This window comes from Leptosomus discolor, chromosome 12, assembly GCF_034619465.1.
Source record: "Leptosomus discolor isolate bLepDis1 chromosome 12, bLepDis1.hap2, whole genome shotgun sequence".
NCBI lineage: Eukaryota > Metazoa > Chordata > Aves > Leptosomiformes > Leptosomidae > Leptosomus > Leptosomus discolor.
In genome coordinates, this window is record NC_141402.1 from 16,404,390 (window position 1) to 16,514,005 (window position 109,616).

Below are 109,616 nucleotides of genomic sequence, written 5' to 3' on the forward strand. Positions count from 1 at the left end.
AATCTTTATTAGAATTTAACTATTTCATTATCTTGCCTCATGAAGATGCTGTGTTGATGGCTGCTATTCCAACTTAATTATTGCTGAGCATAATTTTTAATTTTTACAAGTGTAGTCACACCACATGCATCCAGTTATCATCTCAAAAAAAGTAAATAAAAGTGATACACAAGGCTTACAAAACAGCATCACCCAATAGGTTTTTCTTGCTGCATACACTTTGGTAACATAATGCCCTTCCTTCGGATACATCAGTTATGTTCACCTCTTCTTCCTTTACACTAGCACACTGTCGTCTGTTCAGAAATAAGGAATAATTTCCTTTTCTGATAATACAAGCATCACATGCAGTTGTATCTCACAAAAATAAGTCTATAAGTTTGGGTAGGAAGTGCAGCAGCCACACAGTATAAGAGAAACACAACAAAGCCAAGTATGCCAAGGTGGTAAAGACAATAAGACATACAGCTAGATATCCTACTTCAATATTTTTACCGGAACCTTAAATTTCTTTTCCCCCCAAAAAAACCTCCAATGTTTTTGAGATTGCTTTAAGAACACAAGGACAGTGTAAACATCCATTGGTCTTCCTTCCTGGCAGAGCAACCAAACATTCTGGCCACACTTACAGTATCTCATGTAAATCACACAGCCCTCCAAACGGGACAGAAAATTGATCCTTGAGCTCCAGCCAAAAAGCTCACTTCAGATATTAGCACCAGCTATTTATGTGTTGACTTTATCGGCACCTACAACTAACAGCATTACGGAATATTTCCACATAACTTATCTGTAGCCAGTAGAATAAGGATACCTACTAGAGAACTGTTCTATAATGCTATTACCTTAAGTAGCTCAAGTTGCTTACCTATCTCCCCAGGGTCCTTGGTAATCACCTGGTAAAACTCCCTTTCTGGAAGCATCCTTACACTAACAGCACAAACCTCTAGCATTTCCTTCTCAATAGTCCCACTATTTTTTTCATTCCTTCTGAATATTGAGAAACAAATTCTCTAATGGCATTTAAGAGGCTTGTCTCTGAAAAATTATTCTGCCTTTATTTACCTTAATAAAGTTAAGAGCCATAAATCCATAATTATTTATAAACATGGCTTATTCAGCATATTTTTGTTTTACTTGAATAGCAGGGTGCATAGTTGGGGGCATGTCACTCCATTTATTTATCTACTTACTTGCTTAGGCACAATGCTCTAGCCTGCTTTTGCAGCTGACTCCAAGCTATTCCTTATGAGCTTCACCGGCAGGATACTTCCTAACCTGGAATCCAATCAGGTTGTCATGGATCAAAGGCCTTGGGAGCTGAACAGCCATATCTTCACCTACTTCTGTCAGCAGCACTTCTTTTGTCCACTCAAGTGCTATCCATTTCCTATTAGCATACTTTGCTGCCATCTTTTATTATCCTTCCTTCCTCCTCCCCAGGTTTCTCCTATAGAGATAAATAAGAAGAGGTTCAAAGCTCAGCAGAAGGCTATATCTGCGTTTACAAGTTGTGCAGTACAACAGGAACATATCTGTGGAGTGAAACAATTCTTGCTGGAGAACTGACATCCACACTACACACGGTTCAAGAGCTTTAATTCAGAGGAACTCTAACCTGAATATCCATTAATGACTACAGTATGTTAGGTGCAATTCTTGAACACAGCTACCACTTTAATTTCATCAGAAAGGGAACCAGCCTGTGCGTGCAGAGAGTACCCTGCAATACAAAACACAGCATGGTAAAAGGAAAGCTTATTGGGGGATTTGCTTTAAAAAACTGACTCCTGAGTTAAGCTGTTCATGCAGACATACCCTAAGTCACTGAATCCAAAGTAATTCAAATCCTAAAGTTAGTTTTCACACAGTCAACTTCACCAAAACCCACACTTAAAGGATGCTGGATCTCAGTTATTGGGTAACATCACAAAGCATTTATCCAGGAGACAAGAAACTGTAAACCTGCCACTTCAAGAGGAGGGACTTCAGTCAATATCTTACTGACACACAGAGTACATAATCACTGGCTAATGCAGTAAGAAGAGAAAAGGCTTGATCCCTTCCATAGAAGATGAACTACTGTAGACCATAAATTCAAGCTTCAGAGGGCCAAAACAAACGTAGACCAGAAGACAGATCAGACAGCTATGAAGAAAATCAAAAGGCTTGCATCTTGTTCCCACAATTGTTTGTGTATTTTAAATTGTGTAGTTACCAGCTAAAGAAAACAGAACCCATACTGAGAGCAAGTTTCAAATTCAGGCAAAGCATACAGTTCCCCGTCTGACAGAAAGCAGGAAATCGTATGTCAGTCTTGAAGCAAGCCTTGTACCTGAAGGACACTTACATGTGCAACTCAGACTTAAACAGAATCGGGGAACCCCTGCACCTTGCTTTTGGACCACAGCACAGCAAGGCAGGCGTTCCAGGCATCCACCTCTTTGATTTCTGCAAACATGTTATTGTCTATGTTCAAAAATCTTGAGAACACTACACTTCAGAAAGCAGTTATTTCTGGGGTTTCAAGGGTATTGGAAAATGCTTCCTAGCCCTAGGCATCTAAATTTCATCTCTGTCCTACAGACAAAACCCAGAGGTTTTGTTGGTTTCTCTCCATGACATTTTTGGGGTGATCTGCACTTGCTTAATTCAACAACTTGCTCAGATCAGTAGGGAAGTAGGGACTAAGTGATTAGTATGATCACTGCTGAAACATCACCATTTACATTTCCTCCCTCCTCCCCATTTTTCTTATTTATCCTGAGGAGCCATCAGTTTCTCACATTCATTGCTTTCAGCTTTCTTTACAGCTTAAAGGGTCTGTGACTCAAGAGAAGGCTTATTATGTCTGTCTCATTCTGAGTCCTAATTGTGAAAAGTAAACTGCAGAGAAGCTAGCCAACAAGACAGGTCTTGATATTAGCTTTAATTTTAAAACAACTCTTCTACTAACGGAGCTTATTAATTAGCAAAGGATCCTTAATAATATGAGGAAGTAAGTAAAGCTTTCATGAATACTCTTTTTAATGGCAAATATTTTTATTCAGGGTGAAATACCGGACTGCTGCATTTCATTACTGTATGAAAACAGAATTTCATACAGTAAACCAAATACAATTATGAACTTAGGAGGAAATCATTGTGAGGTGTATTTGAAAAGGATTGCAGGCACCCAGGCAATGTTTCTGTTTGTTGGTTTAAAAGACCTTTTAAATCTGCATCCAATTTCTTCCTATACCGTAAAGCATTTCAGCACAGTCTTTTCACAGAACGTAGAGTGTGATGCATGCCTTGGCACTTAGTTTTATCCTGGCTCAGGCTTTGAACTAGCTGCTAGTGGTAATGGAATAAGGAGCTGTCCTGTGCTTTGCTATTTCAAACTCAGACTGGGAGATGAGAGACTGAAAACAGTTACCCTTTTGACTGTGTTCTGTGTCACTGGAGTTCGAGTTTTTCCTTTGATATCAGAGAAAATCCTGTCAAGTATCACCATCTGCCCTGTCTTCATACTCTCCCCTGGACACCCACTGTTGGCTACTTTCAGAGACAAGACGCTGCACTGGATGGATCTGGCAACAGCTGCTAGTATGGTTTTTTATGCTTTTCTGAAATTTTAGTAGACCATAACTACCTCACACTGCCACAATCACCCTTAAATTATGCCTTTGGCTGATCTCAGTAGAAAAGCCAAAGCCTGATGTTCCTCCCACCATAAGCAATGCAATAGGTCTTGTTGCCTTCAATGAAAGTTGCATTAGGTTTCAACACAGAAAATTGTAGAACGAAGAACCTCAAGTGTTTTCTCTTTCTCCAAGGTTATTTTTTGGATCAGATTCAGTCTGAGTACAGTAATCTCCTTCTGTCTTCAACTACCTAAGAGGAACAGAGTAATACTGGTGCTAGTCATATGAGCAACGACTCCTTGTGTACCAACACCATTCCTGAGAGGCTGGCATAGAGATCAGCACATTGCTTCTGTGTCAGCTGTACTACCATAAGACATGGGCAGCCAAAAAAACCCTGCAGGAATATGTATCTTGTATAATAAGAAAACATCATTAATCAAACCTTATCTCTAGGTCTATATATAGAAATTCTACTGCTATCAGTGAGACTTAGACATATAGATCCAAGGGCAGAATAAAGCTGCTAGGCAGCCTTTCACTGTAGAGCTTTAATTATTCACATATTTTTACATTAATCTAAAATTATTTTGAGAAAAACAATGTAGTGAGTAGGGTAAATTCTACTTTCCAGCTGGAAGAATTCTAAAGTAAGATGTTTCCTGATGAATACATAAGCTAATTCCGCAGTCAATGAACCTATGACATGATGTTGAAATATCAATCCAGAGCCTTTTGGACAGCAGGAAAGAAGAAATGCAATGGGTTATTTACTCGGTGTTCAATATTCTTTTGTTAAGAAGATCATTTCGTATTTCTTTCCAATTAGAGGGAAAGGTTCACACAAAGTCCAATCTGTGTTTAAATTACATTATCTACATGTCATGGGCTTTTTTTGCCATTTATGATGTTAACTGCAGGTGTCAGAGATCCAAGGCTCTGGCATCCATCATGAATCAGCACACAAGAGACTAGTTTCTGAACTCAGCTGCGCAGTACAAATCCAAAGGCATGCTATTACCTGCCTCAAAACCAAAACTTTCCCATAATAAGAAATCAACAGCCTTTGTTCATCGGTCTTTGCCAAAACCTCTAAATCTGGCACTCAAAATGATCAGCTGGCAGAAAACAGAGTAGCTCCAGTGGTGTACACAAAGTATCAGCTGGGGTTTAGGGCAAACCTTGGTCCTAATGAAGTTAATGGCAGAATTCCCACTGATCGCAACAAGACCCGACACAGAATGTGACAGCTGCATATAAACCAGAGCAGACTGGTAACAGCCTTGCAGCTCATTGTACTTCCTTGGAAACACACAGAGGCTTTCACAACTCCTTTTGTCCACCCCAGCAACAAAAAGGAGATTTTAAATTACCTCAAGGATAATGCTGAGCAGCACAGATACAAATGATTTAGTTCTCTGCTGTACAAGAAAAATAAAAATGAAGTGTTGTTTCAAGACTCTCTCGGATGAATATTTCATGAATTTCCTAGACAATTAAAATTCTAAAAGTTACTAACCAGGTCAAAATCCATTCAATTTAAAATGTTTTGCAGTGCACTTCAAAAATAAAGAACAACGTTCTGATCATTCACTTAAAGTAATTTTGAATTTAAAATCTACTAAAATATATTTTTATAACAACTTTTCATTTTGACTTGAGCTAACTGGGACAATGCTTATAAAAGTTGTTGAAACTTCATTTCCCCCAAATTAATTTTGGTCAAAAAAATCCTAGCTCATTTTTTCTAGGCTTGACCTTTGGATAGCATGAGACTGGCAGAATGGGTCACAAGCTGCTTCTGGACTCCTTCCCAAAACAAGTGGCTTGCGATGATCCAAAAACACCTCAAGACAAAAGAGAAGTGGGTTTAGTCACGCTGGCTGCCAGAAGTACTCCTCCTGTCAGGCAGCTACTGTACTGAGGGGCAGTTCAGGACTCCTGGGACAAAACAGACATTGAAAATGGATCTGCCTTCCACCAAGCTTGTTCAGCGCTTACCCCTCTCTCGCACTTGCATAGAGCAATGTTCAGAATTTCCTCCTTGTCCTTTGATTTTTCTGCTAGCAAATTAGTTTAGTACTGCTATACTGAGTCCCACCACTCTGTGGGGTTACCTAATTATGCCTACAAAAAAATTACTTTTACGTTTTTCTCCTACTGTATCTTTGCCTTTATTGCCCATATCACAAGTGTTTATTCAGCAGGAAGAATATTCTCCTTTGAAGACGGTAACATAAAGCTATCCTGTTTTTCCTTGATTTAATTACCATTTCTGCGAAGAAAGCTCTCAGACAGGTTCTGTTACTGTTATTCTGCTTCAGTTGCTACTTGAGGCCATTGTACTGTCTGTTTCAGATATGCCTCCAGGCAGTTTTGGTCTGCTGAAATCTTTTTTTGACACCCTGAGAACTGCTGATGAGTTTTCGTACCCCTGCAGCAGTGCAACCTGTCTCCTTGGCAGCTAAACGTGACGCTGCACTAGTTGGACTGCTCGCTGGTATGGTTCATGTATTCTTTTCTTGGCATATAATTTTCAACAGGTGTAACCATGCTCTAAGAGGCCCACGGTAGCAGCCTGTAATACAGTAATTGCTTAAAGGAGCTGCTCTTTTAGAAAAAATGAGGATTGTATTGTCATGCAAGCTGCTGATCATTGCCTGGCACCTCTGCCCTCAAGGCAAGAGTCCAAACAACTTGTGAGAAGGCACTTTGCCATCTCAACAGATGGACAAGAGCATAAGCAGCTTAGGGACTACGTCTGTGTATCAAGCATAGGCATTGAGGGCATGGTTCCTAGCCAAGAATGCTGCAACTGCTGTTTATCTTCTGCTTACCAACCAAGAGTTCAGGGAATATGTCATTGCTAATTAAGACCTGGGCTGGACTCGGTTTCAAAAGTATAAAATACAACTGTGCAAAACAAGTGTCTGGCTGGCTTGACTCGAGCAGCAAGTTCTAAGAGGGGCCAAGGGAGTTACCAGGATGAAATCTCCATCGGGGCTGACCAAAACGAGGGAAACTATAGCTCAAAGTGTTGCCATTTCATTCGATTCAGGAAAAACACAAGGGAAGGGTGAATGGGGAAAAAGCTGTTAATATATGGGTGAATGTGTATCTACTGATAAAGAAAAAAGTAAAACTTAACATAATAAAGGCATGTAGTTGAAATGGAAAAAATTTAAGCTTAACATGAGAAAAAGTCCTGATTGTAAATTTCATGAGTTTACAGAATCTCAGAAAGGAGGGCTTACAGGCGTTTTTGCTTGGCAATTGTAAAACCCGAAAGAAAAAACTTCTTCGAAATAAGAAGACAATACTGTATTCCATGTGAGAAAACTCAGATGACCTCAGGGTTCTTTTTCTCTCAGTGCCATGAGTCAGATAGGATTACGTTACCTGAGGTACAACGGTACTGCAAGTCCTATAATGCCTTGGAAAGCCTGAACAAGAATTAAGTGGTTCAGAGGCCTTGTCCGTGTACAGAAAAGAAATGAAGCTGAGGATCAGGCAATATGTTATTTAAACCATGACATGACGTGCTTCTGCTCATTGGAAGCAACTGCATTATCAGATGACAGGATCAAGGACATGCTAAAAATCTATTTGAAATAGGTTAAAAATTGATTTTGATCTTGCCATTGCCAGATATTCACCAAGTATCATAAAACCCACCCCCACTTTTTAAAATTTTAGTATCAAAATTAGTTAATAATAAGCAAAAGAAAGGAAAGCAGGGGAAGAAAGAAAGGTCAAGCACTTGCTTTTGTGATAAAAAAAATTATAAATAGATAGAAGGAGAACAGGTGAATAAAAAAAAGGCAAAACTAAAACTGAAAGGGATTCATTGCATGATACTTTACTGAATATTTTAAATACAGCACCCAAAAAGGAAGAGCTGGCCCAAACAGTATAAAGCCTGACAAAAAAAAAAAAAAAAAATCATGAACCAGCCAGAGCAGATTTCAGAGCTGATGTTCTCTCATTCAGGTCATTATCCACACACTATGAGTAACAGGACAGTGTATTTTATATTATTTTTTTCCACGTATTTTTATTTACACTCATGAAGCTATGTTCATCAAGACAAGTTTACAGACATTATGCCTGTATGGTAATTGGGATACAAGAAACTCAAGTGTTCCCCAAATCTTTACAAATGCATATATTCAGACAAAGTTTCTATCTATTGTATGTTTCCTTCACCATGCACTGACACTGAGAAGTAAGCTCTAGCTTCCTTTCCCACTGTCATCTTTCCTGACATCCCATATAAAAGCAAGTGCCTACAAGGCAGCAAAACTGAGCAAGCACAGCTCAGACAAACAGATGCAGCCTGTTCCACCACCCTGCTCTAATGATACAACTAGATAAATTATACCGCTTCAGACTGTTCTCCAGCCCTATGCAAAGAGACAGATGGGATTCCATCATCAAAGTCTTTCCACAGTTCTACCAGCTTTCAAAAACAGTGCAGTCCTGACAGCTACTTTCATTATCACTACACTGTTATCTATATCAATATTTGAACTTATATACTTACACTTCTGTCAGAGGACCTTGATATATAAGAAGAAAATATATGAGAAACTATCTTTAGTAATACCATAAAAATATTGCAAGGCCATCACAGCCCCTTGCACTGTTTCATGTGATAACACAAATATTTTGGGATACAAAGTAAATTAAAAGAAATCTGCAGCTTTGCCCTTGTCTGTTACTGTGCACTTTTTCCTACCATAACTATTTAAAGTCTAAATCAAAGCCCAGTGAAGCTAGAATTTGCTCAATGAAATAACCTTTTCTTATTTATCACACTTCAAGTCACCCAGTTTTCATTTGAATATCCAGATGACCTACACAGTCACGCACAAATGTCAGTTGAACAACTCCACTCATTTTCTCAGACTGTTCATGCTGCTCTGCAGTGCAGCCAGAGCCCCCCAACACACCAAAGTCAATTACATCGATATTCCTTGCTTACTTACAAGATGTAGGTCAGCTATCAGGTTGACGATGACATGTTAGCCTTACCCTTTATGCTAGCTAGCAGAATATCTAATTTTGGTAGGGTTGGTTTGGAAAAATTGCAGAAAAATCTGCTCGCCATCACAAACCACAAGTACAAGGTACCGTGACTGGGTTTTGTAGGGCTGGAGGATGAGCACTGGGCAGCACCTGAAGAGTTTTAGGGTAAACAAAAACCTGAAGGAAGTCCAGCTTCTGGTTTTCTGTGTCCATTCTCTCACAAATTCACACACCTCCCTCCTGAGGCTTGCTCTAGCTATTCCCCTCATCTTCCATTTCACCAGCCCTCCACTAGCATAACCATCCTGTCTATTTCTATCTGGCACAAAACCACAGAAAAACCACATCCAAGCTCCAGTGAAAGAGGTCTTGCACATCAGCTCTCATCTCAGACTCTTACTGCCTACCTGGAGACCAAGAGAACTAAACCCCTGCCAAACGTGCTCTGAAGAGGACTTGTATGGCCTTGTGTCCCCACTCAGAGATTTCTTGGAAAATTACCTTTTTCTTGTGTAGACTTTTTCCTCACAGTCCAGCTTCATTGCTACCTTACCTCACCAGGCAAGCAGAGATCTGCCAGTGGTGGCGGTGGAGCCAGTGCACAGCCTGGCAGGCTGGAGGGGCAGGAGAGACTGACCATCCTCACCCAGCTGCTGCCCCAGGGATAGGGCATGCTGGAGCCTTGGGTTCTCCTCACACCTTCTTCCTCCAGAAGGATCAGCCCACAGTAACTAGTGTACACTTTTCACACAGTTACCAGGGAGAAAGACAGAGGAAAAAGTGAATGGTAGAGTCATTGACCTTTCCTTGGGCCTCCTCATGCTCCTGAGAAATGTATTTCAAGAATTTATTCTGTGCTGTGGGCGAAGGCAGGGGAGGAGGTGCTTCTTGAAAGCAGCTGTTTTAGGAAACACCAAGCACAAGGACGTGTTTGAAATGCAACCCTGACCTACTCTGTGCTTCATATTTTGCAGGAAAATGCTTTTATCTACTGCAGATCTACAGCTTTTAGCCCTCTCCTGAAAGAAGGGGTCTGTGACCTGTCTTTGAAATAGCTAAGCAGGGACTATTTTTTTCCTTTTAAAAGTTGAAAGGGGACATGATGAAACAGCACTGAATAAAATATGAATCCTTGGAGCAGAACTCAAGCTATCCATCTATCATGTAGTGCCCTACCCATAAAGCTATGTTCATACTCCTATTATCTTACTAGCCCAGTGAATCTTGAGTTCATTCCTATACAACAATCCAGTTTCAACAGGATGGGCGAAGAGCACTGCCCACATACAGAATCCATTAACTAGACACCTAAACTACGGATGAAAATGGGGCATGTGGGTCTCAACTCTAAGACAGGAAAGGTGAACATGATTCTTTTGCAACTACAGGCTACCACATACAAGGGAAACAGAAAGGTAAGACTATCTGCCTTCTAAAGGAAGATACTTCCTACTGCATTTTGTGCAATCTTTCCAGTTTATAAGGCACTTAGCTAGGTGGAACCCCTTTTGAGATTTAACCACAGGATTATCTAATTACTGGATCTTGAACATAAAGCCCGTCAAATCCAAGTTACACAGTCATTGTTACTTTAGCTTGGTATCTGGACAAGGCTGAGTAAATCTGAACTCTGGCAGAAGAGGGGAAAAAACCCCATACTGAAGTATAGTAAGTTGCAGCTACTCTCTGAAAGCCAACAGCAGCCAAAGGGCCAGCATCCAGATCCTTATATACTGAAGGAAAACCGTGAGTTCATGGCATATTTAAGCTTACAAAAAAAAAACTAAAAAAGGAAAAATATACACTAAAAATGTCACAAGCAGTACAACTTTTTAGATTTCTTACTAAGTGTGGTCCAGCAAAGCAGGTATAATCTGACATGCAGGTTCACTACTTAATACGTTAAGTACATTCTTGGTTCAAAACTCCACTGGGAACAACAATCATTAGCCACTGTCACCTACTGTAGATGGTTATAAAAGATCTTAATAGAGGAAGAAGCTATTAAACATTTCATCATCATAATATCTACCTGCTGTCTCACGGTCTACAAAGACACAAAAATTTTCCATCATAAATTTATCTCATAGAAAAAAGAAGAACTGCTACTTGCTACAGATTTTTGGCTGAATTTTTTAACTTCTTTCTTGCCATTTCGCTGCATACACTCTGGAAGCATTTGCTGCCAGAGAGGAAAAATATATTATTTACTGGACCAACCCAACAGTGTGTGTAGGTTTATGCACTGTCCTTGGTGGTGGTCAAGGAGTTATCTGATACAGAATAGGATGGAAGAGGTACAAGAAATTCTAACTAAAAATTCTGAACAGCAGGCTCAATAAGAAAATTCTGGCTTAAGCTCAGGATGAAAATGCCCTGAAACATAACAATTTATAATCATTTAAATATTGTGTCCCATTAATATTCGTTAGTTCTTCCCAATTTTAGTTCTGGTAGTTTGATAATACTGAGACCATTTCAACTCATTGCTAAACAGTATTTCAGGCCTGTACTGCATTCTCCTAGTTCACCAGCACGAGTTAACTGTTTGAGAAACAGGTTGCTTTCCATCTACTACCACAAATGTGACCTCATACATTAATTATATTAAAACCCTATCTTTGAGGAGGTTTTTAATAAAGTGCTTGTCTACATTTAGCCTGTACCAAGCGCTAAACTGTAACAGTTGCTCTATCACCCAATAACCCCTCTCCAGCCACAGAGGGGGAACTGGGAAAAAGAAGAGCAGGCCCATGGGCAGAAGTGAAACAAATTTAATGAAACAGTGCTAATGCCAGAGATACACAGAGTTATAATCAGCCAAATGAATAACCAGTCATCACAATCAACCCGAGAGCAGTCCTCAGGAGAAGCCAGAGAAGGAGCAGGAGGAACCCCAGCAGGAACCCCACAGGAGCGCCTTTCCCCCAGCAAACCTTCCCTCTTTACAATGACCACGACATTACGGTGTGGGCTGCCCCTGTAGCTCACTCAGGGCAGCTGCCCTGGCCGACTCATCTGCTAACGGCCTGACCAGCACGGCTGGGCTGGGATCCTATCCCAGCCAAACCAGGGCAATGCTAGAGAACCATTACCACCAGGCACATGGTCTCGTCTAATGTTCCAAACCAGCCTAACTACAGTCTGCATTTGAAGAGCAAACCATTAGCTTTCTGTGTAACAGCTCTCTGCCTGCTTTGGTTTAGATTTCCAAAGTCAGATGCAAATCCCTCACATGGCCTCCCTTCTTGACTGCTCTGCTCAGGTAAATTTCATCATGACCATCTCCACCACCTCTGTTACGTTTCCTAAACCAGAAATGAACGTGGATTTGTAACAAAAGCAGTAGGTCTTCATACTGGTCAGCCCAACACAGGCAGTCACACAAAGGTTTTTTGCATCCTGTTCAACATTAGTATGTGTGGAGAAGTCAGTTCTCCATTTTCTTGAAATTGTGAAAAATCAGTGGCCTTGATTAGGTATTTTGTCAAATAGGTTTTGATGAGACACGTAGCTGGAAGTATATTTGACTAGTTCTGCATCTGTGCTCTCCAGCAGAAACAGCTCATCAGCTTAACTCGCATATTTCAGCGGAAAGAGCAGGATGAAACATCATGAGACTGTACTGGATTATGTGTGCTCACAGCCCAGAAAGCAAATCGCATCCTGAGCCGCAGCAAAAGCAGTGTGGTCAGCAGGTCGAGGGAGGCAATTCTCCCCCTCTACTCCACTCCTGTGAGACCCCACCTGCAGTTCTGCATCCAGCTCTGGGGGCCCCAGCACAAGAAAGACATAGACCTGCTCAAGCAAGTCCAGAGGAGGCCACAAAGATGCTCAGGGGGCTGGAGCACTTCCCTTGGGAGAACAGGCTGAGAGAGTGGGGGTTGTTCAGCCTGGAGAAGGGAAGGCTCCAGGGAGAACTTCTCGTGGCCTTCCAGTACCTGAAGCAAGCTTACAAGAAGGCTGGGGAGGGACTTTATACAAGCACATGTAGTGACAGGACAAGGAGTAACGGTTTCAAACTGAAAGAGGGGGATTTAGATTAGACTTTAGGAAGAAGTTCTTCACTGTGAGGGTGGTGAGGCACTGGCACAGGTTGCCCAGAGCATCTGTGGCCGCCCCCTCCCTGGCAGTGCTCAAGGCCAGGTTGGATGGGGCTTGGAGCATCCTGGTGTAGGGGAAGGTGACCCTGCCCATGGCAGGGGGGGTGGGACTAGATGGTCTTTAAGGTCCCTTCCAACCCAAAACATTCTATGATTCTGATTTTTTGACCCAATTGACTTTCATTTTTCCTTCTCCACCCCCCAACCCAGCGCAGTACGCTTCAGTAAACCTATATCTGACTTTCATAACTATTTTGAAAATTATAAATAGCTCTTCTATGAAGCACTATGAAAAGTCATTGCATTACAAGCCTTACAAAGAGGTTCTGAAAAAATATTTCATTAAAAGTGCATTAGGTGCTAAATGAATCTACAAAACCATAGCAGGAAACCCATATACTGCCCATACGGGGAATAAAATATATAAAGTTTGTGGCTGGCAATCTGTTATTTAAATGGAACATAAATGTAATAGGAAGTATCTGCCTGTATCAGCAAGACTACCATCATAAACTTTACAGAGTCATCTCTTGCTGTTAATAGCATTTCACAGAAATCACCACAGACAGCACAGAAAACCTATCAATGGTAGCAATATACAGCAACATCCAATGAACAGTCCTTTCTCTTCACTGAATTTAACACAAAATTAGAGAAGGCATTTTTACAATTGTCAGCACTTGAATTTGCGTCTGGATCTCAGACCCCCAAAATACAAGGGTGGAGTACCAATCTGATCCCGATTTTCCATTTTATCTACAAAAACCCCGAGATCTCACCAACACTGAAATCTAGTACTAAGTATATAAGGAAGGAAGAAATGTTTCTCAGCCATGGAGTGTGGTTTGCCCCCCTTTTGTTAACGATATGGAACTTAAGTTATACTTAATGGATTGAGATGTGCAAATTCAATTCAAGCTTCCGAGCTAAATACTTAACTGGTGTTAACTCAGATATGGTTCAGACTTAAATAACACCAAACTAACAATACGAATCATCAGGGAGTAAAAACAATCACAGTAAGAAGGAACAAATTACTTCACTATGTCATTTCACCGACTAAAAATATCAGGTTTCAGTAATTCTAGCAAGGCTTCAGGTAGCAGTTAGCAAGGTGCTTCTGAAAAAATTATTTGTTATTTGCGGGAGCTGCGTGAGGACACTGACACGATCAATGTGATCTAACAAGTGAACCTTTATTTCCGTGTTTCCAGTGCAATTTATAACCCTCAACAACACCCAATAAATACTGATTGGCTTCATCGCAAATAACGGCCCACAGTCCAACCCGATTGGCCACATTGCGAGTCACGTTCGAGTCACGGTCACAAATGTTCACACCCATCTTCTTCAAGAAATTAAAACTGCGTCATTAATGGCGGCTGCCTCTTCTCCTGCCCCTGTAAGATGTTCATGCCCCCTGCACCAGAAGTTGTGTATGCTTTCAGCAGTTCCGGCACGTCCCAGCTCAGATTCTCTGGAAAGGCTGGATTGTTCACATGTCCCTTATTTCGTAAATATCCTTCCACAGTTATTGTCTTGGTGTCTGAAATAATTGAAGATTTTCTGACTTGATGTTCTGTTTCATCTTCTATCACTGCAATACCCAACCAGAAAACATGTGATGTCTATGGGGCTTCACTTAGACTTCACCCGCGAATGGTGGATAAGAGCTTTTCTGACCACCCTGCAGTTGGAATTTTCCATCTCCATATTCCAGTACAAGTCTGCGGACAGGCCACACTTCAAAGCCATGCTTGCACTCCAAAGCCACTGAGCACTTGAAAAAGCCATTTATAGTAAAATTTTAATCCATATCAAAAAAGCATCATCACATTATGAAACTTGGACCTATCAACCCTACCAGCAGGACAGCATCCCACTGGAAACCACAAGACAAGTGGTTCTCAATCTTTCCTTGTAAAGCTCTTCTTTGCATAGAAAAATTAGAAATATTTGGTATTAAAGTCTTAGAATTCGTATGGGATAAAAGCAAAATAAATTGAAGTCCTTGAGGAAATTAAAATTTGTTTCTTAAAAGTAGAGAGAAGCTGGGGAGGGCCGTGACACAGGGAGCTCCCCATAGGCACTGACATCTGGGCTGTCCCCTCTGCTAGCCTTTCCCCATCACCTAGCTGTTTTGCCATTTCTGCACCCTGACTTTTATACATCTACTTTTTAGGTAAATATTAGATCCGAGGACTGGGTAACAGAATTTGGAAACTTATCTGCGTTGTGAGCTCATCTAGCCCTCCAGGTTCGAAAAGTCAGGAATTATGTAGGTTAGTACTGCAGCAACAGAAATCCCCTTGAGAACCTACCCTCAATGTCTCATCTCTGTGTTGCCTGAAGAAGGGCACAGGTCGTGTTATTCTACAGAATAAAACATAATAAAAACAATAATTTTTTTTGCTATGAAGTCACCACTGCCTGAGACAAGAAGAAAATTGTAATCCTAATTGCAGGTTGTCAGAACCAAGTATTTCGCCCAGTTCAATACAATGGGGAACAGTAGTGACAAACAGATCAACAGATCCCACATCTAAAAAGATGACTTACTTTTTTCTGACTCTGAAAAGGCTGAAAAGCCTTTGTCTTATTAACACGGCATCCTTTTTTTTCGAAGTAAAAAGCACATATTTGTCCAGAATATTCCTAGATTAGATTTCAGGACAGACATAAATCTACATTAGAAAACACCCTGGCAAGCAGCTAAGGTTTGATTGTACAAAATGCTTCCGAGTAATACTTAGCAGATTATGCTGCAAATTTTTTAAAGGCTAAAATCAAATCTAATCTAATCAAAAACAATTCAGCTGAACTTCCTGGAGGAAACGATAGGCAGGTGGTCCACTTACATGACATCTTCACTTTTTCTAGGATTTTCAGAAGTATGGATGTAACAGAGACACACTCCACAGCCACTGAGCACTTGGAAAAGCCATTTATAGTAAAATTTGAATAAGACTTAAGAACCTAAATTCCCTTTTTGAAAGTGAGGTAGGCACTGACAAGATTAACTCTTCTAAAAATATCAGTGACTCAACACCGTAATTCCCCAATTCTCATGCACATAACCAATGTGAATTAAGCTTTTTATCTTTTAAGAAACAGAATTATTGCAAATGGCAGCTATTTTTCTACTGATATTCAAGAAAATAAATAGACTACATATATTTTCTACAGACTCTATTTTTACATCTGAATCTGAAATTATTTCATCTTGAGTTGGTTAAGGGTAGTTTTTTTCCATCTTGCTTTTTGAGCAAGATCCCTTCCCTATCTGTGGGCAGCTTGTAGCAGACTCCCCAAAGACCATCAAAACCAAACCAGAAAATACAGAAGCTTGTTATGAAAATGTTTATATTTAGAATGGGGACAAATATTTTAACACAGGAAGGGATTGCCAGAAAAGAAAGAAGGTGGCAATACATGGGTTTGCACCTCTGGCTAGCCAGGAAAACGAAAGGCAATTTTAGTTTCCCTCTACAGAGCCATTCTAGGCAGCCTGCCAAAATCTCAGTGCAGAAGCCCCATGCCCCTCCTGCCAGGTAAAGGGGCTGGCAGAGGTTTGGGTGCACTGCTTCCCTATTTCGTTCCCTTGCCATGCTGTGCCATAAAGGGTCCAACCTGCTGCTTCCTCAGCCTCAACACGGAGCTGCCTGGTGGGGACTTGCCTTTCAATTTTGCTTTTCTTACACCCAGAAATATCTTCAGGGCCTTAATTGCTCAAAAGGATTTTCCATCAGCTAAATATTTTTTAAAAATCCCCAGATATTTTCTAACATTCAGCAATCTGCTGAGTTTTGGAGTACATGATTACCTATTTGAGCACAGAATTTCCTTTTTCTTCATTTTTGTCCAGTGCTTTGCACAATAAGGGCCTAATTATATTAATGGTCCTTTGCCTCTGAAGTCTGTAACTTGAGAGAGTCATTTCAGAGACTTGGCTATTTCCATCTGTATCAGGCCTCTAACAACCTATTATTCTGGAAAAAAAAAATCCCCTAGAGAACAACAACATTTAAAGATCTAGCAGATCACTTCAGACAATAATGTATCAACTCACAGAAACCAATCTGGTCCTAGGAATTCACATTTTTTTCCAGACAGTATCAGGTACCTTGTCTAGAAGAACTGCACTCATCCAACCTGTTGACAACAAACTTTTCCCATTTCACATAACACATACATGGTGATAAACTCATAACAGTATTCATACCCAAACTGGGAATGTAGAAACTTAGGACACAATGTGTGCAAACTCAAAGCACTAAGATAGTCAGGCATGAAAACACACAGCAAAGGATCTTAAATTTTCAAGTAAACATTATTGAAGAATATTTCCAAGAGCAAGCGTGAAAAAAAATGGTTGCCAATAGTATATTTTAAATCAATGAGCTGCTGTAGTATTGGAATTCAGCAACGCTTGTGCCCTTTCTGACATCACAGTACTTGCCATGCTTGCTTTGTCTGATAAGAGCCTGTAATCTTTGCTGTTGCTATATTTCAAGCTGCTGATGAAACAGTCTAAGGAAGGCTGGAAATACCTCTTTGAAATGCACAGCAGGATTTCTCAAAAATGAACTTTGAGAAAACTCTGCTGCAGAACCAAAAGCAGAAGAAAACTATCTGCATTACACGCCTAAAGATACATCCTGTACCCAGGGCTAAACTATAAGTCACTCTGTCACCCAACAACCCCTCACCAGCCACAGAGGGGAACCAGGAACAAGGAGAGCAGGTCCGTAGGTAGAAATAAAACAGAGTTAATGAAACACCACCAATAGAGACATACAGAGTTATACTTAAACAAACAAATATCCAGTTGTCACAACTAACCAGAGAGCAGCCCTCAGGAGAAGCCAGAGAAGGAGCAGAAGGAACCTCAACAGGAACCCCACAGGAACTCCCTTCCTCAGCAAACCTTCCCTTATAATAAGCATGACATTATGGTGTGGGCTACACCTGCAGTTAACTCAGGGCAGCTGCCCGGGCTGACTCCAAACTGGTAACGGCCTGCCCAGCACGGCTGGGCTGGGATCCTGCCCCAGCCAAACCAGGACAAGATATTTTGACATTTGGTAAGTGTTCAGACAGGATTAAAATGGAGGGCAAACGATTGTCTAAAAAATAATCAGGTATGGATCAGAGTCCGTGCACAGATGTAAGTGTGCTAAAAGTATATATTTGTCCTTCATTGTCTTCCCCCTTCACGTGTATCCAGATTCTACAACGGCAGAAGGACAATTAACCCTGATTCCTCACCATGGTCTTCATTAGGAGATACAGGGGTCACTTCAAATTATTTCAATTGCAGGAAATCGCTTGCTGAAGGTACACAACAAAATTTTTCTGTCTCTGATGAAAGGCTGGAAGTTGGGGGAACAGAAATTGATGATGGTCTCAAACTGATGATTTCATGGTAAGGAGACAAATAGGAAGTCCTCTGTAGCATCACACTACCAGAAAATTAGGACATTCTTTCTCACAAGGTTTTGCAGATATTTTATTATTGGTGACATTTCTGTGAGTACCCTGTGCGCAAAAGATGGAGCACTGCACTACAAAGCCTGTCATGAAAAGCAATCCCAACCAATGTCAATTTCATTTAAAGGTAACAATACCGGGAAAAATGGAGCAGAAACCCAACACTCTCCTTTGCTATATATGGAATTTTCTTGCCAAGAATACTGCTCTAAAAAGTTTTTTCCCCTCTCTCTGCTTTTGCCACAGTAAAAGAAGATGACTGCCAGCATGCAGCAATCAGCACTACTTTGTACAACAGATGATAAAACAAACCTGCTGGCAATAGCAGACAGCTGGAACCAACCATGTAGGGACTTTCCTCCAGCACTGTATTCCCACTCATGGTTATAAAGAATTTGAAAAGGAAGCCTTAATATGTTTTATTTATTTTTCAAATTTCCTCAAACAGAAGTTTAAGTTTTCAAGCTTTGTGACCCCCATCAAGAAAAACTCGAACAAAACAGGAAAACAACTTGTACATCCTGTAGGATGCACATCACCAGTGGGGAAGTGACCACTTAGCACCTCAGAGCAGCGCTGCGCCAAGGCAGCACCTTGTCAGTGCCACCCACAGCCAAACGAGGACGGTACCCGCACCCTGCTTCCCTCCAACAGCCGGTCGTTGTCACCCAGGGACACGGCCCGCTCTCACATGGGTGCTGCTGAGCTCTCCGCAGCACAGGCCGTCACCGTCACCGGTGGCTTTCGCCACGCCACGCCGAGCAGAAGGCGCCCTCGCTTCGGCCAAGGTGCTGGGGCGAACACAGACGAGCCCACCGAGCAGCACCGCCCGCAGCTCGGACGGTTTTCACGGCCTCTTCTGGAAAGTGAAGGCGCTCCCTGTTCGAGGGCCAGGGCTCACTCCTGCCAACCACCTCCCCCAGGGCTCACTCCTGCCAACCATCTCCCTCAGGGCTCACTCCTGCCAACCAACTCCCTTCTCAGCCTGAGAAGCGTGGCAAGGCTGGAGGGTTTCTGCTGGAATCGGAATGATTTATCACCCCTGAGCCACCTCGGGCCTTTAAAATACTTTAGAACAAGAGGGTGTGTTTCGCCTTACCCTGCCGAGGCCAGCCTCGCGCGCCCCGCGGCACCAACCCACCTCACGGGTGACCCGCGGGCTCCGCCCGCCGAGCCAGGCCCGACGCTGGGGGCCGCCGCCCCGGCCGCCGCCTGCTCCGCCGGCGGGAGCGCGGGCTGACAGCGCCCCCTGCCGGCTCGGCGCCGCCCCGGCCCCCGCCGCAGCCCCCGGGCGGCTCAGTGTGGGGGGGAAAAAAAAAAAAAAAAACGACCACAACAACCCAAAAGAGAACAACAGGAGTCCCTCTTCGTGAGGCTCACCTACCGTCACCGCAGCTTTAGCTCCGTGTCTTTTGAAACAGACCGTACTCGTGCGCCACCGCACGCTCCGCGGTTTGCAGAGCCCCAAGCCCCGCTCACGGCGGCCGGTGCCCGCGCTAACCGGGGCAGCCCCTCCGGGGAAGAGCCCCCCGCACAGCGCGCGGGCGGTGCTCGTGGTTTTCCCGCTCGAGTTTCTCGCCCGCAAGGAGAGGGTTTTTAGCAACCCCCGCTTCCCCCGCGCGGCTACGCCCGGGGGGCACGATGGGGACCCCGCATGACCGAGAGGGCCTGCGGCCGGCTCAGCCCCCCCGCCCCAGCCCGGAGCAAGGCAGCCCCAGCCGGGGTACGGGGGCAGCCCCCGGCATCGGGCACCTCCACGGGGATGGGGACGGGCCGAGGCCGGGCTGGGACATCAGCCAGGGCCACCTCGGTGGCGCCCACGGGCAAGCGGGGCAGGGCTGCGGGGAGGTGGGCAGCGGCGGGCAGGGCTGGTGGTCACCTCAGGGCCCTGGCAAGTTTGGCTTGTGTCTTCTGGGCCCTCCTGCTCCAACAGTCCTCCCAGCTCTCAGGTTTCTCTTATTTTCTGCGTTTATAACGGGAAAGGATGTGTCCCGGTCCGGACACGGCAGGAGAGGCGGGCTCTGCGGCAGCACGGGGGGCAGGTCTGCGCTGTGGTGAGTGCGGGGCTGGTTCTTGATTATTAAAGCTGACAGATCAAGACTATTAGGTCTCCTTGCCTGCCTAGTATGCGAATTAAATACCTTCCTACACCACCCACAAAGAGCTTAAAACAAACTCCGAAGTGGATTGAGCAGATAAGAAAAGGAAAAATTCCTAAATTCAGCAGGATGGAATGAATAAAATAGTTTTTAACAATATGAATAAGAATCTCAAAGCAGCCATGTAGGTCCTTAACTGTACCATCTCTAGGCTGCTCTGATGCACAACCAAAGCCCAGAAATTAACATCTCATAATCAGAAGGTTTTAGCACTTGTTACCTCGTGTCACAAATTCATACTGAAAACCCATATTTAAGTAGTCATGCTTAAAGCTGTCATTTTGTTTCCACTGCAGATATAAAATTAAAGAAAAAAAAGTGAAAAAATAAAACCATGGTTATACTGAGCAAGAATGCGACTGGGACTTCGCAAATAGTCCCTTAAATAGTTTCATTAAGAGGATATCAAGTACCTAAGAATTAACACAATAAAATAGAAATTTAAGTCACTGGAAGGCTTGAGTTCTGGCAGGACTGCTCTCACTTATTATAAAAAGAACAGAACAAATTTCCCAAAATGTTTAATGTCAGTACTTGCAGTTCTCCTTTCACAACAGCAGGAGAAAAAAAAAAAAAAAAATTGTCTAATGACCAAAAATGACATCTGTGAAAAAAATCTGTGCTAAAAAGGATGAAAAGAACATCTAGTACAATTTATTCACAGAAATGCCCTTAATAGACTAAATTCACACCATAAACCCCTTTTCTACCCAGTTTGTATAATAAAGAAAACTATGTTATTGATACCAGCGTTAAACCAGCTTTGTGTGGTATAGCAAATCTGACTCACACTATGCTAAGCAGATGGACGGAGATTCTGTATGTGCTAGTGACGGTATCAGTTAGCCTTCCGAGGAAGCCTTATCAGCGCATTCATCCCTGTCATGTAACTTTCATCTAAGGGCATCACTAAAATCAGTAGCTGAGATGTAAAAGGCTGAGAGAGCGACGAGATCACCAGAGCACTCTTTTGTTATACAGCCCTTCTCAGATAGCCCTTGCCACGGGTTTGAAACTGGTGCTGCAGGCAGAGAGGAACAGAGGGAAATCAAGTAGCAGCCATCTTCCCAGAACAGCATTTGAAACCTCACTTGAGGAGGCACATAGCGGAGTCAACCAAATTAACATTTTCACCATTATTGACACTACAAGATTTATTACTCCCTGTTCAATTTAGAAAGATTCCCTAGGGAAATTTTTAAGGGGTGCTTCCTTTATTAGCGGTTATTGAGTTGGATCATTTGACAGCTTGTGGGGAATGTATGAATAACGAAATCCTTGCTAGAAAGAGATCAAGAGACCCCTGGTGACTGATACGGATGACATTGATTTGATTTTAGCGTGATGCATTTAGTTTCCATTGTTAGAAGAATGTAGCAGATTAATTTATAGAATGAATAGTAACTATATGAACTGTATACACAAAGGAGTCTGACTGGGGCTGTGGTAGAACCTGGAGCCCCACAGCGCACACAGCTCTCACTCCCCCAGTAAGCAATAAATTTCAGCAAGATTACTACAGAGCTGCCTTACTGTGGGGAGGAAGTATCAGGGCTGAACCCCACAACTTCTGTGCTTGATGTTCACAGAATCACTCCATTAATGTGTGACAGCGGCTGTGAGGTGGGGAGAGAAGGAAAGATGGGAGATGAAGATTTCTATCATCTTAAAGGTCATGAATAACTTTCTTCCAGCATAAATATAACAAAGCCATGAAACATTCTTGAATGAGCAGGATATTGAAACAATAGAAGCGCTCCGGAAAATATAAACACGGGGTATATTAAGGCCACGGCGTCATGCAGTTTAAGAGGTATTCTTGTTACTAAAACACAAGGCTAACTAACAAGTAACAAAACACAAGGCTAAGCACTGATAAGACTGGAACTATTTTTTTCTATGGGATTATAAGAAAAACAGAGAAAAGAAAGTGGTGACAGGGAAGACCATGAGTTTAATAAATTCACCCAGCCACTAGAGCATTTATAGAACTACACACAAAGACACTGGCTTCCTCTAATACGCTGGTAAGAATATTTAGAAAAGCAGGAGTGCATCAACTTTACATTATTACATCACCAGCATCATTTGCTAATTGCCATAACCCCTAAGTCCCTCATTTCAGACTTAGCCCGTAGTCAAAAGCGGTACTGCTGCTGTCAAAATCGCTTTCACTTTCCAAAGAAAGGATTGGTGAATATTCCTGTTACACCAAGAAACAGCAGGTAGTGGAAGACATAACGTACTCAGAGACAGTTGAAATCAATTTATCTAAAGCTTGAAATAAAGGCTGAAGATTTTTAAAAATACGTCCTTAAAAAAATGCTTCAAAAATTCTGAGGTGTTTCAATTTCAGATGAAGTCTCTGCTGGATGGGCAGCAGCTATACATGTTCTAGACTGAGATCTGCACTAAGATACCTTCCTACCATGGTTCCAAAAATTCCCCAGCCTCATGTATTTATTTTCCACCCCCTAGTCCTCCTGCAAAGGTATAGTTGTGGCGACCTGGTTGATCATCCCTACAGTTCCAACCTGCAACCACTGAGAGCCTGAAAAATTACCACATTGTCACGGTTTGAGGCTGGGCTGGCCACTAACATGAAGGAAGCAAAGCGGTTTTATTCAGTCTGTGAGCACTTGGGGGCATATCAGATCTGAATTGTCTAATCCTAGAGTTCATCTGAGGCTTAATATGAATCGATCATTAACCCCACATCTGTGCTACATACTGGGCTTTGGCAAAAAAAGCATGCCAGGCAACTATTCAGATTATACAAACCAAAGGGAGCCCGGAATCTGTTCCTCCAAGCTCACCGAGGTTACTCAGCAGGAATAGCATTTGTCCCACTGTTTTTCTGCCCATCTATACTTTGCTGTGTACAGCTACTGTAATTAGACTTAACCCTCTCTGTGTCACATATGCTAATGTAATTTTCTGTACTGTGTTTGAGTCATCCATAATTCACTCCTGCCTTTCTAACAGAAAGCTTTATGCCTGTGGGGCTGGAACACCCAGCTGGTTTTCCAGTATGCCAGATGAATGACCAAACCGGTGGATTACAGTTCGTTTCCTTAACCTTGACTCTGTGTTCAACAAGTCTATAGAACAAAATGGTTTTAATAGCAAGAGATTCCATGCGGTAGGAGATATTCACAAGCAATAAATAGCTCTAACTCACCATTTCTGGTGATCAGGCATTTCTCTATCACCAGGTTAATATCCTTGTCATAGACTTACACAATTACCTTGTGCTACTTTTCTCCTGTTTTGGCCAGAACAAGAGAAATCCTTTTTATAGAACGAAAAGAGTCTCAAGAATAGTGAACTTCTTACTGAAAGCATCAACTTCAAATGATTAACATTAGCTCTTGAAAATCAATGTTGGACTCTCAGTTTGAATGATATGTCTGTTGTTCTAGGTCTGAGACCAAAAATGTCAGTGACTGTGAATCTCTAAATGGTGGCTAAAATAGAAAGAACAATTATTGCCGGGTGTTCCCCAAATGAGAGCTTTGCACATCTTCCTAGCTAGTCTGCTTACAGGAGGAGCAGTTCAAGGGAGCTCCGTGAGGCACTGCAGTGCAGTGCTGCATGCTGTGAAAGCCAGAGACAAGGCATGAATACCTCCTGAAAAGCATTTAACAATCAAGGAAAGGAAGAATATACTTCTTCACATTAAACCAAATCAGAACACCATGTTCAAGAACCTAGCCACAGGTGACTACACCTAGCAAATTGGATGATCATATTATGGCGAGCTACAGCCATGGGTGTCATACAGCAAGAAGTATCCCGCAAGCAAGAGGCAGCACGTAAGATCAGCCTCACTGAAAGAATGATTGATTGCAAGCAAAGAAGAAAGAAATTACATAGGGTATTTTTTTTCTGGGGATAGGATTCTTCTTTGTGCTCTTTAAACCCAAGTCAAAGCCTCTGGGAGTGTAAGATGCTAATTTAAAAGAAATGAAAATGATTTCTAACTTGTCATATTGAACCCTTATATAAAAGCATTTCTATTCACTGTGTAATGCCTGTAATGCCTAAAGATCTTCTCAATTACACTTGTTTTCCGGTTGATTCTCCTCATCTAAGAAAGAGATCCATTGCTATCTAAAAATGAATGCTTCTGACAGGCTTTTTCTCTTTTTCAATGACATTATAACAGTAACAAAAATCTCAAGCCATTAACTTCAGTGCAAATTTTGTCTGGAAATGGACAAACTAAACATTTCAGGATTAGGTCCATAGAATTACACCACCATTAGATTCAAATAGATAAATATTTATTCACCGTGAATGATATTCAAATACTTGCAAACAAAGAGACAGGGATGAATTCAAAGGTGACATAAAACACTTGCTGCTCCCCAAGGGTAACTGCTGGATGCGAGGAGACCACTGTGACAGCACCTATCCCCTGAACTAGCTCTGTTTCAGACAGCAAGAAATCTAGTTTTGCTCGGAAGGGAAAGGGAGAATGTGTGGCTGTGCAGGAAAAGCTGAAGGTCAGCCATGGAAGCAGCAAAAATCCAGTACTGTCGACACCCTCATTTCCTTCTCAACGGAAAAGCACTAAAACTCCGAGAAGAGGAAAGGTTATTCTAAGCTGGCTGGGAAGAGAATGATAAATGAACCTGAGGGTAGGAGGGAAGGCTGATTAGGGGAGGAATGGAAGAAAAAGGGATATCAGAATCAGGTGGAAAGTGAAGGGATCTGGATGTGCATAAGAAGAGCTTAGAAGCGTCTTAGCACCAGCAGGATGAGAAGAGAGAACAGAGATGTAGAATGCAAAGGCTCTGGGAAGTTTAGTTATATTGCAAAGCAATCCTTGGTAAAAAAAAGTTTGGGAATTGTGGAAGGATATTTACAAAATAAGGGACATGTGAACAATCCAGCCTTTCCAGAGATTCTGAACTGGGACATGCCGGAACTGCTGAAAGCATACACAACTTCTGGTGCAGGGGGCATGAACATCTTACAGGGGCAGGAGAAGAGGCAGCCGCCATTAATGATGCAGTTTTAATTTCTTGAAGAAGATGGGTGTGAACATTTGTGACCGTGACTCGAACGTGACTCGCAATGTGGCCAATCGGGTTGGACTGTGGGCCGTTATTTGCGATGAAGCCAATCAGTATTTATTGGGTGTTGTTGAGGGTTATAAATTGCACTGGAAACACGGAAATAAAGGTTCACTTGTTAGATCACATTGATTGTGTCAGTGTCCTCACGCAGCTCCTGCAAGGAATTACTGACATTAAAAATTGTACAAGATACATCAGTAAACCTACGTGAATTATTATTCAGATTACACACGATTTTCATTCTGTGTAGAAGTGTGAGACTGTAACAGAATAAGAACAAAATAAGAGCTGCAAAGTGTGAATGAAAGTAAAGAGGGGAGAACTGGTGTTTCTTGGGTTGTGTTTCTTACATACAGAGAGGAAAACATTTTCACTCTGAAATATTAAGAAAACCAGTTTAAAAACTAGAAAGTTGCCATTAAAAAAGAGTACCTTCTGGGTTGATTCAGAGTATTACACTTGTCCAGGAAGGATCGGGAGAGCTTAATGGAGACTGAATACACTCTTTTGTATCAGGAAGTACTTCTACGATTCACAATCTTTTCTATTATACGCTGTTTCTACCTTGCTCTTTGATTTTGTGGGAAGAGATATACACAGGCAAATAAGAGTATATACCATACTGCCTACACAATTACAACAGCCTGAGAAAATTGTTGGGAACATTTTAAAATACCATTTCACATACTTTTTCTTTGGAAGGCAAGCTTTATGTGTGGGGAATTGCAAACCGTATGTTAGGTTAGGTATACTGGTTTTGCAAATGGACATTTTGTTAATAGATGACAAAACCTATTTCTTTTCAAGTATCACAGAATAATTAAAGGCTTGTATATGACCTTGCACATATATCTTGCCCTGTGTTTTGTCTTACCTGTTACCTTTTCTTCTCCCAACTACTCTTTCAACTTCTAAACCTGTATTTTAGATGGATATTCTTAATGACCGCTAGCTATTGAGTATACCTGCCACATCTAAGAATCATCACCCTGGCAACTCTGGTACCTAAGTCTCACTCAGGCTCTGTACTGGGAGATACCTAAACACGTCTCTTGCCGTCAGAAAAAGCCCTTCCTTCTAGCCATGTCCACAACACAGCAGGCCAACTGGAAGGAGATCTGGAAGCAAAGCTCCAAAAGGACAAGGCTGACTAAACCATATCAAAGCAGTGCCTTCTGAATTCACAAGAGTGAAAAATTAGAAAAGAACTAGAAGGAGAAAAGGTTAGAATCATAGAATCATTTTGGTTGGAAAGGACCTTTAAGATCATCAGGTCCAACCATTATCCTAACACTACCAAGCCCACCACTAAACATTGTCCCTAAGCACCACATCTATACGTCTTTTGGACACCTCCAGGGATGGTGACTCAGGGTTTTATACTTGAGAGCCATTAAATTGTGCGTAAGGTAGTTCAGGTTTTGGAATAACACAAATAGATATGAGGTGGGAGAGACAGAGGTACAAACTTAGGCAGGAGATAAAAACTAAGCTCAGGTAACATTACTCTGGCAGGAGTTAAATACAACACTATTATGGATGGTAACACTAAGGCAGTTGTGAATCCCCTACCTCCTCACGATTCCTGCTGGTTACTTTGCATTTTGCAACAGCAAAATGGGGCTCCAGCCAAGGCATTTGTTTGGATTTGGCTCAGATACGTCTACGCCCTGCTGAACGAAGTGATTTCACTGGCAAATTGATAGTAGCTAGAAACCTATCACGGGAAAGTATTTGTTGTGCAAAGCCAAGCTCACTTGGCCAAGTCCACAACAGGTGTAATAAACCTAAGGAAAGTCTCTGGCACATTTTTCATACCACTCACCCAGGACCTTATTTCCTGACATACCCCTTCTCTGCTAGCTGAGTAACCTCTGAGATGTATAGTTAAAAACTTGGAGCAGTGTTCCTGTTGTTAGTAATCTTATCACTGAAATTTGAGTTGATAGATTATCACTGGACTGTTCTGATCAAAAATAATGATGAGTAGTGACAAGGGGAACTGTTCTGGAAGAGCACTTGATGACAATGCTTATCCCATCACTATCTGGGCCTGTTTTTCAACTGAATTAAAATCAGCCATGAAAGGGTCAGTTTCAGGAACCCACACAGGAAAAGTTTCAAATCTAGCTTCTCATATAGTATGCAGTCATGGTGATTGCACTCGGCACATCACATAATCATGGTGGGGAACATCGCTGTGTTTCAGAGTTTCTTGTGAGAGAAAAGCAACAGAAAGAATCACATTATTCCATGTCCAAGTTCTAAAAACAGTGAATGACACCAACAAGAAAAAATTAGTGGAAGCTTATGGGAGACATGTGAAATGGGTTTCTCAAAATGTAAAAGAAGGGCTCATGAAGCAGTGTGGGACACTGTGTTTCAGGAAAGGATTGTGTAAAAGTTGCTGGTCTTTGGAGGAAGAAGCTCTCTTGTATGATTTACTACGATGTACCATTGTAACAGAATACTAATAATCAATTCCCCACTGTCTGATAACACTGCTAAAAAGATTAGTGTTAAGAAAGGCTGAATAAAGCAAGTGCTGCAGCTGCTATGACCCTGACAACATATGCAATTGTGCTGAATTAGAGAATACAAGCCCCAATCTAGCAGCAAAGCACGATCTTGAAAACAAATTCGGAACAAAGATTATCAGATGTCTGGTTAAAAAGCATTATAACAGAAGAAGAATAAGAGATTTAAACGTGAATTCTGGGGCGTGCAGATAGACAAACAATGGACTCTTAGATCATAAGCATTTCTTAAGGGGTGTGGTACGGAGATACTAAACCATAAGCAGACAGTCAGAAATACTATTTAAAAATCCTATGGATGCTTGTAAGCGCAAGGTAAAGAGAAATGCTCTGCCTGTTTCAGCTGTCACTTGAGCATGACAAGACATGTGTGGGGAGCATATCAATTTTACAAACAGAAATGGAGGGATGAAGCTTAATAACTTCATTACTTTGTCAAAGTACAAAGGAAATGAAGAAAAAAGCTGCAGCAGGCCGAGGCAAAGTTAGCTGATACAGACGGTGCTGCATTGGCTAATGATTGATACGAGCAGCGATTACTGATGGTTCTAAAAAATGTCATTCTATTTTAATTCTCAATATGCCAGACCCAGGAAAATTAAATCACATCAGAAGCCACAGACCTATTACTGAAAGGCCAATTTTTATGAAACTTTTCCTCAATAATTTTAATGGAGAGATTAACTAAAGCCTACTCCATTAACTCAAGTCAGACAAGTTTTAGGAGAACATCAGGCAAAAATGGACTAAGAATTGTTGTACTTACAGTTACTGCACAAGGGTTTGCTTCTGTTTCCAAAGATTGCTGGGAGATCAAAGAGTAAACGACCTTAATATTCACAGTAGTAATACCATTCAAGATGTCTATCAAAACATGCAGATATGCTTTGAACTGCAAAATGAAGTAGCATCACTTGTCTTGATTAGCGAAGGAATGGCTCAGGGAAGCCGGTGCTACTGCTCCTACATAAAGTCACATTCTCTGCTCTAACCCGCCCGTTAGAACCGATAGGGCAGGTATGAGGCAATTCAGGATCAGAGCACTACACTGCAAATCCTGGTGCTGCAGCTTCTTCAGTAACCCACGGAAGGGCATGAAGAAAAGTGTTGTGATCGCTGAGTCCTTGTGCAACTGACTGGTATTAAAAGCCAGGCCAAAAAGTGCTGTGTGTTTTACACCAGCTCATTCCCTGATTCGTGCACAATTTAAAATTGTGAAGCACAGACTATGCCTCTGAGAAGCTGAGTATGACTGTGCTGGAAAACTGTGAGAAAATTGAGGACCAAGTTTGATCCAAGAAAAATAAAGGTTATTCTAAAGGTCTAGCTTGAAAAAAAACAACAACAGGAGCTCTTGAAAAACAGATGTACTAATGTATTTGCAGTACTAGAGTTTATGTACCAGCTCACACAAATATCACTTTCTCTCCTTTACAATACAGAGGGCTGTCAATGAATGTCTGTGTGTTCATCTTTGATGATAAGGATAAGCCCAGTAATTTCAAGCATTTGACAGGTACGTTAATGTCAGCTGTCCTAGCAGACTGACTTACCTGGAGATTTAACTTAAAAGGAATCATCCCAAATTGTATATTGTATGCTCAATAACAGGAAAAGCAGTGAATTCAACAATCAGGAAAAATCTTCACAATTAACACAGAAAGACTTGAGGATTTCAGAAATGATCCGATTAGTAACTAACGGGTAAGTAACTACCATGGTATGTTCTTGCCTCTTCACATTTGAACTGAAGCGTGAAACAGAACTTTTAAAATAAGGGAAACAAGAAATGACGAATGAGACTCTTCCTCATATATTATGCACTTGAATGGATACCCACAAGGACATAGTTAGAAGGCACAACTAGTCTTCTGATAAACAACACAATTTACAATTCATAAGAAGAACTATATTACCGAATATAGCAATCATCTCAAGAAAAGAGATTTGACATTTATGAGAGATGGCATAGCTCCTGTTAGGAATTCAGTGGTTTGACAGGAAAGTAGAATTAGCATTCTGAGAGGTAGCCACTGAAAAAGTGTTCAAATTGCAGATTTGCTCTTCAGAAATTACGGAATTATGTGCTGGCCTACTCGTGTCACACTTCGGCTTTCCTACCTGAAGCCAGAGGTAAACAGCAGAAAACGAAATTACATTGTTGGCACTGGTAGGGCTCTTTGAAACCAGATGAAACAAAGTAGCACTTTGTATTTTGAGGGCTTTTATCAGTTCCCCTGAAGTTTTAAATATACATCCCAGTCAATGAACATTTTAATTCGATATTACATTTTTCTTATTTATTGCTTCTATTCTTTTACACTCTGTTCCTCACAGGCTCTGCTTTTCCCTGTTTAGAATGTGTACATAAATTATTGTATTATATTTATTTTATCCTACTATTCATACTTTTACTTTTAAGGATCGATTTGTAGCTATATCTTTTCTGCGCAAATTTTTCACTTTACTTTTTGCCCAATCCTTCTGATTCTGTTTGATGTGGCTGAGGGTGCCCGTGCATTTCACGGCTCCTGCTGCTCCTGGATGCTTGTCGTGTTCGCAGAGCTCACACCACTGATCGGTATGCACAGCCTGAGCTGCGGCCGGGACGGACAGGCCAGCTGGGGCTGCCCTGACAACTTTCCACGGGGATTCCCCTGGGTGGGGAGATAAGCACTACATTATTCCAACAGGATCTGGGATAGGGATCAAGCAGGGCTAGAGACTGGGGAATGTCTGGAAACCATACGGTCACTGTGTCTTACAGAGTTGTGTGGAAAAGCTGTGAAAATGAGAAGGAAACTGAAGGGCTGCAACGACCAACAGCTACCACCTCACTTACCAGTTTTATTGGAATTAATCCCAAGACTGTATCAAGTAGTATTGGACCAATACATCAGCCACTCATTAATTCACCTCTCATGAGTAAGGCTCCCTTCCAGCATATATTAGTGTCACTACATCCATCGGGGTACAGGCCAGCCCAGACATCCACATCTCCAGACAACAGCACCCTGAAGCACGCAGCTGGGCTGTGAGATGGTATCAGCCCCTGCACAGCCCCAAGAATCTGGGAAAACCTGTGCGTGCTCGGGTAGGGTTGATCGTTGCAGAAACACCTTAGTCACCTTCCTTTCTGCCTATGACCAACACACAGTCTTCCCTAAGGCAGACAGCCCCACGCCCCCCTCCTCTTCCTTGCTCCTGTAAAAGCTAGTTTCCAACATTTTCTCCGTCTGTCCGATCTTTCTGTCTCCATAGAAAACAGCACATTGTCTTCTCTCCTGGCCCATCTATCTTGTTTCTGCTTAGAAGTGCTCCCTGTAGCCCTTCACCTAGTCCTCTCTGTAAGACAGGAGGCCTTTGCAGCTTCTCTCTGCTTTTGCAGGGAAGGAGGAGAATGGGAATGCTGGCAGAGGAGGGGAAAATGGGAAGCTGCATGAGCTTGTGAAGGACGAGAACCTTCGGCCAAGGCATTGGAGCTAGTCTGCAGAGCCCACCCACGGAGAAGGGCTGAAAGGAGATGATGTAGCTTGATCATTTGATGTTAGAGAAGCCAACACGGAAAGATGCTTCCTGTGTTTAAGTTTTTATAGGGGTGCTGTATATGTGCACTGCAGAGAGTGGAAGCTTTGAAAAGTAAGCGTAGGTCTACCAAATACGTAGAATTTAACAACCATTTATAACAGCAAATGTGAAACATTTTCTTAAAGCTCACATTATAACTACTATTATTCTTCATGGGGAATGTTATAAACAGCAGAGAGCATGGTCATTCAATACTGCCCGTAGGATTAGAGAATCACTTGTACTGTTATTTCTATTATTCTCACCAGCCTGCCAGCTAAATAAGTTGTGCTTGAATATCTTGCACAAAATAACCTGTGCTTGAATATCTTGAAGGGCTTGTATTTTTCTAGAATTTTTGATAAAGCTGCTGATCTCTTGATATAGTTTTTATACCCTTTGTAATAAAATATGTAATCAAGGACAGTTTAAAATGTGCGTATATGAGAGATGCACAAGTAATTTAAAGGTGTATACAAAAATTTATGCTTATCACGAGTTTATTTGTGATGACACACAATATTATTCGTGTGTATCTCATACATAACCGCATTTTTTTGTTCTCTTGTACTTTTATGGTACCTTTATCATTCACTTCTGCTTTAGTGTCTAAGCTGATTAATGCTCACTGAACTAACCCGAATTTTTGAATATTTTTGGTAGAGTTACTTAGTTCCCTGCATCATTTTAGTGCTCTGGATTTCACATAATTTACTTACTCCACAGTCCTCTGCGTTTTGTTTTTTTTTTTAAAAATCGATTTTATTTATCCACTTTTCACTCTGGGGTAATCAACTGAAATAGGTACAAAACCAAAATGAAGCCTGAGGTGTCAGCAGATTTGGTTTCACAGGAGAAAACACTGTTACCACCAGAGGGCATTAAACCCTGTGAAACTAAATTGTCTACAGAAGCACAAGAGAGAAAATGGATGATTTCAGTAAAAGCACAGAGGAATTTTCTAAGATGATGCAACTTCATATCTTAACATTGTCATTTAAGTGCCAGAACTGATGAAGTGGCTTTATCCCAACCCTACTGCAGTCAAGAATCCATGCAGAAGCCATCAGAATTAAATACTGATCTTCACTCATGCTGTTCAGGAGCAGTTTAGCAAAATCAATGGAACTATATCCACAGAGACATGATGAGAGTGAAGAATCATGCCTCAGACATTGTTAGTGAATAGATCTTGTACATATTCAAGTATCCTTAAGAATGCCACTACCAGCAGGAAAGAGATTCATTCTCTCTACTCCCCAAACCACACACCAAAGTACTTTTATCCTTTTTTTTTGTGTGTGTGTGTGTGGTTTCTTTGGATTTTCTTTTTTTTAAGAAGACTTGGATGGCAGCTGTAAACGAGACAATCCAGTTATGGGAGTGAAACCGCGAGATTACAGAACTAAAATGTCTGCTTCTGCTTGAAACGGGACACAGGCTTCTGCTAAGATTAGCTTAATCTCTAGCAGCTCTCTCAAAATCTCTGCTGCTCGTGCAGAGGGCACAGAGCCGGGGTCCCTGTCTCAGGCTTTCCTTCTCCAGCAGCCAGCACCGCTGGGACGTGGCTGGGCTGAGCTGAGACCGCGCCCGTGCCGTTTCCTTGCCCTGGGGAGAGTGCAAACCGGGGAGTTGATTTTAGCTCTACTGTTGCAAACGTGTGCTAACTCTGGCCAAGAAAATGGGAGATTATAGTCCGTAAAGTCATCTGTTTAGACACCGTACGTACTATTCTTTCCTGCACTGCTTTCTGCAAGCAGCTGACTAACTGAAAAGTGACGGAGTAGAAAAAAAATGCAGTGAGTAATAATGAACTTTTGCAAACTATGTAAAAACTTTTCACTTCCTTTGAGAAGTGTTCGCATTCTGCTGCCTTGCACCACAACTCTTTACTCTCTTCATTTCCTGAGGGCTTTAGAGCTCTGTAGCAGCACGCACAAAGAATCAGCTGTCTCGATACACACATTGAAATGTCCACCCCATCAGCAAGCATCCATCTATTTCTTAGTGCCTGACCCTGGAGTGGTATTACAAGCAGCTGGGTTTAGCTTTAGGAATTGTGTACAGCGGGAGGAGAGAGCTGGATGTCAAGCAGCCTCTGAGTAATGCAGAGTTTAGGGCACCCAGATTTAATCTCCAGACAGTTGTGACCTCCCCTGGGCTTTCTCTTCAGTCAGTGGCTATTACATTCCTTTCTTTACAGCCGCAGCCTTCACAGCAGAGCACGCAGTACTTCCCCCATCACCCCTGTCTCTTACCAGGCAGGGTAGAGCGGAGCAGGCTGAACCCCCTTCACTCACAGTAATTGGCCTGTGATCTCCCACACTCCAGGCGTGTGCTGAAACTTTAACTGATGTTATTGCCTGGGATACAGAAACTGTGCTCTTTTTCTGGTGCATCTGAAAAAAAAAAAAAAAAAAAAAAAAAGCCTGTGATAATTGAATGGCAGTTTTGGGTATCACAATGCTGGATTTGGGTACCTAACTTCCGTCTGAGTCCCACTTTACCTTTCTAAGCCTGTTTGACATCTGGCCCTACTGGTCTCTAAAAGATTCATTTCTTTCCAAATGACACTACTACTTATATCCTAAAGGGCTAATTCAAAGCCAAGGAAATAGGTTAGCTCTTCAACTAGAAAGCCTCAACTGCCTTCAACTGGTTGACAAAAGCACACTCCTGAAGATGTGGGAGGCAGCAACATTTGTTTCGGGGATGCAGCCCATGTGTGCTGAAATCTCACAGGAAAGCGACTGTCCGTGGGGTTGTTCAGCATCAGAGGAGAACGAGCAGGCTGAAGAGGCTGGGACGGAGATGCACCGCATCCCTTTCGCTCCTGCATCTGTTTCAAACCTGTGTTTTGTTATTTCTAACTTGTGCTCACAGTCTGATTTGAAAGCTTACTAAAACTCTGAATACATATATATAAAACTTTTTTTAACAAAAGGAGTGTACACAATAGGTGTATCTTCAACAGCAGAAAGTTGCTGCACCTTCTGAGACTGTGTCATGGATATGTGACATGCAGAGCACAGGGAATCCTGAAACCATATGTTATTTGAACAACTTATAGGCAGGTCCCCAAGTGCTAAATGCAAAAGCTGTCTACATTAGATTCCTTCCCAGAGGACAGATAATAGGGAATGAAATTTTTCAGAGCATCTAACTGATAGACACAAAAGCTCCACTTTCCACATGATTTTGGACTCAGGGTCGTATTTTCAAAGATGCTTTGGTGCCAAAACATTCAGACAGCCCCCTAACAGGACTTTCAAAAGTTGGGATCTCAGGTTGCAAGTTGTGAGTGGTTTTGAACAGGCCCTGCGGTACCCACCTGAGGGAATGATGGGCACAGGGGCATCTTTGAAATCTGGCCCTCCAATCAGATCCATTTTCTGTGTTTAAATAATGATTTTTTTTTTGAAATATGAAGGCCTGTAAATCAGTTCCATGCTTTTGAAAAAGCCCATCAATGGAAAGCAAAACTTTATAAGGGCTACAAACGATCAGCTCTCCCTTAGCACAAGCAAAGGATTACACTTTGTGGCTGAACATCCTAAGTGCAATCACTGCTAGTAATTTTTGGTGGTGCTTGCTGCCTACACCCACAGCCTTCCAGGTATTTTTATTATTTTTTGGTTTATGTATACACTGTATTAGAAACAGTGTTTGAACTCCAGACCACCGAAGCAGAAATACTATGATGTACCTGGTTATTGTATTGATATTTCAGGAATAAAATGGTCCTGCCGTGGTGTGGTTCCCCATGTCCTCCTTTGTTTTGGCAGTCAGTACCGTTTGCTTGCAGTGAGTGATGGAACCAAAGAAAAGATCAATCAGTTTCACAGGTTGACCGGAGTCATCGTATCGCCTTATGATCGATCAGCAGTGAAAGTGCAAGGTGGGAGGGAAAAATGTCTGTGCCTTTCGAAGGAAGCGTGGTCCTGGATCTCTTAGGCATACTGTGAAACCACCGAGTCAGACAATGGCTGCTTAAACTCTGAATATACAAGAAACCTCAAGGTTGGGTATTGCATGGACCTCCTGTGTGCCTGCCACGGGCACAAGGCCTTCCATAGATAGCTCCTTCTGGGAGAGCAGCCTTCTGTCCCATCCCTAACACAGGCCACTGTGTAATTTACAGAAATACAGTGCCTCAACAAACCATGAGCCTGTTCAATTACAGAGATCTGCAAAATCATCTTTGGCATCCTGGATGTGGTACTTACACAGCTTTAGGTATGGTTGCCTTTGCCACCGCACATGCTGGGTGGAGCTGGGAAGAGCGAGCGTGTAATTAGGAGGCAAAACCCAGCGATGGCCGCTGCAATTCTTGCCGTTTCTGGCTCCTGTTGAATACTGGCTCTAATTGCGTCTTTTATGGGCATAAAAGCATTTATCTGAGATATACAACGCTGTGAGAAAATTAAAGGCTTAGAAAATACAGTTTTTAGACCGAACCTGGTGACCCCGTGCATTGTATGCAGTCACAAGCTGTTTAGAGGTGTCCCTGGGCACGCTGTGCCTGTCCTCTTTGTTCCTGCCATCCTGCATCGTGATATTGAAAACCAAACTAAACATTTCAGACTTTGGAAAGCAACCAGACACATTTTTAGGTCTTGCTCCTGACTAAAAATACACTTCTTGAAGTAGTAATGCTGCCCAGTACAAGTAAAGGCCTAGTACTGTCCGTAAACTTGAACATAAGCCCAGTACCTTAACTGACTCACGCTACTTGATTAACTTTATGATTAAGAAATCCTGTCATGAAACCGCTGTTGCGTTCCAGTTGCCCAACTAACAAAATTCCCTATCAGTTTGGCACATAAAATGGTTACTCAGGCAGTAAGAGCTGAATAAACAAAAAGTTAATCTGAAAGAAGGTCTCAAGATCTGCCCCGAGATGATATTAATGAACAAAACCCATGTGAAAAACATGTACCAAACGGTCTGTTGGAAACTACCTCAGATTACTGAAGGAAGCGATGAGGAGATGGGGCTGTTTGAGACATGGAAATGGCACCAGCTCCAGGAGAAGGGACGGCACCTGTGACTGGAGCCTCCCGTCCTCCCTGGCACGGTCAGGCTCTGGCCCTGGGAGATGCCCTCTGCTTCAGAGACTCCGAGGGAGCCTAGACTAGATTCAGCCAGATCGAGGGACAAATTTTCTCTTAATCCAACACCTGGAATTCTGCCGCCTTTCTGTGCCTCATTTCCCCTTCCTTGGGCTTTATTCTTATTTCTGTATCTCTCCTGACTACTACTTTAAAAGAACCCAGAATCTTTAGCCGAAACAGTGTTTTTGCTAGCTCTGAATCTGTAATCAAAACAGCAAACAGCATTATCCTTTATTGCCTGACGCCAGCTTCAATTTGTCCTGGAGGCAGGAGAACTGCGTGTTGTTCTCAGCATCCCTGCAGGATCAAAAGTAAGCGCAAATTTATGCTCAGTAAAGAAGAATGAGTGACTGCACTGGTTTTGGCTGGGACGGAGTGAAATGTCTTCAGAGTAGCTTGCACGGGGCTATGTTTCGGGTTTGTGATGAAGACAGTGCTGACAACACTGGGATGCTTTAGCTACTGCTGAGCAGTGCTTACACAGCGCCCAGGCCTTCTCTGCTCCTCAGACTGCCCTGCCAGCGAGCAGGCTGGGAGGGGACACAGCCGGGACAGCTGACCCCAACTGACCGAAGGGATATCCCGTGCCATATGTCGCACGCTCAGAAATAAAACCGTTGGGGGATGAAGGTTGGCAGGGGCTGCCCTTGCTCAGGGCATCGGTCGCGTGGCGGTGAGCAGTTTTCTTTTGCGTTGCTTGTTTTTCTTCAGTTTTATTTTCCTTGCCTGTTCTTTTTTCCCCTATTTTTTAAAACAATATTAAACTGTCTTTGCGTTTCCTCAGTTTTACCCTTTAGATTCTCCCCCCTCCCCCCCCATCATCCCACTGCGGGGGGGAGCGAGCTGGGGACGGTGTAGCACTTCGCTGTTAAAACCACAACGCTCACCCACGGAAAGGAGCTCGGCATTACGTTCCCTCACTTCTCTCATGAAAGATCAACTATTATAAAAGACGGCGGGCCAAAAAAAAAAAAAAAAAAAAAAAAAAGACAAACCTAAAGGCGCAAATAAAATTGGACAAAGGGCTTTTGCTCTTCCAAAACGCCACTAAAACGCCGCAAACGCTGGAGATTTAATCAATAGGAGCGGTTGGGATGTTTTCTCAGTACGTTGCTCTCTAGGTAGCGGAAAAGCGAGGGGTTTAACGCAGATTCTACCGAGGCAAAGCCTTTCCCCGCCGCCGAGCGGGCGCGGTCCCCGCCCGGGGCGGCCGACGGGCGGGTTCCCCGCCCGTCGGCCGCCCCGGGCGGGGACCGCGCCCGCTCGGCGGCTGCCCCCGGTTTCCCCTCCCTCCCCCGGTGCCCCCCTTTCCGTGCTCCGCCTCTGCGGGCAGTGCGCATGCATGGGACGGCAGGCCAGCCCCTGACTCACCCCTTTTTTCTCCCATCAGCTCCTGGGAGGCATCACCCCCCCACCCCAAGCGGCGGGCGAAAAGGAGAAGGGGGTGGGAAAAAAAAACCAAAACAACCCCGAAAAAAAGGCGGCTACCATGAATCGTTTGGGAAAGAAAGCGAATGAGAACCTTATCGAGATGGCTCTGGCGGCGGATGGTAGGTCTCGGCGGGGGGGATCGCGGCTTTGTTCGCCCCCCCCCCCCCCCCCCCCCCCAGCGGCTCCCGGTGGGGACGGGGCCGGGCGCGGTCGGAGCCGGTGGGGGGGAGGCAGCGGAGGGGAGCGTGGTGGTGGAAGGGGTTTGGAAAGGGGTTTGGTTCCGAGGTGGGGGGTCTGCAGGCAGGCGGCTGGGAGATGGGGTTGAGCCTGGCGGGTTCCTGACGCGGGGCTTGGCTTTTGTCCCCCGGCTTCCACTCAAAACAGCGGGTTTTTTTTGCGTGAGCCTGAGCGTTGGTTGATTGAGTCTTTGTAAACCCCAAATAAACCTTGGGGGGGAAGAAAAATGGTTCGTACATCAGCACGCTGCTCAGAACAAAAACTAGACAGCCCTTGGTTTTTGTTTTTAAACACGGCGGTTGCCTTTGCCTAACACCAAACTTTCACGAAGCACCAGCTGAGATGAACCGCTGGCTGCCAGCGGCTGAGGTTGTCGTTACAAGAAGGTTCAGAGCAGACCCGGTCACCTCGCTTCGGCAGGGGGGAGCAGCCCCTCTCCTGCCCCGCTCCCCCTGCGATGCACCGGTGAGGCCTCACCAGCTGCAGAGAAACCCGTGGGTTTGTGCTGGGGACTTGCTTTTTTACAGTAGGCAGGTTACAGTTTCCAGTTCGTTTCCGCATGTGGTGTAATTACTTATAATAAATGTGGTAATACTATGATTTCATAAAGTAACATGATGCAAATGCTTAAGTGTGTATTTATCGGTACCTCACCTGGCAACATAATCAACAGACAGATGTAGGGTACAGCATGTTGCTATATTCAGGAAGATTCTACACGTAGTTAAAAACAAAACACCCACCTAGTAAAATTTCTTTTTGGGAACTGGGCTTTGCCATCAGTCCTAGAAGGGAAGATCTTAAAGCAGGAAAGAACCACTAAGAGCTTCTGGGCTGTGTGTTTTCCCTCACGGCTCGACTGCGCTGCCTCTTTTAGGAAAACATGTAATGCCATTTTAAACACCTCACGTCCTGGTGTAAAACTGTGATTTTCAAAATCTGTTGACAGTCTTGTTTCAGAGAGATACAACAGCAGATAATGAGTATGAACGTTGTCCAAAAGAAGCTGTTGACAGCGACAGCGAGGAGTGGTGCCCGGCCGCAGCGAGGCAGGTGGCTGCAGCGAGTGTCAGACGGCCGTTTAAAGCCCTCTCGGTGGCAGCCCGGTGGAGCTGGCGGGCTGGCTCGGGCACCGAAGCAGATGGGTGTTGCAGCCTCTTGGCCAGCAATGCGTTTCCAAAGGCTTGTGGGGAGGCCTGAGTCATTGCCTGTCCCGCTGCCTGTGAGCGATGAAAAGGGCTTAGGACTGAGCTGCTCCAGCCAGTGGTTGTTTTTCTGAAGTATCTTGAGACTAAAAAATACTTACAAAGTATGCGGTAACCATTTAGGGAATGATGTTAGAAGTCGGGTTTGTAAAGTTAATTCCGCCGCATTCAGTTTTCCCATGAGCATCTTGTGGGTTTTTTATAGTCTTAAATGTCGAATACAAGGAGATTTGAAGGGTTTCAGTGAACGAGGATGGTTTAGTAGGATTTACCCTACAGTAGCACATAACTGTCCGTACAAAGTCTTGCACCAGTTTAATTCATTTTTTTTAACCAACCACTTTTCTAAAACAGAAACAGGTTGAATATGGGGTAAAGTGAGTAAACTTTGTAAAGTTTATGTTAATAGTTGTCCAAAACCCTCTCAGAGTTAAAAAAAACCCTAAATCTTCCTTGAGTTCTGGTTCAGAGAAGTTAACAGTATGCATATAGTGCCACTGGCACTTCTCATAGATCTAAACATCTGCTTTGTGCTTTTGAGGAAAGGGTAGCCTCTTAAGGAGGCTCCAAGCTGTAGGTGTCTGACATGCACGAGCAGGGTCTGTGTGAGTCAATAGAACACGGCAGGAGAAGCAGCATCTGCTGCTTATTTTCCTTAAAAGACGTGTTTGTATTTGGGTAGTCCGTGTGTATTTAATTCTGGTTTGCCACTGCGTTTCATTAAACTTGAATGCTGAGGAACAGGTTGTGGGCATGAAAAACTACTTACCAGCAGCGCAAAGTTTAACTTGCAGAGGCTGTGTTTAGGGACCGTGTGCCAAAACTTCTACCTTGAAGGAAACTTTCTGGTTTCCTGTTGAATTACACCCGCGTGAGGTAATAACTTCCATTTTCGTGTGTGTGATTTTGCTTTCTGTTGGAAGACGTGTGGCGTTTAACCTCAAATACTAAAACTGAAGAAAATGGAACTTGCAAAATTGGAATGTAAATATCAGAGGAAGAAGATGACGGTGTGTTGTTGGGAATCTTTTTTTTAGGTGTACGCTGTCAGCATTTTTTTTCCAGCATGAAGTGTTAATGCCACAGTAGCTGTGTTGTGGGATATACCCCTGAGACTGTGGATCTCCTGGAAACTTGTATGGGCTCTGTGCTGTGATCTGAAATACGTTGCCTTTATACCCATGGTTCCTCTTCCAAAACTTCCAGGAATCCGGTTTGGACTCGAAATGCTCTAAGACTGATCTGAATTTGAACACTTACTTTGGTTGTCACCTTGCACATGTACCCTCTGAAAAAGGCAGCAAAAAGTCAGTAAAATCTGATGATGTGACTTGCAGGTGGCGCTTGTGCCAGTGCATTGGCTTCTCGTAATGCCTCAGCATTCAGGGCCAAGTACTGCTGTCGTTTGATAGAATGATACTTCACTTATTTAATCAGAATTATTATGATTCTTACTAGTAACAAAATACATGCCTCTTCAAAACTACGCCTGTCTCTGATTACTGGAGCAATGTATGTAGTAATTTCTGATCTATTTTTGGAAGCGCTGAATGGGATATCATGTTCCCACAGGGCCGAAACGGAGGGTTTGTTAATGTGAAAGCTTTTTTTAAAGATTAGTCCTAGGTAATGAAATAAAAGCTCTGAGAAATTTAGACATTCACAGCCCAGAACCTCTGTCCCTAGCCGGAACCAAGCCCCCAAAGTTCAGAATGTAAAAGGCAGGGGAGAAAATACTCCCTTAAACCAACCACTGTGTAGTTCCTGAGTGGAATTTCTTTACTGGCTGTGATGCGTCACTGCGGGGGCACAGTAAATGGGTTGGTTATTGGAAGGTAAACCTCTTTTTAACAGACAACTCCAGTTTGTAGTAGGAAAGCCTGCTTTTGGGAACTGATCCCAGCAACTTGCATGATATCACCTTACATATTTTTTGTGTACATGCTGTGGTGCTTTTAATGAGAACGTAAACATCAAGCTCATTCCATTGCAGCTGTTAAATATGGATTCTGTCTAGAGATTGTCTCAGTTAAAGAAAGAAAAAAAAATTGCCCTTGGACTGGTGACTGAAACTGAGCACACTTTTCTTTCAGAGGAGGACCCTGCATATGAGGTTTAGAGTCACTCTCTGCAGCCCGGTGACTGGCAAAGCAGAGCAGCTCCTGAGGAGGGATGAAGTCTCTCACATGCCTTCTTAACCCAGTAGCAATTTTGTGGGATGTTTAGGCCAGGCTTGGGAGAGCTGGGCAATACGGCTGGATTCCCTCAGGTGAAGAACTGAGTGTCTGCCCTGCCCTGCCCATCCCAGGGGAATGCTGTTTAGCCTCTATTTAATAAGGGATCTGCAGCTTCTCCTGTTTGCTCAGAAAATGAAAGAAAATGCTCTGCAGCTGCTTCTTCCTCGCAGGGTTCCTGGAGGAAAGGCTTGGTTCCGGCTGGGGACAGAGGTTCTGGGCTGTGAATGGCAAATAAAATGAAGGAAGCAGCTGAAGCCCTGCTGCAGTGTAAGGCAGAGCGATGTTCTCTCAGTGTTTTCCTCTCAGCTAAGGTTTGCAGCTAAATGACTGTGTGGTGTGGTGTGGTGACCCATTCTGAGGTGTCTATAGGACTAATGGAAATGCAGGTTTCCAGTGCATAGGGGTTTGATTTTCATTTTTTTAAAAAATAGAAATTTGGCTTTGGATCTGAGTGCAATTCAAAATTTTGAAAGTAGAACCACAGGTGGAAAGTTTCTGGTCTTTGATGCTGGTCAGTGAAACTGTGTTGTAAGTATGGTGTCGTACCCTGGAACGTTTTTGGTAATTCTTCTCAACTTACAAACAAAATTCAAAGTTACTTTGCTTTTCAAGCTCTTATTTAACAGCTGCGTGAGCAGCACGTGTTGAGAACTGAAAGCTGTGTTGAAATACGAGTTTTTGCACTCTGAACAAGCCTCTACAGAAATGAGATAACTATCATAAAATGGAAGGGCACTTTAATGTCTGTGTACAAATGATTAATAATTACTGTGATGCAAGGCAAAACTAGGATAAGACATACGGGAGTTACAGAATATGTGCTTTTAAAATTATGCTGAGAATTGTTGGCAGGTATTTTGTAAAAGAAAAGAAAAGCAGAACACCAAAACAAAACCAACCCAAACCAGAAAATGAAACACCACTGGCTTCATATTTAGTATCTGTAAACTAATTAATGAGTTGTAGGTACACATGGAGAAGTACAGTCACCTAATATAAGCATGTAATTAAGATTACATTAAATACAGGTAAAAAATGTGACAAGAGTTGCTGTGTCAGAAGTTTAGTGGCAAGGTAATGTGCGGTGAACTTTTCAACTAGTTTTTTATTGTTATCTGGGGTTGAATTGAAGAGCAGTGTAATTGCCAGGTTGTGCTTCATTATGTAGCAGTAATTTCATTCGATTTGGTAGTCGCCTCTTTCACATGCGCGCGTGTATAAATGCATGAAGGGGAAGGAAAATCCTTGTCTCCTATTGCTAGGGATAGTTCTGGCAATTATGGTTATGGAAGGATTTTGAGGTGTTGGCTATCTGTAGAAAGCTGAATAATATGTCCGGAATTATTTCTAGATTAAACATTGTGTGTGGGAGGACTTGATTCTAGGTTGGAGCTTGGTTACTTGGATTCTACTACAGAGATGTGTGCTTTTCTTTGAAGGGCCTCCTGCAAGAACCTACAGCAGTTAAACGTGTGGTGTACACTCTTGTAGCCTGATGCATGCCAAGAAAAGGCGTGCTAGCAGGCTAGTTGGCTGCTGCTGATAGAAAGGCGCAGAATAAGGCAGGACGCCTGAACCAGTGCTGGAAACTTTGTCTTGTACAACTGTGCTGACGTGCTTGTAAGCACTCATTACTTCTCTTAACAATTCTTGACTCGCCCATCTGGGTAGGCTGAGGGATGTAACATGAAAATCTCCGTGTGAGTGTAGTGCACCAGAACAGCTGAGACCTGCAGTACCCCTATTGCAGAAATCCAGTATAGGCTTCTGAGTCTATTTCTGTGTATTCAGAATACATCCACGTGTAAAACTGGATCACTGTTTTCACAGTGTGTTTCACAGAACTAGCCCGTATTCACACACATTGTAGGCCTGCCTTCAGTCTTTCTCTTTAGCCCCTGTTTTCGTCATTGGTTTCTGCTAATGGAGAGTTTCTGCTTCCGTTGTAATTGATGCCCAAGAAATGAGGAGAGAAATTGTCCTGGGTACTGTTTGCACAATTGTAATTTTCAACAGATGCCATAGATTAAAGGGTTATGGGATTTACTACCTTTTTTTTCCTTGCATTTGTAGTAGTCTAGTCTGTTACAGATCTGACCGTTAAGAAAAGACCAACATTTCATGTTACTTGTGTTAAAAGACTTCAATCTAGGCTACTGGTTCAAATTGGGCTTTTTTTTCCCGTGCACGTGGATCACTCATTTACACATACCAATGTAATATAGGCACCTCATTAAGTCATCTTGTTGGTTTGTCTGGGTCTTTTGGTACAGTCCCAGCCATTCTCCACTGGCACTTGGTGAGGATGAGCAGAGGTAGTGAAGTTCCAAATGCTGCTTTTTAGGAAGTGAGAATATCCATGGGTGAAGTGCAGTCTTATAAGTGGAAACCCCAAGTGGTGCCCTTGGCTTCCTTAGCAGGCTCCCAAGGGTAAATGTGAAATTCGAGGCCTTTGGCAAGACAGCAGCACCCAGCAAGCCGTGTGGGTAGGGCTCGTGATGCAGACGTCTGGCCTTTAATTTGCTGCACTAGCCCTAGATTAAAAGGAGCCCTGTGGTTTGTTATTCAAAGGGATTTTCTTAACTGTCAGGTAGGAAATCAGAGAGCCTATGTTTGCCCAATTTATAGTGTGCTAGAAATATACCATGCTAATGAGTGATGGCTAGCAGATGTGGCTTTGAGGCCACGGGCAAATTGGATGCCTTTGCGTACTTCAGTCCTGGTAATTGAGTGGTGCTCACATAAGAGGCTGTTAAGTGATGGGAGCCATGGGCCATTGCCCTGCTCGGTTTTTTGATTGATAGGATCTGTTTCTCTCCGGAGTCAGTGCATGACTTCCACAGTTATTCTGTCATCTTTGAAGTAATTTGGACAGAAAATGTTAAGTCTTGCAAATTCATGTTTCAGAAGAAAAAGTTGTGATGGGATTTGTTTGTAAAATGTCTTTCTACACTGGTATATTTTTATGTTGCTTAATACGAGAAAGTGGAATACTTGGTGACTACACTAGCAAGATTCCTAGTGGCACATTTCACTGGAAGCATAACCAAAATAACGCTGAACTAGGTAGAGCATGAGGACCAGAAGGAACAAAAAGTTGCGGATGAAATTGGCCATCTGAGACTACATGTCCAGCTAGCATGAAACTGAGGGATACTGCCAGAGGACAGGGAATTCAAGGTCTAGTTTTTTATATGTTGCTTTTTACTTTTCTAATAAAAAGTAAAAAGCAACATATGTGTTCCCAGTTTATGCTAAACCTCTTTCCACCATTTTTTCGCCATTTTCCTGTCATTAGTTCCCTATTCATGTGTTGCTCTTCTCTTACAGTGTCTATAGAAGATCGCCCGTACAAGGATGCAATGTAACATGTCTGTAGAATGAATAGTACATTGGGCCCTCTGCTGCTTTAGAAAGCTTGTGTGTTGCAGTTACCAAAACAAATCGTGGTTGCTTCAGGGTTACATCAGTGATTTTCAGTGGAAGTTGGAGAAATGCGTTAATGAATGATGCTGTAAGATTTTTAAGTGTGTCTCTGGCAAGGCTAGGAAAGCAAGTCTGTATCTAACACTTTTGAAGTGCTTGTCATTCCCTTGGGCTGTGGTGAAAAGCAATACCGTGGTTCCCCTTTCTTTATCTTTTGGTGAAGGAGGTGTAGGAGCACCTGGCACTTTCATGTATATATGTGCAAGGCCATTGCCCGAGCTGTTTGTGTGCTTCTGCAGTCAGACAGTGCTGATGAAATCTGGCCCTGCACGTATAAATAGCCTAACTGGAGACAAGCAAAGCCATAGCGCTTCAGGAGTTGTCGGGACTTCTGCAGTCTTGCTGTTTTACCGCCCGGCTCGTCTGAGGTTTATTTGCCGTTCTGTTCCCCCTTGCTTACGTGCATCTACATGCTAAAATACCTGACTTTGTCTGGTTGTCACTGGTCTGGGCTTTCTTTTTTTCAATTGGATTTGAATGTGTTAATCAGTTTACATGTGTCATTCTTCAAAATTATGATGCCTGAAAGGTATAAATGGTAACTTCAGCGCTCACAGCATGCTTTAAGTCTTGTCTGTGCTGGTACATACAATACGGTAATGGTTATTGCTGTAACCACGTTAAAATGCCATTCAAGTTCTGTGTTACAACACTATGCTTGTGGTTTTTTGCTAAAAACAGATTTACAGAACTTCCCCCCCCCTCCCCCTTTTTTTTTTTTTATCCCACTGCCTTTTAATCAAAAGGGAAGGTTTTATGGTTCTTTAAAAGGAAGGCAGCTGAGGGTAAACCTCAAGTTCTGATTTAAAATACCCATTTACTGTACTAGACATTAGAACTGAGGACTTCATGTCTTTTCCAAATGCTAAATGAGGTTTTCTTATTGTTAGGAACAGATTTCTCTTTTGTATATTTATGCCTATATGAAAGTTACTTTTTTCCTTTTACTTTTTATGTTTTGGTAAACTCCTGTTCTCTGGAATTGCTTGTTTAATAATAAAACACATGATGAAAATTAATAGGCCTGTGAAGCAGCCTATACTTGAATGCAATATTTTTCTTTTTTTGTAAGGGAATCATAAAATTGTTTCTAAATGTTCCAAATAAATTTTCTTGGATTTACTGGGAATTTAATGTTTTCGTTGTTAAGAAATAGTTTTAAATTTTTAGGAGCAGCTCTGAGTGCGCATAAACCACCACTTCAGACATAATCTTGAGATTGAATCTGTGGCTCAGCAGTGCAGTATTGCTCTTTAGATGATGCTGGGTGAAGTAATAACGCTTCTTGTACTTGCTCAGGAGCCAGCATACTAGGTGGGTCCTCAGTTCCCCATGGCAACTCGGTCATTCAGCTCTGGGAGGATATGGTTAATATACACGTAAATTTAGTTAATAAGTCATTTTAAAGCCGTGTTTTTGTTAGATATGGAAGCACTTACAATAGTCAGTATGAAGTTTACTTGGAACGAGTGACGTTATTCTGGCGAGGTCTCTGTTCAGTGTGCATTTTTGTTAGTGACTCAGTGCTGAATCAGGCTCCTTATCAGAGATGGAAGTCGGTCAGAGCGGATCCCACTACAGCAGTAATCCCACGGTGATCTTTTAGGAGCAAAGGACACAGTGCTGTAAATGCCATGTTGATTTAGTGATAAATAATCATCTTTTAAATTGATTTCTCTTTATTGTCAGGCAGGCTAGGTTATTGAATAAAGGCAGGGCTTTATTAAGATGGTAACTTCAAGTCCTCTAGGAATAAAATTTTCTTTTGTTGCTTTGTGAGGATGAATATTAGGAATTTTCTTTGTATTACAAAGTAGCTACCTCGTGACAACTGCAATGTAAATTTGGGGGGTTTTATTTGGTTCAGTTTGTTGGGGTTTTGGGTTTTTTTGTTTGGGGTTTTTTTCACCACTTTACCTGCACCATGAAAATTTTGCTCTAGGGATATGTATGTGTATAAACTGATATGACAAATGTGTCAGACATGCAGAACAATATGACAGGTCTGAAAGCGCTTTTTACCTGCTTAGTTTTGTTGATTGAAAAGGATGCTGTTACTTTGAGAAAACCTTGGAAATAAATCGAAGCGGTATTTTGGAAACAATACTGAAAGTAACAGCAGGACCAGTAGTAATACTGTCTTACTGCTGCTAAACAATAAAGTTTATCAAAACTTGCCTGGGAATCCTGGCTCTGACTTTGCCTTTGGAATAGCTCTGTCAGAGGTCTTAGGTGTGCAAATGCAGATGATTTTCTAGTTTTAGCAGTGAAATGGAAATATTCATCCTTAACAGTGTCTATTCAGCTGCAACTTGGCTTCAGAAGCACCTAATATGTTAATGTTTTTACTGGTAGAAACACATCTACCAAGAGCTCTATTTGGTGGAGATGAATCCATTTGGTGGTGATAGAATTTGAAAGAAAGGAAAAATTAAATCCCTTCTCTTGCTCTGTTTCCTGATGCAGAGCTGCTCTGAACTGTGCCAGGCTGCACCATCTACCCACCAGCTGCTCCATGCCTGGCTGTACCTTGAGTGCAGCGTCATCAGCCAAGCGTTTTGCTTCCCATCTACCAGCAGATCCCAGCTTACTGAGGATGCTGGAGTGACAAAGATCATCATTTTCCAGGGAAATTGCTGGTTAGGTACTGTGAAGATGCTAGAGCGTCACTGGCTATGCCTGTGCTAGTAATTAAAAAAGTCCAGGGTTTTTTCATTGGCCTTTGACAATATTTTAAGAGGTGAAATCAGTCTTGATTGTGTTCTCCAGTCTTCAGTTCTGAGTGTTGATTTCTGTAAGCTGTTTTGGATTACTGCTGCTCTGATCGTCCGGCTCTGTAATTGAAATGGAAATGGCCTGTAATTCTTAGGGGTGGCATACTGAATGTTTATAAGTAGGTTTGCCTGCGGTAGGGTGTAGTCTGGGACAGCGTATGTCAATACTGCAAAATTATAGGCCACGTGAAGCTTACTTATTTCCAATAACGTACAACCCCCCAAGACGCTCATGTTTTAGGAGTTGCAAGAAGCTTGTGTGCAGAGATGACTGTAACATTGGGAAGGAGGCATTTCTTTCAGCTAGGATGTGTGCATGCCCATGAAAGGCCAATGATTTGAATAAATATTAAAATTATATATGTCTGAAGCTATTTTATTGAGTTTTCATAGTCATAGCGTTCTGGATTTAATTTTGAACAAAAAATTTGCAAGGAGAGGCTGCAATTCGTACAAGTGAATTTTATATTGAAGAGCCACTTATGTTTGGTAGATGTCCTCATTTGTTGTTCTCAGTGTGCAGAGGTTTCTAGATCTCTTTATGTACAGTACAGTGTGCAGTGTTGAAGAACAAGGCCATTCCCTTAAATATGATGGTTTTATCAGAATATTATTGTTTTACTCCCATCTTTAGATACGAATTGTAATTTCTTGAAGAATTGTAAAAGTGTTTTCTTGGCTAGAAGAAGCTGTTACGGTCCTCCCTGCTGCTGATACGGGAAAGTGGCATCCGTGTTTGTGGTGCTGAATAAGGTGCCTGGACAACAAGGTCAATGTTGGTGTTTCAGGAGGAACCTGCTCTGTGCTTTCTGTCTAGGTCACAGTTGCTGATTTCCAGGGCTTATTCTGTTGTTGGATATAGTGGCTGTGTTGTAAAGGATAGAGGAGAATTATTAAATGGATTTATGTTAAAAATAGATTTTACTTCTGGTTCTTACTGAAATGTTTTTTCCCTTTAAAGATGACATTGCGATTCTCACCAACTTCAAGCCATCGCGGTCAGAAGGTATTGTACTAACCGGTGTTACGCCTTCCTCCCTTTTGTGTGTTTGTCCTCTGTCATTTGTTTTCCTGCTGGGAGTCTCTTGGAAACCAGACTTAAGTTTATGTGAGTCAGTGGTATCACAAATGAGCCAGGCTTTTTGCAATGTGATTTGCAAGTTGATGCTTAGCAATCTGTGGGCAGCTGTCTTGGTTGAGAACTAATTGGGCATCTCCATTCCTGGTGCTTGTTGGAGTTCTGGGTTGCGGCTCCTTTATACCTTCCTACATGAGTTGGACATGTGTTTCTTCTAGTGCTCCTGCTCAGGACCCTGTGTATGTGTTGTTCAAGGGGTGAGTGTATTAAGTATGTCGTACTTCTCAGTTAATACATGTTTTGCATTTTCTTTCTGCCTTCTTGTGTGCTGCTCTGGGGTTATTCCGTTTTATTCCCCCGGATCAGAGATACCAATAGAATTCCTTCCACAAGTTGCATAAGTAATCAGCTGTGGTGCTGGGAGAGCATTTAAAATGTAGAACTCTGAGTTATGCTTGTTCCTGAGGTCAAACTTTCACAGCTACAGAAGGGATAATCCAGAAAAAAGAAACACCAAGGCTGTTGTTGTAGGCCGTGGAAGCAATTCAGGTCCTCTCGGCAGCATAGGCACATTGAATGTTCTGCGGAGCTCTAGGGACAAGGGCCCAGGCTGCTCCTGCCGTGGAGGGTTGTGTGATGAAATGTCTGGGCTTTCTGCTCCTGGGCCCTGGGCTTGCTGCCTTTGGGCAAAGCTGCAGCAGCCGCCTGCCCCCCAGGGTGCGGGCAGAGCAGGCAGCTGAGTGATGGTGATGCTCCCTTTCTCTGTCAGGCAGCTATCTGCTCTCCTGGGCAGCTGCTGAGTTTGTGTAAGCTTAGAGCCTGCACAGTGTGAAGGTAGAGCCTCGCAGGAATATTCTTGCAGAAACAGTTTCTCATGTAATTTAATCTGAATATTTTGATAGTTGTTGGTTTTTGAGTCAAGACTTCTGTGTTCTTCCTGTGATGTTCTCCCATTATGTGCCATTTGTTTCTCTTGCGTGTTGAACTTGCTTGTGCTGTGCTGGGAGGTGAACTGAATTCAGTTCTGTGCTGAAGCTGTTCCTGTAAACCTTTTCTGCTTGGTGTTCTGTCTTACAGCATAGTCCCTGTAGCATTGATGATATATTTGGGTAGGAGGAATGATCCCAAATTCACACTTTCACACTAACTGTTTAGAGATGACTTAACGCTGGTCTCCGCACTTGTATAAGCATATGGAAAGTCCTTTCTGCAAGTGCAAAAGAAAAACTCAAGTGTTCAACTTGTACCTACTAATACTGATTTTGCATCCATAGTTTGCTTTAGCAGAATAGCATGTGAAAAATTTAAATGTCTTCATGTTCAGAAACTTCTTCATTATATGTTATATACCATTATATACCATTGCCCAGTTTCTCATTGCATCATATGTGCTGTTATAAATTACAGAGACCATTTTCTGTAAGTGAACTTGGACAGAATAAAAAAAAAAAGTAGGAAACAAAATGCTCTCAAGCTATGCTTAAGTAGCTGCTTATAGATTTTGGAAGAACCAGTTTAAATCCTACCTGGATGCAATTTTGACACCAAATATTTGCAGGTTACAAAAAAAAAAAAAAAAAAAGGTTTGTTTTATTGGTAGAAATAACCTAACTTGTCGTCTTGACAGTGGTCCAGTCTAACCTATACCCAGCAATACTTCCTTGATAGAGAAAGCAGTATGATGAATCCTTTTTTTTTTTTTTTTTGGAAGAAAGAGGCACCGTTATTAGATGCCTGATCTAGGTTGTGATGAGTTGTTTTCAAAACTGCTTATCTTTTACCATTGGTGGTGGAGATACTTAGATGCCCGATTTAGGGGACTGGTTGTTTACAAAAACTTCTTGGAGCAAGAGCCTAGTTTATGGGCTTGAATTACTGTCCAGAGGAAACTGGTGACAGAGTAGGTTCAGAGCCACTAACCCAGCCAATGTCTCATTATGATTTAGGGATCTGAAGATATTCAGTGCGATTTTTCCCTAGAATGTTAACATTTGAGTAACAATGTCCTTGATGAACTGACTATATTTGTGGGAAAGTCATGTTGGAGCTCAACACTGTTGTTAAAATGAAGGTGTAGGGTTTTGTTTGGTAATTCAAGTTGATATTACTATTCTTGACCCTGTCATCATATCTCCATTATGTGGGTATCTGTAATCTTGAGGTTATGCACCATTAATTCCTTAGCAACGTAAAAACTAATTCAGTTTCTAGCAAGGAGCCCCAGCGATAACTGAACTTTCATAACTGAGGCAGCAAAGCTCTGGGTATGAGGCCCTCATAGTAACCTAGCAGACATTTGAGACAAGAAAGGTACGTGACGCTGACAGATTTTTGTTTGCTACAGTTAAAAATATATTTCTGTGACTGCAAGGTTACAGATAGGTAGTACAGACTGAGTATATTGTGTCTTGCAGTGTTTTTTTTTTCCCCTTCGAAGAACCGTTCTTGAAGATTTTATGTAGCTGAGTATTACTTGCAGCTTTTGCTTTTGCTTGTTCATGGTTCCGTGCCTTCAGAGTTCACATCATTTTCAGATACAATAATATTTCAAAATAAGGAATGTATTTATGTGGATCTCTTTCTTTCAATGTTCCTTAGGGGAAGAGTGCAATGGACCTTTATGTGAAACTGTTTCAACTGCAGGATCAGAAGCCCCAAGCAGCTCTGAGGTAAGGTACAGTACTCATGGTGTTAACATGCAACTGGTAGGGAGAAAGAGGAATAGTTGCTGTGAAAGAGAGGATTAGCTTTAAAAGTAGTATTTCTTTCAGATTGTCTTACATCTCCTTTTTCAGCCATAAACATTTTTTTCCTCTAGTGTTTGAAGGAGCAAAAGCATGAAGGCAACACTGATAGTCACTGAGGATTGTCAGAGGCTTGTCAGTGTTGGTGCTGCCACACAGTAGCAGCAGAGAACAGTATGGGCTTAACAGTATGTTTCCAGTATAGGTCTTGAAAGGAGAATCACACAGTCATTTAATGTTTTGGCAACTGGAAAAACGTAATGCTTCTGCACAAACCCAACACTTTGTTTTATGCTGCGTATTATACTGCTGGCTTGATAGGGAAATCGAGGCACTCCTGCCTTCCTCTGCTCTAGGAACTTTGACAATGCAGCAAGATTTATGAGAAAGCAAATGAAGATTTGAGTTATAAGAATACCTCTTCCTGCAACATGTGCAATACAAAAAGCATCATCAGCTTTTCATTTTTTCACAGTGCCTTCTTGCTTAATGGGTGCATTACACAATGTCTTAGGTAGATAGTGCTGTGTGGTTACTGTTCAGTTAAGAAACAGATTTAAAACAGAATGTAGAAAATATGTGTTCTTGAAATTGGTATTTTATTTTAAATTCTACTCTATGTTTTCTTTATTACGGATATTACACAGTTAGAGGAGAGTTTTAAATAGGAAAAGAAATAGTTGCTTTATTGAAGTAGAGTCTCACACTGGCCATGAGCACTCAACAGAAGTGATGTCTATTGAATTCATAGAATCATTCGGGTTGGAGAAGACCTTTGAGATCATCACGTCTGACCATATCTCCAAGCACCACATCTAACTGACCTTTAAACACATTAAGGGACGGTGACTCAACCACCTCCCTGGGCAGCCTATTCCAATGTCTGACAGCCCTTTCAGTGAAAAAATGTTCCCTCATGTCAAGCCTAAACCTACCCTGGGGCAGCTTGAGTCTTGTTCTGTCACTAATTACCTGTGAGAAGAGACCAGCACCTGCCCCTTGACAATGCCCTCTCAGGTAGTTGTAGGGAGCAGTAAGGTCTCCCCTCAGCCTCCTTTTCTTAAGACTAAACAGCCCCAGTGCCCTCAGCTGCTCTTCATGAGACTTATTCTCTGGCCTTTCACCTGCTTTGTTGCCCTTCTCTGCGCTCTCTCCAGCACCTCAAGGTCTGTCTTGTGTTGAGGTGCCCAGAACTGAACACAGTGCTGGAGGTTTGGCCTCACCAACGCCGAGTGCAGGGGGACGATCACCTCCCTGCTCCTGCTGGCCACACTGTTCCTAACACAAGCCAGGATGCCATTGGAATTGAGTGTTGGAAAACTGTAGCTGTTCTGCTGAACTTCTTAAGAGTAAACCATGTCCTTACCTGCCTCTAAGAGGCAAATATGGAGATGATCACGTGAAGACAGAATTCAGAAGTGCTTCCTACATTACACAGATGTTTATCTTATGCGTGCAGCCATGTCATCTAAATGTTTCATAAATCTATGAGTTCAATCTTAAAAATTCTTAGTATGTTCACCCTGCTGCTTTCTGAATCTATTGTAAGGGTTGCAGTAATCTTTTTCTCGAGGAGGATTTTCAGTGAACAGCCATATCAAATACTTCACTGAACCCTGGGCAGATTCACTCTCCAATTACAGTGTATGAGTCATCATACCATGATAAGCATCAGAGTCTGAAGCTGATTCTGAGTTTCTTTTGAGTGTGTCTGAGTAAATGGAGATGACCTATTTCACCAAAGCTTGAGAGAATTCACTTCATGACTTAGGAAAAGGCAGGAAACATAAGAGAAAGGCTGCAATGCATGTGTCTTGTAGATGTAGAGACATGGGATCTGAACCTTGTTTGAAGGGTGAAATATTCATGATAGGGTAGGAAAGGAGGCTTTGATCTTCAGCACTTTCTTGCCTGGCAGGTAGTCTCCTTATGAAAAATATATCTGGTTACCTTCTTAAAAATCTCTTGTTGGTAACTTCATGCTGCGTTTTCTCTTGTTTTCTACTTGTGCATATTCTGTACATTTTTTTTTTTTCATAATTTGATCTTAAATATCACAAAGTATTGTCATATTAGCAATATTAGTCTGCATTTGACTTGGTGACTCAGGGTTTTTGTTATTTTCCTCTCTCCCTGTAAGAAGAGATGGCTTGTTTGGCTTTAGATAGTATGTTTCTCCAGATCAGCTGGTTATCTGATGTTTGCTTACATTTAAGGTAGTAGTTTTATGTGCTTTGTGTTATCCTGCCCTGTGTATGTCCCCTAATACAGTCTCATTTATCTGATTTTTTCTTTCTATGCATTAGCCAGACATAAAGTTGCAGAGTTACTCTTAATCTTCTTGCTCAGTTTCACGCTCTTATCGGCCATGACAGACTTAGTTCTTGATGATTAGTGTCCTAGATATTCAGGTTAAGTCTATCCTTGAAGTTTTTCCATTAATTCATTCCAACAGTAAGACAGGCCTATTTTTTTGTTTGTTTGTTTGTTCCCCCCCCCCCCCCCCCTAATGCTAATCCTTTATCTTCATGTGTTGTCACAACTTCAGTTTTCTTCTCTATAAACTGGAAGAATTTCTTTTCCCTCAATTCTTTGCTGCCTTTTGTCATCCTTGATGCATTCCCGCAGGAATTGAGCAGGGGTTGCCTGTCCCAGCATGAAAGACAAGCCATGGTTTCTCCTCCTTTCACTGAGACCCTTCTGAGCTCAGCTCAGCATGCTTTGTTCGTGTTTTGACAGATAGCACGTTTCTCTATTTTATGATTTTACTCCAGTGACTGATGGGTTGGTAATTTTCTTGTTACTTAACCGTATACTTTGCTTTATTCCTGCAGTTGGAAAATATGAACACTTGGAACTCTTAAAACAATTTAGGTGAAGTAATTTTAAAACAGAAGTTGAATTACTTCATAAAAAGACCTTTGGGAAAGTGTTACATGAATTTACATTCAGGTCACGGCACTATGCTCAGGCTGTCTTTTCTTTCGGAAGAGAAGAAATGCAACATACAGTAGCAATAAGCTGCTCAGCAGTAGGGAGAAAAAGCTAAGGCCTTAGCGTTGATTTATCAACAGAGAAGGAAATAAACCAAGTCTGCATTCAAATATGGAGAGCAGAAAACATTACCTATCCATAATTCAGTGGCTTTTTTTTTCTTTTGTAATCAGTAAAGGAATATGTGATTTGGATATAAGGAATGATGCAAGTAAAATAACAACAAAGGTGAAAACCAGTCTGTAGTGAAGCCTGCCAACATGTATGCAGCAGTCGGATGAAGTCCAGGGCTCAAAGCAATTGAGTCTCCAATCAATGGTGCATTTGGTCCTTCATGATTTTGCATTTGTGCTCTAATGCACTGCTTCTTGCCTATTTTACCATGTGGGTTTTTTTCTTTCTTTTTTTTTTTTAATCTGTTTCTTGTTGAGTCACCTTGGTTTTCTTCTTTTAATCTCCCACAAGGACAAAAGAAACAAGATCGCTGGGAGTTCAACAGCTTTTCATATTGCAAGCCTTAGAGCATGAATAATTTCTAGATGCTTTGTCATGCAGGGAGGCAAGGAGATGTTTTCAGCAGGCTGGAGAGGAAAAAGATAAAAGGATACGATAGGGATATTTTCAAATAGGCGCTGCAATGGGGACTGTTTCAAATTGTCATTGTTAAATCAGTAATTCACAGACAGCCACTTCTGTTAGGGGTAAACTGTCCTAAGTAAGTCTGTATGCAGAATCTACCCGAATCAGTCTTTCTGGAGTTCCTGTTCCAAGAAATACATAAATGCCTCTGAAAGGCCTTTCAAGCAAATTGGAAAATGAATTAAATAAAACCTGAGAGTCTGGTTTTTCTTCTGTGCTTTGTATTTATGCAGAGAGCACTAGAAATATATATAATGGCACAATTCTATTTTGATAGCCAGGTGCATCTCTGTTCAGTGATTATAATTTGTTGTTCAAGTTAGAAGGTAAGTGAGGATGAGGCCCACTGACACAGTAGAGTTCCTGTTCTTAAGAGGAAACAAGGTCAGTTAAATAATTCACGGTTGGAAGAAAGGTTAAAAAATGGATTCTGTATTAATTTTCCTGATAGTAAAATTGTAGGCCATTCAACTGGGATAATTGTAAAATTAGTACAGATGTTGTGGAAGATTGAATTACCAGTTCGTAGTTTATCGACACCTGTAAGAGGTGTATAAGGAGAGCTGTGTGTGTCTGCTATTGCAATTAAGAGTACAAAGTAACTTAAAAATGTTTGCTTTGTACGTGTGTGCCCCCTGAATTTCTCACCCTCACAAAAGGCAGATGACTGCAATGCTCTCTGAGTAAAGCTGCAGGATTTTGTCTTATTCTAGCTGTGAGAAGGTAGTAGATCTTCTCACAATCAAGTTACAACATGGCAAGTCCTGATTAACAGGAATTTTTAGTGAGCGTTTCACTGGTGTGAAATGAACAGGAAACGTGAAAATTTCATTAGAACTGTGCCACCACTGCCAGCCTTCTTTGTTCTTGGTTTTCATCTCACCTGAGTTGGACTATTTGAGTGTTTCTGAAAACACTGTTTCTTGGTTCTTGCTTTGAAGGCCATGTGTTAGAAAGATTGGAGACCCTTTGTGCTGTACATAAACTTCAGCATACAATGAAAACATGGTGTCTCTCTGCAAGAGTTCTTGCATTTTAAATGTGCAGGAGAAGGCTTGATCAGTTTTACGATAGTTAACCCCCATGACTTGAGCTAATTAATTTCAGGCAGTTGTATTGAGAGCAGGGTAAGTTCCCTAGATTCGCAGGAAGGGATTTCACAAAATGCATAGGCCTGTACAAAGGACTGTGCCAGCTGTGGGTCTTCATCTCGCAGGTTAGTGTTTCACTAAATGTATTAAAATTTTATCTCCGAGTGAAGTGGTGTGGGCAGCGTATGAGGACCAGTGGGTGGCTAAACCCCATATTAACATCTAATTGTGGAGGAGGAGGGAAGCTGTGGGTGGGAGGAGTACGGGATGGAGAGGTGGGAGAAAAGCAGGTGGAAGGGTGCCAGCTTGGATGGGGGGCAGGTGTGCGATGGGGAGGTCGGGAGCCGTAGAGAGTGCAAGGCTGCACTTTCATTGATGTCAGATTTGTACATTGCAGATATTTTCAGTGTATAATTGGAGAAAAACTTTACACTTGTCTCAGCCCTTAGTTCTCTACAAATAGCGCAGGTTTTCCCAGTAGCATCAGTGACGTGAGGATTAGACTTCTAAACCCAGTTCAGACTATCTTAGGGTAAGAGCACAGTGCAGCTATTTATACTTGCACTGTTTCTCATGTGGATTCCTTGCCAAAAGCCAGGTTGATCTTTCTGTGTTTATTTGACTGAATTCTGGAAAAGGCATTTTTATCTTATTTAGGTAAGCAGATACTCAGAGATGGCATCACTGATAAGGAATGTATGTATTACTTGCAATGTAAACGGGAACAAAAATAGCAGGTTTGTTTCACAAAATTATAGGAACGGACCTGGGTGGTTTCTCTCAAGTAAAATTATAATAGAATGAAGATACTCAATTCTAATTTAAAAAAACTAGACAGTACTTTACGAGAATTGGATTTTGGGAAATAGACTTTTTGAAATATTACAACTCTAAACCAATAAATAATGATACAATAATGAAAAGTAGTTAGTGTTCTGCTTCTATTGAAAGTTAATTTCATTCCGTAGAGAACTGTCATATGCACTTGCAGTACTTGGTTGCACTGTTTAAACCTGTCTGTGATTTGTTTTCAGAAGCAAAACAAAAGAAGAGTGTGAGAAGTTAGTGACTAGTAGAATTAGACACTGCAGAACAGCTTAGGTATTCCAAGCCATTACTCATTCCAATAGTGAAGCCTGATCTCAAACCCCTTTGCTCGTGCAATCACACGTGGTGAGCCAGGACCCCAGATCGCTTATGGACACGTCTCTGTGGGACAGCTGGGCTCTGCAGAGGCCTCTGCTGTTGGTGTTCCTGTCAGCCCTGTGGGAAGCCTGGCCAGAGGACGTCGCAGCACCCTCCAGGCCCACGTACAGGCAAATAATGAGCACCCAGATCTCATACAATTAATGTCCGGGTAGGGCCTCACCGGGTGTGGATCAGAACTGGAAGCTGGGAAGCCCTCGCCAGTCTCATTAGGCGTAACAACCACAATTACTGATACCAATTTGCCTTGTCTACACTATGAGGTTAATGATTTGACTCCTGGCGTTTGTTTTCGTTCAGTGCACATGGTATAAATTCAGTTTGTATTGAAAAAATAGCTCAGTAAGGGGCGTCACATTTGTTCTGAATGCAAGCACAGCCGTCTATGCCATGTACGTTTTCTCTCTTTGCTATTAAAATGACAAAAAGTACTATTAAAAGTTGTTCTTCATCAGCCTGTAAACAGTAATCTGTGCCAATCTTGTTTAGACTTTATTTTTTTGTAATGGAAATGCTGAGGAATACTGTATAGCTCTTATTAAAAGTTGTTAATATTTAAAAATCTGTGTGGGCCATGTAAAAGTCAATGGTGTAGGCTGGAGACCCAGCTCATCTAAGGAAGTAGAGGTTTGCTAAAACTTTGACTGTCTAGACTGAAAATCCAACTATTGCTCAGAATAGCTTTTCAACAACTTAAACCAGGATCTACCCTGTTTCTTCTGAAGTAGCCTTTTATTTTAAAGCATCCTTTGCATCATTGCTAACAACGTTATGTTTTTCCCGTGATGCCACTGGCAGGGCCTAAACAGCACTGAGACTACTTTACTCATCCCTGAACATCAAGTGGTAAGCAGTAAGCAATATTCATGCTTCCTTGCATGAATTTGTGTGGCGTCTTCTATTACCGTATGCCCAAAAAGTCCCTCACCAGAAAATTTTCCAGTTTCAAGGAAGCCATCCTTCCAAAAAGAGTTGTTTTTTCTAGCTTATAAAAATGAATGTGGTATTTATGTTTATTCCTAGTGATGGCTGAAACGATAAATTGAAGCAAATTGAAAGAATAATGGACAAAATTGAAAAGTTAAGATTGGTGGAGAAAACTGGAAAGTTTGCTATTTTATCATGGTTTTGGTTTGATGGGATCTAGGATATATTCTGACTATCGTGTTATTAACAAATGTGGGATTCCTTTTTATCATAGTCTGGAGGGCTCTGTGAGTCAGCATGATACTTTAAAACGTTTTAAAGAGCAAATGACAGCACTTGAAATGTGTTGCCTATTTTTTTTTTCTTACTGTAGTAAATAATAAGGAAAGGCTCAAAATATCGACCCTCTGAAATTTGCAGATGAGATAATTGTATTAATTGTCAAATACATCAGAAAACTTAAAATAACCCTTATTCTTTTATGGGGAAAAATTACAAAGATTCGTTGAAGATAACTGAAGAAGTACATGCTGAGGTGTATTAAAACTGTCTGCTTGCTTACATTGGGCTCTGGTGTCTTACATTAACACATATGCTCTCTTAGCATCCTTTTTATTTTTCTTTGTTCTCTCCTTGTTTAATGTGCTTTTTTATCCAGAGAGGCTTTTTCGGCGCATTTGAATTTTAGTGCAAATATCTTGGTGTCTTAAACTGCTTTGAAATGCATGTTTTCAAGCTTTCGGATTTTAATGTTTATAATTGAAACGCAGTTGTGGTAAAGGTGCAAAAAGCAACTTGCAAGTTTTAGCTCTAAGAAATATGTGGGGGTTTTGTATTTCTTTGAATAAGAACGGTTTTGTAGCCTGCATGAAGCATAACTGGAAATTGGGATGTGTGTTGTTAAGTGTTGTTAATACACTTTGAAGAGGGTAAGCACTTCGGTTGCATGGATTCCTTCCTCCAAGGAAGAATATTGAAGAGAACTTCATGCAAAGGGGATGTCTGGTATAATGGGAACTGAGTTTACTGTGCATTAACCAGGAATTTGCCTTTTGATTTTCAGTGGAGTACCTATATATTTGCATATGTTGTGTAAATGCGTTTCCAGGAGCTTTTTGCTTTTGGAAATAAGTTTCATCAAACAGTTATATTTAGCATAGTGGCACTTAAATCAGCATGTTTTCCCTATAGCTGTAAGCATGGTTAATTCAGTGAAAAGGGGGGGGTATATAAATATTGTCTGAAAACTCGGGATCTAGTGAGGGTGATGATTTTGGGTTTAAGCCATTGAATGTTTCCTACACTTTCAATTATGGAAGCTTTTCTTGTATTTTGATTCAGCTTTCAAACCCTTACGTTTTTGTCCATTTCTGTATTCTGAAAATTTTTCTGCAGTGGATTGTTAATTCATAAATGAACTAATAGCTTTGTAATGTAGTTATTTTGGTTTTTTTACTTTGTCTGTGATAAAAGCTAATTCGCCTGTGTAATTATCAAAGGCATGCAGTAAATAAAATAAATACTTGGTTTGTAGCAAATCTTGTCTTTTCTAAGCAAGCAAAGTGTTGCAGATCAATTTTATTTTGTAATTTCAAGCAGTTTTCTTGTCTGGTAATATAGGACTATGATAACATAATTCCTAGATGTGCTGATGGGGATCATGTTATTAACTTAAATTCTCAGCGTACCCGTTAGTCATAGCCAGAGATTCTTCATGGTGCTCTAACTCTAATGAGGCTAATAATTGGGTTCCTCCATCTCAGAATAGTGCCGGGTACTGCTCAGTTACTGAAATTGCTGCTCTAAACCACCTTCCCACCCTGAGATACAAAAAAGCAGAAGGGGAAGGCTGCTGAGGTCTGAACCTGCAGTCCCAGCTCTGTGAGGCTGGACACTTGTGAAACCTTGAAGTCTGGGGAATTGACTTTGGGAAGGGCTTTTCTGAATGTAGGCCCCTAAGAAACTTGCAGTTTTCTGACTGAATATTAATCTGAAAAGCATACTTTAAGCCAAATTCCTCTGTCTTTGAAGTACGGACATGGAGAGGGCTAGGATAGAAGATGTGTTTGGGGGAAGCTCCGTTGCCTACACAGAGAGAGCTCCACGAAGCAGCAAGTAAGGACATAAATTTCCTGGTAGGTGGATGACCAGAAATAGAAATCCCTCTGAGTCCTGTGAAAATATAGAGGAGTAAATCATTCAGGTATAATTGCAAAATATATTTGCTTTCCAGGTACTGTGCTGTCGTTAGACCCCCAGGGGCTAGCTGGCTGTACTGACCAAGGTCAGCTGTCGCTGTGCGCCGGTGGGTGAGCAAGGCCACGGCAATGTTTCCCATGGTCTCCATCCCTCAGCTTCGATCCAAAGTCGTTTCTCTGAAGCACTTTCTGTGCAGTGTTCAGCGGTCCATGCCACATCCAACAGCTCGCTTTCCCCTCTCCTGTTGGCGGTGACTGGCGTGTTTGCTTTGGCCCTGGAGAAGCATATCTGAGCCACCTGCGGGAGCGAGGTGGCCGAGGCCTGCCCATCAAGTATTCAGCAATGTGGGAGAGTTTTGATGGATTTGAATGTAGGGTGCGACCACCAGCCAGCATTTACACACTTTATCCCGACCAGTTTGGGCAGAACTGAACGTGGGGTGTTAGAGCCTTACTTCGTGTTGAGCTGTGGTTATTTATTTCCGTACTGACATCTTGGGTTTTTTCTGTAACCTCTGCTATTTGAGTCAGGATTTCCTACTGCAGGGCTTTAGCTCATGTCTAACGTGAGGATTGCAAGTCTGGCTACCTGGAGGGTGGTTTGGTTGAATGTGGTCCAATACCCTGACCTCCACTGGATGTCTAGACAGAAGTTATCAATTGTGGGGTAACGAGAAATATTGATATGATTCAGTATGAATCCAGTAAGTTTGCACTTACGTAGCCATGTGAAAAGACAGTTTAGCTTTTCATGATAGGTGGTTACCATGTTCAATTAGTATGTCTGTCCACAGACTATGAAGTCGCTTAGTTCTTATGGATATAATTAGACTATTAAAACTCTGTAGTTGCTACAAGAGAACATGAGGGCAGTATTTGGTTTTGAACAAGTAGTTTTTGTAAACTTGCTTTGTAGCTGATGGATTTATTCAACTTTTTGGAAGTGCTAGTAAATGCTGCATGTTTGTAGTAACACCATTTGATAGAATCGTACAGTGACTTGGATTAGAAGGGACCTTTGGAGGTCTCCTTGGCCAGCCTACTACAGGGAAGGCTGACTTCAAACTTAGATCAGGTTGCTCGGTCTGGGCCTTGCTTGGTCAAGCCCTGTGATCTCTGAGGATGGAGATTACTCAGTCTCTCTGGGCAACCTGTTGTACCTGTTCCTGCTCAACCACACCCTCACATCCAGTAGGAATTTCCCTTGTTGCAACTTGTGGCTGTTGCTTTTTTGAGTTTTCACCATATGCCGCAGGGCTCCATCTCTTCTGCAGTTCCTCAATTGGGTATTATTCGATTATTCAAAAGCTTCTGCTTGCTGTCTGTGCTGTGTTGGGAAGTTTTAATTTGGTTAATTGTATTCCAGAAGGTACACGTCACAGAATATCTGCTCTGATGAGATGTAACTTCATTTAGTAACTCCCGTTTGTCTAAGATTGATTAATTTGGATACAGTTCTGGAAAGAGCTGTTAAGAAACAAGATGTACTAATCTGTAATGTTTTATGATTCACTGGTGCAACCAATGCAAATTACTACACTATATATTTTTAAACCTGTAAGTGCACATGTATGCACAGAATTGCATGAATATGCAAGACTGATCTTGGTCTTTGTGTGAAATCCAAATGCAGCAAAATGGAAAGGAATAATTTATGGGTTTAATAAGTAGGCCTGTCACTGTCCATGATGAATGTACAGAAGGAGAGGGAAGTGGTAGGTATTCCCATCTCAAAGCAGATCCAACGATGACTACTGCATCTTCTTAAATTGATAGTCAGACCTCTAGTGACTGAGCAGGATTGTGATACATCTTAGAAAATGAGCAAACTTCGGCACTAAGATAAATTACTACTTCAATCGTATACAATGGTCTAGTAACTATGCTACCTAAAGAGTTTGGGACACTCCTTTGGCAGGAGCTTTTTTGAAGTAAATGCTATTTATTGCTTTTTTAAAATTATTTGTCTATATGGATTTTGTTAGTTCACTAGGACAGCGTCTGTCTTTTCAAATTAGTGATTGGGGTGGTCTGTTTTTAGGCCACTTCCCAACATTGTAAGTTGTTAGAATACACTTTGGGGTTTACTTAGTGTAATGCTGTATAATTACAGTAATATTGATGCTGTGTAGATGTCAGTGTGGTTCTGTGCACTATGTTAATTTATTTAAATTATCATCAAAACAGTTGCAATTTGCTTGTAGTCACAGTTATAGTTATCAAAAAAACCCCAACCTGTAGGCAGAAAATAAAATAGGAAAATGCTGTTTCTTTTCTTTTATTCTATTGGATTCCATGATTTTTGTGAGCCTTTTAGCCTTGCATGATTATGTACTGCATTTGGAAGCAAAAGCATTTTCTGAAGTAGCTGTCCTGATTTCAGTCTTACAAAGTAGTGTGCTTTAATTGGTGTGCTGTAAATATTTCCAGAGAAGAAAACCAACAAAAATCCCAACAGAATTGCCAAAGAGGGAAGGCAAAGGGAGGATTGCAGCATTTTCAGGAAATAATTTCTTTTAGCTTTTTTATGTTACTTAGATGTGAAACACAGTGTTTTGTAGCTCCCCAAAAGCTAGGATAGCTTCAGAAACAAGGGTTCTCTGGTCCTAGTTGGCTGCTCTCTGGTTTCAGCACTTACTAGTGTGTCCAGTGAAGACACATACAGCAGACGTAACAGTACGGATTTTTGTATTTTTTTTTTTAATTATTAAATTTGAACCTATTGGAAGATGAATGCATGTACTGGAGCATGTGGATATTATTGCTTGTAATTCTGTCAGCTCTGGAATTAGCTGGTTGCCATTTGTCCTTTTATGTCCCGGTGGGTGTAACCTGACATGAGTGTAACACAAACATGTGCTCTATTCATTAGCCAGTGCTTGTTTTGTTGCCTTTACATTACATTCAAATAAACTTGCTCATTATTCCTTTTTAAAATCTGCTCAAGTATCCAAATGATGACAATTAGCAGTTTAGGAGTCATTATTTTAAAATACCTGAGTTGGTTATCAAAATGAATGCCAGTGCAGCTTTACCTTTAATAAAAAAGACATTATAGTCATACTGTTTGGGGATGCTTGTGTTTTTCTAATAGTTGGAAGCTTTTCCTGGCTTTCTTAAGGACACAGGTTTCTTACTAGCTCTAGCTGGGGGCTGTGCTTGAAGCAGTTGGTTTGGGTCTTGGAGAGGAACTTGGGCTTGCTAACTACTTGTTGGTTATTCCGGCAGAGTGGAAGGAGATATAATCTGTTCCTGAAGCGACGTCTCAGGGTAAAACAGTGATGAATGATATTGCAAGTGGCTTGGATGGCTGCAGTAATAACATGCTTCACTGTGTGATGCCTTTTGTTAACTGGGAGCAAGGTTCACAGTTGTAAAGTTCGCTGAGAAAGCGCAGAATATTTTTCACGTGCATCCTTGCATGGCTTAAGCAAGAGAAGACAGAGACAACCTCTCTGAATTATGCTTTTTTGTTGTTGTTCCTACTGTAATAAAATGAAACACCAATTCAGTCCTATATAAATACAATTTTGCTAATGGGTGTGATAAAAAAACCCCACCAACCTTCCTTGGCATGGAGTTAAATTTAGACCAGAGTATTAGCTTCTGTGGAGAGCACTTTGCTGTATGAACATACAGTCTTGTAAACAGTTGGGTAGAGCTGAGTATTGATATGATGATGAATAATACTACCTAATATTATGTTAACTTCCTTAGGAGAGCGAGGTAATAGTCTTTAGTTGCTTAACATTAACCAGTGGAAAAGATTAATGCTGTTGTTTATGACATTCTGGCATGCTGATAAATGAAAATGTGACCTTTACTAGGTAATTGGAACACTCATTACCCTGTTGCATTGATACATTTTATTAGTGATTTGTTTGTTTTTTTGTTTTTTTTTTTCTCTCCAAGAAAGTAAATATCAGTTTTGAAATGTAACCCCTGTAAATGTTTGTGTGTGGTTTTGTTTGTAGTCATTGCTGGGCCATATTTCTCTGTGGTAGTTGGTTTAGTGAATCTTGTTATGTAGAATAAAATGCATGGAATTTATTTTTTGCTACCTGCTTCAAGTCTGTGCCCTAGCTGGCTTTTGTGTAGAGTGGTGTTCTGACTAACTGCAAAAAAAAAAAAAACAACCCAAAAAGCCATGCTGTCCAATAACACTTGACTTGATCATTTACGACACACTGTAGAGACTGTGAAAGAATAAATGGTAGCATTGTTCACAAGTTATTGCAAATACTAACATATATTTACTCTTCATATGCCATTTACGTGTAATGTTTGTGGGTGTAAGCGGTTAATATTGAAATTATTTTAACTGGCTATGGCCCTTGTTAAAACTTGTGCAAGTCTATCTTCAGCTATGAAGAAACTGAAGAATTGAGGCAGTTTTGGGGAATGTCTTTGTCTTCTGTTATTTTTTAGAGCAACAGCAGTACTTGTATTTTTAATCATATGCCTGTATCTTCCACAGATTGATAAAAGACATCAAAGCAAAGATTCTATTTTCTTCAGGGACGGTGTCAGGAGAATTGATTTTGTTCTCTCCTATGTGGATGATCTCAATAAGGAATGGGAAAAAAAGTTGGTAAGTTTGTCTTTTTGAGGTCCTCTTAATTCTTATCTATCATAACCTGGATATCAGTTACTAAGCTTTTCAAATCAGTACACTCAGCTAGAATTGGACTGAGCTGAAAATTTGATCGCTGTGTAAAAAGCCATTCCACATACTGAAATTTCTCTGTAATTTACTGTTGTGCATTAAGACCAATGTTACTAGATTAGATTTTATTACATTACGGAATTCATCACTCTCCATTACTTAGGCTGGTCAATATATTATACAATCAGTCCCAACTAATCCAAATGATTCGGCTTTCTTCATTTAACACTCTTAAAGGTTGTTGTGGCTTTGGTGAAACCATATCTGTAAATAGTTAAATGAAGCAAAATAAGCACAGCGTTATCCAAATGAAATGCAACAATAACTTTTTTTTTCTCCCATCTTTTGACTTCAGTTAGAGCAGAAATGGATGCTTAGATCCAAGTATCTGTGCAATTTTCCTTTAAGACTTTTAGTTCTTTTTTTTTTTTTTTCCTTTTACTACTTTGAGCAAAATAGACACAGAGCTCCTCTTCGAGCTCATCCCTGGGCTTGACTTACTCTCTACATGTATGTATTCATTCTTCTAGAAGAATATTTAAAGTGGCTTTGATAAGAGACCTCCTACATAACAGGGCATGAAGTACAGACTTTTTCTAAAATGCCGGTCAGCAATTGTCCCTGACCTTCCCAGCCAGACCCGGTTGCTGGCGTGGTAGCAGCAGGCCAGGCAGAATCAGTAAAGGCATGTGTTTGCTCCTTGCTCACACTGATACTTGAGGTCTGACTTACTAATGCATCAATTCAAGCTATTTAAAAAATCCCGTACTATGAGATGCAGTCAAGGCGAACACTAAGTGCTACGTAAGCATAATGTTTAAAAAATAATACATGCAGGGATTTTAATTATTTTGTTTCCTCTTTATTTGCTGCCTTCTTTCTGAGCCAGGAGAGGTTACTTTTACAAACTAGTCTTTCCAATATATATCTCCAAAGTTTGTTCTTAAAAAAAACCCAAACAACCAACAGGGGGAAAAAAAAAAAAAAAAAACAAACCCAAAAAAGGCTCATTCTCATGTAATCACATTATTCTGAAAGATAACGCTTTCTGAAGAAAATTAATTACATGGAGGCTTATGACAAAATCATGATCAAAACTAGAGGTCTGTGAAGTAAAGAACCTTTCTCATCTATATCTTGTCATATTAAAATGTTTGATAATTGAAAATTATAATTCCCTTGGAACAAAAACTGCACAATTGGGCTGTTCAAAAAAATTGCGTACTGCTTACATTCCTTTACGAAGGAAATACCATTTTTGTTAAGGATTTACACTGCCTATATGCAAATATGATCCAGTGTAGAACACAGCTCCTGCGTCATGTTCTTGTTACCTTACAAAAAGCAAGAATCTCTGTCCTTATCTGTGATGTTTTTGCTAGCTTAAGCACCTCACAGTCTGCTTTCCTCAGCTGGCCACGTTCAGGAGATTTGCTTGGGGAGACCAGGGTTATATTCTAGCTGTGGTACGAGAGGTTTGTATGAAGGCATACTTTTTCAAACCCACACTGACTCTCAATCAGGCTGTAATCCTAGCTAGATTCCTCCTTTTACCATAAAGCAAAATGCACTTAAAAAAGAAGGAAGAGACCAGTCGGAGTAGAGAGAAGAAAAAGATATGCAAAATGCAAAATATGTGAAAGCAACTCTTAAAATAAATTTTTCCATTAGTCGTGCTCGAGTAACGTGAGGGAAGAAATGGAGACTATTTAGGTAGTGTTTCAAGTGGTAAGGAGAATGAGCCAGATGCTCAGTCTAGTCACTCATTTGTATTATGTGCAGCGATTTCCTTCTCATGGGTTTATAGGATGTTAGGGGGTGGCAGGAATCTTTGCCAGACCAGAGGCCAGGTACACGGGTGTTGTTATTGACTGAAGGATTCCCATGGGGAAGAAGCCAAGAGCTAGTAGCTAATGTTGAAGTTCCTCTTTGAGATAAAAATGCACTTAGTTAGGAAGAAACATCTCTCTTGCAAAAGAGTAGAACATCTGCATCAAGTTTTGTGAGATTTAATTCTGTGTATGTCTGTACTTGTGAAAGAGTTTATGGTCCCCTGGAAGAAGGCGTTTGCTCTGTGGCCCTGCAGGTTAGCTCTGCGGTGGCACAACAGACAGGCATGAAGATATCGATGTTATGGCGTGTGAGTTTATACACAGTTCTTGGGGAATCTGCTAAGAAAATGAAATTTGCCCTATGTTTATGTCCAGCATAGACTTTATACAATGAATATGCCCGTAAATGAATGCACACTTCTTAGCGTAGCAGTGCTGTGCTGTTGTCTTTGTGGGAGCAGGATTTAACTAGTGATGCACTGCAGCCTTGGGAGTTTGTCTGACACACTGCGCTTGCTATTGTACAGTCATCGCAGGAAAGAAATGTGAATTTCTTTTACTGTAGTACAATGATGCAGCAAAATGCAACAGCTAAGAATAGAGATGTTCATGGGAAGAGAATAACAGTTGTGACAAACTGTTTTGTTTCCTTGTCTCAAGGAAACAGCTTTATTCTGCATTTCTAAGAAAGATGAATAACCTCTTTGTGTGTTTCAGCATAGCCCTGATACAGATATAAGAGATGGTCTGTTCATCTTCTTCTTTAGCTTCATGCAGAACCAATGAATTAATTTCTTTGATGTTCTCCAGAAACTTCCCGGCTTAAACTCGATTTTGAACTTGCCTTCTATTAGCTGCATGAATAAATCCTAACCACAAAAATTAGGATGACATTTTTGTGAGACAGTACTTTATGTTTTTCCTCAAAGCTTCTAGCAGATAAGTGGAAATACTTTACCCATATATGAAATGCATGTGAACATGGGAAAATGAATATAGTTTTTAAAAGAATCTGACAAATTATTCGTATATGACCAGAACACGATCTTTATTGTCTATAAGTTTATTTCTTTAAAAGAAACTCCAGAGCATTAGGACTCTGGGTTCTCTGTGCAAAGTAACTTGTTCCTATGTTTGCTGGAAGCCAAGTCTGCTGCCCCAATGGAGCGTGGACATACAGAAAGAAATTTTATCTAGTCTTTTCCCACTTTTTTCATCATCTCAGAAACTTCTACTTTCTCTCAGGCACCAGATAGTCCAAAGTTAGGGAGCCAGGGTCAGCAGAAAATCAGATGTCTGTTGTTCCTGCTGCACCCTGTCAGGCTGCCGACTGGGAGAAGCCATGTCCCCAGTTCTGCAGGAGCAGCTCCAAACTGGGCTTGAGCCAAGCTGGGCACCTCTCCACACTGCTTCACTGCAGCCTGGCTGGTTCTTGCCGAAGGAAGGTGTTTGGTGTCTCTGGCACTCCAGAGGGCACACAGAGCGCCCTGCCAAGGCGCGCGGGCAGGCCCTGCGGCAGGGCCGGTCATCTCGTCTGGCCCATCAGCCTCTCGCTCTTGTGGCTGCAGGCGGATGAGACACGGGGGCCTGTCCCGACCAGACTCCGTCTCGCCTGAAATGCTCTTGCCAGGGAGCTGTATGGGCAGCCTGAGCGCGAGCTGAGCCCGCCTGTGTTAGTCCTGTGGAGTGAATTGTGTTTTCTGAGGGCACAGCTAGGAGTGGAGTTCTTGAACACTTTACGGTAGCATGTGGTGGTTCGTAAAGGCCATATTTATTTCTCCGTATCCTAAATGTGACTGTGGTTAGAATAAGACCAAGCATTCTGATATGTAAAAGAGTTTTGTAAGCTTGGTGCTCCCTGCCTAAAAGAAGGGGAAAAGCAAGGAAGAGGAGTTTCGTTAAGGAATAGTATGTTGTAAACTTAAAATTCTTTTATTCTCCTGTTTATTGATTGTTGTTACTAGCAGTAACAGCATTGTTTTCAAGAAACGGGTTTATAACAGTTGTCTGTCTTCCTTAGGTGCCTAACCATGCAGTGTTGCATCTGCACTGGGCATATTAGTACTACTGGACTTTGGATCTTGCTTTGTTTATCTTATCAGGATGGTTCCTTACAGCCCAGCGTACCTTAGATGGTAACGTTACTCCGAACAAGTACGTGGGGTGTCCAAAGTGGTGCTTGGAGAGGTGAATGCTCTACTGGCCTCTCTCCTATATAGGCCATGGTGGACTCAGAAGATGTGGCTTCAGTCTTTTACAGATGCTTTGGAGAGGCTTAAGGGCTGTACTTAAACAAAATGCGAGGAAGGGCATTAGCTCACTATTGCTGATCTTCACTAATGTGATGTTGCTTCCCCCTTGCCTCTGTGACTGCAGAGTGGCATCTGTAGCAGTCACAAATACATGCACCAGGCCTGGCTTTTTAGTTTGGGACAGTAAGCTTGAAATTATTACAAGTACTTATTAAAACAAACCAGCATTGGTCCAAGAGTACATTTTGTCCATTTTAAGCCTTTGATGGCAACATGAAGAAATGCAGTGTTTGGCAAGAAAAAGGGGGAGCATTGTTTTTTTTCAGCAGATTGATTTCCTTTTAGAGATGGTTGTTGCAAGTGACTGGAAAGTACAGTACATTCGCATGGGTTTCAGAGAAGGTGGTTTATGGGAAGAGAGCAAGGTGGTAAAACCAATGTAATTTTTTCTACAGCATTGCTATTTATCACACTAAGTGTATGGTGAAGATCAGTAAGATGGGGCCAGACCCTTTGGCTGTGTCTGTTCTTAAGCTGCGCAGCTGGAGGAGGAGCTGGCTGGTGTCTCTGGTGGCAGAGAACCCGCTGAGCTGACTCGCTTGGCTCTCCTCCAGTGTTTGCTGGGGAAAGAACGCACGCCAGCCTGCTTTGTTTGGAGAAAATGTAATCCAGAATAGCACATAGCTTTGGATATCAGGCTTGAATGTCAGCTTTTATATAGAGCTTTCAAATGTAATCATAAATCACCTTTCGGTTGTGTTCTCTATTAGATCAGTAGGTCAGCAAACAAGTTCTCTGGTATGTTTATACAGGTGCGTGTAGGCGCGTTTGTGAGATAGATTAATTAAAAAATAGTGCACGGAGTTGCATTTGTCCCCAGCCTGTGCTAAACTCGGGAATTATCATATTTGCAAGTTTATCTAGGCCAGTGTCTAATTTAATAATACTTGGCAAAATCAGATGTGACGGCTAAAAATGCAAGGCCACTAACACAGGAAGATATATCAATACATCTTAATGTAGATTTGAGGGCCATTAAAGCTGGTTTTCATTCTGTATTCATTTATCTGAGCAGTTTATGCAAACTGCAATGCAAATAGGGCAGCCTGCTCCTCACAGACACGCAGAAAAAGGCAACTGGCTGAAAACTGTGGTGACTTGGGGTTTTGTAAGTGTTTGAAAAAAGTCATTTAATGGAGGCATAATAATAATTGTTTCTTTCAATAGAGAAAATATCACATGGCATTGCAGGTTTTACCTAGAAATAAATTGGTAGTCGATCTGGTACATTCTGAAGAGGCTAGGGCTCGATATTTAGCTTAACTTGTAGTTATTCTGGCAGTTCTTCGGCGAATTTTGCGTAATTAAAAGGAAAGCAATGCAGTCTCCCAGTAGGAGCAAAAATTCTCCGGAGAAGGAGGGGAAGAAAATGTTCTTACCCAAAGGCACCACCTGGGAATTACTTGGCAAAATACAGAGTCTCAAACTCGCAGCAGTCATGCAGCCATCGTGCACTGCCACGGGCAGGTTCACTTATCTCTATGTGAAGTCCACAGTGACTTTATGCGAGCTAAGCGTATGTGAGGTTACACACGATGATTTGTTAGTCTTATCTAGATTTGTTGTTCGTGAAGCAGAATGTTTGAATTCTCTGTAATCAGTACTTGAACATCTGTATCGGGCATGATAGTTAAACTGGTAAATAGATGTCACTATAAGCAATCAGTTTGCCAGGTGCTTGCAGAATGTACCTTTTTATCTAGTTTTAACGTTCTCTTAGAAATACAGCTAAACTTGAACAACAGCACACCACACACACTGCCCCCCTGAAGAGTCAGAAATGCTCGAGACGCGTGACTACATTTCCCGCCCTGTTACCAAGACTGCACGGTTGCTGAGCCCGGCCCTATCCAGTTGCCAGCGAATGCCATTCCCCATGCGCTGCCATCACTAGGCTGGCCTTCACGCAGGACTGGCCTGGTTTTTGGCTGTTGGTCTACTTGCTTTTACAAAGGTCACGTAGCATTGAGGGGTGGTCATCAGGGCGGTTAGGAGGAGCGGAATTCAGTTAAGTCATCAGTAAGTGATTGGTTAGTTGCTGACTTCATCAGTTAATAGAATGTGTTTATTGCTCTTTAGGAAAGAAGAAAAGAATTTGAGAGCAATCTGCAAAAGGCTGGTTTGGAACTAGAAACAGAAGACAAGAAGGTAAGAAAATAAAAAAATAAAAATTAAGACCAAAGGAATAGACCTGCAAATTACTGATGAATTTATATTACTTTGTTTCTTTGAGAAATATTATAAATTGTTCTAGCAGATTTCAGTGGAGTGTGACTAACTTAGATGAAAAAAGCTTAATGTGTTTATTTGAGTTATTTTTCCAGATATGTTCAGAAGAATTGTGGAAGCAAAGTGATTTTTGATTCAGGAGGAAGCGACAGCTTTTGATTTCATAACAAAAAGAAAGCAGTTCCAAAATAGCTGTGACATCATCTAAACCCATGTAAATGGGAAGTGTGCTCACAGCCGGATTTAATCCCACCTAACGACTAGTAACATGTTTGGAAGTCAGCGAATGGATTAGAGTATGCCCACTGGTGGCTGTAATTAAGAGGAAGGACCCTGGTATAACAAACTGAGGATGTTTGGTTAGTGTTTTGTTTAATAACTGGAGAACACGGAATGCCGACTTCCTCAGTCAGCACTCTTTTTACTGCCAGAGACCCCAGAGTGGGGCAAAATAACTCTTGGTGCAGTTCAGACTCTGTAACATCCATAGATGGGGATTTGTTGAGCAATGTGTTAAAAGTCCCTTCTGATTGCCCTTTTCTGCTGCGTGAGCAGAGGAGGACTAGAAGAGCATACACTGTCAGGTGAGGCCTGTGATAAGATTATTCCTTATCACAGCTGCGAGGCTGTAAAGATCTTAGCTCTGGTTGGTAGCTCCTTTTAGCAAGGAGTCCTGTGTGCTCTCCTCTGCTGTACAAACCTGTCCCCTTCAGGAAAGGGAACAGCGTTACAGCCAGCGCGGTGGCCGCAGGGTGCGGGGGCTGCCCGAGCGCGCAGCCCTGCGTAGCAAGCCCTTGTGTTTCACACGCACTCGGAGATGACACTCAGATCATGAGAGTTTTCAGGCCTCAGCGTACAAGATTAGTGTAGTTTGAAAAGCCGTTATGAGCTTTTGGTAGTGCAAAGATTATCCTTAAGAACAACCAAGCACTCGGATCAGCTTTTCAGTTAAAAAAAACCCTCACATATGTATACAAAAAGTCCCCCTATTTCCCCCGCCTTTTTTTTTTTTAGGAAAAAAAAAAAGCTTTCAAAAATATGTAAAAGGCAATCAATTTTGTATAACAACTATATCATAAATCTTGCTATAAAACACAGTTTAGTCTGATGACTGGTTTAACTTTCCTGGGGCAGGAATCTGAAGATGGCAAGATTTATTTTGTGAAGATCCATGCCCCGTGGGAGGTTCTGATCACATACGCAGAAGTACTGAACATTAAAGTTCCCATCAAGGAAAATGACATTCCCTCAATGGTGGAGAACCCCCTGGACTGTATGCTTGCACCGCTTAGGCTTCCCGAGAAGGTGATGCACCCTGAACCGGATTATTTCACAGCACCGTTCAGCAAGGACAAGCAGGAGCTGTACCTCATTAATGACGAGAGCACTTTCTTCTCACCGTCCATGAGAAACAGAATAGTACGTATGTGAATTTGCCTACTTATATTTATATATGGATTTACACAGTCGCGTTGGAGTATTCCTGCAAGGAAGGAGAATATGAACTGCGATAACTTACACACAGTGCACAACCGTTGTAGGTTTCTGTTAAATGGCCTTGAAGCAGGAAAGGTCTGAAATTCTTGTGTTTGAATCTCAGGTTAATTATATTCTTACACGCTGCCCATATGGAACAGAAGAAGGGAAGAAGAAGTTTGGGATTAAGAGGCTGCTCAATAATGGCACCTATTCAGCTGCATATCCTCTTCACGATGTAAGTATTCTAGCTTTCTGCTCCCTTCAGCATTTCCCGATGTTTTTACTTTTACCTACTGTGACATTTGCTGTTTCCAGCAGAAATGAAAATGTGCTCAAACCCTTCCATTTGTCCCGGTAATTGATTCTGGTCTATAATACACGAGACGTATCTGCCAGCCCTACCATTTGGCTTTTATGTGCTGAAATGTTTCTTCCTATAGTTGAGTTTCTGGGATATACTTATGTGTCAGTCACATAGTTCGCGAGAGACTTATTCCAGAGTATTTTCCTATAATGTCTATGATGCAGATTATGTGATAGTACCTTAGAAAGATTGTAGCAGGGAATGAACACCTCCTGTAGATGCATGCATTCAGCAGCATGTGTGTGTGTAGGGTGTGTACGTACATATAGTGTCGTTACACAGTAGTGCGTACTGCCTGTAGTTACATAAATACTCTTGGGAGCATACCGTGTTGGGAGTGAAGTCAGATGAGATGCAGGAGCCCTGCGGTTTAGTGTGGGATGGTCACTTGTCCATCCCCTCGTGAGCTCTGGTGAGCAGCTGCAAATACTGAAAGTGTGGTAAGGGTGGTAACTACTGGTGTTTAGTTTTGCTGTAGGGTCAATTTTTAATACAACATATGTGGATTTAGCCCTGAAATCCCTTGGAGAAAACGAGAGAGAGATGGTTTACCATGTTTTACAGATACTTTTTTAAATTCCTTTTTTTTTCCTTCTGAACATTGTGTTTAATTCGTTGTTTAAATCTTAAATTCTCTCCTTGTTTTTACAAGTTATTTCAGATTTGTGACAGTGCTTTAGTGAACTTAAATTGCTTATTTATATCTGTGAATTGTACCACAAGGTATTTTTTAATACTTCATATAGATTTTTTTTTAAAAATGTTTTTAAATATTTTTCCTCCCTTAGCAAATTAAAAGAAATGGACGAACGGACATTCTTTAGATTTTCGAGGGGAAAGTTTAACAGATCAGAGTCTAGGCTGTAGAAGACTAGTGCAGGCTGGGAAGTGCTTACACTGTTGGGACTACCACAATCACAGATAATAAAAAGCAGTTGTACAAGAATCTCTACTGTACAAGACCAACCTTAAATGCTAAGAAATCATATTAAAAAATTCCAAAAATCATGAGACCAACTCACCAATCCTTGTCTAACAAACAACTATTTAAGCATTTAAAATACTTTAAAAATGCAAACCTTAGGTTGTTTAAATTTCTTGATTTCTATTTAGAAAAGAATTTTGATGCTTTTCTGTGTGACTGAGAGACGTTCCAAAAGAAAGGAGAACCAAGATCACAAACTGAATACTTGTCATAGTCAAGTATTTCTCAAGGCAGAGTCTACACCACAAAATAAGATTACAAGAGCTGTCAGGAACTGCGGCTATTTTGTGCTGTTATCTTTCTAGGAAACTGATGAAGTTCCAAAGTTTTCTTAGTATTTGACAGGTAGATACATGACAGTGACAACCACCACTGACATTAATTAGCGTCAGAATTTCCTTTTGCATGTCCTTGCCTTACAGCCCGAGAAGCCACAGCACAGCGTATGCTGTGTGTGGCTGGAGGCAGGAAACAACTCGAATTTGTATCCCCCAGTTTACATTGCTCAGTGAAATGCCTTTGGCCGTGCAGTTTACGAGACTGAAATGCAGAGAACAGGATTTAAATTTGCGTTATTTTTAATGAAGTTGAGTAAAACAGTGGTTTTCTACTTTAGAGAAGCTTGAACTTCTGCAGGTGCGTGTGCTCCACCAACATACGGAACTAACCACCCACCGCAGTCATCTACCAGTGAAATGAGTGTGTTGAACCAACACAGCACTGGTGTAATGTCTAAGATTGGTAGATGTTTCCCGAAAATGTATATTATCTCAAAACATTACATATATAAAAAGGATTTTACTTAAATAAAGCTGTGCAGTGCTAAGTTTGAATTTCGAGTTAGTTTAATTGGCACAATCTTAAGAGGGATGCGTCATCGTTAATGTTTGTTTCTTTCAATGTAGTATTTGGGTCTGTCAGTGAGGTGTTTTGGCTTTGCTCTGATTTGCTCTCAGTGCCAGTACTGGAAAAAGGCAAATGATCCAAACTGTGACAATGAGAGATACACGCTGTACATGGAGTGGGCCCGTTTCTTGCGGTTCTACAAAGAACAGCCTTTGGACCTCATCAGGTAAAATACTGCCTGTGTCTTATTATATTTACTTGGTTTTCACTCTAATTTGTAGCTTGATCCTGATGGGAGATTTTTACTAATTTTTAAGATCCGATGAGAATCGGATACTTAGTAGGGCACTAGGAGGAGTGTCCCTGTAGGACACAGCACAGGTTTTTACGAGCAACTGGAAAAATGCTTTATCTCAAATCAAGCCTCTTTCAATCTAGCCAGTGCTCCTGGGGTCAGGGGTGTTACAGATAATTCAGCTGCGGAGGAAGACATATAAAGAATACCTTGCATTTTATAATCAAAATCTGCCACAATTTTTAAAGATTGATTTGAAAATATGAAACTTGAAAAAACCACTAATAAAAACAGTTTTGAAGCTTGACTCTTAATTCAGTACTACACCCACATTTAAACAAATCTTACCCAAGATCTCTTTGATTCAGCTCATAATGATATAACAAAAATGTTTCTACTTTATTCACAGGTTACAGTTGCCCAATTTGTAACAGAACCAGTTGCATTTCTGTGAATCGCCTGTTCATTCTAACCATATGATCAGCACCGTTGTGCCCAGTTTCATTTGTATAACTCCATAGAAAATCAAAAAAGTAAATCTTCAATTACGTTATCCTGTTGGAAAGAGAAAGAATGATTTGTTTAAAGGTGGAGCTTCTGCTAGGAAGAAAAAAATGGTCCAAGGAGGCCATATATTGTGTTGACACATCCAGCTTGTGCTACTTCTCACAGCTGGGTTCAAAGCTCATTTTTCCAGTGTACATCAGTGCATTTACTCTTCTATTAAATGAAAGTTTTGCCAAATGTTTCGTTTCGACTCTGGCCAGTTTGTTCTATTGCAGTTTTAAACTTTGCTTTGTATTCCCATTTATTGCATTTTTTTGTATTTAGGAAGTACTATGGTGAGAAGATCGGAATCTATTTTGCCTGGCTAGGATTTTACACGGAGATGTTATTCCTTGCAGCTGTTGTTGGCTTAATCTGTTTTCTTTATGGCTTGTTTACAATGGATGAAAATATGAGCAGGTGAGTACAATGTTGAAAATCTCCTGGGCTTATAATGGGAAAAGCTAAGTAATGTGAAAACTTTGTTCTGGCTAAAAAACCAGGTAACAAGCTTTTAAAGCTTGTCAGAGCAGATAAAGTTTATACATCAACTGTCTTTATTGACCGAAGTGGTGGTGGACAGCTAATGTAGAACTTGTGACTATTAATTAGTAAGACCCAGTTTATAGGTGAAAAGCAGTATTTTATTGCCATTTGGTAATAGGTTTTTATATCGGAGTACCTACAATACAAAGTCCTAAGAGTACCACTGACATCTCTGAAAATTGTGTGTTTCAAGTGTTTATTGTTGCCTTAAGCTTTTCTATTTTAATCTGCCTTGCAGAGTAGTCCATTGATCTTTTTGTGTAGGTCATCATTTGTACTAACTACCAAAAGCATGAGGACAGGACAGATCAGCAGTGTGCTCCCATCGAAGAGGGATCCAGTATCTCATAAGCCAGAGTTTGCTTCTTTCTAAATAAGCGTTGGGCTTGTTTCTTCAAGGGTCCCAAGATTTACTGTTTTCGGGGATTTGGTGGGAGGGAGTGGGTGGGGAGAGGAAAAGCGGGTTGACATTCCATTGCTCACTGTTCTTTATAAGAAGGCTTTCAGAAAATTTTGAGTTTTAACCGTAAAAGATGAATAATAGGTTAAAATGATCATCTATTGAATTAATGTCATTTTGAGGCTTACATTTTAGCTTGGTTCAGAATTCACCTGGGAATACTGCTGTACGTGTTCAGACTTCCCTGCATACTGAAGGACTATTGTAGCATTGTAATCTTCGCCCACTGTAGCAGTTAAATTGAAGTAGCAAATTTTACTGTAGATGGCAAGCTGAATGGATACGTCTGCTCTTAGAAAAGGTGTGTTGAATGCATTACGAACCTGATGAGGAATAACATGGATTGTGCCTCACCGGAAAGCAGTGCTTGTGCAGTACAGCTCCTTACAGACTTCTGATAGAATCAGACAGCCCGTACCAGGTGACAAGACTTGGCATCGTCTCTGTGAAGCTGCAGACGTTGGGCTTTGAACAAGTGAAGCTCTTAATGTCTTTTTAAAAAAAAGTTAATGTCATATAGCAGCTGTTATGATGCTGTGGAAACAGGTACTGTACTGTGTTTTTCTCCTCAGCAAAGAAATCTGTGACCCTGCCATTGGAGGAGAGATCATCATGTGCCCTCTTTGTGACCGAGAGTGTGAGTACTGGCGGCTAAACACCACCTGTGCGTCCTCAGAGGTCCGTACCTGCTTCTCCAGCCACTTGACACTTTGGTTCGTACTGGAAGCTGGCTTGGTACTGACCTGTTCCTGTGTGTTCTCTCGCAGTATTCCCATTTGTTTGACAACGTGGCAACTCTTTTTTTTGCCATTTTCATGGGCATATGGGGTGAGTACATTTGATAAGTTTTATGTCAAGCGATAAGGAGATCTTGGCTGAGGGACACTGGAAGAGGGAAGAAGGGGCATAATGACTTTGCTTTAACAGCCTGCCTCAGACACAAAAGTGACAAAAGAGTAAAAATAATTTGAAGTTACAGAGGAATTAGACTTAAAAAAACCCAACTACCCCACAAACAAAATCCAGCAGGTATCTCTGATATCATAAGCGTTCCGTGCACTTTTAACTACTAACATTTGTTTCTTTCCTTAGTAACCCTAAGACAGAGTGGTCCAACCTTATGCAGTCTTTGTAAGAGTCCTCTCTGCTAAACCTGCACCTTATCAGTGTCCCTGCAAGGGAGCAGAGAGCTTTTGTGACTTTTCACTGGATGGTGGTTCGTCACTACCACATTGTTAGCAGCACTTTTAGGATGAGAGTTAGTTGGCTTCTACTCTAGTAAAGTTCATACGTTATAGTATGTTTTGATGATGCAGAAAGAGATGGATTTCCTGACTATCTATAAGCATGGTTTCACACCAAGAGATGCTTGCTCAGACTTTAAGATCATATTGTCTTGAATACATGTTGTTTTCTTAAGCTCTGTGAAGGTTTATAGATGCAGAATAGTGTAATTATTGTTTCTTATTTCCTTAAATACCTTGTCTCCTGTTTCATACTGTTTGTATGAAATATCATATAGATATATTTTGAATATAGATATTTGAATATAGGTATTTCATTGACACACAAAGATCTCTGTGTGCTAATAGAAAATGTCTTTGTGTCGTTGTTATTGAAAGATCTAGCCACTAACTTTTTTCATGGAGAATTCTCAAAAAAGAATTTGAATAAGATGATGTTGTATGGCTGTTTGACTAAAACTCTCTTGATTTTAAGCACTAGCATTTGAGTGACAAGGATTAGTCATTCAGGAAGCCCCAGCAGGAGATAAACTTTCCTGTGTTTGTGTAAACTGTAAAGCCTCTCCGGTTCAAATAAGAACAATCAGATTACTAAGGGTTTGCATTTTAGTTGTTTATAGAGGGCTTTTAAAATGTTATATAGTATTATATCTTTTATAGTTGTTTTATATATGAAATCAGTTCCCTCTAGTGTCTTAAAAATTTAAGCCAACCTCACTCTCGATCATATGAAAATCATCAGACATTCACTGTCTTTAAAAAAGCCATTATATCAAATAATGATCAAAAAAGCAACAGAAATCTTTGAACATACTACTTGAAAACAGTTCTGCTTATTTGTAATAGCTGTTCATGTGTTGCAGGTTTACACACAAGCAATTAGTTGAATTATCATGTTCCTTTAACTCTGTTGCTATTTGCATATGAAAAGTAGTTAAACTGTAATTGAACATGGTTGTCATAACCATGGGAATACCCCTGTCCTCTCTTGGGATCTTCCTGGTCATCCACTTCTGGAATTCAGTTAGCTAGTAAATTCCCTAATCCATATTGTGGTCTTGGCTGTGAATAGGTGGCCAATAAAAACAGATGGGTCACACTGTGAGGACAAGTAATAGACTGCAGAATAGAAGCCAGTACAGAAATAAGTTTAACTTGGTTCATGAACTTGTTCACGTCTCCCTTAACTGTAGTTTAACACTTCAAAATTGCAGTTACCCTTTTCCTGGAGTTTTGGAAGAGACGGCAAGCTAGACTGAAATATGAGTGGGACCTGGTTGATTTTGAAGAGGAACAGCAACAACTCCAGCTGAGGCCTGAGTACGAGGCAAAATGTACCCAAAAGAAGAAGAATCCTGTAACTCAGGTAGTGAGCGAGCTGGGTTGACATGCATGCAAATTCAGTTGTGTGCGGAAAGTTCGATGACCTGTGAGTTCTGCCTCAGGAATAAGCCTGTGTCTCACTGCTAGGTAAAGGCTTGTGTGACACGTGTAGGCAACGCCGCGTTTATAGTGGGGCAGGGCAGGTCCTCAGCTGTTACATCTCTGCAGAGCAGTGCTTATGGCAGCAACGAGTTTGGCTTAAATATGTAGAACCTGATGGCAGCCACACCCTCGCCGAACACAACAGATTGCATGGAATAGCAAAGCAGAATTTGGGAATGCATTGTTTTCTCGCTGAAGGCATCCAGTTGATGAGTGCTGAGGTTTGTGCTCTTTGGTTGACCAATATCAGAGAGAACCACTTTACCTGCCAAAAGCTTCAGTAAATCCGGGGGTCTCTTTACCCTGGCCCAGGGCCGTTGCGGTGTGGCTGCCCTGCTCTCCAGTCTGAAGGTGACAACTGAAGGCTGTCAGCACAACGGCCTCTTGCACATGGCAGGCATGCCCCATCTCCTGGGCCATGGCTGTCTTCCTGCAGATGTCTTTTGTTATCCAGGCTTTTGACACAGAATAAATGACAATGTGGGGGTTTTGCCTCTGGAGTGTGTGCATAACTTTCATTAATTATCCTCTACTGATTTTAATTTCCACTGGAAACTGATACATTAAATGGGGACTACAAAGGTAAAGTTTATAGCTTTCACTTGGCTAACACCATCTTTACAGTGTCCTTTGCGTTTCAGAGTAGCAGTCTCTGAAATCCTCACACCTTTAAAAGCAGTCTTTCTCCTCCTTACACAACATATGAAGAAGCACTTGTCTTGACCTAAAGATACATAAGTGGGACTTGCTGTGGTTTTGCTTCTGATACACAACCACTTCCGGGAACACTAGAGAGATGAAGGTTACTGAAGCCCTTTGTCTGAAATGTCATTGAGATACAGTTAACCATAACTATTTAACTCTGCTAAATGCTGTATGTAAATACTACAACTTAATTGTCTTCATTTGCATTTGATTTAGGTAGGAGTTACTTGACAAATTTAGGGATCAGATGGTTGCATTCCAATACAACACCTACCACCTCAGCTGGACATATTTTTAAATCATCCTTCCTCTTCCTAAAATTGCATATGAATACCTCATTTTCACTAGTTACGCTTGGATAACACAGTCTTCAGAAATAAAACAGGAGTTTAGCCGGAACATGGGAAGAATCATTGTTATATAAAGAGTAGCCCTGTCTTGCAGGGCTTGTCTACTTAATTACTAGGAAATATATACACTAATTTTATTTATCAGGAGAGACAGTTTTACTGTCTCTCCTTCCCCTTCTGCGCATACAGCATTAATGCTGCTGTTCTTGTACTTGTAACTTGTGCAGTGTACAAGTTACGCAGAGATCTTTGATAACCCTGCACTGTGATGTTGAGTGGAGCTCTGCTGAGGTATTGATACCTGCACGCTCAGGAAAACAGTTTCAGGTAAATCAACTTTTCATTAGCTAGTTCTGCTACTTCAAAACAAGTGCCTGCCTGTTGCATGGGATTTGCTGGTTTGCATCCCTGTGTAATCTCAGGCTCAAACCCTCCCCTTTCTTACACGGCGGCACAGTGACCAGAACCAGCTGAACCACAGCGGTTGTGCTGCAGTTGAAGGAAAGAGCAGGGGGAGATCACACAGGCAGGTCGCAGCCCTTGCGTGCTCTGAAGTAACGGGCTGCAGCAGAGGGTGATCCTGTGAGGACAGGGAAGTGTTGGGCTGACTCGTAGGTGGTGGTTATGTACAGCGTGAACCAAACCCCGTAGTCTGGGGAGGTGAATCAGCTGCAGCAGGTCACAGCCAGAGGTGGCACGGGTGAGGTGTGTTTGTGTAACTGTCCTGAGGGAGATTGTTCTCTCCCGAAGTTGGTGCAGATCTCTTAAGTAGGGTGGTTTATTTGGACTTTACTTAGGAACTGGAAATTGGACTGTGATATATTTTTCTTATCTCAGAGTGAGGTACAGCACTGCTCTGTGCTTTCTAAGTATGCATGAACAATTACCATAAAATTTCAATGACTCTCTAATCCTTTACGTTATGACACATCAATTTATTACCTTGCTGGATTTTCAGAAGCTTTTGTGCAGCAGGGTTTAGCAGTGATCCTTATCAATACTCAGTTACAGCAAACCGTAAGGGTTAGCTGTGCTTGGCTTTAATTAACACCTCATTGGGATGCTAAACAATTTAGCTAGATCATAGCTAAAATCTGGTTTTGCTGATTACAGTAGAATCTTAATTTCCATAAATAATGAAGCATTTCATTCAAACTTGGCCTCTGTCTTTGCACATTATTGCCTACATTTTGTTCTGAAGTAGAAAACTTGTTGAATAGCCTAGAATGTGTTAAGATTTGTTCTTAGTATAGAATATATATATATTATTTATTAATACATAATAGGTATAAAATGTTACGAGCCTATGTAAAGCCACGTGATATCTGTGCTTGTATCTTGTCTTCAGCTGTAAGTTCTGTTAATAGAGCCTTTAACTATTACCATCATCAAACAACTTGTTGTGACTCAAGACTACAGTATTGATAATTGTGTTTAAGTATACTTAGGCAGATACAGGCAGTGTATCTCTCCTGAGAGAACAGCATATTACACTTCAAACAAAATCACGTTGGCATGAGCATGCTGATGGACTGAAGAAATTGCCATCCAGAAGAACTGCTGCTGCTTGGTTGTGTCAGGGAGAAACGTGCAGCTTGGTTGTGGCCATTGCATTCAGCGTAATTACACCGCGTTATGCCGGTGTGTTTGGCACATTCTGGGCTTTTGTGCAACACAAAATAAACTCCCTTCAACAACATTTTACAGGTTCAGTATCTTCAGTTGTCGAAATAAACATTTCCCGGTTCGATGCACTTACTGATCTTATACTTAATATTATGCTTGCCTGTAGTAATCAGTGCCCCTTTGTCCGAGAGGAGCGTAAGCATGCTACAATGCCTTGTCCCAGAGATTTGTCAAGTTCAGGTTATTTTTCACTAAATCTTCCACTGGCATTACTTCTTAAATGATCCTTTCTTAATACATATAATCTGGTATTTTAGGAATTAGAATTGGTTGCGAAAAAGAGAACTTTACACGAACATGGAAAATTGTTCATGTGCTATATGGGGATACTCATGTGGGTAAGACCTACTGCCTGATGCTGCAGCGGAGATTGGCAACTAATGGATGTAGCCATTTCTTCAATTAAAAAATAAAAATAAAAATTGAAGGAGTGGAGGAAAACGCTCTCTGGCTGTGTGGAAAAACATGGTACATCCAAGTAAATGACCATTTTAAGAAACCTCAACGTGAAGAATTTCTTAAAATTCAGTCCAGTTTTGGACTTGGAGCTCTACAACACCTGACCGAGCGTTACAGTAATCGGTCTGGCCTGTTCGTCTAATGAAGGAGGTGGTCTTTTTCCTTCAGCTACCGATTGATTTTTGCAAAGGTTTAACCATTCTTTCCAAGTACTGTCTTTACTTTTAGCATTGTTATGTCCTGATCTTTTCCCCCCAGCACGTTCAAAATCCTGTGTAGCTGCCCTTCTAGAGAGGGGGGTTCTGAATGATTTTCCTCGGATGTGGGCACTTTCACACAGCTGATGAGAGCTCTGTGTGCTGCTTGATGTTAGAATAAGATTACGGATTTGTGAACTGTGCTGTGCTTGCTTGACTGTTTCAGGAGATGGAGCCTTATTTGCCTTTAACTAGCCAGGCTGTGCGGTTCTGCATCTCAGGAACTACAGTGTTGTTCTGGGTGAGCATCTTTTTGAATCGTCACTTTAACATACATCAGAGTTGCTGATCATCACTAATCCTGACATTAACACAAATTGGTTTTAATCATGATATTAACACATGCTTTCATTATTGTCCTGCAGGTTTTCTGCTGTCATGCAAAATGCACTTCAACTCAGTTTAACAAAAAAAAAAAAAACCCAAAAACCAACCTTGGAAATTTGTCATTAATTAGTAATTTGATTGGACATTTTAGCATAGGGATAACTTTTTCTCTGGCTTATGTGCTGTTAACAGACCATACTGAAAAAATTTGTAGTAAAGGTGAAAAAAAAAAAAGGTATTATTTACTACAATGAAATACCTACCTATTCCTCTGTAGAAATATCTGCAGAGTGAATTTCAGGGTGGTGATATAATCTAGCTTGTCCCTTCCATCTCCATTTCTATGAGTGTATCTTTCTGCACTAATTTTTTTAATACTGGTATTAAGATTGTCTGTTTCTCTTGTGTTAACAAAGTGGTTTTGTTGCGTTTAATGTATGTAATATAACAAGTTATTTTGCCTGTGTAGTTTGCATTTCAGTGCTGCTGAGCTCATACCCATAAAGAATAACATGTAAAAAGTATAAAGCATGGTGATTTACATCTTGTTTCAACAGTTTCATGCATATAGCTATACTGAGCTGTGAGTGTATTTCAAATCTCTGTCCTTTCTTTAGGTGTCTCTGATTATAGCTAGCATGATAGCTGTCATCGTGTATCGTCTGGCGGTGTATGCTGCCTTTGCCAGCCTGATGGAGAACACTCAAACTTTAGAGCCCATCAGTGGATTACTGACTCCTCAGCTGGCAACTTCAGTCACAGCCTCATGCCTGAATTTTGTCATCATCATGATACTGAATTTCTTGTATGAGAGAATAGCCATCTGGATTACTGATATGGGTAAGCCGTGTACTTGAAGACAAAACTTTCAAGGGATCTCTAAAGGTAGAACCTGTCCGGAGGTGCTCTGTGGAGTTGTTCTCAACTCGGCCACGGTGGGAGCACTAGGATGTTGGTGTGTAGCTTGCAGCAGTGACTCCCTTGTATCGTGGGCATACTGAACATTTTCCCTGCATTTGAATGGTTATGATAAGCTGCTTTCTCTTAGTGTAATGTTTGCTTATATTAGAACTAGTCTACAGAGACAATCGTAGTTCTGACCATAATTAAAAATTGTTTCATGTTATATTAAGAGTTACCAAAGCAAATTGTCTTGATTTATCAGTATTTCAATTCAAAATCCTGAAGATGTTTTTAAAAATAGATCACAGCTTTCATAGCCATCTTTACAGGAATAAATGTAACAAATACAAAATAATATTACTAAATATTTACTAATCTTTACTAAATAATGCTGTGTCTTACTTTGGGGGTAGGAGGCTGGGGGATAGGGCAGTATATTTTCCAGGGTTTTCTCTTGGCACTGTTTCCCTTAGCTATGGATTTACAGATTTGGAGTTAATACAGGTTGAAGGCAGAGACTGAGCAGGTTGGGAAGTTGGGCCCAAGATGTGTCACTGTGGCTGTAGCCATTGGTAGCATTCCCTACAGCAGGCTCACTCCAGAGCTGGACGAGCCAGCAGGCAGGCCCAGAAACATCTATGACTTCTGTAGCAGATTTGATGTTAGGCTGTTGCTTGCTTGCTGGAAATATCCTTCTCTAGAGCCCCTCTTATATGTTTTTCTTTGCATTTAATGATCTAGATGTACGAGTTTCTGCAGGTGCTTTATAGAAAGAAATAATTGCAGAATATTCGGGGGGGGGGGGGGGAAGGCTGAAAGTATTTTGTACAGCTGTCATAAAACCAGCTGGGTGATCTTTTTTTATGAGGTCTTACAAGTGGAACCAAGAATTGAAAGATGTTTCTTGCAGAAACTTAATGGGGTGTTGCATTGGGTTTATTTTGATTTGTCATGAACCATCTCTCATCTTGGAGATCTGTATTGCTTATCTCACTTGGCCAAATTAGACCGAAGACAGACAGAACAAGTAATAAGTAAAATTGCCCCTAGCAAAACCAAAACCAAACAGAAAATCATAATTTTTAAATCTTTCTTTCTTGAAGGGCATTAATTATAAGCAGGAAGGCTCGGCAGTGTTATTTTGCTGCTTGCAGGTGTGGAGGATTAATTTCTTCAGTGTCAGCACTACCTGTGGTCATCAGTTACAGAGGAGAAAATAAATGTTTATTTTTGGGGGACTGCTGCCCTCCTCTGGCAGCTGCGCTTAGCCTGGCTGGGAGACAGGGCTGAGTCCAGGGTATGAAGTGTTGGCTGCGGCTGTCAGGAGTGTCTGTTTTAACTCTCTTCACTCTTGAATTCTTCAAAAAGGTTAGGCCAGGTTTTGCTTTCAGACAGGCAGGTATAACCTGCCTCTGGTGCTCTGAACACTGCGTGTCTGACAAACATTTGAACAGCTTGCAGACAACAAAAATACTTTCATGAGCTGCAACCTAGGCAGACTACCTCACCTGCATACTGCCTCCTCTACAGTACACTCTGCTGTCAGGTTCCCAGCAAATACCCTTTGTTCTTCTGTCGTGCAAACTTACGCCAAGCTTGGAAACGCTAGTTCACTTGGCTATATAAAATAAATTTACCATAGAGCAGGTGAGTTCAACAGGTCTGCCAGGTCCTGGCCAATTCAGAGGGACTTGAATGCTTGTGGTGTACTTTCTTCTCCTTTTTCCCAGCTTGAATTGGTTATATGTTATCATTTAACAGGACATTTTACCAATAATGTGCTTAGGGCTTCCTGCTGCCTTTAAAAATGTAAACATGATGGAGAATGTGGTTACGAAGGCAGCAAAATTTTAAGCAAAGGCGTGGTGATGTTCAGCACCGCTGAAATGCCTGTATCCTTCCCTGTTCTTCCCCCCATTATGAGCCTCGTCTTTCAGAGGCACAGGGCCCATCCAGTTGCTGCTGATTTCAATATGTTATACACATACAGTATATTGGAAAAAAACCCAATACTGGAACATACTTTTCTACCACAAAGGAGAAAAAAAAATTACTCTTTATCAAGTGCATTGCCAACAGTGAAATTTTCGTACTTTAGAAGACCCTGCTAGTTACTGTTTGAGATTCATCTTGGATCTCCTAAAATAGTGTGAGATTTGGGGATGGACTAGTGGACAGTACAAAGAAGGGGAAACTGAAGCTTATAAAAGTTTCAAGAATGATTTTCACTTGCCTGCCTACTCAGATCATTGCATTGTAAATTAAGGGTAAGATGTCTGAGATCAGGAACTCCTGCTGAAATGTTCAGAGGTGTGGGGGTTTTGTTTCATTTTCTTTTTTTCCTTTGGGATGTAAGGGCACTGTGCATGATGAGTACTTATGAATCTGTATCTTTTTAAAGTGAATACAGAAAAATAAAATTGCTGTTTTCTGGTTTCACAGAGATTCCCAGAACTCATATGGAGTATGAGAACAGGCTCACTATGAAAATGTTTTTGTTCCAGTTTGTCAACTACTATTCATCCTGCTTCTACGTGGCCTTCTTCAAAGGGAAGTTTGTTGGTTACCCAGGTGCCTACACCTACATGTTTAATCGCTGGCGAAATGAAGAGGTAGGACTTTCTTTATTAAGATGGACTGAATAGCAATAAACTAGTTAAACCTTTTATCGTCCCTACCCAGGGCTGTCATAAATCGCCAGCTGCAGGTTTGGTCTGGAATGAGCTGGACCTCAGGTGGCCATCCTGAGGCTGACGGCAGGGGCTTCCAAGGACTCTTCCTGCTGTTGCCAGTCAGGGAAGCACCAGCACTGAAAATCTGAGGCTCTGTCACAAGGGTGAAAAAATCAAAAATCTTTTATTGGCCCCAGTTCTCCTGAAATACCAATGGATCTTGCCATAGGTCTTAAAAGTGATCCTCTAGGTTGGAGAAAGCTAGTATAAGTGGAAATGGTCCCTGACTTTTGGATATCTTCATTAGCTTTTTGAGGTATTATGTTTTCAGTGAAATTGTTTGGTAAAAGGCACCTCTGTAAGCTTTTGCTTTTTTCCTCATATCATTGCTGCTTATGCTGTCTCTACGGAGGTGAAATGTGATATTTCATGTGAAGCATTGCCCGGGAGTCAATACTGGAGGAAAAACTTCATGCAAAACACGATGCAGTAATGCAGTGCACTTACTGATGGAGTATCTCCTAAGGCTGGTCTGGCTGCTAAATTCTTAAGAAGGCCTCAAGAAAGAGTTGAGGCTAAAAACTAGTGTTCTTGGCAAACAGCAGAGACCAGATACTGGCAGGTATTTAAATGCCTCTGGTGTAGGGATATGAGTAGAAAATATGGGTGCTTGGTAGATCGGGGTTGGTCTGGTGCTGAGAGCTAACCAAGCTCCATACGTTCACCTCGCCGGGGCTGTGGAGTGGCTGCTGCATGCGGATCCTGCTCCCCCTCTTTGGGTGTCTGCACAGTGGTCAGCCTGAAGCATCTCTGAATTGCTCTGTCTTTAAATGGTCGTTACGTTTTGATGTGTGTTCCATCGAGCACATGGAGCATTGACAGCCCTTCTATAACTGCCTTCCTGAGAGGCTATCGTAGCTGGCAGTCCACATGAAAATTAAGTACGGTTCAAACAAGTTTTAAGAATTTTTCTTCTGTCTTTAATTTATACCATAGTAGAATATAGTTTGTCTGGGTAATGTCCATTGTTCGTGTCCGTTAACCCCTGGTTTGTCTCTGCCAGTGCGATCCTGCGGGCTGTTTGATAGAATTGACGACACAGCTCACCATAGTCATGGCTGGCAAACAGATCTGGGGAAATATCCAAGAGGCCATTGTACCGTAAGTCATATCTTACACCGAGCTGCCTATGTTATAGACAGAGGAAACTCTTGGAAGCAGTGATAACAAGTATTGCCATATGAAGGAGCTAAGAGGAATTCTGTAAATTAAGCACAAAATCTGACACTTCATTTATTTTATAGAGACTTTTGACCTCTTTTTGTGAAAGCCATGTTTGTAAAATTGTATTGCAACAAGGAGCTTGCTTAGAGAAAGGGGTGCTTGATCTGCTTCTCTCGTTGCTAACTTTCTTCTGCATATACAGCTGGATTTGTAACTGGTGGGGACGCCGTAAAGCCAAAAATAATCCAGAAAATTTATACAGTCGCTGGGAGCAAGACCATGATCTGCAGACGTTTGGAGCCTTAGGCCTGTTCTATGAATATCTAGAAATGGGTAAGTTTAAAAATACGCATTTGGAATTGAGGACAAGACACTTTGTACTGACACTTCCAAAAAAATAACTTCTCACTTAATTGTTATGGGTCGATGGCAACATTTTCATCTGGTAAACAGCAGATGATTAACTGCTGGAAATTAAATAGGTCAGGCCAATTAAAAAAAAAAAAAAAGGTGCCTCTGCATCTTAGACTGCAGGGAATTTCACAGAAACACTGCAAAGACTGTTTGTTTCCCTCGTTTGAATGGGGAACATTATTCTTGGTGCAGCCAGCTGTCTCAGTGTCTGTTCTGAACTTGTGCCCAAGCATGTTCTCAGCTGATGTCAGTGGAAATGGTAGGCATGGGATGAGCGCCAAATACCCTGTAAGGAGGGAGGGGTACTGCAGATAGGGAATCTACCAACTGGATCAGAGAGTCGGTTTAGTTTGACGTTTGCACTGATTAGTGCTTTGATACAGTCCAGCAGAGGGAGCATGGATAACAGAATAGGAATTTTCAAAGGTAATGTGAGGAGGTCAGCATATGAAATTACTTTACAAAACCTGAGAAACTAACACTAGAAATTGAAGCCAAACTAAATCTAAAAGACACTTAAAATTAGTGTTTGTCTGTTAGAAGGACACAGTTTGTTGAGAAGTGGTCTCTTGTATTGTTTTATTGGTACAGAAATAATTACTGCCTAGAGCTTTGCAACTGTGGTGGTGTCATTTCATACACTTCATGATATTTCATGCAGGGCTGGGATCTTATGAAATTCATACGCTAAGAACCATCAGCGTTGTGAGCCATGCCTGTTAATAGATGTCCTTGCTCTTCCTGAATCAGAACTGAACCGGTGTGCTCCGGCATCGTCCTGGGGCTGCTAAGCTAGTAGAAATTCTTTTGCTTGTCTAAGATGAGGAACTGATCACTGAAATCATGGAAGAGCTGATGACTGGTGTATGGGAATTTATTTTTATCCACTGCCTAAACCAGACAAGATGTTCTGTTTCCTGTCTTGAAAATATAGTGGCAGTATTGGCTCTGCACTGAGGGCTGTCACATTCTGTACCGAGATGTTTCACGTTGGTAATAACTGAATGTATTTTATTTGCAATTCTGAAACTAATGTTAAGACTCCCCAGTGGAACTATTACGTACAGAATTGGTGTTAGTATTTTGACTAAACCCATAACAATAGGTGGAGGTAAGGCTGTGATAAAAGTAGAAGTAATTCCTCTTCTTTGTTTAGGAGCATAGCTGGTAAGTAAAAGCAGAACGAGCTTGCTCTGTACAGACTGCAGGAGAGGAAAACTAGCCTGTTTTTGTTCTTTCTTGTAATTGATGACTTTAATGTATGATTACCTTCCCGTTCCCCTACAGTTATGTTCCGTTCATGACAGAACTGCAGCACCATGAAAGAATTGGTATCCAGCACTGCTGCCAGCGTCATTTGACAGGACCCGAATGCCCGGTTCCCTTGGGTGCTGCTGAATGGCAGCCCTAAGAGACTAGAGAAGGCTTGGGGCTGGGGCAGTTGTCACTTAGCTCAGGCCAGGGCTGGAGATGTCGTCTTGTGCAGCCTGGCAGAAGTTTGCCATTTGTCTGCGAGCGACAACTTGCGTGTTTCATTGTCACCCTGAGGGTTCTTTGGTAGAGGCACATTTTGGCACTTTTTTTTTCCTCCCTTGCAGTCATTCAGTTTGGATTCATTACTCTCTTCGTGGCGTCCTTTCCCCTGGCTCCCCTTCTTGCTCTGATGAATAATATCCTGGAGATTCGAGTAGACTCCTGGAAATTAACCACTCAGTACAGGAGACCTGTGGCTGCGAAAGCACATAGCATAGGAGTTTGGCAAGAAATCCTGAACGGAATGGCCATCTTGTCTGTTGTCACTAATGTAAGTATATTAACGGTGCTACATCAGTTTTGATTCTTCAATGTACTCGGGATTTGTAGATTTAAAAATCAGCTGATGCTTTTTCTCCCTCATCAACAGTATTCGCTTTATCACATGTTACCCTATGGAGATACGGTCGGACCCTTTGGGTGGTGCGGCTTGTCCATGTGGTGACAACATGGAGCTCCCAATCCACATTTCACTGGGCCATAATCTTTCATTCACTTGTCTGCGTTTTCCAGCGTTTTGGAATGGCATAAGCCAGTCTGAAGCTTAGTCTGATGAAGCGCACTGATTGCCCAGAGGTGACCGTAGGGAACAGGAGAGGTGGATTAATTCCATTGGCCAGACGACATTTCTGTCTTGTTTCTGAGGCCTATTCTGTGGGAATTCTGCTCATTCAGCTACTTCTGGATGCCCCTATGGGGGCAATGGCTTAGAGTACTTTTTATATACTGGAAACTAAATGCTGTGCTAGTACTGTGTGTTAAGTATAATGTAAAGCAGACTGCTGACCAAAAGACTTGCCTCTTCTTAATGTTGAATATTAAACAGTATCAGATCCCCAAGTGCTTTAGGCAATAAACCCACTTGCAGGTATTGCCTAATTAGCAAGGTACCTGAGCATCTTAAGTATTTTAAGTTTCCAGGCAAAATGTGCTGGTAGGCCTTGTTTGCTTTTTAAATATAGCTGGAGAAGATGGCTCCTCTTCTTTCATAAAGTGATCACACACTGGAATCAAGTTCGCCCTTTCTCACAAGAATTCAAAAGCACATCTCTTTCACTAAGGAGTGCTGTTATCACAGATAGTAGACAGCTTGGTGTGAGGGGATATTTGGGATTTAGTGCCTCTTGGAAGGACTGTTCACGTATTTTGTCCACTGCAGCAGAGGCTGCAGTCAGCATTTTACCAGGGTAGAGTGCCCTAGTCATGCTCACCCTTGCTTAGAAGGTCCTGGGTTATGCCACAGAGTCACAGTACCAAAACCCTGTTATGAAACTGCTCACAAGTTTTGTGTGCCACTTCATTTCTTTTTCCTATTTCTTTTTCAGGCTTTTATTGTTGCATTCACATCAGATATGATTCCTCGTTTAGTTTACTACTATGCGTATTCTGAAAATGAAGACTCACCAATGTCTGGATACATAAACAATAGTTTGTCAGTGTTTCAAATCTCAGATTTTCCCGACAGAAACAATCCTAAAATGAATCCAGAAGGCCTTGTCATATGCAGGTTGGTTTAATAATAAATATTTTATCACTTTGTTTAGAATACAGCGTAAAAAGTCAGTGCAGACCTGAGTAGTCCAGTAGAAATTAAATTATGTCATTCTCATCGTTCTGAAGTGTGAGAGGTAATATTGAAGCTATTAACAATGCAGTGCTTGAGATGGTAAGAGATCATGCTAGTAACAAAAAAAAAAAATCATCTTTTTGTTTAAGAGAGTCTCATGTGTTTCTGTTTGGTTTTGGTTTTTTACTTAATGAAACTATTGATTTTTGAGTGATGAAGGAGATTTATGTCCCTAAGGTTGCAAACTTCAGCCTATATTTTGGAAGGTTTTTAGGCTGCAATGCCTAAGTGGACAAGGAAGTACTGTTAAGGGGATGTTTAGATTCCAAAGCTGAAAATGGGATATGGTATTTAAAGCCAGTCATTATTGTGTGAGGTACCACCAAGGGTCTGGGCCATCCTGCTTTCATTAAAAAAATAGTTTGTTCTTGCTAGAAGAGGCGTTGGATGTTCTAGAAGAATTGAGAAAGAACTTTGGCGAAGTCTGTGGTAAAAGAAAAGTATTGATTTGATTGATTAAAAAAAAAAATCCCCAAACAAAATAGCCCCACAATGCTTTAAGAAGAAGCTACGTTCGTCTGATGTTTTAGCTTTAAAGGCCCAGGAATCTTTATCCTACTTAGGCAGGTGAGTGTAGAACACATACTCAAGACTGTCCTTCCATTAAACCCTGCATCCATCCAATCCATAATCTGTCAACATCTGTCACATTTATTCAATACTTGTCTGTTGCGATGCGATACATTCCGTCACTCTGTTCTGTATTATTTGATCATTGCCTGAAAAAAAGTAACCTATGTACAAAATTTCACTTCTTACACGTCCTCATCTCTGCTCCGTTGCTGTGAATGTGAGAGTCTTGTAAGCAAACACAAGATAGAAACAAATTGAGAGGCAACCTTTTCCTGCCGAAGGAAACAGACCATTTAAAACAAGATGAAAAGGTTCCTTAAGTGACAGCTGTATTTGCCTGTAAGTGTCACTGAGCTTGTAGTCTGTCTCAGACTGAATATGACATTTCACCTTTGCGTGTCTTTCTGTCCAACAGGTACAGAGACTATCGATATCCTCCAGATCATGAGAGGAGATATTTACACACTATGCAGTTCTGGCACATTCTTGCTGCAAAACTGGCCTTTATCATTATTATGGAGGTATGTTCCCTGCAAAATTTCCTTCCCAACTGGTACCTTATAGGTTCTTTGGTTAGTTACTAACGTTACAGAAAATAGAATTGCCAGGAGTATAAAATAGTTTCTTCCCTAGTTGATACCAATTACTCATGTCCTAAATGATTACTGTAACTAGGTGTTTTAACTTCAGGGAGTTAACCTCCGAGTAAGAACAGTGAAAACAGCTGAGGAGACTGCTAAATGGGATCAAAATAAAACAGCAGAATAAAAAAAGGTCTTTATGCAGCTGGAAGAGACATGAACTGCCAGGACTAGCACTTCCACTCCTACTGGTTTCATTAAAGAGCTCTATGTGAGAGGGCTGTATTCAAAATCCAGAAGGCATTTTGCAGTGATGTATATTGGCTAAAAATAGCTAAATCAATAATTTAGATAACTGGCACTTCAGTATTAAGCCACTGTCTTGCAGGTTCTGAAGGGAGAAGGCGGTTGTAGAAGTGCTCTTCTCACCACTTCTCCTGCTGTATCTTACCAGTTCTCAGTAGCTGAATGTTACCAGCACGGCCATGTGAATTTTCTAAGAAACCACACAGAGGTATTAGGAAGTGATGCTGGGGATTCAGAACCTGACACTTTCCTCTTGGGTTTGCTAATTCATTAATGGTTTGGAATTAAATTTTCTGCATAAAAGGAGGTGGTTTAATCTTCCTGTACATCTCAGATACACATTAGTTTGTTATGCATTGTTCCAGGACAGCCAAATGAATGGTATTGGTTTTTTTTTAGGGGGGGGGGGAAGTGATCTATTTGGTGTTAGCTAGAACAATAGGCGTTTCATTTCGTAATGAGTTGTTACATTTCTCCTGGCTTCCTTTTTTTTTCTTTTTTTTTTTCCCCTCAGCATGTTGTATTCATCGTCAAATTCTTTGTAGCATGGATGATTCCTGATGTCCCTGCAGACGTGAAAGCCAAAATAAAACGTGAAAAGTATTTAACGCAGAAAATCCTACATGAGTATGAACTTGAAAAACTGAAGGAGAGACTGTGTCAAGGTGATAAACGAGCCACGGAAAAGGAGTTCATCGCCACAGAAGGGAGAATGGAGTTATCCAGAGCAATGTAGTTGAAAAAACATCTGTTTGGATTTAGCTTGTTTCAGCTTTTTTATCTGTGATTTGCTCAGTATGCATCTTCTTGAAAGCTATAGGACAGTTTCAACCCTTCGCTTTCAGTCCAAAGATTTTAAAAGTCTTACTGAGCATTCTAGGTTTAGTAAATCTACTTAACTGTATGACTTCAGCACTGTTTTCTATTTACCCATCACTTTGAATAGTAAGTGTAATCTTATAATCCTAGAATTTGGATTCCCAGTGTTGGGAATGCTACCCTCAAAGGGCTTGCAGGGAAAGATAAGGTCGTTACCACCAAGCCCTCCCCCTGTTGCTAAATGCAAAGTTCCAGGCTGCATCCCAGCTGAATGAAAAGGATATCATAGAGGACTCTTGCTGTGGAAAGTGCGGAGGATTATTATTTTTATGACATGATCATTTAAGTAGGAGAACACTCCTGATACAAGGGTTAGGGTTTGGGGCTTTTTTTGGTATCCGCTGTGTCTTATGAAGCATTTGTTTGCAGCTTTGAACTTCTATACGCTTTTTAGAAGGAACTGATTTTTAAAGGTATGTTGGCTTAATTCCACTTGGAATTATCTATAGGCACAGAATTCAGTTAATATATACTAATGAAGGAAAAACAACCCGTAATTTATTTTTATAAAAATATCATCTGCCAAAGAGTTTGCTCTTTAAATGCAAATATTGTGGAATCATCACAGTGTTTTTTGAAAAAGTGTGTACAGTTTGGAGAAGTACAGACAATTTATTTTTCAGTCTCAAAAACTGCCATTGGAAGGTGATGCCTGACGTTAGTTTTGGCCAAAGCTGCTTCTTTGTTTGGGTTCTCTGTGAATGCCAGCAAAGGGCTAGAGCTGTGTGTCTGTACTTGATGCATACAATGGAGTATGACTGCACAGTGCAGTGGATTGGGAGCTGGACCACCACGCTAATTAATCTAGTGTGGTTGTACCTGGATCCGTATTCGAAAGATTTTAAGCATGCCAAATAATCTATGTTTACGTTGTTATTGTCCTTATATAGAGGAGCTGGGGGGCTTGGTTTTGGTTTTGTTTTGTTTTTAATCTTTAGGAAGGATCTTTTTTTCTGTTTTGTCATGGAGCTTTTCTACAGAATTACCAAGTTTATGAGTATATAATAACGACTTGTGCAAAGTGGCTAACAGCTGTTTATGAATGTGTCCGCATTTTATAGTTGGAAGCAGTTAGGCCTTTTTATGATTTTGCTGTATATTGGAAACATATCAACACTTCCATGCTTAGTGCCTTGTTTATTTGCATTTGGCAAAAGATGTGAAAATGATCGCAATGGGGAAGTGCGTATTCCCAAAGTGTGCTCGCAGGCATCATGATACTGTGAACCCGCACACGTGGCTGTGCAGCGTTAGCCGAACCATGCCTGCCTTGGCAGGCTTCTGTTTCAGTGCTGTGCGAACCGCTCGCAGAGAGCGCTTCATACCTAGACTGCTTAGATAAAGTCGCACCAAACTGTTGAGTTCTCTCACACTAGCTAGAGAGATGAGAAATTTTACTATATTTGCACTTTGAAAGTTATACTTCCTTGCAAGTATACACAAAAAAATGTAAGTTTGTATTCCATATCAGCCAAATGATGTACTGTTTACTAGATCCACAGCTTAAGGTTTCCGTATTTTGGTTTAGCAGACCTAGCCTACGTCTTGGAACGCTTGGCTAGTAACCTTAGTGTTCCAACAGAGTTTTAAATCGGTGTCTTGGGTGGAACCGTCATGGCTAGCAAAAGTTTTGACATTGAAGTGCCTACCTCAAACAAACATCACACGGTTTGGCTGCCAGTCAAGGACTAGAAGCAGATGTACATTTCTCGTTACTGTAAGTTATTATTCAGCTTCCTTCTGCACGTTTGCTTGATGAACCGAGCATGTTGGCAATTCATGTTCATAAGGAACTGACCATGGTCTTGCATATTCAGATATATTCGAAGTAATGGATTTATTGGAGGAATGCATGTAGAAATAAATTAGCTCTGCTGCTTAATGTATAAGCCAAAGAAGAGTATGTCACCGTAATTACTTATGTGACACCAGGATTGACACAGGGCAAGCACTTTGCTGCTTCTTACATGTATACTGTTGACTAAACAGCTTAATTTAGATTTCACGGTTTTGTTACTATTAGCAATGCAAACAATTACTTCAAACAGTAAGGTGATGAGATGCAAAACAATATTTCTATGCAAAACGTACAATCTGATTGAAGCTGAAAACAGATTTGAAGATTCAGCATTAGATGCACTAGTCCTGCTTATGGAACATTAGTTTCTTCAGGTCCTGTAATAAAGTGCCCTAATATACTGCACTTGAAAAGAAGTCAGCAAAATAGATGTACTGTGAATGAATAATGCTATTTAAAAGCAAGATGGAGGAAAACGAGGAAAGACCCGAGTCTGGGATACATATTGGTGTGCAGAAGGCCTGCATGCAGACCCTGAATTGAAATTTGATTTGACCCCTACTATTTGCTTCTTTCAAACTTACTTTTTGAGATAATTTTCTGTTTAATGCTGTACAAACAGATGTTTTGCATATGTTGTATCTTACAATAGAAAGTGGAAAAAATCTGGGATCAGCTTATTTAAAAAGAAATATATATATCTTAAAAATATATCATTGCACTTCATAGCATTACTTCTTCATATATAGAAACTGTTGAGAAGAGAATGTGTTGTCATATCAAGAGCTAATGTCACATAACAAAGTAAGTCTAACACCTCTGTATAATAGTTTGCCTTTACTTGTCATGAAGCAGTATTTTGACAAAAGGTTATTGGTATGATTAGGATTGTAATCGTTCACATGCACAGATGTTTCCTGAAGTGTTCTTGAGAACTGACAAAGATAAGAAAAAAGGACTGTTCAATTTGGGATCTTGCTTATTCTTACTGTTGGAATAATTGATGTTGATGTGTTTAAGTATCTAAAAGTGTCCTTTAACCACAGTGAAGATAGTTCTGTGTTGGAACTACTGTAATATAAGCAACAGTACATTGCTTCATTAGAACTAGTTAGGAGAAGAAAATTGGCCTTTAAGTGTAATACAATCAGGGATATTTTTTTTTCCAATTAAAATTTAGTATTTTTACCTTGGAAAGATTTTGTGTGGTATGTTCTAAGCAAATGACTGCAAGATAAGAGTGCTACTCTAAGACACTATACTGTTTTTTTCTAGAAGATTCTGTTCTTATGCTTTTACTTTTTGATGTACTACTATCAACTTGAGACAACAGAATGGAGTGAAAATAGGTGGACTTTCCTACTGTTCTATGTGTAGTGCTTGTTTTGACTTGTATTGTCATGTAATCTGAGTGCCATTTTTGTCTGCTAAGTATGTTGCTGATATATATGATACACTAATGTTGGAATAAATTTTTTAAACATTGCATTCAGCTAACTTATGTATGTACATTTAATAAGATCTAAATCTGGCAAATAAAACTGTGTTTATTTTTAATGTGCTGTCAACTTGTTTCTGAAAATTCCAAGAAATCAGAGAGGAGCTGGAGTATTACCAGTTAGATGCCCAGAGAGCCTCATGGAGAAAAATATTCATACAGATTTCTGCAACTCATTGCGGGGTATTTGGATGCTGTGTATAGATTTCGTGCAACTGTGACTTCGCAAGTTTCTTACTGTTATTGTTGAAGAAGGCCTCCATCTGACTGCCACCTTCCTCTTGATAATTGCGTTGTGAAACTGTCTTTTCGGTCTTCATGCGTTTCCCCAAGAATGAATTGCCAAGGAAACCCTGTACCAGTTCTGCAGGTGTGGCAGCAATGCACATGGCCCGAGATGGCATCCGTGTGTGAGGGCCCGTGAGGGCATTTACCCTTGCACGTTCCCTGCTTTAGAAGACCGTGGTTTAGTGGAAAAGACTTGGCACTTCCATCTTCCTTTAGGTAGGGTACAAACGGTGTGTTAACTCATTTTCAGCTCGGCTGCTTTCCCCTTGACAATTTTTATTCTTGTGATGCCAGGACCTGAGGTGACTTCTCAAGTTCTCAGTCAGTCGCACACACAGTTTTCACACTCAGCACAAGGGGTTCACATATGTGCACTTCCAAATAGCTTTGAGCACATTTACTGAAAAATACAGCAGAGCTAAAGCTTTTCCAAGGGACTGGTGAAGTCTTACTGTTCATAGATATTTCTACATATTTTAATCTGTCTCGCTTCTGGCACCAGTCTAGAGCTTTGGATTAAATCACAGAGAATCTGGATTCAAGTTTATGACTTGCTCTCAAAAGACCGTATCAGCACATGTTTCACTCCTGTTATATACCCTGTTACCAGTTCTCTGGGAACGGGGTCACCTGCCAGACTTGGTAGGTCATTTTCTTCAAAAATGCTAAGAGAGATGCAAAAGCAGGAATACAAGGAATGTATGAGAATCCAAAGAAATGTATGAGATGAATAAAGAAGCTTGTCAATGTTAAAAAAAAAAAAAAAAAAAAGAAGAAGAAATAAAAATAAAAAGACCAAAATTATGTCACTACCACTGAGCTGGTTACTGTGGTGGGATAGGTTACTTAATTGCGTATCCAAAGGAAAAATAAAGTGTTAAGAAAGATAGAGAAGAAAGTGGCCTCCGTTGAGGCCTGTGATAAATGGGTGATGAAGTTTAGGTGGGGGTACAATTTCATCCAAAGCCAATTCTGTTTTATAAGAAAGAGTAGGTCACTTGTGAGACATTCACAAATCCTGGAATGTACCTGGCTCTCCCCATGCTCAGAAACTCTACTTTTTGCATTGGAAAAGTAGATAAGGCATCTGATCTGCTCGGTGTCTTCATCTACCCAGACTGAGGGGTCTTTCTAAAAATAAGTCCGTGTTTATTCTATGCAAAAAGAGGTAGGAAGCACTGAAATTGAAGAAATGTTTTGAACAGGTGCATCTGAATCAAACTGGTGTAAAATACATTGTCTTACAGGAGCAGAAAAATATGTAACCCATTTGCTAGCAGATAGTGGAAAAGTTCTGCAAGATGTGGAAGAAAAGATATCCCAACATCTGCACACTTCATGTCTGTTTCAGATGTGTGGGCTCTGCAACAAAAGGAATTTGCCTAATGTTCCTTGAAATGTTCAAAATTAAAAGAAAGCCAGGTTTTATGAAAATAATGTCTTAAACACAGCACTGAAAGTACATTGAGGTCAGCACAGCTGTACCAAGGGCAGCTCCTGCAATCCAAGAGCCCAGCTTGTACCTGGAAGGAGATTTAGAACAACGCACGGCGGCGAGACGCAGGGATGGAGTCGGGGTTCCTAATGTCTGGTGTGGCAAAAGGATGGTACCAAGAGAGGGCAAAGGACATGTTGAAACGTGAAAATCCTTCCTTCCCTAAACAAGTGGAAAGAGGTGAAGGGGAAAAAATGATGATCATTACTGTATGAATGATAACAAAATACTTTCTGGTATATTTGATTTACTTTGTAACCCCATTACGCCACAGATACTATTTTCTTGTCTGTCTTCCCATGTGCTCAGGGTGGTCACAACAACTCTGCGGTACGGCCTTTGCATCCTTAAAAAGGAATAGCTAAATCAAATCTTGTTCTGGTTTTAAATAATCTGTTGTCTCTACTCAACACTTACATCATTCAGATGCAGCTCAGGAAGTTTTTTTTTTTGATGTAAGTATGTGTACTGAGAACTCTGCTGGGAGATGAGTAGGATGTGAAATTCAGCAGCCATACCAATTTTTGGAAGGCACACATGCACATTCCTCTGCAATAATTAGTGACTATGCTTTCTCAGTCAGAAATGAGTCAGTCTGAAACATTCAACTCCCCAACAAACCGGTGCTGGTAGCTAGTCGAAGGCATTTGTATTTAAATTCCTGATGGACCTAGCTTTGTCCTTGGGTGTTCTGAACACCCAGCGCTATTCAGCACTGAAAGATGCAGGAGATATCACAACTACTTCTGGAGTCAAGAGGGGCTACATAAATGAGCCTTTTTGTTACGTTGTCCCTTCCGTACCACGGTAGGCCTGAAATGCTTGACGTTGCTAGTATCCCTCAGCCATACCATCCTCAGCACTGAAAAGCCGTGGTGGAAAAATTCTGTCTTAGATGGTCCCTAGTTCTGTGTGATACCGTGCTGATGGCTTTTACTGATTTGTCTCGGCTGATGCTTGGTGCAATGTAATAAGAAGCCAATGTTCAAGAAATGTGTGCTGCACGCTCGCTGGCTCTTCTAGTAAGTTTTCAAAAAGGAGTAAAAGTACTCCAGACAGAAGGTTTTAGCAGGGAAAACTGATAGGAAAGCTGGATTCTCTGCCACGTTATGATCTCATCACAACAGACGGTTTTGCTTTTGGATTCTCTTGAATAAACTTTTCTGTTGACGTTAGCCCGCTAGTAGAGCATCAGCAAACAGTAATGCTACGGTTAAGCCTGTTTTCTGGTTGTGGCATCTATATTATTCTTCAGATAAAATCCTGGCTCTGTCTATACTGATGGAAGTTGTATTATTATTTTCAGATGTGGCCAAGATGTCAACATTTCTCTAACAAAGATCCAGGTTAAAAAACCCAAAACAGCTGAAACAGGTGGGCCAAGAGATTTCCATACAGCTCACCATGTAATGGCAATCCATTACATTTCAGGTGTCTAGAATCTATGCTGCTCTAAGCAAGCTGCAATGCATTGCAATCAGGAAGGATTTCCCCGTTTCCCCTTTCACACAGGATTGCCTCTCTGTCATGACAGCTTTTTTGGTGTCCTCAGAAGCAGTACAGGAGACAATGTGATGGTAGTGACAAACACCGAAGCCGAGGTGCCAGGTCACACTTTGACTCATCTTCTAACAGCAGCTTCCTTGCATGGGTTTCCGCTTCTCAGCTAGAAGTGGGATTCATGTGCGTCCTCCCAGAGTGCTGCAGAGTGTGAAGGGACACATGGCAGGCAACAGAGAATTGAGCTGGGGAGCAGGATATTCGTATGGATGTCACAGTGCATGAACGTTTTGAGAAATATTCTTTTTATCTCGGCCAAGAACTCGAGGCACTCTGTGTCAATGATGGTTCCTGCCACTTCAACTCCACTGAAGCTGGTGTGTGTAGGTTCAGGCCAGAGAAACAATGAGAGATGATCTGTGAGGTGTGTCAGGGGTGTTTCCTTGGGAAAAGACAAATATTCCAGCCCTCTACATTTTCCTGTTTTTAAAAATGGAACAGTCTGATATATCGCCATAAAGGGATTTTTTTCACAGAGATTTCTAAGAGGAAAAGTTTCATGCTTTGAACGAGGGAACACCAAGATCCTGGGTGGTTTATGGGAAACAGTAAGTGGCTCAATGCTTTTTCATTATATTTTTGTTGCTCTGCACTCGTGTGAAAATACCAAATGGTTCTGTGGCTACAACCAGCCTGTCACTATAACTTGTGTTTTAATTAGAAGATGCCACAATATGCTGAGTCACCAATAAACAACGTTCAACTTTTTCATCAAATGAAGGTACTCGCTCTGGGGTTGGTAAAAAAATGATGATCTAGTTAATGGGGTCACTGCTGTGGTTAGAGCTGAAGAAGGTGGCGTGGGTAGGGGAAATGAAAGCAGAAAGAAACCTGCTTTGTACTTTTACTTAATCTCGAAGTGCTCGGGTTACCTGCTGAACACGTGGCGGGAACTGAATTTAGCAAGAAACTATGAAGTTCTTGTTAATGACTTTGTCTTCAAAAGGGGGAGAGTGAATAAATGCAAGTGTAAGGGCTCATGAACTGGAGAAGATAGAAAAAATGAGGCACCAGGCAGGCTTGAAGCCAGACCACGTAGAGAAACTATTACGGAGACTTAGTGTTGAGACGTGTAGAAGAAGCCTTTATATGTAAATGCTAGTCTGTCGGCAGGGCTCCCCTGCCTAGGAGAGAGAAGCCAATTTTATTAACAGTTAATATAGAAACTGAAATGAGGCATCCAAGAGGCTGATTCTGTGGGGAAGGGAAAAGCAGGCTTTCCTCTGCTTTTGCACCTGGAAGAAATTAAATGCAAAGAAATCATTTGGAGCATTTGCTTCTCTTTCAGTGCTAGGATAAACCCTACCTCAAATGTCTACCCAGCGTGACCAGACACCTCCCCGTGCACAGAGCAGCCTCCCCTGCTCCTGCGCACACACCACTCATCAATGGTTTATTCATGCGTCTGTTGTTGCAGGGACCTGACTCATTCCTGGGCACAAAGACAGTCACAGGAGCAAGGACTTTTCCAAAGAGCTCAGGGTGTCTGGTGAGGATGAGGCAGATGCTGAGCAAGGTAACTTCAGTTTCTTTTGTGGAGAGGACAATTACAACTTCCTATAAGGCTACTTTGGTGAGTTTCTTCATTCTCCCATAAATGCCAACTATTTGGCGTATATTTGGCGCACAACGCACAAAATTCTCCATCATTCTGAAACTTTATAATTAAACCTCTGTCCTGCAAAAGGGTGGATATTATTTAGCATAAGAAAAACAAGTGATATGGGATCATTGTCTTCAAAGAACATGTTCTTTGTTCCTTTTTAAAACATTCTGGAACAGCAGCTGGGCCTGGATGTGGTCTGATGGGGCCAATCCAAAGCAGTAGGCAGGAATTTCTCTGTCAATTTTAATGCCTTTGGTCAGACCGCAGTGATTTGTCAGTAAAATGTCAAACACCTAGGAAATGAAGACAGTCCCACCATAAATGTCTTCTCAGAACTGGCGATAATGATACAGGCAGTCGCAAGATGTTCATGTTAACTGTAATGCAGGGAGGAAGACGTCTGTCATGTAAAGTGGAAACATCGTGCTTTATGTCTCTGCACTTGGATAGAAAACAGAGACAGACTTTTGTGGAAATGCAGACACCATCTTGGACACTGTTCACAGGACTCTCCTTCCAGGGACCTTTTCTTCATGCTATCTGTGGGGCTGACTGAACATCTCTGTTACCCGAATTTTCATCTTCCAGGGAAATGCTGAACTCAAGAGCATGATTCTCCCTTGCAGCCTGGTCTTAGCTGAAATCATGTGGCTCCTAACCCTTCCCTTTCTTTTGAGCCAGCTGCACTGTATCTTTTCAGATGTTTTTTGCAAGGTAACCAGGACAGTTCACCATGTTTGCTAGCGCAGTAGCATCTATTTTGTCATGTGTTGGAGCATGGATCACTATTTGGCCCTGATGCATCCACTGAAATCCTTGAGAATGTTAAACAGTGGTGGGTTCTGATTTGCCTCCTGGTATGGACCACGACTACCCTGACTAGTGCGCAGGTCGCCCCCGTTGTCAGTGCTCAGATATGTTCGAACAACAACATTATTTGTTGCATCTATGTACTTTCCAGCTTCACCTCTCCAACTCTCTCCCTTTTCCTGAGCTGTGAAATTTCTGGCTGCTTGCTGCCCCTCAGCATTTGCTACTGTTAACTTCCGCAGCATCAGGATGCTGACAAATTTCTTAACAGGAATAAACACTCTGATCATTTTTGCCTTCGTTTGTTTGCCTTAACCCTTGTGAAGAAAAACTTGCATCTTTTTGAGAGCCTGGTGGCCCCCTGCCAGGAAACCCATCGGGTGGGTGGATACTTTCTGAAGATGGCAGGATGCAGCCTAAATGCTTGGATCAATCCTTCTGCTTTTTAGCTGGTGGGGATGTTTGAGAACAGGTTGCTGTCAGAGTAGCCTCCTCATTTTGTAACAGCATGACTCAGAAAAGTCAGCAGCAGAGGGCACCTGTATAACCAGTCTAACTCCAGCCTCCTACGACATTAGCTGAAGAAGTGAAAACTTTTCTGCCATTGGAATCAATAGCAAAGATGGGATTACACCATATAAGTAGGAAACATAGTGACACTCATGCTTGTATTCTGAAGACTACTAATTTAGGCAACTTCAGGGATCATGAAAAACGGCTTCAGGCACCACGATTGTCAATCCCCACCCCTGAATATTCTGTGATTTTGAAGAAGCAAAGTAGGCAATGAGCAGAGCTGGCAGAAAAACTAAAACCCTGACAAAAATGATGCTTTCAAAATTGTCTTTTAAAGACTCACAACTGACCTCTTCTTCAAGATTTGTTTGTTTATTTCTTTTAGTGCTTTAATACATCCCATGTACTACTAAAAATGCCAGTGAAAGGAGTTAGCACATTTTGACCCACCATTTTTGGTAAATGAAATTATTTCCTTAGTTTTACTTCCTGGTTGTTAACCCAATTTTTCTAAAATAGAATTTTTCATGAAAAAAAACCTTCTATGTGGACAGTTTTTAAACTGAAAATACTTTAAATCATGCACAATTTTCTAAATAGCTGTTAAGCATGTTTTTGAGAATATTTTAAAATTTTAAGGATAGAGGTTTTCATTATTTTTTGTTATCATCAAAGGCAAAAAGTTTTCTACTTCTTGAGATTCTTGATCTTCTATCTTATTCTGCAGGACTGAGTTACCAATTCCCACATTCAAGTTGCATTTCAACTACTTGCATGTGTGGGTTGTCATGTGGCCATAACACCAGACAGATTATGTATGATTAGTAGCGTATTCATATTAGCTGGACAACTAATCTCAGGCCAATTCATAAATAAAAATTCTGAGAAGTATCAGGAATTTGAATGTAAACAAGGAGAAAAAAGTTCTTGCGCATGCTCAGTTTACTCAGTCTTCTCTCCTGATGCAGAGAACAAAGAACTTCTGAGCCTGATTTCTCTTGGAGTAGTTACTAGCAGAAAAAATAATGAAGTTACACTTCAGTCAAGTGTTTTTTAAGGGTATAAGAATTGGGCCCAAATGTTTAACAACACGATCAACTGTTTAGAATTGTTTTAGTTTTGAAGGTGATCTTTTCCTATTTATGTTCCTCTAACCTTTTGTGAAACAACAAGGATTAAATTAAGAAAAAGCTTCGACAAGGTGATTCAGCTGTCCTGTAAATTTGCCACCCCACTTCTGCTGATAAAGAGACATTGGGAACCACTGGATCTGTAAACTCCTTGTTACCCTACTACAGGGAAATAAGTTAGATGAGGCATAGAGTATTTTGGAAAAAAAGGAATATATATGTGAAACAGAAACCCCCTTCACCCCCACAAAAGGCCTAGTTGTGGTCAATTTTCAGACTGATAACCTGCGTGTGATATGGGAAAGCAATTCCAGAACACAAATTGTTGTGAGATTTCCTGCAAAAATGCTAGCACTCGTGAGAAAGTCCTACTGTATTTAAGGTCATATTCCTTGAGATTGAGATTGAGTAGAGAAACTTGGGCTGGTTTTCACACTATCTGACCTCCCCTGTGCCCCACATGGACAAGAGAGAATCCTGCTCTGTCTTTCCCTCATTGGTCATATTTTCCCATCTCCTTCAGGCTGTATGATTGGTCACCCATCCTTTTAGTGAAGAAGGATTAATAAGGATCATTTTGAGGTCTACTAGAAGTGCTGGAGAGTATAGGGCAGCTTTTGAAAGACAAGCAACCGATTTATGAAGCCTTTTGGAGAACACTAGTCAAGGTACAAGACATGAGCGAAGGAAAGGTGCCCGTGTAGACCGGGAAAGCATGTGCTGGCAAAGCCCTTAGGTGTAATGTTAACCAGATGCGAAAGTACCTTTCAATGATTTATGATGTGCACTGATGATGGAGCATGCACCATTCAGGGAGTGATTAATATTCTTGTCATAAGTGGAAAGAAATGGGCAGCCTGCCAAGGAAATTTGTCTGGGAAAGCAGAAGACCAACTCATTTCACCAAGAGTGAGTCAGTAATATGAGACTGATTGAACTCATAGATTCAGTGGAGATTGTTATTAAAGATAAGCTACTTCCAGGGAAAGGTGTTTCCATAAGCCATGGGGACCTCGTAGTAAAGGAGAATTTGGAAGTGAAGAAGATGTGACTGACAGAATGGATTTTTAGGGACTACTTACTTTCCAGCCACTCAGTTTGGTGATACGTATTTATTTCAGAGGTTTGATTACTATATGATTATTCCTAACAGAAAGTAAAACAGCCATGAACACTGTTGTTCCAAAGGCCACAAAAGCTAGCCTTTGCAATGCTTCTGATGTGTTCAGCCCTTCAGAAAGCAGAAGGCATCCAGAAAAAAAAAGGAATATATAACAACATGGTAGGTGTGAGTGAATTGGCAGTCTCAGACCAATTACCGAACACATGCGTCACTCCAAAACAAAATAAAAAAAACCCAACAACACAAAAATAGGTACAACTAGGACCTTCCTTATTGACTTACAAGTCAGTGTATCGTGATAAGGGGAAAAAATGATCTGCACAGAAAACATATGGCATGATTCAGATTACTTAAGAAAATCCTTTGCTCTGGAAATAGCCCCAGTGATTTTATTGGAATTATATATAAAGTAAGACCTACAGTTTGAAACTGTAGGAAAATATTAAGTGAGAGAGAACAAGAAAACAAACAACTAAATTTAACAAGTTATGTGTTGCAGAAATTAATTACCTAGCTGCAACCCCCAGGGTGTGATCTCAGGACATCTGGCAAACAGCAATAGAACTGTGCTCGTAGCCTACCTTTTCTTACATACTTACATCTCAGTCTTGATCTTTGCTTGGCTGTAGTGTAATGCATGGTTTTTTATGGATAAATCAGGCTTAATATCTAAGAAATACGTATTCTTCAACAGGGCTTGAGAACAACCAAATGGTAAGACAAATTTTGAGGAACTGGCATCACTTCTGAAAGAAGAGTGTAAAGGATGTGAAACTGTGTATGGAAGGGTTCTCAGCTAAAGATAGACCATGGGTAAAATGCAATGTGCACATTAAAGTTAGTTTCATACAGCAGGCCAAATCCTGAATTCCTTCCTTGATATTCTGCAGAGACATGCCTCCTGCTGCGTTAGGTAGGTATACAGCCCAAGCAGAGACTTTGACATTTGTCTTTTTCCTCCTTTAAGTTGTTATTTTTCTAATGGATTGAGAAATTTCTGTAGCATTAAAGCAGAGAATATGTAGCATTGCCTTACAAAACCTTTCTATCTACACTTCAGTATTTGGCTTTGGCAAACAGAGTGGGATTCGTAGATCACACACCACAGCATAGAGAGATAGCACTAACAGTAAACCTGATTGCTTCTCCAGCTGTGAAAAAAAAAAACCAAAACTGTTAAGGACTGCCCATAAAACAGTGCCCTTTGGATAGGAAAGGGAAGCAGCCAGAACATGTTTGCCACAAGGGGAGACAGAAAGTGCCTCAACTACAGAATGAGTTGTAATAATCAGACGTAACGCAGTAAAAGTCCATGGTGAAGGCCTGATAGATGTCAGCTGTTAAGCTGAGGGCTGTTGGGCTGAAAACCAAAAGACAGAAAAGCTTGTCCTGGCTTTCATGATAAAAATGCCAACTTAAGAGACAGACAAAGAAACTCTGGGCCTGGTAAGGGCTGAAGGTTCAGCATGAGTCTTTTGACCTGTTTGACCTTCAAGTCTTGTAAATAAACCACTAAACATGTAATTAAAATTCACCTCCCCTGTAGGAGAAACCCTGGAATAGCTAAAGACATCAGAACTGGTCACACAGAGACTGAGTCACACAGGGATCAATGGGCTCAGTTTGAGCCAGATGGGGCTGAGTCTGCCAGAGGCATTCCTCAGAACATTTGAAGTGGTGGCTAACTACTCCCAGAGAAACCTGGGAAGGAAGGTGAAGGGCAGACTTGGAAGTGACTCAGAACCACGCTCTTGAATGCGTGCATGTGCCTGTTCTTAGTCTGGTGTATCTATATGTAAAATGAAGGTGCTAAATAAGGGTCCAGAAGGACTCCACTCATTTCAGTTTGTGCCTGTAGAGCCTAATCATGCCAGAGCAGTGCCACTGTAGTGTAGCTGTCAAAGGTGGTATCACTCCCTGGCACTACACAACGCATTTGGAGACACAGCTTCCTCTAGTGGAATCAAATAGTTAATCCACCAGATCTGTGATGGTTTATTTATAACAAACAATAAGTAAAAATAGATATAAAATATTTACACTTAAACACCAGATTATAAAATGAAATGCGCATGAAGCCTAAGTTTGAGGGTGTTCCCTGTGACATTTAGAAAAGGAATCTGAACTGAGAGCTTGATATTTTTAGTTACATTTAGAGATCACAGGTATTTTGAAATGGATGAGTCAAGTGCTTTGGCCTAAAGCTAGCTGTGTGATATCCCAATCTTGTGGAACACAGCGTAATCACCATTGAGCTCATTAGCAGTGCCCTAAAATAAAGCAGACGTTTTCCTGTCATCTTGAATTATGTGCTGCTCTAATGTTTCCGGGGGAGAAGGAACATCTTATGTATTCAACAAATCAACAGGAATAATGGTTCTGTGCTCAGATTCCCTCAAAACCTTTTGTAGTCTTGTGGTAAGAAAAAGAGTATTTGGAGTTTTCTGCCTTCAAACCCATGGACCTGTTCCCCAAAGAAGGTATCTAGCACTTCTTCAGTATTTATTGCAAAAAAGAGGTGAGACCTTTGTGGTTTATGGAAAGCAGAGTAATTGTTTCTCAAAAGGTAACTAATATCAAAGACAACTTCTGCTATTAATGAAATGTGAGATCAACAAAACACAACAACATCTAACACTGGTTGTTTCAGTTCTGTTTTCTAATGAAATGAGACTTACACTTTTTTGTGTGCGTGTCCGTTCCCCTTCGTAATCACTTTTGAACCTATTTCGATCAAATTTGCCAGAAACTTAAAAGTGCCAGAGGTAAGCGTTCCGTACAATTTTCAGAAAAATAGTTTACCAAAATCAGTTTTGTGAAGAAAAATAAAAGAGACACGATGAGGGAGAGGGAAAAGGCATGCTGATGACATGACAGGAACTAAGGATGCTGACAGGAAAGCATTAGGGAACATGCAAGGGAGGGCTGGAGTTCTCATAGATCCTGACCAGGGCCTGGTGTGAGGAGGGGGAAGCAGAAAACTGGGGTTACTGAAAACAGGAAGCCTCAGGGAGCCAGATGCATCCATTCTGATGCTCATAGAACAAGCAAT

At 41.3% G+C, this 109,616-nt stretch overlaps 1 protein-coding gene across 1 annotated transcript; it reads left to right on the forward strand.

The window, feature by feature from the left end:
* The first annotated feature begins 38,194 nt into the window (after positions 1–38,194).
* Positions 38,195–94,667, forward strand: ANO5 (anoctamin 5). Its single transcript, XM_086472415.1, has 22 exons — positions 38,195–38,258; positions 49,040–49,084; positions 51,755–51,825; positions 58,629–58,676; positions 65,433–65,546; positions 71,845–71,913; positions 73,129–73,413; positions 73,595–73,708; positions 75,779–75,894; positions 76,795–76,929; positions 78,088–78,193; positions 78,283–78,343; positions 79,974–80,125; positions 83,868–83,942; positions 84,646–84,868; positions 87,374–87,543; positions 88,667–88,764; positions 89,030–89,160; positions 90,840–91,045; positions 92,100–92,281; positions 93,390–93,495; positions 94,376–94,667. The coding sequence occupies exons 1-22, from the start codon at positions 38,198–38,200 to the stop codon at positions 94,595–94,597; spliced, it is 2,790 nt and encodes a 929-aa protein (XP_086328541.1). The 5' UTR covers positions 38,195–38,197; the 3' UTR covers positions 94,598–94,667.
* The last annotated feature ends 14,949 nt before the right edge of the window (positions 94,668–109,616 follow it).

What these genes read in the sequence shown, in the direction of transcription:
- ANO5 (XM_086472415.1), top strand. Translation starts at nt 38,198, where the DNA reads ATGAATCGTTTGGGAAAGAAAGCGAATGAGAACCTTATCGAGATGGCT. An exon ending in ATGGATGAAAATATGAGCAG is followed by an intron (nt 76,930 to 78,087) that starts GTGAGTACAATG and finishes TTTTCTCCTCAG; the next exon opens with CAAAGAAATCTGTGACCCTG. An exon ending in TCTTGTCTGTTGTCACTAAT is followed by an intron (nt 91,046 to 92,099) that starts GTAAGTATATTA and finishes TTTCTTTTTCAG; the next exon opens with GCTTTTATTGTTGCATTCAC.